A 144,179-nucleotide genomic window follows, 5' to 3' on the forward strand; every position below is an offset into this window, starting at 1 on the left:
AATATGAGAAATCAAGGTCTTATGCAACTTGAAAAACAGATTGACATCATCATGTAGAAATCTAGTTATCGCATTCATTAAACTGAGTGCTTTGAGTAGAGCATTCATAATTAGATGAAGAGCAAGTTGTGTTTTACAGAAGCATGGACAAATTTACTATCTTAATGGTTCTCTAATTTCTATAAAGTTCTTTTTCAACATGCGAAGGTTGCAATTGGTGGAGTTTTTCTACTTCACCACTAACTTTTGTTCTTGGATTCTACATAAGTTTTTAGCACTGTATTTATGTAAATAGCATCTCTATTTACTCAAGTATTTCTGTTAGTGTTGACTGGAGTATCTTTGTCTGCAGATCCTTGGACCAGATAGTGGCTGGCAACCTATTTCCCTGACAGAAATTGTAACAACTAATGCTGTAAAGAAAGCTTACAGGAAGGCCACTCTTCATGTTCATCCTGATAAGTTGCAGCAAAGGGGTGCAAGCATTCAACAGAAGTACATATGTGAGAAGGTTTTTGATCTTCTAAAGGTGCGTGCACAATCCTGTTCTATAGCAAATATTTCAAAGTTCGAGATGCCGCGAAGATTTACTACAAAAAAGTTTTGAATTTGGCAGAACAGATGTTAACTGTATCCTATAGTGACAAAATTAAACCTAAAATCCCACTTGATCCCTGGATCTACCAAATCTTATGTGGATGCTTGTCCATGTCATGAGAGAATATATTTTGTTCATTTTGTTGACAGCATAACGAAATGAGAATTTCCTAGTAGTGTTAATTTGAACCCTAGTAGCCTTGAGTTTCTGCGGTGGTCAAGACTAGAATTTCCAGATCATGTGTTGGGGCTAAGCAATTCTCGCAAGGCCTACCTTATACTAGTTACTGTAATCATATTTTTATTTCAAGATAGATAATGGATGGCATTGTGAATTCTGAGTGCATTGTATTTTTCAGTTATCCAACTGTATGAAACAGTAGAGCATCAGGTTGAAAGAATCTTACATGACCATTCAACCCGGTTGAAGGTGTTTCTGAGCATTACCTTTTAGACTCATTTTAATCTCATCTAAAGCAGTGGTTTTTTCATCCCACAGGCTGCTTGGAACAAGTTCAACTCTGAAGAGAGGTGACAAGGCAACGATTTTCCGGGAAGTAGGTGCTGTTTGGCTTCATGCTGTAACATATTTAGTTCTTCTTGTTTCAGTATTTGGGATAAAAGGGGAAGGGGCTGGCTGACTTACCTGCCAAACTCCCTTTTATTTTCCATGTAGTTAGCTCAAGAAAGTGGGGTAAAAAAGAAAATGCATTATAGCTCAAGAACATCCATGGAATTTAGAATGTTTTCATTTCAAATTTGAATGATGAAGATCCTTTCATCTAGCATGAAAGGACTCCGAATTGTAAATATTTATGAATTTTGAGCTTAATTTATCATTTATTATGTATCATAGTGACTGTTAAACTGATAGTAATTTCTCCATATTTGGATGAATTCTGATGCTTCAAAGCTTCAACATTTTTGTGATGCCTGCCTTTTAAGATTACCCAAATCCATAGGTAAAAGATTCTTAACTTCCTTTCAAATGTTTCTCAAAGCTTTCCTCTTTCCAATAAATAAACCCTAAATTCATTGCAAATCTGATTGCTAGTTACTGATTTGGGAAAAGGAAAGGCGACTCTGACTTTGCTGCACTTGGCTTGAGTGGTGTGGTAGATGTATCTACCACTTCAGATGATGATTTCTTTACCAACCCTGTGGTCAAAGGTACTAGTTACAATGAATTAATCTACTTTGCCTGAGATGCACAGAGAAACTTACTAAAATAAGGGTCAAAAAAATCAAAATGCTCTCTCACATTGCAAATTCGCAAAATGTGCCAGTTACTTTCTCCTCTTCTTTCTCATGGCCGCCGATGCAACCGTTGTCTCGCCGTTGCCTTCGCCTCACTATCGTTGTCTTGCCTTATTGCCATTGCCTCGCCGACCATCGTGTCATCCTCCCTCCATCGAGGATGCAATGGCGGTCGACGAGACGAGGGCAATGAGGCGACAAGGCAAAGACAACGACGACGGTGGCAATTGCATCGGCGGTTATGGAAAGGGAGATGAGAGAGCAACAGGTAGTGGCACATTTTACAAATTTGTAATGTAGGTGAGGGTATTTTGGTTTTTTTGACCCCCTTCAATAAACCCCTCTAGAGATCTCTCCGACAAAGTAGCACTACTCAACTACAACATGCCAAGGTAAGCTAAAGACTCTAGACAAAAATGATATTTTTACAAAATTTTTATATGAAAGGTGTTTGATTGGCGAAATTCATATTTTTGCTCTCGTATTTTGATGTTTTCTTATGTGATTATTCGAATTTTTTGTTATTTTGATTATACCTGTAAAATTGATTTTTGAATCAATTTAATTTTTGTATTTTGACTTCTTTGTTTTTTTTTGTACGGTAACTTAGTTTTTTGTTATTTTAATTATACTCTTAAATCTGTATTTTTTAATCAATTTAACTCCTGTATCTTGAATCTGTATTTTTTCATTATTTCGATTATAAACTGAAAATATAAGAGTTAAATTAATTTAAAAATATAAGTTTAGAGATATAATCAAAATAATAAAAAAATTAAATGATCACATGAAAAAAAATGTAAAAATATATGAATAAAAATATAAATTTTGCCTACTAAAGTTGGATTGACTTGGCTAATTAAATGGTGAACTAGTTATCATATTGATTCAATTCAAGAGAACAATCAAGCAAACATATAAATTGATCAAAATTGGTCAATTTTTCATAAACCAATCAAACCAAATAAATCAATGTGTTTTATTTTATTTATCCAAATCTTTGATTTTTAAAGATTTATTTATTTTTAATATAAGGGTAAGTTAGTCCTTCTGATAAAAAAAAACATAAAAAGAAACATGATTCTTTAAAAGTTAATTTATTGTATCTTACACATGAACGTTTGAATCAATGGTTTAGCCGCTAAACCAATACCTCAATCAACTTGTTTGATTTTAATAACTATGATTTCAATTATGGTATTTGCAAGAGGTACTTTTTAGTTATGAAAATAAATAAATTGAGACTTTACTTTTGGCACTTTTAGTTGGAACAATCTTATTGTTACCATTAAGATCGAGACTTATGCTTCGTGAAAAGATGGACTTAATCAATAAAATACAAAAAGACAAAGAACATGCAATTGCTTAATACTATCATGGAGAGAAAACATAGCTATTTTGTGTGCTTATTTGAATTTTTTATTATTTTGATTATACTTTAAATCTAATTTTAAGTTAATTTAATCTTTGTATTTTAATATTTCTTTTATGTGATAACTCGAACTTTTGTTTCAATTATACTCTTAAATCTATATTTTCAAGTTAATAAAATAATAAAATACATGTTACACTCTGTTCACATCAAAATATAAGAGTTAAATTGATTTAAAAATGGAGATAACAACAACAACAACATATTCAGCCTTTATTCCACTATGTGGGGTCGGCTACATGAATTCTAGACTTCCATGTATTTCTATCTTTTGTCATATTTTCATTAAGATCCATACACTTCATATCAAACTTTAATGTCTCTCTTAAAGTCTTCTTAGATCTGCTCTTACCTCTTTTTTTGATTAATTGTTCCATTTCATCAACTCTCCTCATAGGAGTGTCTCTTGGTCTTCTTCTCACATGACCAAACCATCTTAGTCTAGTCTCTCTCATCTTCTCCTCTATTGGCACTACTTCTATCTTATTACGAATAACTTTATTTCTAATTTTATCTTTTTTTGTATGCCCGCACATCCATCTTAACATCCTCATCTTCGCTACACTCGTCTTTTGCTCATGTTGATATTTGACTGCCAAACATTCTGAGCCGTACAACAAAACTGGTCTTATAACTGTCCTATAGAATTTTCCTTTCAATTTTAATGGGATTTTATCATCACATAACACCCCCGATGTATTTCTCTATTTTAGCCAACCTGCCTTAATTCTATGTGTGACATTCTCGTGAATTTCTCCATCTTTTTGAATCACTGATCCCAAATATCGAAAATGGTCTTTTCTTTGTAAGATTTGGTATTTCAATTTTATTATAACATCCTCCACTCTTGCATTCTTACTAAATTTACATTCCATATATTCTGTTTTCTTTCTGCTTAATTTAAATCCCTTAGATTCTAAATTATTTCTCCATAACTCAAGCTTAGTGTTCACTCCTTCTTTTGTTTCATCCACCAACACTATGTCGTCTGCAAATAGCATACACCATGGCACATCTGTCAGAATATTTTTAGTGACTTCATCCATTACTAAAGCAAATAAGTATGGACTTAGTACAAAACCTTGATGCAATCCTATTGTAATTTTAAACGGTTTAGTATCCCCTCCGCATGTTCTGACCCTTGTCTCTGCACCATGATACATGTCCTTAAGGGCTTGTATATAGGCTATTCGGACTCCTTTCTTCTCTAAAACCCTCCATAATACTTCTCTAGGGACCCTATCATAGGCCTTTTTCTAGATCTATAAACACCATATGTAGGTCTTTCTAATGATCCCGATACCTTTCCATTAGGCGCCTTAGTAGGTATATAGCTTCCATTGTTGACCTACCGAGTATGAAATCAAACTGATTTTCTGAGACCTCTGTTTCTTTTCTGAGCCTCTATTCTATTACTCTCTCCCAGAGTTTCATGATTTAAAAATGGAGATATAGAGATTTAATTGAAACAACGAAAGATTTGAGTTACCGCATGAAAAAAAAAAAAACAAAATCAAAGTTGGATGGCAGAGATGACTTCTTACCTGAAATTCACAGACAATAATCACCTCCTAGAAGTTGGTCTGGTAGGATTCTACGGACAATCAACACCTCCAAACAAGCAATTCAACAATAACTTCAAAGTCAGAATAGATTTCATTACAAATAATCAAATACCTAGGATTGATTTTTTGTGACAGTTCACTCGTAGCCTAACATATGACACTACACGTGAGATTTGAGAAGCTGCTAAAGAGGTTTACTCACATGTAATTTACACGTAGAAGAAGACCTGCTAATCGCTCATTAGTGCAAGAAACTACGGCCCTATTACTAATCTCATATGATTATTCCATCTCTGATAGTTGCATTCTTCAATACTAATGTGATCTCAGATCAAATGTAGAAACCTTCTTTCGGTCTCTCTGCTTCTTCAACACCCTGAGATATCAAAATTCAGGTGATTGGGAGTAAAATTTTAAATGAGTGAAGAAGTTTGGAAAGCAATATTAGTGTTTTGGAGAAGATGATGATATAATCCTTGCATCTTTATTTGCAATGATCACATCTCTTCCTATCTTGGCATTCTTGTCAATTATGCAATTTCTACATCAAAAACCAAGAAGAAATGCCGGCTAGCAAAAGAGTTTTCTAATTCTAAGAACAGATGAAGTAATTACTCTTATTAAATAAGACGATGAATTTTCAACCCCCACAACCTCAGTCAGAATGCTACGAGTATGACATCAACTCATAGTCCATATAAGTAATGTTTTATATATATCTTGGGGTTAAAAGACCCCCCATTATGAGGCTCCCCACCTTGTAAGAGAGTTGGGGAGAGTTGTCTTTCTCTTGCTTGTACAAAGAGTTTGTTTCTAATTCAAACCTATGACCTTCCATTTTGTTCAGATCCAAACTAGGATAGCTTCTTGGTTCATTATCTCACTAGATCTTGGTATTCCGTCCAACACCGATGGGAACCTTTCCCTCAGCTAGCGGAGATGCAATTTCAGATTCAGTTTGATAGTAGCAGTCTGCACCCATCATCATAGTATCCTGAAAGAATAAAACATTTCACAACAACATATGTAATTGGTGCTGGAGAATATCTCAACAAGCAAGCTTTCGAAGCTCAAGCATATATAATACGACTGACTCACCAGAAGCTCCACACCACTCTCCAAGCATGAACGAACACCCACAATTGAGTGTTGGATGCTTGATTTGTTCAAGAAGCATCCGTGTGAGATAATGCCATCATCAACGACGATCTCTGCAAGAACAAGTTTAATTAAATAACATGCCGAATCCGAATCATAAACAAATTAACCACACACGAGCTCAATTTCATCGACATATATACCCTGAATTTTTCCATTTTGGTTGGTGGCAAGAATCTAGGAGATGTGAAGAAAGGCATCTTTGGGTACCTCCATCGCAGAAGAAGCTTTAATATATATAGGAGATGTGAAGAAAGGCATTTTGGTTGTCGCACAGCATCAGCAGTTCGCTGGAACCACCTCTTTCCTGGCTCTCCTGGTGTTGTTCGAGTGGCAGCTGCCAAAACCTGTTAGAAATGGCATCTCTTTGGGCCATCCGCGAGTTTCAAAATTTATCAATCGTATCTTGTAAGCACAAAAAGGTTTCTTAAAAGGCAATTGATCTAACAAAACGAATCCTCCGATGCTACCAAAATCTTGATATGATGCCAAGGTAAGGTCCTAACTCTTTAAAATAATAATTTTTAATAGTTAATGTACTAAATTTTGATGTTTTGTATATTATAAATTAAATGTCACATTTTTTTAATTGTTAAAAGATGCCGTATATATTAAGCCTATTCTTAATGATTAGAGATGGTGATAGATAATATGATGGGATTAGATTACCAAAGAAACAAGGGTTATTGGATAAGTAAATCATTATTATAAAGATTTCACACAAAAAAAAAATCTAGGCCCATTGGAGGCAGCATCCAGTGGGCCCGGCCCAGTGTTTGAGATCCAGTCCCATTAGCTGTTTTCCCCAGCAAACAAATGCCCAGTTCAATCCAGAAACTAGGAAATTGGGCTAGCAAGAATGGGCCTTTGCTTTCCACAGCAGTAATTGGGCTCATCTGCAAGCCCAAAGAGAACTTTGGGGCTCTTTCATGATCTGTCCATGACATTCATGTAATTGCAAGTTCTTTGACCTACTTTTACTTTTGCTGTTTTGGTAACTGAAATGATACATTTTTGTAATAAATATCATTAATTTTTGTATTACTTCTATATATATATATATATATTTTTGTTAACGTACCATCACGAACGTCTCCCGCAATTCGGCTCCACGATTTCAGCAAAAGAGATAAATCAAGGAATCCAGCAAACAAGTTTCGGCTCCTAGCACAATCGTAAATGTGAGAATTGCAAGCATTTTTCATATTTTTAAATATATGTTCCAAGGATGTGAAATAGACGATTTTGACAATTGGAAAAATGTTTTCCGAACCAAACCGCTATGTGTTTCAAACTAACCAAACCACAACTTAGTGTTTCGAATGATTTATTGAAGTTCAAAAATTAATATACATCTAATAATATTAAAGTAATTTTACAAAATACAAAAAATTATAAAACACAAAGTTCTAAATTAGAAGAATATGTCACGCAGCTAACACACTTCATTTCAAAGATCCAAACTAAAACATTATCTAGGCTTTTTTTTTTTTTTTTAAATATAATGTTGGATTAGTAGATGCAAAAGGATTTTTGAGTTTCAATTAAAAGATAGACAGTCAATTTTACATATCATTTGTTGAAATATAAAACTGAAACCGACCTTATACTCAATTTTTTTTAACCTTTGACCACGACCAATTTTGGGTCAATTGAATTCAAATGGTTTGAAAAATTAATTTTTTTTCCTCCCACACCCTTAATAAATTATTTTTCTTTTTATAAACTCTCTTCCACAAAATAAAATATGTACAATTTCTCACCAATAAAGGAGAGTAAAAGTTTAGTTCGATTTTTTAATTGAAAGAACCAACTTAACCAAGTCAATCAAATTTTAAAACAATGATGTTTTGATATTTATAAAATAACATCATTTTTTTTAGTTTTTTGAGTTTTCTATTTGTTATTTTGATTTTCTTCGATTTTTTTGTGTTTCTACAATTTAATTTATTCGGTTTAGATTCAATTTTTTCGATTATCGATTTATTTAATTTTTTAATTTAATTAATTAATTAATTTTCTTCTTTAATTTAATTTAATTAATTAATAAATTTCTAATCAATTCAGTAACTAAACTGTTTACTCATCCCTATTCACCGACGTTTCATTTTCACTTTATTTTTATTTCTTTATTTATTTATTCATTCTTCACTTGTTGGAGTCTCTATCAATTTGACTATTGTGGCAGAGTTAATCAGTGATGATGGGCTCCTTCCATCACCCACAATTAAAATGAAGGGTTGATCTGAATGGATCCATCATCATCACCCACAATTAAAATGTTACAAAACACAACAAATATCTAAACAAACATATATAAATAAATAAATAAATAATAATTTACAGAGGTCGACAGACAGACAGACACAGACAGTTAAGTCAATAAGGTGACGTAATACCCAGAGAACAAATTAATTGAGATATGTGTCATTTAGGGACCAACTAATTAATCTTGGTTAATTAAAGACTCATAATAATAATAATGCTAATATTAAAAGATTCCAACTTTTTCCCACACTTTCTCTCCCCCCTTTTGCCAGTGAGTTGGGACAGTTGTCAATAAAGGCAGTCACTTGATGATTACTACTATTTTGGAAATGTTTATTATTATTTCTATGGATGGCATTTATTTAATCACAAAAAAAAATTAAATTAACTCGACCCAATTAAATTTATGGTTAATTGGGTTGAATTTTGATTCTAAAATTTATATAATCATATTAATTTTTTTTTTGTAAGTAAGTTATATTAAAATTTAATAATATGTCATTTAATATAAATTTAACCCAATATCACTTGAATTTAATATCAATCGAGTCGTCTTAATCACATTAATTCAAATTAATTTTAAAAAATTATGATTTATGTAGATACAATACAAAAAATATAATATACAATATAATAAGAAGTATGCTATATATAACATAAGTAGTATATTACACACACACAAAAATCTCCACCTAATATATAATTGTATAATAATACAGTGATTATATATAATAAGGTATTAATTAATATTTGATTTACAATAATACTCATTGGGATTAGAGCTGGTAATCATGTATTAATGATCCACTGTGTGACAGAAAAGGAAGATCAAAGTGGGAAGCAAAATGATTTCAAGAGCTAGTCATGATTAAGACCAAATTAAATCTCTACCAATGTTGGGTCTGCATAAAGTGATCCTTTATATTAGATGATGGGGTTGGCCATCATTACCTTCTCATTTTGTGGGCCCAGATGAAATTTAATATAATTTATTTTTTTATTACAATAAATACTACACCAAGAGTTAAATTTAACACTTATAATAATAACATTTTACATTGATAATTATTAATAATATTGTGTGTATCACAACACAAAGAATAATTATCAATAAATATCTAACTGTTAATATAAAATATCAGGACTAATGTTGAACTTAGGTATTAATGTTGTATGTTTGAAAAATCAAACATCACCTCTACGTACCTAACATCATCACCAATTGCCTAATCTCAATCACCCCCTTAATTATGGAAGTCAAAATTCTCATGCTATTAAACTATAGGTCATGAGGAAAGGAAAATAATGCTTTCCTTTTTATCTTGAAAAAAATATTATAGACTAATTATCATTTATATTATTATATAATTAAATATTAGATTTTGGTTTTATAAAATTTTATTAAAAAAAATTAAAATTTAAACAATCACTATCAAATCATATATATCTAATAAACTTTTACTCAACAACTCATAAATACGAGAAAGTATTTGTTTTCGGCGTTTAGTTGTTATGAGGCCTATAAAATAAAACAAAAGATAATCAAGGATCACGCGATCCTTCCAATGCTTAAGTTTGTCTTAACCAAAAAATAGAGAAATATTTAAATAACTTGTATAGAAATTTTTGTGTATCTCAATTAAATGAAACACTTCTTATTTATAGAGGTTAAATGTCGATAGATGAGGGAATATTCATATCTTTTAGGATCATTTGCTCTGGATGTCTAAACGAAGATTTTGGGAGTGAGTTGACGTATTATTGACAGTCTAAAACTTGAAGAGTCTTTTGAAAACTATACATTTGAAACTTAGAAGAGGCTCCCATGGAGATCTCTCATGGGTACTCAAGAGAGATTCATAGAAAAATTTCTTGGAACTGTTCTATTCGGGTAGTCAAATATCTTCTTAAAATATTTTTTATGTATCTTGTTTAAATAATAAAATATTCATAACACATAAATAAAAATTAATTTTTTTAAATATTTTACCACTACACTAAGATTTATTTTATTTAAAAAATTAAAAATTAAATTAATACTATAAATCAAACACAACCTTATAAATTTTTATTATTTTTTTTTTAAAATTATCAAACGGGAAGGATTCTGCTTTTAGTAGGAGTGAACAACATTTATGTTAAATCAAAATAACCTAATGAACTAATAGAAATTATCAATTTAATTTAGTTCAAAATGTAGCTCGGTTCAATTCAGTTTTTAAGTTTGATAATTTCATTTGGAGTCGACCTTTGTATTGAAAAAATTAAAATAATTGAAATGTCATAAATGATATTATTTTTTTATCACATTTTTGGTTTTCTGATTTTGTTTTTTGTTTTTTTGGTTGGTTCAGTTTTATTTATATATATTTTTAATTTGAACATATTTGATTCTATTTTTAACAAAAAAATTAATTTAAATAATTCCATCGATTCACTTCACTGACTAAATAGACGAAACCTCACCCCTAGCTTAGTAGCATTCTTAGAAGAAGAAAGAGTAAAAATGGGTGTACGGCGTGTTTGGGAGTAGGGGAAAAGACCGCTAACCCCGTCAAACACTCACCGGCTCCTCCTGTTACGCTTTTTCGTACAGTTAGATCAGGCCATCACGTGACCAGCCGGAAAAAGGAGTGGAGCCGAGGCTGGTGCGCGTGAAACGCACGTGATGAGCCATCGTCCGCCCACGAGATCGGCTCGGCTGGGTTGCTCTTCCCTCTCTCTTTTAATTTTGGCCTTTTCCTTTGAAATGAAAAGACAACAAAGAAAGGTAGAAATCATGGTTTTCCATGCAAACAACAAAACATGTAAGCTTTTTCTTTCCTCCTTTCTTTTCTTGCCCTCTCAAGAAAAAGTAATGTCATGTCTTTCTTAATCTCCCGAATAAGTGGTTGGTTCGTATAAAATAATATCATGAATCACTTTGAGAATTTTTTCACGTTCGAAATGTTTTATTTTAATATTAAATAATTTTAAAAATAATATTATTGGAGATCTCATTAATTACTTGAAAAAGTAATTCACATTCGAAATACCTTATTTTGATATCAAATAAGTTTGAAAATAATATCATTGAGGATCTCATTCGATTATATTGAAAATCTCACCTAATTGTTAGTAATTTAATTTATGTAAAGAGTAAAATTTTAACATGTAGTAACACTTATATTTTCTCACTTACTCAAATATTTTAGTATTCGTCTTAATTATTTCTCGAGTATAATGATTGTTGGAGACTATCCTAGCTAAGGGATGGAAGTCATGCCCTTTCAAGGGTTTCAAGAATAAAATAGTTAAATTAATTAATAAAAAGAATTTTGTAAATGAGATTAGTGTCATTAATTTGTTAGAAGTGTATTTCATTTTTTAATTCCATTTAAAGTTCATAAACATGCATGAACACCCAATTATTATTTACTAGTTTATCATAGCATTAGAGCTCCCCTTAATTTGGGAGATAATATAAGTGATATATTTAAGATCAAAAGATGATTTTTATTTCTATTTTTAGAACTTAATATGTTAAGTGATTTGAGAGTTGCAGATTTTTGAGAGGGTGGGATAGTCTAGCTAAAGATTGTAAGTTGAACGAAAACCCCTCACATACTTCCAACGTTTAAAAAGAAATTTGAATAGGACAAACGCATATTTTAATTAAAAGAGTAAAGTTAAAATTAATTATTAAATAAAGAATAAACTTAGAAGTGAATAAAATTTTAAATATTAAAATAATTGTGTCAAGATAATAAAAATGAGTTTTATCCCATCCTTATTACCAATAATAACTTTTATTTTTATGATTGTCAATAGTATTTTTATAATTATAAATTAACAAAAACAAATGTCTTTTCCTCTTTTCGAGGAAAAAAACAAGAAAAAGAAAGAGGATGGGCCCGCAGCATTTCGGTTGTCCACGTGGCAAGCAGGGGCCGCCCATCAGGCCGCAATCGTACGGACCAAGATGGGGCCAGAGAACCGGGACCAATCGACGGCGCCGTAGCAAAACATACCGTGAACCTGCAGTGGCTTCGCGGGCCAGGCGCGCGTTCCCGGTCGCGGTGCGGTTCGGTTCGGTTCGCCCAGTACGGTAATAACTAGTAGTAACACGTTCAAGGTCTCTCAGCCTCTCCTTCCCCATTATTTATTTATTTATTTATTGTTCTTCACCAAAGCCCTATAAATTCGGGCACTCTCTTCCCGGAGACTTTCAGTTTGGTTTCTTCTTCTTCTTCTTCTTCTTCTTCTTCTTCTTGCCGGTGATTCAGAACCTGGAGAGATTTTAAACTTAATCTTCGATACAGAGACAGAGATACAGATTGTATGTTAATCTCAACGCTTTATATCCGTATATTTACGGACGATCACGGTCTCTCCTTCCATTTTGAATTCGGTATTCTTTCTCATTTCCTCAACCCAAGATTTCAGGAGAAAGATTTCCTTCTGTGATCCCCCCCAGTCTGCCCCGTTTCCATTCTCGGAAAAAAGCATTTTGCTACAATGGAAGGTGAAGGGTTTTGAATGAGGAAGTGGAGCGCGGGTTTGGGTCGTTCTGTTTTCCGGCGTGTTTGAGGTTTTTCGGGTCGGTTTTGTTGGAGGAGGAGAAATTAATGGATTATCACAGTATTCAAGGGGAGAAGGCCAAGGCGATGATGAGGTATCGCCGGCTTCGAAACGTCGCGAAAATGTGGCGTCTGCTCGAAGTTGTGGTCGCGCTTTTGGCGCTGTCCTGGTCGTCCACTCGGCTTCCGGTGGCCGTTAAACTCGCCGGCCAGTGTTTTGTCCAACTCTCCGACTATATCTTCAATCCTCACATCAATTTCGTGATCGGCAACGCCATCATCGTTCTTCTGGTCCTGCTCTACCGCAGAAACAACGATGGGAACAACTCCGGCCCTGGCGGTGGCCATGGTGACGAGATCGTCCAGAACGCCGAGGCCCAACAGAGAATTTGCACCGAGAATCCGGAGCCGGCGGAGGTGCACAATTCCTCCGGCGACGTCAGGGAGGTGGTCGTTGTCTCCCTCAATGCGGTTACCGAAACGCAATGCGACGCTGCCGGCACGGCCATACAGCAGGCGGCGAGGCAGATACGACGGTTCGAGAGGACTCAGTCCGAGAAGCTGAAGCGCGACCTCCGAGCCAAGCCGCATCCGGCACTCCGGCGATCGGAGACGGAGATAAAACCGAGAGCCGTCACCGAGTGCGGGCACGACGTCAGGGCATATTCGTCATTCGACACGGTGGATAGGCTAAGCAGCGAGGAGTTCCGGCGCATGATAGAGGCGTTCATTGCGAAGCACCAGAGGCTTCTTTGGGCACAGAAAATGGCCGAAAACAACCAGTAAAAAGCACCACCAGCCCCCCCAACTCTATATTCTTCACTACGCACGCTTAAGAGTAGTGGTAATTCACATATTATATGATGATGGCATGATGCTGGAGACTAAGTAGCTAGAAGCTTTTAACTCTCTGTTTCTCGAAGATTTTCCATCATTTTCCTTTTTAGTTTTGTTTTCTCGTCGACCGTATCCCTATGATTCGAATCGAATGTACAGGGCTACTTCTCTAGCTGTCACTTTCTCGGGAATTATTACTCTGCCAAGAAAATTAAATCTCATTTCCTGGAATCTCTGCTTCCACACCCCCAGCCCCGGATCATCTCTTTTGATCACCTCCAAATCCCCATCATCTCATCTTGCAATCATATTTGATAGTTGATATCATCATACCATTTACTGGGTTGGGTTTCTTGTACGAGTTTTGATTTATTTTTGTGGGAGATTGAGATTGTCTCTTCTTGTTGTTGTTGGTGGAGGAGTAGAAGCAAAGGAAGAAGAGAAAAGGGTACCCAAATTTGGGAGCTTTGTGCAGGTATTGGGACATATTAATGTTCCATTTATGTTTGGTAACCATTGAATTCTTCAAATTTTACCCTTTGTCCAGTGGCAAATGACCTGATTTAGGATTGGTCCTGCTCATGATGCTCTGTGATGGTGAATCATTATTGGATGTAAATGGCATGGCAGCTTTGAAACACTGCCATTTTGCCCACCTTTGTTCTTAGTCTACATGTTAGGTAGGCTATTACCACTTTTGGCTACGAGATTGAGTTGTGACAGACACTTATTAATGCATGCATTATAAATATATAACATATCAATTCATGAATGAATACCATTAAAATGTATCCAAATGAAAAAAAGGATATTGTGACCATGGTTGGCTTTGGAGGGTGGCTTAAATTTTCAAGAACAAAAGCTATGCAGATTGCTTGCATAGAGTCACACAATTACATATAAATGCATTGAGAGATCACAGAGAAATTGGACCAATTATTTTGGGTCCGATGGCTGAATTTTTGAAATGTGAAAAAGGAAGGGCTATTCCAGAATTTTTATTTGGTTTTGGACCAAGAAAAGTAATTAAATTTTTATAAGTCCTTAGAATGGTTATAAATAACATTAATTATCGAGTTGTAACACTCATTCTAAGTACAATTCCAATTATTCTCGTTAAAATCGAGCGATGTGTTACCAATCAAAATTAATCTATACTAAGTAATATACTTACAAAAATGACAACTTCAATTAGGGTTTTTATTGTTTAACTTTTATTTAGAATAAGTTTTTCATTCCTTCTAGACATGTTTTCCATTCTTTTCTGGATCTGGTTTCCTTTAAACTAATTTTCATCTAATTTGGGATTTAAGGAGTTATTTAATAGAATTTTTATTAAAGTGACATGATAGTGATCATATTCTTTAAATAATATATGTATATATATATATAGATGCAGTATCTACTGCATACGTTACTCTATATTTAATTCATGCTTTATGACCTAGGAATGCCATAAAAGCTGGGGAGCCATGTTATTTTACTTTATTCATTTCCAAACAATTGGACTTTGGGATGGTAAGCATTGAAGATTATCCTATAAATGCCATAATTAGACCTGGCTAGCTAGTTGTTCATTTAATCTATTCATTTTAAACAAAAATTCAGTATAGTAACTTACAATTATAAATCTATATTTGAAGATAATTCTTATTTAGTAGAATAATAAATACCCTTGAATTCAGTTGAAACCCTCAAAAATAACCTTTTTTTCTTTGTATTTTAGTGATTCGATAATGTCTCGATCAATTTTCACTATATAAATTATAAGTCTAATGAGTACAAAATTACAATATTTATAGTAATATGTAATCAAATCGCTCTAAACAATTCATATATGTATCATTTGAACATCAATGATAGAGTTGCAATTAATTTTTAAGTTTTTTTTTTTTTTTTGAATTTTAGTAACGATATTTTAAGATGAGTCATGCTACATGTACATCATTTTTGTACATCTTGGACTACACAAGGTGTATAAATGACAAAAATATCCCTCTGAGGTGCATAGAGACGCGTGAGGCGCATGAAGAGGCGTCTCTATGCGCCTCAGAAGGATATTTTTGTCATTGATACACCTTTGTGTAGTCCAAAGTGTACACAAAGGTATACCAATAGCATTTTCCTTTTAAGATTCGTTAAAGATGAATTTAATGTATTTTATTCTTAATTAACATTAAACACTTTTATTCAATATTTATATATATATAATATATTATTTGTGTTATATATCACATTCATTATTGTTATGATTGGGAAATAATTTGTAGGGTTTGTAGGTTTCATTTTATGATGTACTAGAATTGGCATTGATGGTAAAATGATTGAGAACAGACCCACAGAGAACCTGGCTTTTAGGCATTACTCATGATGATGGCACTAATCCCAACTTGTGGCTGTCCCAAATGATGAGAACTGTAATGTTGTATACTTAAATTTATCATTTTGTAGTGATCTTTTGGGATTCACTGTCGAATATTTATTAATTAATAATTATTTATTACTGTTATTGTTTAAACGCAGCAATAAATTTATTAAATGAAAATATTATTTTCAAGTTGCCTAAATCTATAAGAAAAAGGATTAAAATTCTTATATTGACATTTCATGGTTCACTAAAATTATAATTTTTATAGATAATATTTATTTTAATATATTTTAAAATTTTATTAGGATTAAATTTTTTTACAAATGATATCTATCATTTTTATAAAATTTTTAAAGGAATTTTTGGATGTTATATTTATCTAATTTTCGTGTTATGTGGACCCCTGATTAGGGAAAAATTACACATCTTTTAGGCTAAAAAGTTATTTTGAATTTTTAAATTTTTTAATAAATTTTTGCCTATGATACAATAACTATATTATAAATAATCACTAATAAGTATTTAATTTTTAATATAAAATATCACTGCACCCATTTAGCATTTTTTTCTAATCTTTTAATCAGGAGTCTAACTTTCTACCTCGTCTTTAGCCAAAAGGAGAAGACAAAAGAGTAATTAAGGGTAGCCTTTTCCCATTAGTGTCTTGTTAAAGTCAATCCCAAGGGTTTGTAAAATAGTGGGGCGGTTGGATTAAGAGTTAAAGATTGGATAAAGACTCATCAATTCCCTTGTCAATTCTTAAGGATATACAGATCAGGTTAGGTAAATGAGAATGTCCCCCAAATTACCACACTTTCCATGCTACATATAGTCTTTCATGATTAGTTAATTCATACTAAATTATATGAAGTGTTACTAAAAAAGACTCAAAATTATTTAAGATCAATCTAAGTATAACTAATCTTATTATTTAAAATTAAATTTGATTTACTATAGTGGCTCGAGCTTGACCTATTCCAAATGAATTAGGCTTGTCACTTGGGCTTGTTTCAAAATATATCCCCCCTTGATCCAATTGGCCCCACTGCCATTTAATTAAATTTCTGTTTCATAAGAGACCCCTTTTGCTTCATGGTGTTGCTTGAGGGGCCAGCTTTTATGGTCAAAGAAACAAATGGTTGTTTAATGGTGGTTGCAAACCATAATTAATTCTTTTTGATGGGGCATTAGGGTTTTTGATTTGTTTTTGCCAACTAAAGATGGGGCCTTTAAGCAAAAATATAGCGGCTTGCACTTATCCACTAGAATTGGTGTGGAAAGCTGTGCCCCCAACAATGGTAGAGGGCCCATCTTTGTCCATAAATCATATTTAATTATTAGGGTAATGCTAACCTTATTAAGGGTATTAAATGTACCTTTTTAAAAATAATGTGTGTTTATTATAGTTTATTTTTAATATTTAAATAATTTAATTAATTGATTAAATGTTTTAATGATACCTTTATCATTAACTAACAGATTATTTAAACGATAAAAATAAAGTGCAATAAACTCACATTTTTTGAAAATTATATGCAGTTACCCTTAACCATTCTCTTAAAATAACAGTTAGAATTATCTTAGTTTTAATTATAAATTATTAATTAATCACTTCATACTTTTTAGAGCTTTAATTTGTTTTCTTGGTTTCTTTGCCATTTTCTTTACCGGAAACATTTTCTCATGTTTGGCTCTCAAGAAAATATTTTCACATTTTTTTCTTGGCAACAGGGGGTAAGTTAGATCTCATCAACCATAGATAAGAAACAGAAAAGTATTATATATATATATATAGCTATTTGATCTATCTTTTTTTATTTTTTATTATGCCTCATTACTGACGTCCTCAGCTCAGCTACCTTATCCCTAGAATTACACTGAGGAGGTAAATCGAGATATGTGCACAAATGATTAGGGTGGTAGGTCTTAACACTATTAATATCACTCCTAAGTTTCTTCCCAAAAAGAATCATTCTACTTTTTTCATGAATCGAATCCATATTAAGAATCTCCATATAAGCTTTCGGCCTACCCTTTTGCTATTTCCCTGGCGGCTTTGATCCATCTCTTCTGATCTAGCAAAAGATCTTTGTCTGACCAGTTTGTCATCTATTTTCTCGGCACCATTCTGGATGTATTGAAAGCTTAGTCTTTCCGGGAAAGCCAGAGAAAATGAAGGAAACATTAAGAGGGGCCTGCTTAATAAATAGGACCTATGATTCCTAATTAATTTGCCACCCCTCCAAATACAGTCCAAAACCATGATTAAATTACACTATGTCGAGACAATTCAGTGCTCAAACGGCATTATATAATGCCAATTAGTCAACATCATTAGAGACTAAGCTCCGACACATTAATTAAATTCAACATTCATTAATATTTAACCCTTTTCGCTGCATTTTCAGTTGTGCAACATATAGTATGTAGAAATAATTAGAGAGTTAGAATTCATTTGTAGTACTTAACGATGTACATTTAGTGAGATTGAAGTTTTTGACGATGATGCTGTACGGTATCGATCCACGTTCAACGTTTAACTAATTAAAAGGAGAAATCATGCAACAAATTTTATCGAGACTTGATATATATGGTACGTACCATCTCTTTAATTAGCAGTTTTAAGCACTCTAATTGTTGCCAAATTAAGTTAACATGTTGTCTTATCAACAGCTAGCAATTTCCTCTTGCGGATGCTTTCTTCCTTACTTCAAACACTTGAATTTTCAAAAGCAAACCATCTTTAGGAAGCTCCACACGAATTATTCCTAGAAAAATCAAGTTTTGATCTTCGATAACCACTCTTACAATTCTATTCACTAATAATTTAAAGAGTTTAGAGAGTTATGGTAGAATAAGAGTGATTTTAAAAAAGAATTGAGTTATCACGTAAAAATATTAGTTAAGAGTAACTTATGAATTTATAGGTTCAAGTAATATATATCGTAAAATCACTTTACTAGTAGATTATTAATATGGAAATGGTTGACATGCATTATGGTAAAGATAATGACATGTTTGGAAGCTGACATCCTGAAGGGGCCAGATGCATTCCAAAAAGGGTTTGGTGTAGACACATGCCAAACAAAAAAACAAGGATATGTGAAGCAGTGGGTAGTGAGGACAAGCGAGTGAGAACCTCTTTCTAGATTTGAATTAAGGGTCATAAGATGAGGGGTCCCTATCCAACAATACCCTCTACCCTCTCTATATGTGCCTACCAATAATTGTACATGAAGAAATCAACAAAGGCTTCTCACCCCAGTTCTAGTATTTTGGTACAGTTGGAAGAACACTGCCTTAAACTAACAGAGAGTTGGAAGGGAGGGGGTAGTGGGATTAGTTTTTTGGTAGCAAAAGAGGTTTCCTCACAACTAAGGAGAATTTGGGAAAGGGACAAGGCTGCCAAACTTGAAAGAATGGACAGCCCAATTGTAGGGTACGCCATATATATCTAGGGCTCATAATTGGAATGCTCACTACTCCTTTCAACTAAGGAGAATTTGGGAAAGGGACAAGAGGCTGCCAGACTTGAAAGAATGGACAGCCCAATTGTAGGGTACGTATATATATCTAAGGCTCACAATTGGAATGCTCACTACTCCTTTATTAATTTAGCTTTGAGTGGCTCCAGTAGTTGAGCGATCTAACCTTTTTTCTTTTTTGGCTACCAAATTCAGTATAATTTGATAGACCTTTAGGAGGGGCTTTAACCCTTTACTAAGCTGTAATTATCACCTGTTAATCACTGTTTGATGCTAGAGCAAGTGATCTGTTAGGGTAATTATCTTTAATATCAACTGTCAGAATTGGGAAAACAAGCGAAAATTTAACACAATCTCTACTCTCTATGATCCTCACAACAATAGGAAAAACCAAGTCATCCTGTAGATTTGCACTATCCCAATATTTTACCATCAGCAAAAGATTGGACATAATTTGCTATTTCCCATACAAGAAGGCAAAAGAGAGATACTTTTGGAAGTGTCAACTTTGGTGGGGTTGTCCTTTGCCCAGAGACTAAGGGTGGACACATATCCTGTCTATATTTTGGGGGTTGTAACGTGTTCTGGTGATAGATATATAACATTAGATATATGAATTAAGGACCTTCCCTGCCTTGACAATAATATATATAACTCATTCATGTATAACCAGTAGGTGAAAGCTGCAATTATTGTCTCATGTCCTTACAGTTTATTTCTTCATCAGCAACTAGCTTCCCGTTTGTGCTTATGGGGGTGGGGGGGGGTGCAATTAGTCCTCCTTAATCCGGTTAACGGTTATAGGGCAACCACTTTTTAACCTCGAGAACAGTGCCCACTTCTCGACGCTCAGATCTTGATCGATCACCTGCCACCTGACGAGAGCCAGTGTTAAATATTATACAAGTTCAGTAGTAATTAGCAGTACAATCGAAATCTAATCAATGGTTAAGATTGTATATAAAGCTCACTTGTAAGTGGTGACAAGTCTGTGGAGAAACACTAGCATCATAGCTCTAGCCAAGTTCATCCCAAGGCAAGTTCTTCCCCCTTGTCCAAAAGCTAAGAAGCTGTAGGGTTTTGATTCATCCTATATAATTACAAGTATAATACAAGTAACAAATCCCAATTAATTATCGAAAATAAGAACTGTATATCTTATATCTAGCTTGCTAATCACCTCTTTTTATGGGGATTAGACAATGAAAACAATAAAAATATGACAAAGAGACTCACATCAAATCTGGAAGGAATGAACTTGTTTGGATCATTGTAAACTGTGGGATCAAGGTGTATTGATCTAGCATCAATGTTAATGTTCCATCCTTTCTTGATCTTGTATCCTACAATTAATCACATTGAGAAGCAACGAGAGAAAGTTCAAGCTTGAGGGAAAATCAAGGAATTTTTTTCTTGTGATTCACTGTTGGAAGGCAAACCATGGATCTCAGTGTCTTCCAGTGCTGATCTTGGGAACCATGGGACTATAGATGCCATCCTTAATGATTCTTTGATAACCTGTTTGTAACACTCTTTCTTAATTCACAAATTTTGAACAACCAAAGAAAGAAGTATATGTCTCAGCTCAATTGTTTGGGGGTACCTTAGAAGCATAGGGCATGTCATTGAGATCTTCCAGTGCAAGGAATGTCTTGGATGAAGATCTTTCTGCCAGGGAGAGTTGCTCAGCCTGTTCAAGAACAACCCACATTAAATGTACTTAACCTTTGTACACACACACACACATATATTAAAGAGGCGAGTGTTGGTAGCAACAGTTGAATTTCATGTGTAGTTCAATTTTTGAAAATATCATTTCAAGAAAAAAAGAAATAAGGGGAAGATTGTGTCTCCCTTTTTTTATTAACTTGGGATATTTTGGGTTTCATCCGATTAATTACGGTGTGTCTCACCCCAACCCATACCCCTAGATAAATTATGGTATAATTTTTATATAGTGTCTCTAGGAAATTTTGAACTTGAAACTTCAGACATGTTTATCCCTATTCTTAGCACTCGAACTACCCATGAAATGTACCTTTTCATATATATTAATATTGTACCTTAAGGGTGTGAAGGACTTCTTGGTTGTCGTCCAAGTACTTGACCATCCATGTAATTGCACTGGCAGTTGTGTCCTGGCCTGCACTTACAATAGCCCGCAATCCTACTTATCTCAAATAAACACAAAAATTTGTGTGTGGGCTTACTTTAAAGGGGTCCAAACTTTAGTTGCAGGAGAAGGCTTGAAAGGGCAGAAAGAAATTAAAAGTGCCATGTCTGACCTGCAATGATCATGGTTAAGATATTATCTTTAATCTGTGCATCAGACATTGGAGGGGCTTCACCACCATCACTATAGTCTTTCCCATCCTCCATTAGAAGGTGCTGCAGGAAGTCTTCATAATGAGCTTCCTTTAATCCTCTTCTTTCATTGATCGTCTTCTCCAGTCTCCCCATGATTCTTGCTCTTGCCTGGTTTCACCATTTTCATCATTTCATTATTAGTTACCATTAATTGTGACCAGATCCATATTTTAACACTTATACTTTTATGTTTTTTTTATGTGATTATTTAAATTTTTTATTATTTCAATTACACTTATGTATATGTATTTTTGAGTCAATTTAATTTCTATATTTTGACTCTTTTTTTTTTTCATGTGCTCGCAACTTGAATTTTTTATTATTTTAATTATATTTTTGTCTCTGCATTTTTTAATTAATTTAACCTCATGTACTTTGAAGTGAAAAAAAGGGATTAAAATTAATTCATTTCAATTTATCTTTTTTTTTTACACATCAAAGTACATGAAATTTAAATTGACTCGAAAATGTAAATATAGTGGTATAATTGAAATAAAAAAATGTTTGAATTTTCATATAAAAATAAAAGATCAAAGTATAAGAATTAAATTAATTTAAAAATACAAATTTAAAGGTATAATTGAAACTAAAAATATTGGTTGAGGTATTAATTGTTTATTATAAACATAGCTTCAAAGCTAGGTATCTGACTCAGGGATTTGGGCCCACAGGCCCAATCCATTCCACAGATGAGGCTTAGCCCATTAGAAAGTTGTGGGCCTTAGTCGATTACCTGGAGGCCCTTGCCGAATCTAGTCCAGGGCAGCCTCAATGGGAAGGCAAGCATTGCTTCACAAACAAGCCCCACATCCTCTTCCAACATGTCTTCCTCTTCTCCTTCCAAACTGATCAGCATTTTGCACATGGCCTTGAAGGTTATCTACATCAATTAAATCAACACTCAACAAGCTTTACCCTTATTTTTTTTTAATAATCATGTGAACTTGAACTCTTGAACCTATCAAATTAATTTAATTTATATATTTTGATATTTTTTTATATGGTACCTTAAATTTTTAATTATTTCGATTACACATATAAATTTGTATTTTTAAATTAATTTAATTTATATACTTTTATATATATAAAAAAAAAGATAAAGGAAGATAACAAAATATTGATCACACTTTATCTATGTTAAAGTACATAAATTAAATTAATTTAAAAATACAGATATAAGAATATACGAAACAATAAAAAATTTAAATTATCACATAAAAAAATTAAATTATATAAATTAAATTAATTTAAAAATATAATTAAAATAATATAAAATTTAAGTCATTATAAAAAAATATATAAAAATACATGAATAAAAATATAAGTTTAGGCGGGCAAACGTATACAAATTTGTGTGGATTTGGTTTGAAAGTTTAATTTTTCAAAAAAAAAAAACAAAAAACTCAAACCTGGATGGGACATGAAATGACCCATTAATTTCATGGTATTAATTGATGGAGCACCACTTACCCTGAGTGCCTCCTGAAGGACAATGACAGTGCCTTTGTGCTCCCAGGAATCAAGTGCGCTGACAATCAGCCCATCAAACTGTTTGATGAAATGCCCCAAAGAACTTGTGGAGAACAAGCTGGCGAGACGGCCGCGAATCAGCCTGTGCTGCTGCTGAGAAGCGCACAGCAGGCTTTCCTCTCCCACAATCTCTGCAATCGACCTTATGTATCTCTTCGTGAACCTTCCCGAATCGTTGTTTAAGATTGCCTTCGCTGATTCAGTGCTCGAAACAAACACATGGGTCTCCCCAAATATGCTGGTTTTGAAGCAGTTTCCGTGCCTGTGACAAGGGAGACACCGTCACTTCGCCATTAAAACAGAGGACTATACTATATACTTCACCATTAAAGCAGTTTCCAGAGTTCTTTTATCTCTATGCTACTATCAATTGTAACCAATTCTATCTATTATTTACGAAGATATGAGAAGATTTAAACCACGATTTATTCATACTAATCATGAGAGGTGAGTCGATTATTAATTATAAAAGACGGATACGTAGGACTATAAATCTAAGTTTAAAATATAATCCATCAAAAAGCAACTTGGTAAGGCTATTACCTGAGGCTGCGAACCCTTACAAAGTCATAGAAGCCTTTGCTGCCGTTAAGGGCGGCCATGAACTGCAAGGTTTCTCCGATCAACGGCAGCCCTCGGTTTCCGGGAGGAACGCTGGCCCGGGATTCTGACGGGCCCGGCCATGCGATCTTCGCCACTCTGAAAAGCAACCATGACAAGGCGGCAGAGAGCGCTATGTAACAACAAAAATTAAGGGTAGCAGAAGCATCAGGAGGAGGAAAAAGAACAAGAAGAAGGGATGGCAGGAGCATCGCCATCGTCGCTGTTGATTTCCCTTGCAGCAACAGCTCCGGCTGAAAGGAATTTCAATCGGGAGTGTAATGATGAAGTTTGAATTGGGTTAGAATTTTGTCGGCTGCTTTGGCCGACAACGTTTGTCGTCATGGATGAATTAGTAAGCTCGGTCTGATTTATCCACACACACACCCCATAGTGGCCCTGGTCAAGTCTGTCACTTCTCTAGTGCCAAAACGCCATTCATAACGACCCAAAATTGTTGGACCCCTGCATTAACCTCCCCTGCCCTTCTCTGATATGGTTTGGGTTAGTTATGGTTGTGCCCTTTAAAATATTGGCTCGAGCATGTCTCAGTTCATCTTTTTATATATCTTAATCTAAGTAATGGCTCGCGTGTGATTAAGGGTTAATCATTGACACAGATATTGTAATTAACTATTAATTATAATCTTAATCCCGGAGTGTTTATTGAAACTTATTGAATATATGGGATTCAATATATTACCCCGCTTACAGTGAAAATGAAATATTTAATATATTCCTCTATATTGGTGTCATCAATCCTTTTTAACGAAGGAGAAGACCAAATTCACGTAGTTGGCACTGTTGACCGACAAGTAATCGCCGACGAGTCCGGCGTACCGGCGGAACAAGTCGTCCATATCCATCTCCTTTGAGAAGTGAGATTCCAGCATTGGCTCCACCACTGCTCGAATGGTCTTCGCCACCAGCTGGCCTTTCGACGGCCTTTCCCCTGCGGCACAGTCGTTGTAGCCTCCGCCGCCTCCTCCATCCCACTCGATTTCAAAGGCTTCCAAGCGATCCACCAAAAACGAAGCTTCTGTTTCGGCCAACATTCTCACTTCCTCCGCGCTCGGCGCATAGTGAGGGGCGTTGAATGAGTCTATCTTCTCCTCTTCAACCAGTCCCTACGTACATGATGTATACATGCAATGAGGATTAAATTAAACATCATCGTTCTGCATCCATCAATCTGGTTTTTGAAGTTAAGGTTAATCTTATAATGTCCCACAAACATATATAAAAAAAAAAGATTAGCTTTATAGATATACCTCGGAAGCCATGGCCATGAGAGCTTGAGCCAGGAGCTCCCAGTGTTGGCAACCCTCTTTACTTGATGGATCTGCAGATCTTCTGCCCAAGAAAGACAAAACCATTCGTCCATTAGAAACCATTTCTTCGGATCGAGACTTGAGAAAGTCCATGAAATCCTTCTTGAACTGGGACGCGTATGCTTCCACAACGCTCACTGGGCTGCTCTTCGATATATAAATCTTTCCCTTGTTTAACTGTTCTTCTTTGTTGCTCTCCAGCCCTACTGGAACCTATTTTTGTTGTAATCATTCAATCACTCTTTCCGTTAGAAAAATATGAATTCAGCTCCTCTCATCTTATTAATAATACGTACAATACATCATCTTATGATAAAATCTATATTTTTGCCTTACTTTCACATTTTTTCATCTAGTCATTATAACTTTTTATATGGTTTCGATTATATTTTTATACATGCATTTTTTAGTTAATTTAATTTATATATTTTAATTTTTTTTTCATATACCAACACCAACTTTTCATTATTTCGAATATAATCATGAACTTACATTTTTTAATAAATTTAACTCTTGTACTAAGGCGAACATAATATGTAATTTGTCATCTCATTTTAATTTTTTTTATATATAAAAATATAAAAATTAAATTAATTTAAAAATATAGGTTCAAGGATATAAACAAAATAACGAAAAGTTAGATTTGTCACTTAAAAAAAAACTAAAGTATAAAAATTAAATTAATTTAAAAATTAAGTTTAAAAAAATTAAATAACTGCATAAAAAAGTCAAAATATAAGAATAAAAATACAAATTTTCCTCCTTTTAGTATTATAACTTTGCATTGATTTATCATTAAATATATTCTTTTCCTAGATTTGCTATAAAGAGGGCTTCATCTCTTTCCACAGATTGGAACAGGAGATACCAATAATAATAGAGAAGTAGTGGCAGAACATTCGCATAAACTTAGCTTAGAATATTACATCAAATTAATTCTCTAATTTTCAGAAGGATTTTTGTCCACGGTCCTAACGCATGTTTAATGTACTTTATTTTTATTATCTAAATATTTTTATTAGCTGATAAAATATTTTAAAATATAATACATTTATTAACAATTAATACAAATATCTGAATCTTAAAAATAAATATAATAAATGTATATTAATGAGTGTCCACTCGTTAAGAAAACCCTTTAATTTAAAAAATAACAAAACGTTTGATTTCATAATTTTAGAAAGAATTTTTTTGTCACCTATCCTTAATTTATAATGCATGGAAATGCATTGAGAATGACGTTTTGGCATTTATGAAATGCCAAAAACATTTCTACGATATTTTTATATATAATTTTGAAAACGTTTCGAGTTTGTTATATATTATTAGGAAAATATTGAAAAATCATTTTCGTGCACAAAGAGATTAGAGATAGAATTTTCTTCTGGAATTTATTTTTAAAATTTGTATTTATTTTTAAATTAAATAACTATTTTTATATTAAAAATTATATTTACAAAAATACCTCTATATTTTGTTATTTATGTATTTCTTCGTGTTTCTATTTTTTATTTTTTTAAAAAATATTATTTTTTCATTTCATGCAACCTATCCCATGATAAGATTTAATGATGAATACATATTATTTCTAAATAAAAATGTAGTTATTACAGATTTTATTATTTCTTAAATTGTTTGAAATCAAATATTAGAGATCTATATATTTATTACATTTTATCCTATACTTTCAAAAAATCTTTACATATATATATAAAAAAAAAAATCTTACATGAAGTTGACATTTATAAGTGTCCATTTAAAAAGTGTTTTTCAAATCAAATCATCGATAACGATTTGAATGATTCTATCAAATCCTAATGAGACCCACATATGTTTCAAAAATATAATAATTAAAGATTAAAATTAATAGACACGTAATAATAAAGTAATTTCATGAAATACCAAAAACACGTAAGGTTTTGAATTAAAAAAAATCATATCTCAATGCCTCTAAATCGCCTAAACCATAAAGAATTAGAGATTAATTGCAGGGATTCTCTAAGTTTCAATTAAAGGGTATGGACAGTCAATTTATCGAACTACGAAATTGAAACCGATTGTCAGTTGAGATTTTTTCTTTTTAACAGCTCAAAGGACTTGTAATGACCTAAATAAAAAATAATAAATATTCCAAATCACCATGTATCACATGAAATTGAAAACAAAGTCAAATGTCTTAAAAAGTTTTCTAAAATTTTCGGTTCTGAATTAAGCAAAAACAAATAATTAATTACCTGAGACAGCCAATGGAGGCTGGAGGAGGAGTGGACGAAGTGAAGGCTGTTGCTAGGGAACAGCCTGCCGTAGAACGAACCAGCCGTTCCGGAGATGAAGCATCGTCGTTCAAAGCCCCCGCCTTTCTCTTGCCCCAGCTTCTTGTAGAAATCCGGCAACTGCTGGAATATGTTGTTGAAGTCGTTGCCCGGAAGGTCGTTCAGGCAGACCCTGAGCTCCGGCGGGGAGAGTCCCGTCCGGCAGGCGGCGGAGTGGACAACGTCGATGATCTCGGACACCAGGATGAGGGTGTTGGGGCCAGACGAGCAGCCCAGGTCGGCAATGCCCATGCTCTCCGGGAAGTTTTCGGACAAGATGGCCAATACGGCTTCCTCCACCATTGATTTCGCCACTGAGATTATCTTCCTCTGAGGAAACCAGTGAAATGCTTGATCATTCATTAATGGAAGAAATCAAAGAAATTCATGCAGATTGAAGGCCCAATTACCTGGAGTGTTGAATTCTTTGCGTAGCTTGTCTCTCCTTCCCCGTTGTTCATGTGAAGTACTTGCATGACTTCCATCTCTCTCCTCCCTCTCTCAGTTAAAGATTGTTGTGAGCTGCATATAAGGTGGTAGCCGTCCATATATATAGATAGATATTGTTAAGACAATATATATTTTTTTTGTCACGTGTGAGAATCAAATTTTGTTTCTTTTTATGGGTTCTTCGTAACACAAACCATTTCTCTTAACAATAACATCACCAATCCCATGAAAGAGATAAAGAATAAGTTTGACAAATGATTATTCTAAATTGATGCCATACATATATAAATTAATAATGATTTTATTTAAATTTATAATAATTTTATTTAAAATGAATAATAATTTATCGTATTAAATAGATTTATTGTTAAGTTTAGATAAGATTATTATAAATTTAAGTAAAACTATTATAAATTTATATGTGTTACATTAGCTTTTAAGAATAATTTGGGAAACTTGTTTGTGGGTGTAACATTTTCCATATTATAATGTAATATTAATTATTGTCTTTAATACAGTGGCTAAGTAGCAATAAATGTACTTTGTTTTTAGAGAAAATAGATATTTATAACATTTTATTTTTTAAGAAAAATTAAATAATTCTACTGGTTCATTATAAATAAATTGTGTTTTCAAAAAATAAAATTATTTAAATATTGAAAATAACGTACAATAAATTTATAATATTTAACCAACGCCTTTAGAACAACGAACGTTATCCATATTATAATTAGAATAATGCTAGTCACGACCCTTAAAAAAGGTGCATTTGTTTTTAGTTTTAAGATAATTTTATTAATTATTAGAATATTACAAAACATGATGCATTTTTTTATTAGCTAATAAAATTATTTTAAATATTTAAAAAAAAATAAAACACATTTATTGAACATTATTCATAAAATAATTATCTTATATTTTCAAAGTCAAGCCTCATCCAATTCGAAGGTGTGAGTGGAATAACTATTTCAAAATACCATGCTACATTATAGTGGTGAGGCATCACTTCTTATTCTTATTCATGTGCATCAATTATTTATCATATGTTGGGTTGTAGATTATTAATTATTTATGTACCATATGTTATTTTAATTTTGAGATGCACTCACTTGTGTCCCCTTCCATCGAGGCCTTAATCGTATAGAGAAAAGGTAAATTCAAGCACACTCGAGGAAGCGATCGTTAGACTACTTGAATCTGGACTTCCAGGCTTTTTCACGTGTCGCAGAAATCGCTCTTGCACCTCAAGGGAGAAAGTCATGTGCTATCTTAATCTTAATATATATATATAAAAAAAATAATCATCAACAAAAAAGTCAACAATTTTTCCTTTCAAAAATACCATCCACATGTACACATTAGGCATTTATTACGGTAATTTAATTCTCAAACTTCCATCCCTCGATCAATTATAAATAAATATTATTTCTAAAAAATATAAATAAACAACTTAAACTATTAATTAATTCATAAAAATCATCCATCTATATAAAATCTTATTTATTTTATATATAATAATATATAATCTTATCTTATCTTAATATATATAAAAGAAAGATACTCATCAAGAGAAAAAGTCAACCCTAAACCTTAAACCTTAAATAACTTTTTCCTTCAAAAATGCCATCCACATATACACATTAGACATTTATTACATCAATTTAATTCCCCAACTCCAACTAATGAGAAGTCAGATTTTCAAAAATTTGCCAAACTATTCTGTGCGTATAAAATTTGTATTAAATTTTCAATGTTATTAATTAATCAAAACTAAATATTTTCTGTCATTTTTTTCTGATCAAATAATCCCTCAATCAATCACAAATAAATATTATTTGTGAGAAATATGAATATACAACTTAAATTATTAATTAACTCATAAAAAATCGTCTATTTGTATAAAATTTTATCTTTCATTTATATATAATGATATATAATCTTATCTTATCTTAATATATATAAAAGAAGGATACTCATCAAAAAAAAAGTCAACCCTAAACCCTAAACAACTTTTTCCTCCAAAAATGCTATCCACATATACACATTAGCCATTTATTACATCAATTTAATTCCCCAACTCCAACTAATGAGAAGTCAGATTTCCAAAAATTTGCCAAACTATTCTATGCATATAAAATTTGTATTAAATTTTCAATGTTATTAATTAAACAAAAATAAATATTTTTTGTCATTTTTTCTGATCAAATGATCACTCAATCAATCATAAATAAATATTATTTGTGAGAAAAAAATATACAGTTTAAATTATTAATTAAGTCATAAAAAATCATCCATTTGTATAAAATTTTATCTTTTATTTATAGATAATAATATATAATCTTATCTTATCTTAATATATATAAAAGAAGGATACTCATCAAGGAAAAAATCAACCCTAAACCCTAAACAACTTTTTCCTCCAAAAATGCCATCCACATATGCACATTAGACATTTATTACATCAATTTAATTCCCCAACACTAACTAATGAGAAGTCAAATTTCAAAAAATCTGTCAAACTATTCTGTGCGTATAAAATTTATAATAAATTTTCAATGTTATTAATTAATCAAAAATAAATATTTTCTGTCATTTTTTCTAATCAGATAATCCCTCAATCAATCATAAATAAATATTATTTGTGAGAAATATGAATATACAGCTTAAATTATTAATTAAGTCATAAAAAATCGTCCATCTATATAAAATTTTATCTTTTATTTATATATAATAATATATAATCTTATCTTATCTTAATATATATTAAAGAAAGATACTCATCAAGAAAAAAGTCAACCCTAAATGCTAAACAACTTTTTCCTCCAAAAATGCCATCCACATATACACATTAGACATTTATTACATCAATTTAATTCCCCAACTACAACTACACATATACACATTAGACATTTATTACATCAATTTAATTCCCCAACTACAACTAATGAGAAGTCAGATTTCCAAAAATCTGCCAAACTATTCTGTGCGTATAAAATTTGTATTAAATTTTCAATGTTATTAATTAATCAAAAATAAATATTTTCTGTCATTTTTTCTGATCAAATAATCCCTCAATCAATCACAAATAAATATTATTTGTGAGAAATATGAATATACAACTTAAATTATTAATTAAGTCATAAAAATCGTCCATTTATATAAAATTTTATCTTTCATTTATATATAATAATATATAATCTTATCTTATCTTAATATATATAAAAGAAGGATTCTCATCAAGAAAAAAGTCAACCCTAAACCCTAAACCCTAAATAACTTTTTCCTCCAAAAATGCCATCCACATATACACATTAGACATTTATTACATCAATTTAATTCCCCAACTCCAACTAATGAGAAGTCAGATTTCCAAAAATTTGCCAAACTATTCTCTGCATATAAAATTTGTATTAAATTTTCAATGTTATTAATTAATCAAAAATAAATATTTGTTGTCATTTTTTTTGATCAAATAATCCCACAATCAATCATAAATAAATATTATTTGTGAGAAAAAAAATATACAGCTTAAATTATTAATTAAGTCATAAAAAATCATCCATTTGTATAAAATTTTATCTTTTATTTATACATAATAATATATAATCTTATCTTATCTTAATATATTGTAATACCCCAAGAGCCCAGAAAAGTTAGTATATATCGAGGATAGTGTAAGGAATGAAACAACACCAGCTGGATACCTTTTGGGCTGAATGTTAGCAAAGAACTCCCAAGTTAAGCGTGCTTGACCTGTGGTAATCCAGAGATGGGTGACCCCCCTGGGAAGTTCGTGTAGGCCCATCAGGGTAAATTGTTCTGGTCCTTCCTATCGCTCGAACGGGATGTTACAAATGGTATCAGAGCTGACCCCCGAGCCTTTGAGCGGTGGTGGGGCAAATCTCAGCGAGGAGGTTGAGTCCTGAGGAGGGTGTGAGGCCCCTATGGGGGGTGCGTGTAGGCACCTTAGGCGAATCCCACATCGGTCATGCACGATGGGAGATCTGGAACCGGTTGTAAGGTCGCATGACGAGGACGTTATGTGCTCAAGGGAGAAGAATGTAATACCCCGAGAGCCCAGAGAAGTTAGTATATATCGAGAATAGTGTAAGGAAGGAAACAACACCAGCTGGATACCTTTTGGGCTGAATGTTGGCAAAGAACTCTCAAGTTAAGCGTGCTTGACCTGGAGTAATCCAGGGATGGGTGACCCCCTAGGAAGTTCGTGTAGGCCCATCAGGGTAAGTTGTTCTGATCCTTCCTATCGCTCGAACGAGATGTTACATATATATAAAAAAATCAACCCTAAACCCTAAACAACTTTTTCTTCCAAAAATGCCATCCACATATACACATTAGACATTTATTACATCAATTTAATTCCCCAACTCCAACTAATGAGAAGTCAAATTTCAAAAAATCTGTCAAACTATTCTGTGCGTATAAAATTTGTAATAAATTTTCAATGTTATTAATTAATCAAAAATAAATATTTTCTGTCATTTTTTCTAATCAGATAATCCCTCAATCAATCATAAATAAATATTATTTGTGAGAAATATGAATATACAGCTTAAATTATTAATTAAGTCATAAAAAATTGTCCATCTATATAAAATTTTATCTTTTATTTATATATAATAATATATAATCTTATCTTATCTTAATATATATTAAAGAAGGATACTCATCAAGAAAAAAGTCAACCCTAAATCCTAAACAACTTTTTCCTCCAAAAATACCATCCACATATACACATTAGACATTTATTACATCAATTTAATTCCCTAACTCTAACTAATGAGAAGTCAGATTTCCAAAAATCTGTCAACCTATTCTGTGCGTATAAAATTTGTATTAAATTTTCAATGTTATTAATTAATTAAAAATAAATATTTTCTGTCATTTTTTCCGATCAAATAATCCCTCAATCAATCATAAATAAATATTATTTGTGAGAAATATGAATATATAGCTTAAATTATTAATTAAGTAATAAAAAATCGTCCATTTGTATAAAATTTTATCTTTTATTTATATATAATAATATATAATCTTATATTATCTTAATATATATAAAAGAAAGATACTCATCAAGAAAAAAGTCAACCCTAAACCCTAAACAACTTTTTCCTCCAAAAATGTCACCCACATATACACATTAGACATTTATTACATCAATTTAATTCCCCAACTCCAATTAATGAGAAGTTAGATTTCCAAAAATCTGCCAAACTATTCTGTGCGTATAAAATTTGTATTAAATTTTCAATGTTATTAATTAATCAAAAATAAATATTTTCTGTCATATCTTCTAATCAAGTAATCCGTCAATCAATCATAAATAAATATTATTTCTGATAAATATAAATAAACAACTTAAATTATTAGTTAAATAAAAAAAAATCGTTCGTATAAAATATTATCTTTTATTTATATATAATAATATATAATCTTATCTTAATATATATATATATATAAAGAGGATGGTCATAAAAAAAAAGTCAATTTTTCTCTCCGAAAACGCCATCCACATATACCCATTAGCCATTTATTACAGTAATCTAATTTCCCAACTCCAACGAATGAGAAGTTAGATTTCCAAAAATCTACCAAACTATTTTGCGCTTATAAAATTTTTATTAAATTTTCAATATTATTAATTAATTAAAAATAAATATTTTATGTCATATTTTCTTATCAAGTAATCCCTCAATCAAGCATAAATAAATATTATTTTTGACAAATATAAATAAACAACTTAAACTATTAATTAAGTTATAAAAAATCATCTATTTGTATAAAATCTTATATTTTCTTCATACATATTAATACATAATCTTAATATATATAAAAGAATGATGGTCATTAAGGAAAAGATCAACAACTTTTCTTTTCAAAAATGCTATCCACATATACACATTAGTCATTTATTACAATAATTTAATTCTCCAACTCGAGCTAATGAAAAATTAAATTTTCAAAAATTTGCTAAACTGTTCTTTGCCTTAAAATTTGTATTAAATTTTTAATGTTACTAATTAATCAAAAATAAATATTTTTTATGATATCTTCTGATCAAATAATTCCTTAATCAATCATAAATAAATATTATTTCAAATAAATAGGAATAAAAATCTTAAATTATTAATTAAGTCATAAAAAATTATTTATTTCTATAAAATCTCATCTTTTCTTTATATATAATAATATATTTATCTTAATCTATATCTATATATATATATTAAACTAGGCTAGTTTGACCAAGTCAATAGTTTTTCTCACCTTTACAAATTTGACTCATCATGAATGTGATAATTGATTGTAGAAAAAATATGTAAAGTCGTGCATAAATAATTAAATTTTGAAAATTTAATTATTATCATTTATATAATTAATTGATTATTTAAATTATCTTTATTTTATATATAATTTAATTAATTTAAATTTATTTTTTATAATTTTAAATATTATAATTTTATATATAACTTAATTGATTATTATCATTTATTTAATTAATTTAACTGTTTTTTTAATTTTAAACCAATTACTTTTAATCTTGTTTCTAGTTTGTCAATATAAATGGATTTTGTGTAAGAGCTTAATTCTTTAAAAGTGTTGAACTAATTTACACATATTAATTAAGTTTTGTTGATTAACAAAATTTTTTTTATAATATAAATATATTCTTTTTCTCATATAAAAAACAAATTTATTTTAAATTAAAAAAGATTATTTTTAAACATATTTTCTCTTACTGCAAAAGAATATATATATATATTTTAAATTAAAAAAAATATTTTAAAACATATTTTTTCTTATTTTAATCATTTATATATCAAAAGTTTAAATTTAAATTTTGAATTAAAAAAAAATTATTTTAACAGATATTTTCTCTTATTCATAAAAAAAATAAATTTATTTTGAATTAAAAAAGAATTATTTTTAGACATATTTTCTTATTTTAATCATTTATATTTCAAAAATTTATATTTGAATTTTTAAATTTTGATTTCTTATATAAAAAGTAAATTTATTTTGAATTAAATGTAAGACATATTTTCTTGTTGTTTTGAGAAAATCTAAATATTTTTTAAATTTCAAATTTCATACTAACCATTTTTTTAATGGATTATGTGTTTGGAAGATATATATATATATAAGCTAAGTATAAAAGCTCAAAATGTAGAACAAACTTCATAGAACATTCAAATAATAGTGAGAATATTCAAAGTACTAAAAATATACTGACTGGTAGAATTCTCAACTGTTGGTGACTTGTTTATAATTGGTTTGACTACAAGAATTTGAGAATTTTACCCACACGTAAATGTAGGTAAAAACTACTTTATGTGTCAACTATAAGAAGTTTGTGACAGAACTTGGAGTGGTTCCCTCAATAGAGTCTGTCGTGCCTTTATTTTGCGACAACAATGGGGCCACAGCGCAAGCCAAAAAACCAAGGTCTCACCAAAAGTCCAAACACTTTGAGAGACGCTTTCATCTCATTCGAGAGATTGTTGGCAGAGGAGATGTCAATGTGCAGAGAGTAGATACATCAGAGAATGCAGCAGATCCATTGACCAAGGCCATGAACCAGAAGCAACTAGATTCTCATCTAGATAGATGGGGTATGAGATACCATTCAGAATGGTCTTAGGGCTAGTGGGAGATTGTTAGATATAAGCCCTTAAGACCAGTTCTAATGACACAATAAGGCTTGATCTTGTAATTCTTTAAACTTTATTTAATGGCAAATTTTATGTTTAATTGAAATTGCAATATAATTTAAATTGAACATACAAATATCCTTTAATATAATAAGGAGTGGATACCATTCTTAATTGTTAAGAATAATCGAGACGGTTAATCCACAATACGTTATACTATAAATATGTTCCTGGCCATAGAGTTCCTAACTTAGATAATTAGTAACTCGCAAAGACTGGCACATCGTCTTCCTCCTTGTTCGGTATAAGATACCGAAAGACAAGATTGGTAAGTCTCATACCACTCTGTATAAGATACAGAAGGAAGACGAGTGGGTGCTCGTTATAGGAACGAGTTCACTAAACGGGACAATTAATATTGAATCACATGGGTTTTATCTCACGGGTCAATAATTTAATATTAACTACGGATTTGCATTAGTCCTTAGACCTGAGATGACATGGATATCTGTGTGTTAGTGGATTAGGATATCAGCGATATTATATGGTTGTCCTAATCAGGGATAGCCGTACGTATCTATGTGCCTAGTTCAGTGACACACGAGGTATGTGTGCATCAGACATGGAATCTATCATCTCGAGATATACGAGGAAGATATCATATGCGATCCAGTAGTCACTTGACGATAAATCCTTGGCCGAGGTAATATAACGACGAAATTTGGATTCCGTAGAGGATGTGTCATATTAATCAAGTGTGATTATTGGATTTGGTCATACGACGAGATCGAGAGATTTGACCTACTGACCGTGATCTCATATCTCGTCGGGATATAGTATAATAGAGGGACCGTATTGCAGGACACCGTAATGCAAGGTTCACATTCTCGCTTCACATTAAATTGGGTAATCATGACATATTGCTAGATGTCACTCGTGATTTACGAGAATTAATAATTGATTAATTCTCGTTGCCAATTTAATTGTGAACCCAGAAAGTCTCACCCAATAGAAATCGTTTTTTAAAAGAAAAAGGAGACAAATTTAGTAATTATGGAATTACTAAATTATAAATGCAATTATTTAAGAAATAAGAATAATTAAATAAGTAATATGATTATTTATTTAATTATTAATTTGGTTTGAGCTTTTTGCTAACACCTAAAGCCCGGCTCAATAGCATTTAGGGTTTTAGGGTTTCTTGTTTATAAATATAACATTAAACCCAAAATCCAATTAATCAATGAATTGAATCAAAAACAGAAATTTTTGAGAAAATTTTCGAGCCCTTTTTTCTCTCAAGTCTATTGAAGTCTTGACGATTTCAGGTGAACCGACTCGGCATCTCACGCGTGGGAAATATCAGGCGGGTTATCGGCAACGAAATCAGATTTCGTTTCGAGATAACTTTTCGTTTTATGTCTTCGATTTAACCATAAGATTTGAAAAACGTGATACCAATAAAATCAAATTTTATTTTTCCACTGCGTATGATCAGATCAATGTTTTCTAACAATTTGTTCCGGTAAAAAAATACAACATATTCTTAATCAACTATTTTTAAATTAAAAATAGTCTCAATTATGCCAATGTAAAACAATTGCATTATCAAAATCAGCCATGATTTTCCACAATCAATATTCCAATAATCACCGAAAGAAAGGTAGATGATGTCATTCTACTATGTCTAATTGTGGGAAGAAAAGAGAAAGAAGAAATGGTGACAATTTGTAACTAAAAATAAGAGTTTACAACTTGACTCATGTGATACATTACGGGAATACCTAAGATTAGAGCACGATACCATTTGGGAAAAATAGAGGAAAATTTATTGTCACAATGTAACTATAATAGAATATCAATTTTATTTTTAAGGCGGTAAAATTTGCACAATAGAAAATCATAAAAAGCAATAAGATCCAACTATAGGTGACAACTTGAATCATTTTTAAGGAATTTGAATAATCATTAACAAGCATAATAATATTGAGAACATCCAATTTTATTTCCAGAACTCAATTTCTTTTCTTGAATCTACTACTGCTGCTTAATTATTGGAGAGTAGCTACAAAAGTAAAAGGGTTAAGAATAAATATGTAAAATGTTTTAGTGAAAACCAAAATAAAAGTGAAGAAGCAATCAATATTGAAGGCATGGAGAGATTGGTGTTAGTGAAATGGTTCAGGCATTATGCAACATGTACAGCAGTAAGACTCAAAAGAAAAATCTAATAGATGGGTATAAGTCCAGCCATCCTTATGAAACAAGAGTGTTCAACATTAAAAACAACAATTTAGCAAAAGTGTCACGAGGATAAAACTAGAGAAATTGGTTGAGATGGTTAGGATATAAAAAAGAAGACCAACACGTACCTTGATTAGGGAAAGTGAAAGAATATACAACAAAGATAATCCAAGAGGGCAAGGTAGGCCACAATAAATAAATAGTAGTATGCTATTGTTCAATTGAATCATGGCCCTTGATGAGAGTATAATGGAGAAGGAAGATCTATGTAGTTGACCCCAAATAGTAGGGAAAAGGCTGGGGGAGTTGCTATTGCTTTATGCAAACATAGTGATTCTAAGTTTTAGTCATAAAATATTGCTACAAAATTAATTTCTTTGATTGCATCACCAAGTCTCTTTATGATAAATAGGCTTCGAACTCTTCAATTTGCAAATAACAAAGCTTGCAAATCTTTTCTGGAAATGTGAAACCGTCATCTCTACTACTCAAAATCAAACATAAAGAAGTATAAACATGCAAATTAAATCATTTGGTCATTCATGTAGCAGATATAAGCATCCCGCCTTGGAAAGTTTAACCACAAAAAAGCCAATTTGGAGTTATTGAGATCCAAATGGAAGAAACAATTATTGCGCATTGCAAAAGGGATGAGCGATCTTAGGAAGTTGGACTTGTTTATTTATAATTAGGGATGAAGATGTAGATGTATGATTTAAGTTTGAATTTAGGCCCCACTGCACTTAAAAAGGAATTCTATAATTTTAATGTCCTAGCATGTGTCCACTTCAACTTAAAGTACTTGACTAGTTCAGAAGCTCACTGTAAATCCATTCCTGAGGAAAAAATCACATCATGTAAATAGAAATGAAAATCGAGCAACTAAAAAGATAATATCAAAAGTTGAATGAATACTATAAGTAAATGATTAGCAAGAAGAAGGAAAAAAAAGAAGAAAACAAAAAAGAACCTGAAGCGTCCTTAAAAGGAAATTTGGAGCCAGTTCCATCAACAGATTCGTGGAGCAATTTAAGCTGAGTCAAGAACTTTTCAGAATTGATGGTGGACACAAGATGATCATACAACTACAAGAGGGAAACAAACATGTATTAAAAATTTGGACCTGTATCAACTAAAATCCATAACACATCAAACCATCAATTGTAAGAAGATAAAAATCTGGACCGAATCAACTGCATACCACGTGTCCTAACTCGACTTAATGATTGCAACGTTCCTGTACATAAATGGTCTAAATCATCAAAACTAAATCTGGACGCATCCATACAATGACACGAAATTCAAGACTATAAACGTTAAAATCCAAGCCATATAAACGTCAAATTCTTCTGAACTCCTAAACAAGCTATAAATTGTGAAAAATGTTTGTATTAGTGATAATTTCACAAATCAAATTTAAAATCATATCACCGGAGGCTTAAATCCATAGATACCGATAAGAACACGCGAATTAAACCAAATTAGCAAAATGAAAAACCTAAAACCAGCCTCGGAAAACTAATTAAGATTTCATAAAATGAAAAAAAATAACCAAAAATGAGTAATTAACACCTGCCATTGCTGCCCTCTGAATTAATCCTGCGAAGAAGAGCGGTAGTCTTTCCGGCAAACATCGGCCTGACAATGACGTGAATCTCGCCGGAAGGGCGCCGAGAGAGAGCCGTGCGGTCAGCGCCGCTGCCATCGACTGAAGAGGCCGGCGAGGGCGAGGCTTTGAATGAAGCCATGGATGGAGGTGGAGAAGGAGCTCGAATTGGAAGGAAAAGGCTAAGGCTTGCTAGAGACGGAGGGCGGCGTAGCGGCAGCGAGGAGAGCAATAGGTGAGAGGGATTTGGGGACTTGGGGGGGGGGAATTTGGGATTTGGGTTGGCGGAGGGGAGATTTGGCCAGCGAAAGAGGCGGGGAGATTCCCGCCTCTTTAATTCTATTTTTTTAAATATTTAATAATTAAATAAAAAATTATATAATTTATAAAAATGATATTAATAATTATTTAATTAATAAAAATAATATAATTTAAGATTATGATAAATGAAAAAATAATTTAAATTATGATAATTATTAAATATTTTAAATAATAATTTATTCTAATCATCTAAAATGTGATAATAAAATAATTTAAATTATTATATTTTAAATTAATATTTATTTAAAAATTTAATTATATTATAAATAAAATAAATTAATTTGATATATTGAATTATTTATTATTAGTTTGTTATCTCAAATAATTATTTTTTTTTATAAATAATGATTACATTAAACAAAATTTGCAAAATACACTAAAAAGATAATGAATTTTCATAATTAACGATATACGATTGTTATACAAAGAGGTCAAATAATAATCAACAAAACAACAAAAAGCTCGATGCACGAAGACGAGTATTATGATAGTTTAGAAATAAAGAGACATTTCGTAAATTTATTTTTAAAATAATTTATTACTACTAAAAATTTTATGTTCAAGTTAAGTTTTAAGAACTATTATTATATGTTGGATTTACACTATTATTGTCAATATATAATAATGAATTTTTTTTATGCGAGATAATGTTTCGATCAACATACAACATAATGTCTATTCGTGTCTCCGAGAGACTTGTAAAAAGAAAAATAAGTTTAGGGTGTAAGTGAAATCACCTACAAATCTTTTGAACCATAAGTCAATCTTGTGTTTGAAGTAAAATTATAATTTCATTAAAATTGCCCGAATATCTTATCATAATAGAAAGTTCTCCAATTTTAAACTTCTTTCTATATAATATAATCTCTTAATATTATTTTATTTTTGTGATTTTTAAAAATTAAAATAATTAAATTTTAACAATATTATGATTTTATTTTATGCACATGAAATATATTAATTGATATATTTAGAATTTAAATAAATATATTTATTTTATATATTTATAAATAAAATTTTAAATATTTATAAATTAACATTTTCAATTCATCTTAACTTAATAATTTTTTATATTCATTTCATTTTTAAATGTATATTTAATTTTTAAAATATATTTATACATTAACATATTTAATTTTTTATAAAATTTAAATATTTAAATATTCATCTCAAGTTTAAATATTTATAAATTAATTAAATAAAATAAATAATCAAAATATATTTATAAAAAAAACAATTAAAAATAGTGAGGGATTGACATTCCGTCGCTATATCAGCGACAGCGACGGATCACAATCCGTGCTAACATTAATTTTTTATTTAAATAAATATTAAAATTATGTTTTTATTTTTAATTTTAGCAACAAATTATTATTTCTGTCGCTAACTTTTAATAACTAAAAATTAATTTTTTATTTAAAAATATTTTTATAATAATTAAAATATATTTTAAAAATAAATAAATTTAAAATTAGCGAGGGATTTGTCATTCCGCGGTTAAATCAATGACGGATCTGAGTAATTCGTCACTAAAATTAATTTTTTATTTTAATAAATATTAAAATTGTTTTTAATTTTTAATTTTAGCAACGAAAATAAAAATTCATCACTAAAATTAGCGACGAACAAATTATTTTGTCGTTAAATTTTAATAATTAAAATAAATTTGTATTTAGCGACAGACAGATTTCATATTCCGTCACTGATTTTAGCGATGGAATATGAATTACGTTGCTAAAATCAACAACGGAATATGAATTATTATACGTAGCTATTTACCTACACATATTACCATTATATGTGGGTAAATAGTCACGTATAATATGTGTGGGTAATTTATATGTGGATAAGTTTATAAATAATTATCCACACATACGTAACATTTATTAATATGTGTGGGCAATATAATCCAAAAAATTGTCATATCAGCTCATACGTTGATACCCACACATATATATCATTTGTAATTATGTGTGGGTAAATTTATAAACAATTACCCACACATGTGTAATATTTATTAATATGTGTGCGTAATATAATTCAAAATAAATGCCACATCAGCTTAAATTTTATTGAAAAATATCCCACCAATCTCTAAAAATTAAGGAAATTTTTTTCGCCAAAATAAGTGTGGATATTTCAATTTATCCACACATAAAAAATATAGATAATATAACGAGTTTGTCTAATTTAATCACCCACACATATTACTATTATGTGTGGGTAAAACCCCAAATTCTTGTAGCACTATAACTGTAAATTTGTTATTTTTACTCACTTGTTGTATGAGGGGATTATATTTACTAGTAGTATGCTAGTGGTTCTTGCTTAGGCAAGAGATTGTATGTTGGTTTTAGCTCTAATTAAAAGCTAATATTGATTCTCTCTAGTGGAACCTTAAGTTATGTTTTGAGATAGAGGATTAAGCTCTTTAGAAGCGAACCTCTATAAATTTCTCTTGTTCCTTGTGGTTGTGTGATTTTATTGTTATCAATCTTATTGCAATCACCACATATTAAAATTACATATTTAAGAGTTTTTCAAAAGAGCTAAAATTATTAATTTTTGAAAAACCTAATTCACCTCCCTCTTAGATATTTTTCTGAGTAATAATTGGTATCAGATCAAGTCCTAAAATATTTGTGTTTCAAATCTCAAATCTTAGGAAAAGATAATAAAATTGCCTGTATCTACCTTATGGTATAGTTGAGGGAACTTCTCCCTCCCCTCTCCCATTCTTTGATGGAACCAATTATGGCTATTGGAAAATGAGGATGAAATCCTACATCTTTTCAATTAGGTATATGTTGTGGAAACTTGTAAGGGATGATTTTACCTTATCTAAGGAAAAAGAAAAAGATTGGAGTGAAGAAAATATAAATAATCATGAAATTGACCATAGGGTCAAATATATCTTGTTTTATTTTATATTGCCTAGTGAGTATGAACAAATCTCTTCATACTCCATATCTCATGAAATATGAAAAAAATTAGAAGTTATGTATGAAGGGTGTAACACCCCACTTTCTTGAGCGTATTATAACTTAGGACAATTCTGGGATAATAATTTTTTTTTAAAAAACTATTGCTAAACCATATCATACCTCATATTCATCCCAAAATTTTCATACATTTATCTCAAAAGAGAATCATCATAAACATCAATTGCGGAAGCTATAATTGAACTTAACATCTTAACATTAATCACAAATAAGGTTACATGAGATCTTAAAGGAAAAGATTCTAGAACTTAAAGAAGAAAATGAAGTCTTAGAAGGAAAGTTTAAAATGAAAAATGAAGCAAAAATAGATGATAAAATGGTTGAAAAATTCCCCATATTGGAGAAAGAAGTATTGGTTTTAAAATTTCAAAACTCCAATCTCACGTTAGAAAAGAATGCAATAAAGAAAAGTTTGACTATTTTAATTTCAAAGAAAAATTCAAAATCCAAACCAAGGTACAATTCACCTAAGAGAGAATGAAAACAATCTAGATGGAGACCCCAACCTAAGAGAAATAACATAGTACAAATGTGGATACCCAAATGAGTGATATAAACAATGAATGAGTTAGATTACAAAATTTTAAATGTTGCTCCTCATCCACATACATCAAGAATAATTAAATTATTTGATCCCAATGAAGAAAGATTCAAGGGACCCATTTATAGATGGGTGCCCAAATCTAAAACGTGATCTTATCAAATATGTAGATGTGCGTGAGAATCACAATGAGCATCAAATTGTATATGGATAGTAGATGCTCACCCCGCATATGAGTAGTAGGAGAGATCTCACTCCCAAAGAAGGAATGTCTGTCACCCTTTAGAAATAATGTCTAATAGTAAAGAATGAGAATATTCTTTTTGTGGCATAAAAGATATATTAGGTCATGCAAATCCAAACCTAATCAATAAAATTTTGATCTAGTTGTCGGGTTTTCTAAAATAAAAATTAATAAAGAAATTTTATGTGATGTTTGTTGTCAAAGTAAGCAAACTAGAGCTTAAATCTAATAATGAAATATCAAACAGTAAGTGACTACATCTTTTACACTAAGATTTATTTGGACCCCACAAACTAAAAGTTTGGGTGAAAATTTTATACATATGTTGTAGTATATGTCTTTTATCTATGATCCCATTCTTAAACTCGAAGAAAAATAAAGATTTCAGAAGACAAAGTACTTGGTACTTTAGACACAGGCATCATTTTGCTTTCAAGAGATCTAAGGGTCGTGTATTTCAAGACATTTTCATTTTGTGAAACCTCTTTTTCATCCAAAATACTAAAAGTTCATAATACGAAATTCTAAAATGAGCAAATAATGCTATGTTATAAGATCAGCTGCCCCATATAATTTCTCATAGCAATAAATAAATTCCTTGCAGGAAAATAAAGGAAATAGAAAATGCTATCTTTGATTGATGAAAACAACAACTTGGAAAAGACCTTCATTTCTCTCAACTCATTTCTCATTATTACAACTTAATAAATCATACAAATAGTATAAAAAAAAAATCTAATTCACCCAAGCTAATAGCTCTAGATTTCGCCAATGCTCAATGTTGATAATGTCTGCCGAACATGACTAATATCCAAGTTCATCGACATTTTCTTCCGGGATATAAACAAAATCACTAGTGAAACTCGGATCCAGTACTGGAATAGGGTTGGTTTTTGGGTGAAATCGATTTTGAACATTTTAAGGGTTTGCACAAGAGTCTGCAAACTCCTTCAAAAAAGCTAGATAAACTTGCAGATTGTTAACCTAAAAATCACACATAATTAGCAAATTAAGTTCATAAACTAAAAAAAATTAAAGATTTAGGGTTCATCATACCTGTTGTCGGAGGGCAGAAATTTCAGATACACTGCCTTAAATCAGATCTTGAAGCCTAGCTTGAGCTTCATACAAAATTGTTGCGACAACCTCATAACGATCATTTACCGAAAGATGAGTCAGGAGATTGGAGGCATTTCTGACACCAAAAACCTTGTAGATAGCTTCAAAATCAATAGGTTCTTCATGGCAAAAATAAGGTGCAAAGATGCACCATTTGATACATTTTCGTCTCAAAAACCTGCAAGCACCACATCAAGAATCATATGCTAGAGTTATGGTCGGAGCTGCAACCAGGGTAGCAAAAGAGGTTGAGGGAGTAGCATTGGCAGCAATAGCGTCGGTGGCCATGTCAGCTTGTTTTGCTCTCGGGTGAATAATGAAAAACGAACAATTATGCTCTCTGGTGAATAGTGAAGCGAGCATAGAAAATGACAGTGTTTAGATATATATACCCGAACCTGACTCGACACGGTGGCAGATAGGTTGTGAAAACCGGCTGCGAAAGCTAGAAAGTAGTCGAGAGAGAAATCCAGAAAGCTGCTGGAAATAAACATGAGTTGAACGTGTTGAGAGAAATTCGGAAGGTTGTTTCAGATAAAAGGAAAATAAAATTAATATTTATTTTAAAAAATAAATAATAATAATAATATTGTAATTATATTATAAATCCAATAATTATAATAAATTAGTTTAATATATTATATATATATTTTTTAATTCAAAAGAAAAGTTAAAGAAACAATGAAGATGAATGAGATAGCAATAAGTCTATCTAAGGAGATTTAGGTAAGCTTCCCAAGAATATAAGTCTGTAATCATTATATGGATCAAAATATTAGAGAACAAGTTAAGGTGTGAGGATCAAGACATCATTGCATCAATATTGTAACAATGTGACATTCATATCTAATAATTGAGCCAATTTGCACGTATCAAGCCTTAGAAGATGAATTTTGGATCAATGCAATGCAAGAAAAATGAAGTTTGGAAAAATTTAGCATGCTTGTTGAGTAATTGACAACTGATTTTGAAAAATATAGTCATTACTCAAATACTAAAAATATAACAGTTTTGACCATTAATGCTTTATTTGATTATTTCAAAGATGTTTAAATGTGTTCTCATATATATGAAAGATAAATATGTGCTAAATGCGAAAATATTTTACGAAATCTACTCTTTTCAAATAATTTTATATTGTATCATATTTTTGAAGTTATTTCACCTTTCATTTTATGCAATAATATTTTCAAAAATGGGTATGACGTACTGTTTTTAGTACTTAACGTTACATCTAGATTTTTAGTACTCTTTGTTCATCATTCATCATATTGTTTATGTAAATTATGCTTGGTAAATTTTTCTCATGGTCTATATTGTTTATTTTTTTATTCTCTGCACTAACATATCTTTTTTATTATGACAAAAAGATGAAGAAGAATGAGATTTTATATATGAGAGGGAGTTGTAATTTTAAGTTGCAAATTTTTTTATATGGAGGAAAAAGAATGTATGATTTTTTTTTTTAAAGATCTTGTATGTGAGAAAATTATATATTTGAGAGATAAGAAATCAGTCTAGCCACTCAAAGAAAGAATGTGCAATCCAGGCAATCAGGTTTGGTCCTTAAAACTCTTAAAAATTATTTTATCTATTAAGTTATATCGAAAACACTTTTATGTTATTAGTATTTTTGAAAGGGAGAGCTTATAGTATAAAATTAAGGGGGAGTTCAAAAATATTTTATCAAATTAATAATCTCATAATTTTTTTTTGTCATCATAAAAAATGGGGAAAATGTTGAGTAACTTGCTCATATTAATTAAGTTTTGATGATTAACAAAAATATTTTTATGATATAAATGTTTTCTCTTACTCATGCAAAAAGTAGATTTATTTTAAATTAATAGAGAATTATTTTTAGACACGTTTTCTCTTGCTCATGCAAAAAGTAAATTTATTTTGAATTAAAAGATAATTATTTTTAGACATGTTTTCTGTTAGTCATGCAAAAAGAAATTTTATTTTGAATTAAACGAGATTGCTTTTAGACATGTTTTTTTTATTTTAATTATTTATGTCTTAAAAACTTATATTCGAATTTTCAAATCTTGATTTGTTATGCAAAAAGTAAATTTATTTTGAATTAAATGTGAGACATGTTTTCTTATTATTTGAGAATCCTAAACATTTTTTTAAATTTCAAACTTCATAATAACCATTTCTTTAATGGCAAGTATGTTTAGAAGATGTATATATATAAGTTAAGTATGGAGGCCTAAAGTATAGAACAAACTTGATAGAGCATTCAAACAATACTTAGAAGGTTCGAAGTGCTGGAAATATGTTGACTGGTGGAATTCTCAACCATTGTGACTTATTTGTAATTGTCTCTAGTTGTAAGTTTGTTATTTTTACTTACTTGTTGTGTGATAGGATTATATTTGCTAGTAGTATGCTAGTAGTTCTTACTTAGGCAAGGGATTGTATGTTGGTTCTAACTCAAATTAAAAGTTAGTGTTGATTCTCTCTAGTAGAACCTCAAACTAAGTTTTAAGAGTCTCAAGTTAAGTCTTGAGAGAGAGGATTAGACTCTTTAGAGCCGAACCTCTATAAATTTCTCTTGTTCCTTATGGTTGTGTGATTTTATTGTTATCAATCCTATTGCAATCACCACATATTAAGATCACATATTTAAGAGTTTTTCAAAAGAGCTAAAATTATTAATTTTTAAAAAACCCAATTCACCCATCTCTTGGGTATTTTTTTGGGCAACATGAAATCATCCCAGCATTAAGTTTTTTAGTTAATTTTTATTTTTTAACTTTATTTCTTTTGTTGCTTTCAAAAAAATTTAACCTGTCTTGAATGTGGTAATTGATTACCAAGAGAAATATGTAAAATCATGTATGGATAATCAATTTTGAAAATTTGATTATTATCATTTATATAATTAATTGATTATTTAAATTATCTTTATTTTATATATAGTTTAATTAATTTAAATTTATTTTTTTATAATTTTAAATGTTATAATTTTATATATAACTTAAATGTTATAATTTTATTTTTTTAACTTTATTTTTTTGTTGCTTTATTTAGAATTTGATATGTCTTAAATGTGGTGATTGATTGCGATTAGGAATATGTGAAGTCATGTATGGAAAATCAATTTTGAAATTTTAATTATTATCATTTATATAATTAATTAATTATTTAAATTATCTTTATTTTATATATTGTTTAAGTAATTTAAATTTATTTTTTCATAATTTTAAATGTCATAATTTTATATATAACTTAATTGATTATTATTATTTATTTATTTCCTATTTTTCCCACGCTTTGCCACAGAATCCGAATCTTACTCACCTATAACATAATTCTCAAAACACAAATTTAATTTGCATTTAATTTCCCCTAGTCCAACATATAGCACATCTTAGGAGTAAACGAATGGGTTGATTATCTATATATGACTTCATAGGTCAAATTTTTTCGAAAGCAATAAGAAAAAAGGTTAAAAAATAACTATTAACTGGAATAATTTTCAAAGAATTAAACTGTTACATAAAACTCGTTCACATTGACAAATCAAAAACAAGGTTAAAACTAATTGGTTGAAAATAAAAAATATGGTTAAATTAATTAAATAAATTATAATAATCAATTAAGTTTTATATAAAATTATAAAAAAATAAATTTAAATTAATTAAACTATATGTAAAATAAAGAAGAATTTCAAATAAGAGAAATTAATAAAATATTGACATGAGGATAAGATGGGAATTATTAGTAAAGAAGAAGGGTAAAAAGGGAAAGTGGCCATGATATAAAAGAAAGCAAATCCCTCTCTCTTGAATATGGTAATTGATTGTTAGGAGGAATATGTGAAGTCATATATGGATAATCAACCTATTGGTCTACTCCTAAGATGTGCTATATGTTGGACTTGGAGAAATTAAATGCAAATTAAATTTGTGTTTTGGAAATTTTGTTAGGTGAGTAAGATTCGAATTGTGTGGCAAAGCGTGGGAAAAAGGTAAACTTAATGGTGGCATGTGATTTGATAAATTGAGAGAAATAAGAGAATTTGAAGTTAGAGAAATTAATAAAAAAAAAAACAAATCTCTCTTTCTTTTCTTCCTCTCCATTTTCGTTCAACCCTTGCATTTCCTCTCTTATTCTTTTTCAATTCTTCTTCTCAAATTTTCCCTTCTTATTTTCTTCTATTAAGTCATGTTTTAACTATATTTTTTTTACCCAATTTGGTCTTCAGGTATAACATGGCACTACTATTCAGTCAAGTGAGTGATGTGAATGCAACTAAGAAAATTTGGGCCTTAAGAGTTCATGTGATACACACGTATGAGACAACTGCACATGAAAATTTGAAAGAAACATCTACACTTGAATACATATTTCAGGATAAAGAAGTTGGTTATCGTTTCTCCTTTTTTTTTTTTTTCTTATTATCGTGTAATTTTTGTATTCTTTTACACATTACCTATTGTATTACATGTTTAATTTAGGTTTATTTTTACATAGTTTTATAATCGATTTATATGTTTTTAACTGTTTGTTTTTTCTTTTAAAAAATTGTTTTGTGTACATTAGTGTTGTTTGCTTTCTTTCATTATTTTAAGCTTTATTTTATTATTTTAATTTTCTGTTATCGTCCAATTTTTATATTTTTTGTGTTTTTGTTATTTGAATACATGTTATTTTAGTTTTTTTTCCTTTTAAATAATTTTTGTGTTCTGTATGTGTGCTTTTAATTGTTTTTGTATTTTGCTTTTATTTATTTTGCGTGGATTAGTGTTGTTTTTTGTATTACAGAATATTTTCTTTAATTTTTATATTTTTTGTGTTTTTGTTATTTGAATACATGTTATTTTAGTTTTTTTCCTTTTAAATATTTTTTGTGTTCCGTATGTGTGCTCTTAATTGTTTCTGTAATTTTATTTATTTATTTTGTGTGGATTAGTGTTGTTTTTTGTATTACAGAATAATTTTTGTAATTTTTTCAAAAAAATTTATACATTAGTGTTATTTACTTTGATGCATATGTATTACAGAATATTTTCTTTAATTTTTATGAATTCTGATGTTTATTCTTTATTTCATATAGATTATTGTTATTTATTTACTATTTTCTTACGTTCCTTTGGGTATGGATTATGTGGTTTTAATTGTTCGGTGGTATTTTTTTCTACTTTATTTAATTTTTAGAGATTACTGTTGTTTCTTTTGATACATGTGTGCTACTATTGTTTTATTTAATTTTACGGATTCTATAAATTAGTTTTAAGCCCCCTTTTCGGACACCCTTTTGAGTTCGAGATGTGTGCTTCAAATTGTTTGCTATTTTTTTTCTTTTTTTATTTAATATTCAGTGCAATTTTTTTTCCTATTTTCGTTGAGATTTTCTTTTAAATTTTTTAAATGGTTTAGTTAGATTTTAAGTTATTGTTTACCTTTTCATTTGTTTAATATTTCTATTATCCACAAAATTCCTTAATCTATGATTTTTTTTGCAGGGTGTGAGAATTCATGCCACTGTTAGGCTGGCGTTGATTCGAACTTTTAAGCCATTGCTCAAGGAAGGAAATCTATATGTTGTGCGTAGCTTCGTTGTTGCTTCGAACAACATGTTGTTCAAGACGACAACTCACAAATACATAATTTTTTTTTCAAAACAATACACAAGTTGCTGAATTTTTGGATGACAAATTTCCTAACCAGGTATACATGTTCAAGCCTTTTAAGGAAATCCTTGCATTGATTGAAAAAAATAATATCGAGTTATTTGATAGGCTTCAACGGTTATTTTACTATAGGGAATCATCTTAATCTATTTTATGTGTGATCATTCGTTTAATTATTAATGATAAGTTTTTTTCTTTTGTTATCGTTGGTAATTGGTGAAGTCGTTGCCCGAGAGAACCTTAAGATTAAGGAAATATCTTGACAAAAGACTAATTTAATTGACATTACGGTTCAGGATGCCGAGTTAGATCTCTGTCTGATTGTTTTGTTATGATCGATTTAATTATTTTTTTCTGATATTTTTTGTTCCTTGATCTAAGTTATTTTTATCTTATAGGAGGAATCAGCTACGATGTACCTTATGGGGTGACTACGCATGTGAGATGAGTTCTCATTTGAATATTGCCAACGGCGAGCCAGTTGTGCTTATTATGTAGTTATGTCATGTGAAAAAATATAATGGTCTTTATACTTTCATCTCTACAAGTTATTTTTGTTGATTTGATTTTTTTATGATTTTCAAGTACAATAAAAAATCACATTTTTTATTGCAGAGATTATGAAGGTTTACAATACCTTTCACATAACTAAGGTGGTGGTGAATGTATTGATTGACGAGATCAAAGAGTTTCGTAAAAAGTATATTCTATTTCTATTATAAAAGACTTCTCTAATGACAAATTTTTTTTTTTAAATATGAAAAGAAAAGAAATGATGATGGCTAAGTGGATAATTCATGTTTTGTTTTTTTGAATAAACATAAGGCTGATTGTTGATAAGGATGGTGGCTCCCAAAGAATTAGTCTTCTATCTTCATCGTTAGTCTACACTATTACTGATGAGCTTGTTAGTGGGAATGGAGTTATGAAAACAATTAATCTATAATACCCCATATTTTCGTGAGGTTGCCAGATAATTTAGACAAGTTTAGAATACTGAAAAATTGGTTTGATAGTAAAATAAATTATCGAATTAACGACAGAGAATGCCTCGGAACTTAGATGTCTAAGGAAAAGAGTATGACATCGATGAGCGTCTTGAGGCGAGATTTATGGCCTTGAAAGAAATCAAATCAGAAACAGTTTTTGGTATAGCTAAATTATAACCTGAAAAATCGAATGATGGTAAAGGGCTTTCGAAAAATCCACGAAATCCTATAAAGGCTCAAATTTTGTGAATAAAACAACCCTTAAATAATTTCGGGATGAAACAAAAGGATTTATAGTCGAAACATGCATTTGGGGCCTAAGTGTAATTTTTAATTCTAGTTGAAAAGGGGGTGAAAATGATATGTTTCCAAATTTGTTGGGCCAATTGAGAAGTATGGGACTTAGGGGTTCATGTGGTAAAATATCAAAATCTAAGGACTTGAGAAAGAAGGCCAAAATGCAATTTTTGAAACTTGTTGCCAAGGGTATGGACGATCTGGCCGCCGCACATGGCCAAAATCTGGTAATGAGATGGTAATATCTTGTCAAGGCATGGCCACCATCATCCTAGGAAGCGTATGGGCTACGTAATGGCTGGTGACCGAATTTTGCCTATAAATAGGCGATGGTTTTGACTAATTTTAAAGCATCATGTTGCTCGAGTTTTGGATGGAATGGATAAGGGGCTTTTGTTCCCCAAGAGAAGAAGGTTGATTATGGAAAGTTTTAGGCGTTATGGAATGGTCTCGAGGGTGTTTCGCGCTTAGCTGAAAAATGAGTAAGTTATCGGAGCCGAGGCTTTAAACAACCAAAGAGAGTTTTTTAGTGATGGTTTCAGGTCGAGAAGAGCACCAATGGGATTGGCTTGAGGTGTAGATCAACATGGGAGTTATATCAAGCAAATGCCAGTGGCAAGCGTCGGAGAAGATGACAAACGTATATGGTGTATGCGTTAGTCATCATGTGCAATACACATGCTTAGTGCATGAGGGCGCGTGGTCTATGGGTAATTTTTTAATTTTTAAATATTTTTCTAAAATTATTTTTTGAATTATGGTGGAGAAAAATTTGGGAAAAACCTTGAGTATGTATTTATTTTGGAATTATTGAGAGAAAAATAGGAAAAAAATTATGAAAAAATAGATTTTGATATTATTTTGAATAAATATGATAGCCAGGGATCGTTGAGTCTTGAGATTGAGAAATAGTACGATTATTGAGGCATGACATGAAAATCGAGGTAGAACACGCATACCGAGGAAGCCTAAGAGGCTAAGTCAAAGTGAGTGGTTATATCCTAAAATGGTTTTGTTGCATGTGGTTTTCCCCACAAACTTATGTATGATATATTTTGCCTATGTTGAGTATGATATTCACAAAGGTTGCCAAGTTATATGTAATTTATGTGCATATTGACATAGCCATACATGTATTGTCGCATCGATGGTTGTGGTATTTCATTCAGCATGATATTGTTGACATATCGATATATGTGAATGGGATGAGATGACGCCCTGATAGTGTTGTCGTAATTCCCCGAGTGTGTTGCCAGAACAACATATAGAAGTATCTCGTTGCCTTGTGTGCATGCCAGGATGACTGCATAGGGTTCTGTGCTGGGTTGGTTTTCCAAGGAAGTTACACCAAGGTGTACGTTTGTTTATGTCTTTGTATCATGCATTCATGTAACTGTTTTTAGACCCTCACTAGAAGGTTCATCTTCTAATTGGACTTTGTCCCTGGAACATTCAGACGTTCCAATTGGAACTTGCAGCAAATGCAAGAAAATGGTTGAAATGTAATGACACGAGGTGACGTGTCTGATGGATTTGGCAAGTTGTTATTGTATTTTGCTTCTTCATGAAGATTCGAATATGTTTTAGTCATGTTGAGAAACTTATGTTTCATTAATGACAGTCTTGTTAAATATAAGAGTGTTACGTATTATGAATGATGTTCGAAAATTGATCATGTGATACTGTTAAGGTTCAATGTTGTTTTGCGATATCTTTTGATTATTTTCAAGGTACTCAGTTGTTACTTCTGAGAAATGGTTCTCCATGTATTTTGTTTGAAGATATGATTTTATACTATGAAACAGTTTTCATGTTATGAATAAATGAGTTAGGTTAAGTGTCATATCAGGTTTCGATTTTTGCTTCTACATTTATGATAATGTTGCATGTCTTAACTTATTCCTATTTAAGCTTGATATGCCGAGAAAGTAAACACGATATGTTGGGGATTTTCTTTGGGATACGGTACTTAAGGTGTTCAGAGAGGTATCATGAAAAGAGAATATATTTTTATATGTTGAATCCCAGCATAGTGACACGCCTTGAAAAAATTGAGTGTTACATAATCAACTGACTGAGACTGGGGAGGTAGTTTATGTTGGATTTATATTGTCTTGTCTTTGATAGCTTAATTTGTGTACTCACTTCTTTCATTTCTCAAAATTTTTAAATGTATTTTTTTTTTATTTCCTAACTTGGGAGTTTCTGGGTATTTGCCACCGTTGTTGCGGTTGAGATCGATGGAGAATGGTGCTACTTATCTTGCAAAAAATGTCCTAAAAAATTTAACCCTGTTAGGAAAAAGTTCTATTGTGAACGTTGTGACCGTTATGATAAAATGGGTTATGAAAGGTCATCTACATTCAATTGTTATGTTTCAAGTTTTTTATCATGATGAAAGAGTACTAACAATTGTGACTTGCGTTTAATTGAATTTTATGCTAGATTCAAGCTCCAACTAAGGGTTGTTGACCGTAGTAGCAATGCAACCTTTTTGGTGTGGGACCGTGAGTGTGTGGAATTGTTTGGGAAAACTGTGACCGAGGTAAAGGATGAGTTGTGTAAAGTATTAGTAAATGTGTACAATTTTTTCCCTCCAAACATATGCTTGATTTTTTTGCATTAAAACAACGTTCTTTTGTTGTTTTAATAAGGGAATGAAAAAGGTATCTCGGTTGAGTTTTAGTTTTTGGAAGAGAAATAAATTTTGTTTAGGATGCAGGTTTGATCTAAGAATATTTGCAAACGTAGTGAAGTTTTTAGTGTGATGAAGTTGACAGTTAACCCTAATTTGATCTTTAAGATTTTAAGGTTTGCAATGTGTTAAGAATTACTATGTCCTAAGACATGTTCTAATGTGTGATGTCCACATTTCTCAATAACAAGACTCTGATCTTTATTCAAAGATTGAAAAGAACAAAATTAAGGAGGAAAATATGTTTCATCAATTTTCAGAATTTAATATCTATATTTGTAAAATAAATTTGAGAGTTCCTAATATGTATAACGTAAGTACTCATCAATGACATTATATTCTAGGCTTTTTCATCTAATGATGAGGTTACTACGCCACTGAAGTCGTGTCAAGGCCCACTCCCATAGAATTTTTCTCATTCAAATTCCAACATTTCTTCTTCAGGTGACCCTTCTTGTCACAGTAATAGCACTTTAAGTTCTTCTTACTTCTTGACTTTGACCTATCATGATTTTGGCTTTCACTTGAGTCACGTTTCGTTAATCTCTCTTCACCACCGTTAGTGTCTCCATTTGTTGCAAATTGGTGAATTTGTCTTCTTCGTTTCTTGCGTCGATTTTCTTTTTTCAGAATAGTAGCTGCAATATTATCAAAGACTAGGATTTTTGTACTGGAAGTATTTGTTAGATTGATGATGAGTTAATCATACGAATTTGGTAGACTTTGAAGTAAAAGTTCAGCATGCTCATTTGTCTATATTTTATAATCCAAATATGTAAGTTGAGAAAATAGAGTCTTCAAAGTATTAATGTTCTATCATCAAATTAGATTCTAACATTCATAGAGTATATAATTTCTTCTTAATGAAAATTTTGTTGTGAAGTGTTTTGGTCTCGTACAATTTTATAAAATGATCCCAATAAATAAATATCTTCATTTGCATGAAGTGTTTTACTCTAAAACATTGATGTAGTGACAATCGAGATCTAAAAGGTTAGACCCCAAACCAAGTTCACATGACAAGACCCGATATATAGGATTTAGGGTAAAATAAAAGTTTAATTTATTTAACGAGACTAAATTAAGTCTACAAATACAACGATATTAAAATGAGGTGTTAATTGGTTTCTTTCTTTTAACTTCTACTCTCCTCAATTCTTTTTCTTCTTCTTTTGCATTTCATTTTAGATATTTTGTAATAACTTGAGTCTTAGAGAGCGATCCTAAGAATGTTCTTAGATAGTTTTAACCTCCATTTTGTAGATCCGATCACAATAATATTCTCCATCGATTATGATATTGGTAATGCATTTTCCGATACTATCTAAAATAGACATATAAATAGTTAAAGATAAAATTATAAATAAAAAACCTAGGCTTATTAAAACAATTTTTTCTAAATTTTATCCTAAAAATAAAAATCATTTCTCCAAGTGTTCGAGTTTACTGGTGGATTAACTAATGATCGTAGTTACATTTTTCTACTTTTTTTTCTCTATTTTTGTACTCAAATCATCAGTTTGGCTGTGACTTTTTTTTCACTTAAGTGTAAGTTTGATATTTTTATTTTAATTAATTTATAATAATAGAATTATGAGTAACTATTTAAGATTAATTAAGGTAATGTGGTTGTCTTCTTTTTTTTAATATGTAAATTTAATTTTTTAAATAAACATAATATTTAAAAAAATAATTAAAAAATGAAAGACAAAGTTTAATAATGAATTAATCTGTTTGTCAAAGTGGTGGGGGCAGAGAGAAAGAGAGAGAGAGAGAGAGGTCATGCTTCAGTTTTCCATTGTTGTTTGACCTTTGCAATCCAGCTTGTGGACTGGAATCACTTCTTTTTCTTCTTCTTCACCCAAAATCACCATACCCCCACATCGATCAACGCTTTTTGACAAAGGAGACGGCCAAATTCACGTATTTGCTTCTGTTCACCGACAGGTAATCGCCGACCAGTCCTGCGTACCGGCGGAACAAGTCGTCCATATCCATCTCCTTGCCGAAGTGAGATTCCAGCATTGGCTCCACCACTGCTCGAACGGTCTTCGCCACCAGGTGGCCTTTCGACGGCATTTCGCCGCCGGCACAGTTGTAGCCTCCGCCGCCGCCGCCTCCTCCATCCCACTCGATTTCAAAGGCCTCCAAGCGATCCACCAAAAAAGAAGCTTCTGTTTCGGCCAACATTCTCACTTCTTCCGGGCTCGGCGCATAGTAAGGGGCGTTGAATGAGTCTATCTTCTCCTCTTCAACCAGTCCCTACATGATGTATACATGCAATGAGATTAAATTAAACATCATCGTTCTGCATCCATCATTCTGGGTTTTGAAGTTAAGGTTAATCTTATATGTCCCAAAAACATAAAAAAAAAAAAAAAGATTAGCTTTATAGATATACCTCGGAAGCCATGGCCATGAGAGCTTGAGCCAGGAGCTCCCATTGTTGGCAACCCTCTTTACTTGATGGATCTGCAGATCTTCTGCCCATGAAAGACAAAACCATTCGTCCATTAGAAACCATTTCTTCGGATCGAGACTTGAGAAAGTCCATGAAATCCTTCTTGAACTGGGACGCGTATGCTTCTACAACGCTCACTGGGCTGCTCTTCGATATATAAATCTTTCCCTTGTTTAGGTGTTCTTCTTTGTTGTTCTCCAGCGCTGCTGGAACCTAAAAAGTATTGCCAAAAATCGAAAAAATTAACAAAAGCCAAGTTATTTTTCTGGTCATTATCAATGATGAATTAAAAAAAAAATAATATTTATCTAGATCTTCGATCTATCTTCAGTTTAGATGGTATTTTTTTATTAGACAATAAAAAGAAAAATAAATTAAAAATAAATCTCCAATCTAAATAAATAATATTATCCGAGGAGTTTAGGTGTCGTTTTTTCATTGAACAATAAGATGAATAATATTATTTATTTAGATTGGAGATCTATTTTCACTTTATTCATCTTTTCATTGACGAATAAAAAGATGTCACCTAAATTCCTCGCATAAATAGTATTATTCTTAAAAAAAAATAGTTCTATTTATCAGATTCAAACACTTTTTGCCAAGTTTGGTTCGATAACTTCGATTATAATGACTGGCCGGCCACAGTAGGTACGTGGTCCTCTCAATGGGTCCTCAAACTTAAACCATAATATGGCACTGCTTTTTCACAGGTTCTCTCAGCTACTTTTCTTGCCCTCGTTATCTTATTCAGCATATTTTCATGGCCGCCAGCTTCCCGTGAAAGAGCAGAATGCATGTCATCTCTTTCAGCCCACGGGTTGCAAAATAATTACTAAGACATAATATACATATATATGTGTAAAATTTTAATTTTTTAAAGTAAAGTTATTTAATTTATATTAAATAATATTAATATGAAAATTCAAATATAATGACGTGAGGCTATATTTGAGTTATTATATTAGTGTTGCTTAATACGTCATTTAAAAGATCAAAATTCTGTATCTATGTGTGCATAATAATTAGGAAAACATTTATTTGTTTTATTATTGGTATTTTGGAAAGTTTTCTAAAATTAATTAATTAATTACCTGAGAAAGCCAATGGAGGCTGGAGGAGGAGTGGACGAAGTGAAGGCTGTTGTTAGGGAACAGCCGGCCGTAGAACGATCCAGCCGTCCCGGAGATGAAGCATCGCCGTTCAAATCCGCCGCCTTTCTCCTGCCTCAGCTTCTTGTAGAAATCCGGCAACTGCTGGAATATGTCGTTGAAGTCGTTGCCCGGAAGGTCGTTCAGGGAGACCCTGAGCTCCGGCGGGGAGAGGCCCTTCCGGCAGGCGGCGGAGTGGACAATGTCGATGATCTTGGAGGCGACGATGAGGGTGTTGGGGCCCGACGAGCAGCCCAGGTCGGCAATGCCCATGCTCTCCGGGAAGTTTTCCGACAAGATGGCCAATACGGCTTCCTCCACCATTGATTTCGCCACTGCGATTATCTTCCTCTGAGGAAACCAGTAAAATGCTTAATCATTCATTAATGGAAGAAATCAAAGAAATTCACGCAGATGGAAGGCCCAATTACCTGAACTGTTGAATTCTTTGCGTAGCTTGTCTCTCCTTCCCCGTTGTTCATGTGAAGTATTTGCATGGCTTCCATCTCTCTCTCTCTCGAGTTAAAGATTGTTGTGAGCTGCATATATGGAGGTAGCTTGTGGAGCTGCATATATATAGAGAGAGAGAGAGAGCAGAAACCTAAGACTTAAAGACGAGTGCGGGTGTCCCAGAAACCAAACCTGTTCACATTGTGCCGACTGGCGACTGACGACTGGTGCAAGTGAAGGTTTTTTCGAAAATAGCATGTCCCTTTCCTATCCACCTAACTAAATGTTGACATATTACTCATTTTTAAATAATATTTTCTTAAAAAAATTATAAAATTAAATCAAAAAATTATAAATGACATATACGACGGTATTTGATTAGGTAGACAAGAAAAGGACATGTTTTTGGGACAATAGATCTGGACTCCTTAAACGGACCATTCACTTTTTAATTATTTTTTGGTATTTTGTTTTACTCAAGTTTTTTTTTTTATGTTGTTTTAATTATATTTTAATATTTATATTTTTTAATTAATTTAATTTTAATTTTTAAATTATTTTAATGTGACAATTTAAACTGTTTATTATTTTGATTATATCCCTGTAATTAATTAAATTAATTTTTTATATTAAAATATAAAAATTAAACTAATTTAAAAATATAGATATAATTAAAATAATAAAAAATAAATAATTATAAAAAAAATTAAAATATAAGGATGGATACAAGAATGTACTCAACAAAACTTTTAAGTGATAGGAACCTTTAGAATATGACACGACACGACTATATGGATAGGTCATGACTCGGTAGGTACCTTTATAATTTGTCATGTGTGAGAAGATTTTGGGTTTTTTTTTTTATTTTTTTCAAATTAGTAAACGTCTTTAGCAACATAATCTGCTACATAGTTAATTAATTCCTGCAACAACACACAATTAAATTATTAACTTCCGGTAATTAACAGGACAGCCATAGAATTTGTTATTAATTAGTGAATAATAAAACATATCTATGGTCTGGCTGGAGTTTATATATGTAACTATCGTAACTGATAACCATAGTCTAAGAACTTGTTTAGCATACTTGGGGAGAGTAAAAATTTAATTTATCCAAATTAATTGAATTAAACATATCAAATTTATCGATTTGATTCGATTTTTTTCTTGTATATGTTTGGTTCGGTTAATTTTTTTTAAAAGTTTGACTTTTAATTTTTGTTTTTCAATTAGTTCAATTCAATATAATCATTAGTGAGTTTCAATCAATTCAATAATCAAATCAACCGTTAAATATCCCTAAGAATAATGATTTAGTTAATTAATTATTTATGCATTAGATCACTTTTGATGTGTGATGTTGATGGAAAATTGGGGTTGGATGCAGCACTTGCTAATTTTTCATGAGTCTGGGTTTTGATTCTTTAAGATAAACTCTGACGATCAAATAAATACTCATTACATTAATGGGAGAACAATCGAGGAGAGCATAGAGTAAAAAAAAATTAGTAATGGACAGTTTTTTTCGTATTTCATTTTTAGTTTTTAATGTTAAATTTATTTTTATTTTTGTATTTTGAGTATCTGTTTTAAGATTATTAAAAACGTGCTTTTTTTGTCTGTAACATTTTTCTCGTTTTAAAAATTTTGAGAGTATTTAAAATAAAAACAGTCAAAATAATTTTTTGTTATTTTAAATTTTTTTTAAAAAAAGATTACTTTTGAAAATATGTTTTTAAAAATATAAAAATAAACATATTTTTATTATTTTTATCTTTACTTGTCAAAGGAAAGCTGGGCTCAACTCAATTTTTTTATAAATTATTCAACACTTAAATCAATCATTTTACTTATAGTGATTCAATCAAATTAGGTCCAACCTTTCATATCCCATCTTGTTGAGCTCTCAAATTAAATTTGGGCTGCCATAGGGCTTAGGTTTTGCCTTATAAGGTATTCTTGTATTTATCTCTCAAGCTAAATACTCTATTACTATGTAGTATTATGTATTAATACAAGATATTACCAAAAATATTAAATTTAAATAATATTTTCTAATATAGAATTATCTAATTTTTCAAGCTAAAACTTTGGCAAGTCCAAGTTATGTGGAAGAATTGTTGCCACCTACCATCTTATTCTTGTCCATGAATTATTTAGCACATGTTCCTTTTGTTTTCTTTGATAAAGAGCACGTGTTCTCTATGTGGTGGGAAGTGATCAATTATTTAGCACGTGCACTTTTAAGAAAGATTGGAGATATAATTAGAAAACATAATTTGTTTTTTTATAAAAGAAATATCTAAAAATTACCTACAAAATATTATTCGTTTGAAACGGGTATGGACTTAAAATTTTATTTAATAAGATTAAAATATTTAAATTAAAAATAGAAAAACTCATACAATATGAGTCAAAAGGATATAAAAATAGTATATCTGGCTTGTTCTCGACACACACATATGAATATATATATATATAGTAATATATATGTGTGAAATTATTTATATATATTCGTACACAATTTTCAAAATGTTAAGCGACGGGTCCTCAACCACCGTTGCTTTCCTTTATTTTATAAAACGTTTATAAAACGTAAGTCATAAAATGTATTGACATTGTAAGTCAGAGGGAATGGACTTAATCGCATGGTTTGTTCTGAAGCTGATGAAGCCCACCAAACCTCTGTTGCCTTTGATTTTGAAATTCATTTTGAGCCACTTAACAGGACCAATTTCTCAAAGTCTGCAGAGACATAGTCGCCTGAAATGGCACATCCACATGCTGCACTGCAGTGGTTGGTCCAGCCGTCCAGCCGCTCTGTCCAAAACTTAGGGGCCCACTTACTTTAATAGAATGATTATTTTACTTGGCATGGGATGGGAGTCTCAAGCGGTCCCCTCAACACATTTTTTTTTTTCTAAAATTCACTGTCATGTCATTGATTTGAGCTGACAGATAAATAAATCGTTAGTAAAAATTTAAAATTTAATCTCTTAAATAGACACAAAAATAACAGTAATTCTTTGGACGGGACTATTTAACGTTAATTATTGTTTTAAGGTTAGTGGTTAAATATAACTACAATTATTTTATTTTTACTTAATATATATTTATTATTTTTTTATTTTTAACGCACCCGAAGACCATCAATCTCATCCCCGTTTGGCCCATTTTTTTTTTGTCATCCCTAATCACTATAAAATGAATTTTTTGAAATAATGCAAACGATTTATCACACGTTATCGAGAGTTTAAAATACAACAAGATCGTGGATTCAAATTTATCATCATGCAAGATTACACAATTGCTTGTATCTATTTGATGGACTAAGTGCCCAACTTTTGACTCGTAACGAATTTATCTATTCACTTAGGGTTGTGAAGTAAATAGACTATAATTTAAAAAATAAAAAATAAATTCAGGTTATTTGCGACCAAAGGGTCACTTGAATTTCTCACATTATAGAAAAAAAAACACTATAAAATGGGGCTATAGACCTCTCTTTGTTCTGCTTTTGTCATTATTGTGTAATTCATATGTTGGAAATAATTTTTAATTATTTACAAATATTAAATTTGAGTAATTTTACAGAGCTGAGAGCCCTGCATTCAGCTATGTCCCATACGTCTGTATTCCAGCAAGGTTTGGGCCGGCCCACAAAGTTCAAGGTTGGCCCATTTTGTGAATGTTTGGACTCAAATGTGGGTTGAATTAGGGGTGGTAATATGGATCGGTGAGTCATAATCATATCGTGTTGAGATACATGTATAACACGTGCTAAGCTAACTCAAACATAACTTATTTAATAATCATGTCAAATTCCTTAAACTCAAACACGACACGTTTATTAAAAGTGTAACACGACACGATCTGTTTAACTAAACGTGTCGTGTCACCTGTTAACTTGTTTAACCGGTTTAATTTAAACGTGTCGTGCTATGTCATTTGTTAAACGTGTTATTTCGTATATAATTGTGTTAACGTATTCAGATCAAACTATTAACCCTTTTAATTAAACGTGTCATTTTGTATATAATCGTGTTAATGTGTTTGAGTCAACCCGTTAACAAGTTTAATTAAACGTGTCATCACGTGTCTAAACGAGTTAGACTAGTTGATCCGCCGAAGACATGAAAATAATCGTGTCATAAACGGGTTGACCCGTTTATGATCCGAACTCAATTAACTCCAATCCTAACCCGCTTAACTCCGTGTCGTGTCGTGTTATGTAATCGGGTCTTGTCTAAAATTGCCAGTCCTAGGTTGAAGTCTACTAAAAATATTTTTCTATTTTTTTAAAAAAAATTTAGAAATAAAAATCAATTATTCTTTATTATTAATAGTTAAACTCATAAAAAGTTGGCTCACTTTAGCTTGAGACATCAGCCATAGCGAAGATAGAGAAAGCGGGATCTCCTAACTTACTATATTTAGGCAATTGCTAAAAATTAAATATCGTTGTGGATAGGCCTAGACCTATAGCCAATTTCAAGAGTTCATTGTCTTAGGGCCCATGATTTTTCCATATTTAGGGGCCCATAAATTTGAAATAAAATTACTATTTTGCCCATTTGTCAAAATAACAATTTTGCCCTCATATAAATCTCTCCTCAATCCTCCCCCCAAAAAATCTGTTGAACGCAAATAGGAAAATATTTGGCGAACAATTTGATTATCTAAATTTGATTAATATTTTTGCTTCCAAAACTACAAGGAGAATAATTTTTAATTGATCAGTTATAAATTTTTTAATTTTATTTTAATATGGTATAAATATTTTTTTTATATTTTATTATAAAAAATAAAATTTGAATGTATACTATGATTTGGGGCTCATTTTTTACATTTTGACTCAAGATCCCGAAATTTTAGGTATAGTACTGGTTGTGGAGCCACGAAGCTCAAGATTAGCTCATTTTGTCAATGCATGGCCCTCAAATGCAGGTTGAAGTGTATTAAAAATGTTTTCAAATTGGCTAATGTTAGATTGCAGCACGAATCTTAACAAATATACAAAAAAAAATGAGATCCACTAACTTATCACTTTTAGACAATTACTACGAATCAAATATTGTTACTTGCTTTTTTTATTTTCAAAATTTTGAAGGGAAAAATCAAGACAAAAATCTATCATATGAGAAAAAAAAAGAAGACATTTTTAGCTAAAAGATTAATGCATGGATGAAGAGATAATTGTGATATATCAATTAAGAATTTAACTATAAAAATTGTAAAACGTATCCAAACAAAGTCTAATTTCTTTCTTTTTTTTTTTTTTTGAAATCCTACTATTTAGTTTGAAACCCCAAACCCTACAAGAGTTAAATGCAAGAATCGAGTCAAAATTTAACATATTTTTATTTTAAAAATTGAGTTTTAATTTATAGTTTATGGTTTGAGGTTTAACTTCGATAAAGGACATTTTGGTCATTCTACATTGCACAGCCCCGTGTCAGGCAGAGCAAAGTGATTTCACTTTTCTGCGTACCTTTCTCGGAAAAATTAACATATGTTGCTAGTTCTCGTCAGTACCAAAGAATCCTCCCACCGCTATCCACAAATACTAGGGATGAATCAGATTTGAATCGGCTAAAACCGCTCTTAATCCTGAATCTGCACCTTCTTCGTCTTCGATTGCTGCAAAATTGAGGGACCGTTCATGTATCCTTTTTCCACTGTTCATGTGCAATTTTCGATTTCTATCGTATCTGTGGGCACGCGCGCATTGACATTTGTGTGTTCGCTCTTTGCTGTATATCTAAAATGCATTTTTTCTGTTGTGCCGTTAGATTCGAGGTGGATGGAGGTGATTTTAGGGGAAAAAGATGCCGGCGATTGGATCTACAGAGGAGAAGGAGCTGCCAATCTTGTTCTTGCATACGGTGGATCCTCGTCTGAATTTGTATGTTCATTCGAAAAATTGTCCGTTCTTCATTGGCCTTTCATTATCTTATGAACTGGAATTCATTGGGGCTGTGAAGAGATTTTGAGTTTTATTTAGTGTTATACTCTGCCTTTTTGAGAAAGGGGGAGAATTTGCAGAGACAGAAGGTTATAATTTTGGATTGCATTAATCCGCCGTATGTACGTGAAGGCTTGATAAACTCTAGAAACACCCAAACTTATTTTGAAATGCTTTGAACTAAAATTAAAATCTGCTAATCACTTTTGAATCTTCTTATTGGTGTTTGGTAGTTAGCTAAGCCTAACTAGCACTCATTTTCTATGTAGATTCCATTTTCTTTCGTTTGGAACTGTAATGGGCTAATTACGAATCTCCGCCATTCTCATTCTTTTGATTTACTGTCAATCCAAATGGTGTTTGCAGTAGACTTCCATATTTCAGTGTTATGTTTGGTAATCAAATGTCTTGTGAGTTAGAATTAGAATTTTTTTTTTTATTATGGGCCTTATTTTTGTTAGTTTATTGAGTATCCAACTACTAACTTGGATTTATGCAAGAGGATCTCTAAAGTGGGTAAATGTGTATGAAATTCTTATGATGACTCATTACTGTTCTTTCTTTATTTAAATTTTATTTTTGTCTCTGCGCACACGTGTGTATGAAGGGGGGGAGAGGAGGGTACTTGTAGTTGTTGGGTTACCTTTCTTGATCAGACTTGTCCCACCTTGTAAAAAGTTGATCTTGACATAAATTTTGTATCTGTTTAAAAACTAGGTGATCTTCATAATCAATTGTTTTCTTTGAAGGCATAAAAAATATTCTTCTCTACCTCACTTTTTTTGGGGGGGAGGTGGGGGGGGGGGGGGGGGGAAAGAAACCTTTTCTTTTAAAATCTAGCAAGATAAAATTTTCTATGATTTTCATTAGGAATCAGAAGAATTAGGTGGAAGTGATTCAATAAGTTGATTTGTGAAACAACATCCATTTGAAAGAATTGGATTGTGCTAATACACATTTCCCAATTGCCACTACTTATGGCTTTTTTCTTCCATGTTGCATAGATCGGGAAAGTACTACGAATACAAAAAGCTCCTTCAAATGGATCTCCAAGATATGGCTTTGATATTGAGGATGGAGATTTAGCTCTAACTGAGGATGAGTGTCTTCTATGGAGAGAAATTGAAGGCCTTGCATCAGCAGCAACAAGGGAAATTGCAGAACACCTGTATGTACGACATGTGATGAGTCCCCTGTTAGGTCGTGGGCATGTTGATGCTGGGGTATGTTGCCATAATGTCACAGGGTTGGATAGAATTTCAATGCACATCACCTTTTTACCTCTTTGGTAGCAAATTCACTGTTGATTAGAAGATAATTGAATTTGGTAGTTTGACTTGTAGTTTGTTAAGGAAAGTTCTATTTTTGCATTATGGCTGCTACTTTATACTTCATTCATATGTATGCTAATCACTTCCTTTCTATATTGTAGTTTCTATTCAATTCTTGAACCATCATCTTTAACCGTATATTTTTGTTTATATAACTAGAAATGGCTTAAATTCTTTGGTTTGTGCCCTAAAATTTGAGATAGATTCATACTTGGAGAAAAGATATACTCACGGTTGTCTATACCAAATTGTTATAGGAAATCTATAGAAACATTTTGCTTTTGACTGTTATTTAGGAAACAAAAATGATCATTCAAGATACCTTTAACATTGTTATTTCCTCCATAATTGGCAGATTTTTGTAATTGTATCCAAGGAATTTCTGGAGGTGGTTGAAAAGAATGTCCTTTGTCAACGTCCTTCTTGGCGAGTTGATGCTGCCAACGTCAATGCCCTATGTAATTCTGCTCTTCTCATGTCTGATCATTCAGTTTTCCCAAAAGGTAATTTCTATCTCTCAATTGTTATTAAATAAAATCTTTTACTTGCACCATCCATGGCAAGGTCATATGGTTTAATTTCTACAATTGCTCCCTCCAACTTGTGATCAGGTCAATCTACCAAAGAAAGACAGTTACATGTTGTCTATCAATTGGTTAATGTAATAGATTAGGGCTCTGGCTTGACACTTGGTAATTCAAATTCAACATGTGGTGGGGCTTTGTACTGCATTTGAGTCCCGGTCTTAAGTTTTTCCCACCTTTAGTTACTTTTGATAAAATCTCTATTTTATTTGATCTTTAACCAAATGACAAGACATCTTGCAATAAAGATGCAATTACATTTAAACAAAGGTGGAAATGTAAAGCCAATGTGGAGATAGTCTCAAAATTATTAAGTGACTTGCGGGTTGGCATGCCTGAAGATATATAGGCTTACGAGTGTTGGAGATGTGGAGCTTGATTTGATTTATGACACCTATGCAGAGCCAGTATAAGGGTTGCGGGCGGGCTCAAGGGGTGGAGCCCCAGAAACCTAAATAGGCCCAAGTTAGGAGTTCTATTTTTGCCTTAGTCTTCATGTATAAATACGTGGTTATAATTCTTGTAATTGTAACATTCTCAAATAGTGAAAAAACACCTAGTGCAGCCGTAAATGTAGACATAATTTGCTGAACCACATAAATCCGGTCGTGTGTGTAATTTTGTTCTAAGTTTTCTTTATTGCTTGATTCGTTCCCTAACAACAACCCCTGTTGGGTGTTATACAGGGGTTTTCCATAGGATTTTGACTTTCTAGTTGTTGGTCATATAAATCAAAGAGTTTGTCAAGTCATTTCTAGTGGTAGGGCCATTGATGGAACATACAATAAATAAAATGGAGATTCCAGTGTTAAAATCTTTCATTTATGGTTAACTTGTAGTAGGCAATCAGAGTTTACTGAAGTATTGAAGGATAAAGCCTAACTAAACAGTTTAAAGTTGAGATCCTTAAGCCCAAATATTTGGCACAATTCAATGGAAATGTGTCTTTTTCTTTCTATCTTTTAGCATCATAATTAATCAAATTTTGTACGTTCTTATCCTGAAAATCAGTACTGTTGGCAAACATTCATTAAAGATAAAAAATAATTCCCTAACATTCATTAAGCTATATTTTGGTCTCTAAAAGCAAGAAATAGACTTTTCCAACTTCATGTTCAAGGGTTTTTTATTTTATTTTATTGCTTGACCATCATCTTGGCAAACAGTTTCATTTGTTAAAAGCAAGAAATAAACTTTCAAGTTCACGTTGATGGGTAGTTTTTTTTTTTTTATTGTTATTCTTTTCTCTTAATAAATTTACCCCTTTACTAGTGTCATGGCATTCTTCTTTTCTCAGGTAATCTAAAAGGGAACTTCTGCATATCTGTTGAGATAAAGGTGCTTTTCCTCCATCAACATCTTGCTTTCATCTCTCCTCTTCTCAGTGGTGTTAAACACTATTTTAAGTTGCTTCTATAACCATATAATATCTCTTCTCCTTATGTTCTTCTCCTCTCTAAAACACAGCCAAAGTGTGGATTTCTTCCTATTTCAAGATTTATATCTGAAGGAAATGCTGTAAAAAAGAGTACAACTCGGTTTAAAATGCACCAAGCACTGAAATTGCATCAAGGAGAGGTAATTTTTTTTTTTACAATTATCTTATTCATGATAAGTAAATTAGTAATAAGAATCTCTTTATTCAAGTGTATTAAATTGAAAATCATTTATGATTTTGGTCCAATTAGATTTCATTTTGTTCCATATATATCACCCCTGATTTTATCTGGACTTTGACATGTATTGTTTACCTTGCTAGTTTTTAGCTCTTTCTGTTTTTTTCTTTTTTCTTTTTCTTGCCTGCTAGTTTTTAGCTCATCCAGAGTCTTGTTTTTCTCAGACATCAGAACTAAGTGAATACAATCCACTTGATATGTTCTCTGGATCCAAGGATAGATTACATGAAGCAATCATGGCACTCTTTGCAACTCCTCATAACAATTTCCGTGCTTTCTTGAATGGTTCCCTCATATTTGGTGGCTTGGGTGGTAGAGCAGATGGTACTAGTTGTATGATTGGTGAAGCATTTGAAGATGTACTTAAGTGTGTAATTCAGGCAGACGAAGGCCTCCGTACAAGATATTTTCTATGCCTTGTTACTGAAGCGCTTTATGGATCAGGGTTATTAAATCAGCTCCTCAAAATACAGAAGCTTGATGTCTTTGACATTGAAGGCGCTATTCATGCGTATTATGACATTGTTTCTCAGCCTTGTAAGGTGTGTGAAAATCTAGGTGATAATAAACTATCAAACATCTATACTTATCTTCATTCATTGCCTTTGGATGAAAGCTTGAAGATTGTGAGGGACTATTTGATAGCTGCAACTGCAAAGGACTTGAGTATTATGATTTGCTTTAGACCCAGGAAAGATGAGGATGTGGAATCTCCATATAGTTCTGTATTCCTCGAATCAACCAACCAAAGGTTTGATTATAAGGTATGTAGAATATCCAGGTCCATATTTCAAATTTTAGTGCATGTGGTTTGTGTCAAATGGAGTCAGAGTTGTGTGAGTGCAAGATTCATCTATAGAATGGAATGATTAATTAAGAGGGTTTGTTATTCTTTAGAAGAAAAATGAGGAGAGTCATTGTTTGTTGAAACTTAGGAAATTCCTTAATTGTCAGAAATAATTTAGATTTATACTCCAGATATTTCAAATTCCTTATTGGGAAATTCCTTACAAGGCCAGGTATTTCAAATTTTTCTCGACATTAAATGATCTCGTTTTTTGCACAAGTAATTTATGTATCAGATTGACACTTGATATTGTTACATGTTCATACACAATTTGGTATTTTATCACCTAATGGTCTCATCAACTACCGCTTTGGCAAATACACACACTGGTACTAGGTTTTCAAACAATTAAATTCCCAAATGTAGAAGTATAAAATGCCCAATTTCTTTCCTGCCATATTTATAGCTAACAGAAGTTCAAATTTACCAGGCATCTTTTATTGACCTGGATATGAAGCCACTGAAGAAGATGGAACGCTATTATAAATTAGACCAGAAGATAGTCAACTGCTACACTCGCATGGTGAACAGAGAGCAGGTACAAAAAGTTGTGAGCATTGACATGTATGAAGCTACATATTCAGATGAATCCATCAAAACAGAGAATGGCTCTAATGCTGAAGATCCTGATGGTAACATATAGTTTGCTAAAGAAATCTCTCTCTCTCTCTTTCTCTCTCTGGTTGTACAAAACAGGTACACTAGAAATCTTAATGCATTGCTTGCTGATCGAATTTATCTGTGACCTTCATATCATCAATTCTGCTCAACATCCAGTGACGAGTATTCAGAATTCAGGACTTCTAAATATTAACATTTTGTAAGCCTTCAGAAGCCCAGATTTCTAAAGCCTAGAAGTATTTGCAAACCCTGAATATATACAGGCAATCATGTTGTGCCTTTCTAGGATGATTGAGTTGGGTAATGGTAACATTTTAATATGGGCATTCAACATCCATTGTTTTACCATATATACACAAAGTTCTTAATTTCCTTCCCTTTCCTTCTTTATTTGAACCAGGGTTGAGCAAATTAGTACATTACACTTAGAAGTCCAGCTGAGGTTGTGCTGAGGCATGAATAAGAAAATGCCAATAGGTTCCTAGCTTTTCTAACTTTTTGGTCCAGCTGAGTATATGTCAACTTATATTTTATGGTATTACCTCTATTGTAGTCAGACCCTGCCAAATAGATTCAGCATTAGGTATGACAACAAGGTACCCACCAAACCTGCCTCAAATGGGGTGGGGTTTGGACATATAAATTTCTTTGACAGGGAAGGTGAACAAAAAAAAAAAAAAACCAATTCATGGATGGGTATGGTGGTCCCTGACCTGCACATAAATTTAAATAATTTTTATTTTATTCTGTTTACCTACAATCTTACCTGCAAACCAAGGCCAAAACCAAAAGAAATGAACATAAATGATTTGCCATTTCTGGGTTAAAAGGTTTAACTAACCTTTATGCTGCCACTATGGAGGCTTCATAGGAGACACAAGGCAACACACATTGGATTCCTCATCATCAATAGGAAAGTGATATTCAACTACTTCAATGGGTTTAATTCTGAACCCAAATATTTATTGATAGAGCTGGGTTTTCAATAAATCTTGTTGATGTGGCTGGTCATATGGAAAACCTATTGATTTGTCTTTTACTGGTAAAGTCAAGTTTTAAAGCATTATACATTGTAAAAGTATTGTTTTTGAATTTTGCTGTTAACTCTAAAAAATTCAATGGCTAATGACTGTATTCTTAGATATGTGTCCCCAATGAAAGAGTTGCAAGTAATCAAATGTATGGGAAGAACATAACACATAGCTTGAGTATATTGTCTTGAAGCTAGCATACCACACATGAAGTACAAATTTCTTTGCTATAAGATGTGAATGGGTAGAAACCATGAAAATGACTTTACGTCTCAAGGAGATGCCAGTATATAAATATATATATTATATAAATACAAACTTGATATATATAATATTATGGTAATATGGTTTTGGAATATATTTATGTATTATGTATTGTATAATATAATATTGATATTATATGAATTCTTTGGGCTTAATTTGGCATGGCATCCTTTGTAATCCTTTTCTATAATTTCGTGATCAAGAAAAATAACAATATATCAAGCCTTAATCATATTATGTGTTGTCATCTACATAAATTTTAACTGATCAATTATTTCTATCTATGATCTTATCTTCTATAAGACCTTTATAACTTATATTATACCTTATATATATAATATTATCGTTTTGAAATATATTTGTCTATTATATATTATATATCGTAATATGGATGTCACGTGAATTCTTTGAGCTTAATTTGGCATGGCATCCTTTGTAACCCCTTTCTATAATTTTGTGGTCAAGAAAATAACATATCAAACTTTATAATCACACTATGTGAGGTTAATTACATAATTTCTAACTAGTCAGTCATTTCTATTTATGGTCTTATATTTTGTTAGACCTTTATAACCCATATTATACCTAAGAGTGTCTTACCAAAATTTTCTTGGTCTTTCTCTACTTCTTTTGTGAAATACTTATTCCATCCCATCCATTATTCTCGCAAGAAGCTCTATTGGTCTTCTTCTCACATAAGTAAATCATCTTAATCGATTCTTATCCATCTTATCTTCGACAGAAACTAGTCCGACCTTGTTATAAATAATTTCATTTCTAATTTTATCTTTTCTTTTATGGGAACTCATCTATCTTAACATCCTTATTTCCATTACACATATTTTGCACATGGTGTTTTACTGCCTAACATTCTATGCTATGCAACAAAGTTAGATGACTCCTAAAAAAAGAAAAAAGAATGAGTATTATGATTATATATTTAGACATTAATGAAAAACTTAATTTGTAAATAAAATTTATACAACTTAAATTTTTTAAATTTATTTTCATATATATTATATCATCAACTATATTCTGTTTCTTTTTTGTGATCAAGTATATAATTTGCCTCTCTAAATAATCTATAAGTTGATTTAAAAGTATTGTTATATTGTGATGTTAAATTTATTTGTATGTGACATTTTTTTTGACAATAGTGGTGATTTTATATTTTTTATAATGTTGTTTTGTATATGAAATATATATATATATATATATAGAGAGAGAGAGAGAGAGAGAGAGAGAGAGAGAGAGAGAGAGAAGGTTAGATATAGAATTTATATAGTTGACCCCACTTTGTGGGGATTAAGGCTTCTTCTTGTTGTGTATATATTTGTAATATATGTCATTAATTTATTATAATGATATATCCAAATCGCACTTTATTAGTATCATTCGACGTTGGTATTGTACTGTACAAATAACGAATCCAATACTTTATCTGTTATGGTACTAACAGTTATAGTATTATAAACTAAATCATTGCCTTCTTGCAATGGTAGGGTTTAGTTCCCAAGAGCCCCTTAAATGGAGAGTCAGACAACCTATAATGGCTTGCAAGCAGGGTGGTGGCCAACAAATTAATTTCCTACCTGTAGCCTGTAATCATGTATGAACTGCTATAGGTTTGTATGTAAAATGTTGCAAGTTCTGTTACATTAACAATGATGCTTATTTTTCTCTTGGGTCGAAAAGTTGATTTCTATTTACCCACTGAAGGGTATGATTCAAAAATGTTTGTGCATAAACTGGTAGATGTTATTCTCTTTTAGTACTAAAAATATTATTGTCAACTGTTAGCAGTAGGATTGGGCAAACTCTTTACTTGTTTGTGCGTTTTAATGGAATAGGTTAGTTAAGCTACCAACATTGGCAGAGCAATTAACATGGAAGGGCTCTTGCACTTTGGCTAAGTGATCATAAGCATGGTAATTAACATGGAACCGTCCAACTTTGGAACCTGTCCTGCAGCAGCTTAATTCAAAAGGTCCCAAGCTATTCAAGGTCTCTCTCTCTCTCTCTCTCTATTTATATGTGTGTGTGTGTGTGTCTATGCTGCATGCACACTTGCAGATCCAGTTATATATATATATTTATGTTGCATGCACACCTGCAGATCCAGTTAGAGAGAGAGAGAGAGAATCCCAATGGGCAATTGGTTATGATTTGACACTTCGTTAATGGGTTTAATGAGCAATTATGATGGTAGTGATGTTGTCTTGTCCCTGGGATAGTGGGAGTGATGAGGTTGACAATTGAACTCTCTCTTATGTGGATTGAGGCCATGCTCCTCAAGAGAGGAATGGGATCTCAACAGAACCCATAGCTGTAGCCTCATACGCTATGGGTTGACAATTGGACTCTCTCTTATCCAGAAACCCTTGCAAGTCTGGGTGGATACCTAGGTCTTGCCTCAGCCTAGGTTGTCAAGGTACAAGATTAACTTCTAAAGAACATTAGCATGCCATATTGGAGATAGCACATGCTGAAACCTCACCTCCTGATGGTGAGACACTCAAGAGAAGAGTTTCTTTAACAGAGCCAAGAATGTATGTCGACAGAGAGAATTATAGAGATGCAACTTCCCACTCTTTAACTAAGCTGACGCTTGGAGAAGGCTTGATCCTTAGAGGGAGAGACCAGAGATTCATACGCTTAATCTTTGGAGGGAGTTATTGGAGATTCATATATTGGATCCCCAAAGAGATAGTTGGAGATTCACATGCCATCTTGACAGTATATAGGGAGACAAATCCCTAGGAGGAGAGATTACGAGAACAGATAGGCAACCCACATTTTCTATAAATGTAGATGTGGGTGTGATGCCTCTGCTATTTAAATCCATGGTTACGGGAGCGACTGGCACGGTATTTGGGTAAGAAACAAAACTGATATCAACGTATTTCTATTGTCGCAAACTAATAAAGCAAGGGACAAATACTGGAATTTGTAAATAGTGTCTCAATTACATTTGCTGCAGCCTTCGCCATCCCATGTTCAAGTTTATGTCATACTTGAGACTGTATGACTCAGACAGATCCAACAACTTGTAATTGGCATCTCAATCTCATTGACATTTGCTGCAGCAGCCTTTGCCATCCATCTACTTTCTTGAAACGATTATGTGTTCACTGGCCATTCATGCCCATGCACATATTTACTCTTCTGAATTTTCTTCTTTTGTTGACTGACCTTATCTTTGGCAAACTGGAGAAGTTTACAGAGGAATGTGACTTCTGTTTTATTGCAGAAAACAGTAGTGTCTGTGGACCTACGCTCTTACTGCAGACTGAATGTCATGAAACTAATTTCAACCATACTAGGCCGTCCTAAAGTGCAGCGACCATTGCAAGTGAAGCTTATCTGGTATGTCTTTATGCTAAGGTGAGAAATTCAGAAAACATTGAAAACAACAAATCAAAAGATGAGTCCAGCTGCTTTTGAGGGAAAAGAAAAGGAACCACAAGAAGCAGCGAAAGCTTTTCGTTTCCTTCCAAGGACATGTCGGTGTGTGACTAAACGACATGATCCTTGCCAATGGTTTCAGATGTTGATTATAAGATGATTCAAGATGTGGGCAATATACATTGGTAATATGAAGCAACTGGTTGATGTTTTAAGTTCCAATTGTTGCCATTCTTCGTGGTTTGAGCTAAAAACAGTGGCTCAGAGTACTTAGCATGTGAACATAAGAACACTGTCACTGTTTGATGTTTTAAGTTCCAATTGTTGCCATAATTTGTAGTTTGAGCTGAAAACAGTGGCTCAAGGCTCAGAGTTCTTAGCATGTGAACATAACATCTTTGTCTTGTCCTGTGTCTGAAATGCTTTCTGATTTTAGTACTCCTCAAGGAACTATGCAGACAGGATGAAGTCATGAAAGGTATCACTAAACTCCAGTGGATTTTATCTGTGAATATGATGTGAATGTATCTCTTCTTGTTTTTTGCTAGGTGCTTCCAATTTTTAGTACATTAAGATGTATGTCCAAACAGTTATTTTTAAGAGTAACAGTCCATTGTGTTTAGGAGTTTGAGATATTGCGAAATCATAAGTTTAATTCTGCGTTTATGGAACTACGCAATTGATTGTGTAGGCTCTTGGGTTTTGAGTTGCAATAATTTGTTCTTTCACTTAAAGTTATGGAATAGAAGGAGCATGAATTTTATAAAGGGTGAAATAGGTTCAAATTGAAGATTCACTTTAATAGAGGGATCTCTCAAATTTCTCACATTTAAAAAAAAATAATTGGAATGGATAAGCTTTTTATAATTCTCTTACATTTTGAAAATTTATTTTTCCCAAATTCTAAATATACTGGGCTTTGGATATATTAAAAGAAACTTAACCTCGGCTTGGTCGGCCCATTCTGCAGAATCATGAGCCCATTGGTGATGGACTTGGGTTTTGAGTTGTAATAATTTGTTCGTTCACTTAAAGTTATGGAATAGAAGGAGCGGGAATTTTATAAAGGGTGAAATAGGTCCAAATTGAAGATTCACTTTAATAGAGGGATCTCTCAAATTTCTCACATTTAAAAAAAAAATAATTGGAATGGATAAGCTTTTTATAATTCTCTTACATTTTGAAATTTTATTTTTCCCAAATTCTAAATATACTGGGCTTTGGATATATTAAAAGAAACTTAACCTGGGCTTGGTCGGCCCATTCTGCAGAATCATAGGCCCATTGGCGATGGACCGATGGGAGTAGGCCCAACCTAACTTTCGTGCTCCAAGACAAGCAGCAGAGTCGGCTTATAACATAAAGGGCCTAGACTAAGTTGAGCGGCCCATTGTAAGATATCATGGGCCATTGGGCCCAAAATACTTTACATATGGGGCAAAGAGATTGGGCTTCGGAAGCCCGTTTTTGGAGATCATGGGCTTCTTGCTTGTGGCCCATTTAGTTGGGCCTAGCTGACAGATGATGTGAAAGTCTTTGGACCTTTCTGACTATTGGACTGGTTATAAAAATCCTATTTCCATCTTTAATTTGCTCATTCAGTAAAGTTGGGAAAAAATATTTAATATAACAATTATATTACTTTATTATGCTGTTGCAATATCACAATTTAATATTAAATATTTAAATTCAACACCTTTATCGACCCTCTCCATTAATATTTAACATATTTATTTATAATATAAGGCATTAACATAAAATATTACTATAAATATTAAAATTAACTCTGCAATTCCAAAACGTCGATTCCTCCGAAGAAGCAATCAAGATCATGTTTTCGTCTGATACTATGCCTTCCACCGCCACGGTTCTGTCGGCGACGGCCTCGCTCGCTGCAACAGCCGTCCTACTCCGGAGTATCGCCGCCGACCTCATCCCCGGCGAAGTCCACGACTACTTCTCGTCGTCTCTCAGAAAAATCTCCCGCCGCCTGTCCTCCCAACTCACCGTCGTCATCGAGGAGTCCGACGGCCTTTCCTCCAACCAGATGTTCGAAGCAGCCAACGTTTACTTGGGCACCAAGTTGTCCCCTTCCACGTACAGAATCAAAGTCAACAAGCTCGACAAGGACGACGAGCTCGCCGTCACAGTCGACAGAGACCAGCAGATCGTCGACTGCTTCAACAGCGTAAAGCTCACTTGGATTTCAGAGTCTACTTTCGTCAAACAATTGGCGGACAAAGCTGATCGCCGCCGAACGAACGCCAAGACGGAGCTGAAATACTTCGAGTTGAGCTTCCACAAGAGGCACAAAGACATGGTGTTGAAATCCTATTTGCCGCATGTAATACAGAGAGCAAAGGCGATCAAGGAAGAGAGAAAGGCGGTGAGGCTACACACCGTGGATTACAACGGCACCGACTACTGGAGCTCGGTGGCTCTGAATCATCCGGCGACGTTTGATACCATGGCGATGGCGGAATCAGAAAAGGAGGAGCTCATAGAGGATTTGAATCGGTTCGTCGGCCAGCGAGAATATTATCGGAGGGTTGGGAAGGCTTGGAAGCGGGGGTACTTATTCTATGGTCCGCCTGGGACGGGGAAGTCGAGCTTGGTTGCGTCCATGGCCAACTACCTCAAGTTCGACGTGTATGATCTGGATTTGAGGGAAGTACAGTGCAATTCGGATTTGAGACGGCTGTTAATTGGTTCGGCCAACCGATCCATCCTTGTGATTGAGGACATTGATTGTAACGTTGGGTTGCAGAGGCGAGATTCGGATACCTGCCTAGTTGAAGACGACAAGGTAAAGCTTGATAATATAATTCATAGGTTTGATAGAATAAACGGCTGATTATGTCCTATCTAGTGGTCAAGCTGTGGAGACGAACGGGTAGTAGTGTTCACGACCAACCACAAGGACCGCCTGGACCCGGCGCTGCTGCGGCCGGGCCGCATGGACCTCCACATCCACATGTCTTACTGCACCTTCGACGGGTTCAAGACACTCGCATTCAATTATCTCAAGGTAAAAGAGCACCCACTGTTTGGAGACATAGAGGAGTTGCTAATGAAGGTTCAAGCCACACCCGCAGAGATTGCAGGGCAGCTGATGAGGAATGACAGTGCCGAGATGGCACTCCAAATGGTCATCAAGTTCCTCCAGGACAAGGAAACCAGCAGAGTAGGGGAAGCTTGAGGTAATACCAGATAGATTTGGGTAGGAACCTTATTTATCATTGTGAACGAAGGATAAATTTTCAAGTTGAGATATCTATAATTATCATTGTGAATTGAGAGACCTTATAGGGCCTACCCATGCAGAGCCCTCGGACATCCCCTTTTTTGCCCCCTCAGAACGGAACCTAATAGGTAGAGAGTTAAAGGCACTCGAAAAGCACCTTGCATCTGCAAACAATGCGCAAGCATGGCCTCTGCAATCTAAGTTGTCTCATAGAACTAGGTCAAAGGTAGAATCCGGACTAGGGAGGCAAGCATAATAGTAAACTCATGCAATATCTCGAATTGTCAACATGCCTACATAATCAACTGGTAGATGCGCGTGTGCACGGGCGCTCATGCAGGCAAAAGGAACAGTCAGTCACCAGGATAGAATCATAAATGAACAAGTTTTTTGTAATTCCACACTATACCAGCAGTATAGTTTGTCAATCTATACAGATTATGCACAAGCCTGCTACATACACATAAAGAGGCAGAGAAATGATTAATTACGTTGGAATCCCACCTCCTCAACATTGACCAATGGTTCATATGTACAAATTCCATGATTTTTGGAATATCTGGAATGCAGGAAGCGAACTCATTTGGTAGTCAACACTGTTTTAACTTGCATTGAAGAACCAATTGGCCATCCTCATACCTGTTAGGCCCAATTCCTCTTGGACCTAAGTTGAGTGAGTTTGTCCCTCCACTGGGCTGTAATAAACCAGAAAAACAAAAACAAATCAGAGAAAAGGAACTCTTTAACTGATGAAGAAAACGCAATCAGTCTGCACAAGGAAAATGGGGCAGTTGGACTTAAGCCGAACAATACCAGATCACCCTGCTGGTCACCATGACAACATTTATGTAGCATGCTAACAGTAATTTTCTTGACACACTTTAGCTTCAAATGCTTTACTTTCAATTCCTTAGCAAAATTAACTAAATTATGGCCATTTTTTTGCCATTTTAACTCAAAAAGAGCTTTCCCACTACCCTTCTTTTCCCGAAAATAAATAGAAGGCCGGATGGGGGTTGAAACTATGAAAGCTTTCATTGTCTACAAATACTAGGTAACCACTAAGGCATGCATGTGTGTCAAAACAGAGTACCTGCATCTCTGTACCGTTCCTCAACGGCAGCAATCAGCATGTTCCGCACAAGATTAAACTCCTTTGTTTCAATGCATGGCTGACCAGTAGGCCTGCATCATAACATATTGTATTAATTTAAAAATCAAACTTGCATTTGCTCCAAGAAATTGATAGCCATGACTCATAACAAAAGAAAGTTTCCAGAATTCCATCACAAGACAATTCTGTCATTACCCAAGCGGCCAAGCCTATTGAAATAGATATTATAATGTCTCAATGAACTCTTTCCTATCACTTTCACACTCTCTGGAACTGGTTGCATAAATGTGTGAAATCCATTCCAAGGCGTCCTATGTAACCTTGCGAGTACTGGTTCTTTTGAAGTCTAAAGCCCATTATAGTTACTTGTTCCAGGCACATCACAAAGTTCAAGCATCCAATGCATAAAATTTCCCCAAACAAGCAGAACAAAGTGCAATCACAAAGGAGCTGAAAATTACCGGTCCAGTTCTGTAAATAGTAGGCCATCTGAAGAAGAGGCCTGGATTGAGACCTTAGCCGATTCAATGACCCTCATTCCATCACTATATGCCAAGTATTTGTTGACTTGTATAGGTACCTGACAAAATTTTAAGTTAGAGATTTAAAGAATACACAACTTCAATTGTTTTCACAGAATTACCAGTTATCTAATATTTCAATAGTTTTCATGCATCCATCCAAATAATGGGCAGATCATATCATAAGAAGTCATCTAAAAATGTTACAACAGCTCAAGCAATTTAGCAAGGCACCTCTGCTTGAAAACAAAACTATCAACTAGACATTGTGTTGACAAGCTTCTGATGATATTTGCATGCTACTTATAGCACATCTGTCTTTCACACATATAAGAAAGTCAGCATATTCAACAAGTACAACAAAGGAAGCACATCCTTTTCTCACTCAACAGTTAACAGCTAGACTTTAGGACAAGTACATGTTCCTAATTGGTAAACAACAAATGAATATTTCAGTTGCATGATTAACCTAAAAAGCATTTTGGTCACACTTTCACCAGTAATTTTAAGCAACAAAGAGAGAAAAGTACATAACAGGAAATTGCTTTAACAATCACAAGGAATTTGGACAACGTTCAGCCTCATAATGAAATAAAACTTTCAAACAGTAGCAATTAATTGTCAATTGAATTCCAGAGAGTGTGGCCATGTCATAAAATAAAAACCGCCGTTTGGTCAGAAATGCAGTCATGCAACCTTTGCATATGAGTACTGATTTTATCAACATGTACCCTTGCTCCAACAAAAATTTTCAACTTTGAGATAATATACATATATGAATATATATATATCATCAACACTCTTTCTTTCCCCAACTCAAACTTCGAGTAATGACCATGTGCGACGCCACTTGAATAAGCATCATACACATCAAACCAAGATTAAAAAAAAGAAGCAAAAAAACAAAAAAAACCTGTACATGTGTGCCCCATAAAATTCTTCGTATCATGTAAAACCACAAACAGCCTAGTGACATGCATAGCACCTAAGTGATAAATGGTATTATGTTTGTCCAACTATTTTATCTCATGGTTCCTTGTGAAAGAAAGTTAAATTAAAACTCTATAAAATTCCACTTGTATGGGGAAACAACCACATTGAAACCAGTACCGTAGTTATAATGCAAAAAGAGACTCCAAAGAGTACCTTGCATCTCACTGCGATGTTAATGGCATCTGAAGGTCGAAGGTCAAAACTAACACTCTCGGTTTCATTACCCAACTGAGAACAAATTTTTGTGTGAGTTAAAATATTACCATTCAAGCAAGTAATAACAGTGAAATGCTTAATGCAAATACTTAGGTACTAAGGACAATCACAAAAACACTAGGGGTTTCATAGGATTATGCCTTTGTCAGATGCAACTGAGCAAAATATGCTTCATGGACTCTCTTGGTGACCCGAACAACCTTCACCTGAATAACCAGTAAGAGACAACACAACCAGAATTTAACAAAGAGGCATCGGCGTACACGGTGAATAGTAGCATTTCTAATCACAATAACTGATAGAAAAAAAACTTAAACATACTGCATAGCCCATCTTGTCAATCATCTCCTTCACAACTTGATACATGGTAGGCCTGGCCTGAAAAGCAATCAACATTTGACATCTTTTAGGCACAACACTCGATATTGGGGGGGGGGGGGGGGGGGGAGAATGTTTCTTCCAGCAAATATGATAAAAGTTTCTAAAGAAGATAGAGATTACAATTTGGACATTACGTATAGCTGCCATAAGCAACACACTAGGCATCTCCACTGCCATTACAAGCAAAAAGTAGAAAGAGGTTATATAGGAGCAGAAAAAGTAAAAAATACACAATCCTTAAGAGGAACTTTCTTCATCATTGAAAATAAGAGATGCCAAGTGTACATACAAACAATTATAGGAAGGAGAAGACCAGTCCCATCTTCCATCTTCAACACAATAGCAGGATGTGGAGCATAATCCGGCAGATGCCCACCTTGTGGGTTGTTATGAACACATCTTAAATGCCTACCATCTCTCATCTTAATCATGAAACCATCTGGGCCACTCTTCACCTCAACTATGTGAAAACAGAACATTCACAACATCAGTGACTGCACAATGGATTAACTGTAGAAAATAACTTTAGCATGTACTATAGTAGCCAAGACCTCCCCCCCCCCCCCAAAAAAAAAAAAAAAAAAAAAAAGTGAATTAAATTTTCAACCATCTTCTTTGAACAAAGCCATTATCACAAAGGCATTTTCCAACAGAAGACCAAAACATGCAACGAGAATTCAGTTCCGCAAGATTTAAGAAATTTAACTATTGGCCCAACTGAAGGTAGTATACCTGCTTCAACAACACTGGAGTTGACATAATCTTCATCATTCTCATTGAAGTTCTCTGCCATGCTACCGTTGCCATTGGACGAGGAACTGAAACTACATAACACCTTCTTGTACTGCTGCACACGCAGTTGATGACTCACGTTAATCCCAGTGCACTTGATTCCTCTGAATCCCCAGAATCCACTTCTAAGAACCCTATCTTTCATCAAGGGCCCATTAACAGGGTGAACATAAAATCCAGTTTGCTTGGCTCGTACAGCAGGGCAAATAACCGGTCCTTGCAAAGAACCCATTTCACCTCCTTTACGATCTATCAGTAAACAAATACAATAGGATCAAACAATATGTAACAAGAAACTAGAATCTCAATATCACAAAGATTTTTCATGCATATACAATATTACAAATTAATTAACAAAGGAAAAAAGTTTCCTTTGTCTACATTACTTGGGTACCAACCTTTATCTTACCTACAATTACTCGGGAACAGATGTTTATCTACATCTAAAACAACAACGCCGATAGTACTTTGGGTTCTAAACTTGAAGCTAAGCGCAACAAATAGAAAAATAAAGACTACGTAATCCTCGTGAAGAAATCAATTTATATTTTGGAAGAAAAAGAAGGTATTTAATGTTCATCATCAAAGACTGACAAGTTCTTTCCTTTGATCAGCTTAAATTTAAACAGAAGGCCAGCAAAATGATGCTAGCCCAGTAGCCTCTTAACAGCAGAGAATTTTTCCTCTCTCTTTGTTTTGCTCAAATCAGCTACGAATTTTTTCCTTCGGATGTTGATCGTCTTCTACTTACAAAATTCTGAACCAAAATAAATTGATTCTGGAAAACAAAATCCTAGTGGCCCGACAAAAATATAAAAAGAAAGAATTATCCTCTATAGATATTTAAGTAGGAATCACAGTCTTCAGCTCCTTTTCTGCGTAAAATGGGAAAATCAACAGTGTCCGATTTAGCAACAGGTAAAAGCAATTCCAAGTATCAAAAACACCATCAGCTAGAACGCTAATTCTTATTTTCGCCACATATTGAACGAGAAAAAACATCATCCATTCCAAAGAGGACAAGTTGGATACGGGTAGTAACATCACCACACCTGAAACCCTCCGGAAAGCTCTGAAACGAACAGAAACAAGAGCGTCCAGCCGCCGATCGGTGCCGAAACTCAATCCGACCAGTTAAAACCTTTCAGATCCCTCGTCGACACACTTCAACAAGAAAGAATCGCAAAATTGAATAACTCAAAAGACATGGAATTAGACCGTATTATTATCAGTTATCAGATAGGATGATTACTGATCTGTGCAAACCCTAGAACCGGACCAATCGGAGAGATAGAGGCTTCGCTAAGTCGATGACTGCCGACAGTGAGTAATGGATAAAGGAAGCTGCAGAGAGATTTGTGTGAGATGATGAAGAACGAAGAAGATAAGAGATTTTTGTTCCTCAAAGAGAGAGAGAGAGAGAGAGAGTGAAATGGTGAAAATATTATATATATGGATCAGGCTTTTATTCAATGATGAAGATGTTCTACCAATTATCATTCCGCCGAAATTACATGCTTGCCCTCGCAATACTTTTTCCTTTTCTCTTGAAATAAATAATTTATAGTATATTTTGTGAGTTATATTGGTAAGTTTGGATATCATTTCGACCATCACCAATAATTAATGTAATTGGTAATTAAGGGTCTAGAAGTCTACTTTCTCAAGTGGAAACAATCACTCGTTTCTTAGTAGACAAGATGTGAAGTTCATATTTTATTAAAGTATATATATATTTTTACTTAATCTTCATATTCATCATTTTCAAACAAGAACTTATGATTTTATCATTAATTGTCTTAGCCATCTTAATGGGGTCTCCATGCCTGCATATTCTTTTTGTTACAAGAGACTTGAGATTCTTAGATTAAGAGTTTAGTTCTCAAAGAGAGTTTGTCGCATTAATATTGATTTGTTTGTGTTAAGTTTAGTTAGCTTGCTTCATAGGTCAAAGACTCCAAACTTACCAAGTCTTTTTATATAATTTTTAAATTTATTATTTCAAAAATATAATAATTAAATATCTCATATATTTATAAAAAGTTAATTATACATGTTACTGTATTAATTAGGTCATCGAATGACAAGGACCTGCGCCTATCCAAGCCCAACACAACCCAAAATGGTGGCGACCATGTCAATCATTATCTAATTAACAATTATACGATAATACAAGCAATGAATTGTTATGTTTAGTCATATTTATAAAATAAATGAATATAAGTTGTATTCATCTATTTATTAGATATGTTCTATTAAAATTATTGGTACAATCGAGTTTATTACTCTTATTTAGGTATTCCCTATCAACCTTTCTTCATTTGAAGTTGACCATTAATTTTATGGCTATGTAAGATGCTGATAAATGGAAGGATCTTATTAATGTCTATTAATGATAAATTATATAGAATTAATTGTCAAATCTGAAAAATTAAATGCTATCATATAATTTTGTATCGGCTAAGTTCACGAGTTAGAGATAAGTGGGCTTGAACCACTAACATCTGCTACAGGATAAACCATCGCCTCTCAAATCCTCCTATTAATTCTACCATAAAGGCAAAATGATGGACAATAACTTTACTCCAAATACAACTTACAACTTTTATCATACCGTATTTTTTAAAGAACAATCTTTCTCAAAATCTCACTAGGAATGCTAAGTTGAACTTTCATTCGAACTAAAGACTCTTATGGTTCCAGAAGATCTACTTACAAGAGAATCAAGAGCGGAGAGTTCCCCACTTCTTTTTTATCCTACTAAGAATCATAAGAACACTAATTTTAAAAATGAATGCTTTTCTCAAATCCTTATTATCAGACCCAAGAGTAGGATAGCTAATGTCTTCTACTTATTGAGTAGGGTTATCAAATTTGACATTAAGATATAGTAAATGTAAACATAACAAATTTTATTTTCTTAAAGATAAAAATATCCAGATATAAAAAATAAAATTATATAAATACATAATTAAATAAAGTTATTTTTAGAATTATATGGGCATGTCTAGGGACTCTGGACCTTTCCCAGAGCAACAAATTATAAGAAATCATTTAGACATTTTTAAAAAATTTCTAAAAATAATTTAAGAGTGATGGTAATTTTAGAAATTTTCTAAAAATAGTATATGGTTATATGAAAATGGAAGATCGTGAAGGGTAGTTTGGACTTTTCGTAGAAAGAGGTGGAAGCGTTGCTTCGGATTGACGTCAGCACCTTGCTACAAGACAACTGAATTTGCCGGCGTCCGATAATCTCTAACAGTGCCCCCAGATGACGCCACGTGTGCTGCGATTAGAAGAATGATCTGGATAAGGAGCATATCTGCCCAAGCTAACCCTACCATGTGCTCGACCTCACGGCTCCTCCCATGTTCTCCAATCCCATTCATTCACGTCGACAGTAACATAAATATTTCACTATGTACTTAATCTCAATACAAAAATATAAGTGAATTCTATGCCATTTAGACAATTAATGTATTATATGTAAATTTATAATAATTTTATTTAAAATTAATAATAAATATGTTTATTATTACAAATTTGTGTGTATTACATCTGTTTATTATGATAATTACTTATTAAATTGATTTATAAATATAACATTCAAATTTTGACAATAAGTATTATATAATTCGTAATAGATGTATTTTATTTTTAAATAATTTTATTTTAAGAGTGAACATTAGGTTAGTTTGGATTAAATTTTTTCAAAAATTGAATCCAGTCAATTGAATAGTTGTTCAAATAAAAATAATGTGCAAGTATATAAAAATAATTTAAAAAATAAGTATTATTCAAATAAAAATAAATATTATTTAAGTAAAAATAATTTTTACTCAATTAATCTTTATGAACAAATTCTAATACAAAAATATTATTCGATTAAAAAGATTTGTTATTCAAATAAAAATGATATTATTCAATTACAAAAATTTATTATTCAAGTAAAAAATGACATTATTCGATTAAAAATATTTTAATTTTTTTTTTTGGTAAGGAACCAAACTAAATCAAAATAATCAAAAAATTTAAATTTAAAAATTAAACCGAACCAATTAATAAATTAGACTAATTCAGTTTGATTATTTTGATTTAAATAAAATTTTGTTTTCTATATTTTATTTTTAGCATCCAAACAATCTAATTAAGTAATGATAAATATATTATATTTTAAAATAATTAATTAAATTATTTAAATATTAAAAAGTAAAACAAAATTCTTTTGATTTGACCGAATTACCCTTTTATTAATTACACTTGTCTTGTCAGGCTACCCCTCTTAATGACTAACATTTTGTTTTTAATGTCATTGTTTAATAATTTTGTATAGTTTATTTGCATATGATATGACTTATAAGTTATTTAATTAGGTGGCGGACAACCCGCAAAGTGGAAATTAAAAAATGTTGAAAATAGTTGGCATGGCAGGACATTGGAATGGGAACCCCCCCCTTTGAACATCTTGATGGGCACAAAGGCACTCAAGATAAATTAATTAAAGAAGCTTTAAAAGGTATATTTATTGAATATATTTGAGATTTAAAATTTGGAATCTGATTCGAAATTTAAAATTTAGGATTTGCCAAATTCTTATTTTTCTTCTTAAACTTTACATACAAAACCTATCAATCTGCCTAAATTTTAAATATAACATATTAAATACTTAATATTTATAATTTATACTTATTAATTATCTAATTTATTAGTCAATATTAAGGACTCGTTTGGTCTGTGCTTCTTCAGCCTTCAGAATTTATTATTAATTTCAGATTGGAAGGGCCGTCATATTCGAAACTTAAGAATCAGTCATGATGCTTTGTTTATGCTCAAAACAGTGGGCGTGTTGTTGGGGCGACTGGCGAGCGCATGACCAATTAATAATTGATTGATTGATTAATCAGCTGGATTAATGCGAGACCCTAACAAAATTATAAAATAATTGCATCTGCTAATTGTTAATTATAGTTTTACGACGTCAGCCAAAGCCAACTTCAGGCTACATACACTTGTCCCGCAGCCATTCTTCCAAGGTAATGATAAATTTTCAGCTAATTAATTTATTAACCAAGCAATAAGATGATTAATTTGTGTTTATTACCTCTTATATTATTTAAATAAATTAAAATATGATACATTTTTCATCAATTAATAAAAATTGTTGAATGTTAAAGCAAGATCAATAAATACACATTATATAACCCAATAGTATAAACGATCTGTCGCATACGTTACTAAACTGGGGATATCATGAGATTGTGAATTCAATTTTAGCTCTTCATGAAACTGTACAATTACATGTGTCTATCCTAATAATTTAATATCTGATTTCAACTTGTGACGAATTTGTTCATATATTTAGACTGAGTCAAAATGAATCGTGAGTTTTAGAGATCATGAAATAATTTAGATCAAAACTATCTATGATAAGGGATTCCTCAAGTTTTTTACATTAAAAAAAATATTATCAAAAGAGGTTTTGTTAATAAGTGTCTTATGATATTGTTAAATAAGTTTGTTATGTTATTCGACCTAAATTGTAGGTGGTAAGTATGGATTTTATTCCCACGAGACTAACACTCTCCTCTTAATTTATTGGCCTCGAACAAATGTTATAACATTTTCATAATATTAAAATGCATTAAAACAAGCACATTAAATGCACTTTAACAAGGGTATTCATTGGCACAACTGTATCAAATGTGTATTTACTGTTGTTTGGCTATTGCTTTTAGGATAATGTTATATTTACTATTGAAAATTTATTTTTGTGACTTATTTATTTATCAGAATATGAATTTATATAAATATTTTTCTGTAAACAATTATAAATGAGTGATAAATTTATAAATAGGTATGTAATATTCTGAAATTATTATAATAATATTATCATAGTGATATTTTATTCTTCTTACTAGTAATTTTTTTCAATTTAAATTTTTTACGTAAAATTTTTTATTTCATTTCTATATTTGATGATTTGATCATAATTTATTTATTTTTATCCAAAATTCGTACGGAAGACATGGCATTTTGATGTTTTAAACAATGTTAATAAGGTGAAGTCCCGAAATACCTTTTATTTTTTATTTTAAAAAATAAAAATAAAACTTAATTAATCATCAAAATTTAATCTCATGATATCTTGCAACTACAAATATTTAATTTTACTACTTTACTAACTTTAACATTAATTTAAATTTTACTTTAACAAATATAAAAACGGCTCCATAATTATCAATTGTCACGTAATAAATTTTTATTTAAAACACTTCTAGTTATTAATATTAATTAGTCATACACTTTATTTTATATAAATTTTTATTTATGTAAAATTGCCGTCTCTTCGAAACTCGAGTTGGGCCGATTAAGCTTGTTAATTTTAAGGGCCCAATATGCATGCATTGAGATAGTTAATGGCCGAGAGTCAAAGATGTTAGGGCAACAAAATGAGAGTTCAAATTCAACGTGACGTACGCTTATCAAAAGAACTAGTATTATAGAGCCATTCTGTAAATAAAAAATATATGTATGGTCTAACTCTTACTTTCACTAGTCTTATCATCTATTATAGACAAATCAATTCAAATAACATGATTTAATGTCCACGAGTATATTATTTTAAGATAGGGTTGGCTCAAGGGCCTCTAAAAAGGGGACCCAAAAAAAGTGAAAACACCAAAAGAAAAGGCAAATGATGAAGACGTTGGAGACAAAAAGAGATGCCATAGAAGATGAGGCGTCAGAGAAAGAGAGAAGATGTCGAACTGGAGACATTGGAGAGAGAGAGAAAGAGAGACGCTACAGAGCAGGAGAAGAGACCAACCACTACCGAGAGACACCAATAGGAGCCGGGAGGGGACTAAGAGCAATGACATTGTCAAAAAACTAGGAGCGATAACATCATTAGAGACCAAGAGCGATGGCATCTGTAAAAACAATAACTGATCACAACAAGCAACATACACAGTCCTATAGCTAGTTAGATGATCAGGCGAGGTGATGGGAGAGAGAAAGGGGAAAATTTTCTTATCATCTAATACCCCACCAACTCTTAAGTCAATCCTACTTTAATGGTTGATCATCACACTATCTTTGAGAGGCTGATTTTATGTAAGTAGTGATACAGGGCTTTTGGGCTAAAGGGTAGGGTTGAAAGAAAGAGGTATATGAATGGAAGACGGATAATATTACATGTTAAAATGTTATCCGATTCAATTGGTGAAAAGGTCTCCACTAAGACAAACTATCCTCATGAATATATTTTTATAAGCAAAAAACATTATTCCCAAACTTTAAGTTGTCTATAAATAATTACTCATTAATATTTTTATTATCTTATCAGTAAGATTAAAATTTCTTAAAGGTTTGACAATGTTCTTTTTTCTGAGTAAAGAGTGAGTTAGTTTTGATGGTCGGCCAAATTCATATTTCTTTTTTCTATATCTTTACTTAAATCTTTTATTATTTCGATTACACTTTTGTACTTGCATTATCAAGTAAATTTAATCTTTGATTTTTTTTCGTATATTAATTCGAATTTTTCGTTGTTTCGATTACACCTTTTAACTATATTTTTGAGTCAATTTAATTCTTGTATTAACTTAAATTGACTCGAAAATGCAGATTTAGTGGTGTGATCGAAATAATGAAGAGTTTGTGTGAATACAAAAAAAAAAACCTAAAAGTACACGGGATAAAAATATAGGTTTGGGCTTTGATAGTTAATTAATTAATTAATATTTCAGTTTCATATAAAAAATTAATAAAACTCAACTAATGCAGAGAAATAGAAATTGTCTAGAGAATTAATTAACTGTGAGCAGAGGGCAATGATGTAAACAATGCCAAAGATGGTCCCCGCGAACACGTTAATTATCAGTGGATCAAACTTGGTCCATCCTGGGATCTTCTTGTTCATACAGGATGACCAAATTTGCTCCACCAAATTAAGCAAAAGGATAGAGATATGAATGCCCAATTAAGGTTTCTAGCCATGAAGACTGATAAGAGATGATCACCACTGTCTTTTGTTGTGGCTTGTTTTCCCATAGAATCTGTGTATTTGACCATGGATTCAAGTGGCCGAGCTGAAGCTAGGGGGCGGCCAAACTCCCCCCCCTCCGTCGGTAACATATGACAAGCATGACAATGGCACCAGGCATAGGCCCCGGCTTCTGAGGTCGCGCTTTGGCTCCTCGTGCCCACCCTCTCCAGAGCCCTAATATCGCCATCGATCATCGGGTCAAATAAAATCTCGTACTTTCAGTTTTCTTTCTTTTCTTAACGAACAAACTTAATAAGGATCAAGGTGTTCTTAATTAGGAAGAAGTTTGCTTACCCCTCGGATTGGTTTACTGGCTTTGCTGCGCAAGGACTTCATGTAAGGAACGCTCAGGGTCTGCCATGAACAGATTCAAAAATTGATCAAAGTTTCATACGTTAAGAGACAATTAAGTAGGGTATGAGGAGTGGTTAATTAATCATTAAAACTGCTGGTTATATTATAGCTTATTTAGCTCTAAATTTGCTTACCCGAGAAGCAAAACTGGATTAAATGTTCATGAATAAAGGAAATAGATTTAGGAGTTAATTAAGATTTTGTCACAATAGATGCAAATTAACTATTCTGGGGGCAAGCAATAGTTACTTATTTATTTCTTTTGGCTAAACAATCATAGTTAATTTAATTAGTTAGTAAATTATTCATTAAAGTAATATATCACTTATAGCTAGCTTGTCGTTTTAAATAAAAAAATTAGGGTAAAGTAGAGTTCTTTTTGGGTAAACATTCTCTAAATTTTTTAAAGAAAAACTTTATGAGAACAGAATAATTAAGACCATATTAAAGTTTTTGAATTAAAAAATTGATGCTTGATCTTTTGAAATAAAATAGTCACAAAAAACCACAGTTATTTTATATAAAATTTTAAGGGCAATCACCAAAGGAACATTCAAAACATACAATCACAAAAAGGAACCCTAGAAACTAGGAAACCCTAGACCTAGGGAAGCGTACTGATTCACCCACAAACTGACATCCAACTTAAGCACGTTTACATAGGAAAATGGCATTGCTATGTGCATAATAAATATATATATATATACACAAACACAAAGACACTAGTAGAAGATGAAAGAGTTGTTTATGGGTAAGTCTTCAAGGTACGTGAGAGAGAGAGAGAGAGAGAGAGGGAAACTAGTTAAGAAGAATGTTTCTGGGGAAAATGGAAGTACCTCGACCTGGTTTTGAAGGAATTTGATGTACCCAATAGCTTCCATCAGCACCGATGCAGTGTCTGTCTGCAATATTCTCCACCCCCACATGCAAAATTAATTTATTTTTCATCTTTATCACGTCAAGAAAATTAATTTTGAAAAGTACTTTCAACTGGGAAATTGGTTCCATTAATTTCTACTTTTCTGAAAAATTCAGTTGAAGGCATCATTTTCATTGAGCTTCATCAGCTGGGGCCATTGATGTTGCCGGATAATATAACAAGAGGGACACAAACTTAATAATTATGAGCCGTTAGAGAGCTTATTCAGTGTACAATGAAAAGGCATGAATATGAGTTCTCTTTAAAAATAAAAAAAATAAAAAAATTCAAGACAGTAGACAGTGATTAGTCGAGTTTCCCATGTTCATTGTTAGACCCATCGGTTTTTCAAAAATCTCTTGGCTATGCTTATTCTACAGGTATGGTGACTGAAATGCTGAGAAGATATGAAGTGGAAAGGGGGTACCTTGCCAAAAGGAGCAACTAGCTGCTGAAGAGCTGCAATTCTATCTCCCAGTTTCTCTTTTCTAACCTGGTTTAATGCAACACTTTTTCATGAATAAAAATGTTTATATATAAATACAAATATATATATATATATATATATAAATGGGATTGAAGAACATATATATATTTGTGAGATCACTGACCTTGAAGGGAGGGCAGGAAGAGCGTGGCTTCTTTTGAGCTGATTGAGGCAACTTTGGCTGATCTAAAGAGCTGCTGGGTCTCTTTGCTTCTGTAGCTCCACTAGCACTGAAGGGTGAAGTCTTGGAAATTCAAAGAGTAAAGATGATCAGCCAAATGATAGTGGAAGTCTTATCTGAGAAAAGAGGCTGAATTTCTGAAAAAAAAATGGTCATAATATGTATAAAGCTGAAAGTAATCCTTGTATTACCAAAAAAGAGAAGGCTTTTTCTCTTTTTGGGGGATTCTTTTGTGAAAATAAAAATAAAAGGGTTGTAGCTTTTCCTTGTTTCTACAAATACAGAAAATTCAAATGCAAACGCATGCACATTAATTTCATTCCTTGTTTTCTCCATCTCCTTCTTGGTAAATTGATTAAGCTCACTGCATTTGCATTAATGTTTAATTAATATCTGTTCATGATTCTGCTAGCTGCTTATGCTCAAAGATCTTGAATTGCATTCGTTTAGAACTAAAGATCCTTATTATGAACTTAGGTATTTTATGCCAAGTGCCCAGATAGAAGAATGGGGTTGTGTTAGGTACGTAGGTAGTCGACAACCAGGATCAATTAGTGAAACTCGTTGAATCAAATAAATATGAATTCTAGACAGCTAATTAAACCATAGAACCTTGCCAATTAAGCCAAGAAATTGACGAAGAGAAGGAAGAGAATCAAGAAGAAGAAGAAGAAGAAGAAGAAGAAGAAGAAGAAGATACCCACTTTGCTAAGGCTATTGGAGGGCCTGTGACTTGTTTGATGCGTGTGATCAAGACCATAAGAAAGGCAGTCCTTGTAGAGGCCAAGATTATCATTGGAAGCCTGCTGGCTTAGACACCCAGAAAATCTCCCGGAAGAAAAGAGATCCAAAGCCTGCATGTTCATCTCCAGTGAACTTGAAATTCCGGAACACGATTGATTCAAGTTCGAGATATTTATGGTGGGAAGTATCTGGCTGAAGTTCCCTAAACTAGAAGTACTGTTCTGGCCGCCGCCGGAGAAGAGCCCCGCGGCTGCTGCCGGGGCAACTTGAAGCCCATTGATTTGGCAGCCGGAGGAGAAGCTTCTGAGCAAGAGCTTCTCCCTTAGATCATTCAAATCTCTCTGCTGCTCGTTCTTTATGTAACTTGTGGGTTGCAACTGGAAATCTTCTATGCTTGGTGGCGAGCTTTGGATCATCTCAGTGAATCTATGATAGGAATCTGCCCCCTTAACATGGGCATTATTACCACTAACCCACTGAAAACCCAAGTCTTGAATCATGGAAGCAGTGTTGAGTGAAGGGACTAGAATGTCATTTTGCTGTCTTGAATCCCTTGAGTTTATCATTACTCCATTACTATGGGGACTGAAGTTACTAGTATTCCTGCAAAAAATCAATGGAAAAGGCTGATAAATATTTATAATCATAGGAATGATGACTACTTCTTGCTAGCTAGAGATATGGGTAGATCAGAAACAGAATAAAACCCTAGGCTAAAACATTCCAATTTTTTTCTTCTCGGTTTGTTTTGGGTATTCAAATCTATCCACAGTACTAGGTGAATCAGCGATGGAACGAAACATCAAACAGCATATTCTATAGTTCGAGGTGGGGGTTGTGATTGATGTAAATCAAATCTAAAGGAAGAGAAATAGGAAAGAGCTTCCAAGTTCTAAAGATCAATTATAATGGTGTTGCAAGTAGCCAAAACATCATTGATTGTTATTGACAAATCAAAAGCTAAAGGAAGCCCAGATGTTGATGGAGAAAAGCACAGTAGTTTTTCACACAGAGAAAGAGAGAGAGAGAGAGAACTCACTGCAGAATGGCGTTCGGAGAAGTCCAAGAGTGAATGCTTCCAACTCCATAGCAAGAAGAGGTAACTAAAGGAGAAGACCCAACAAGCTCATGATCTTGGAGCTGATGATGTAGGTGATGGAGATTTGCAGATTCCATAATGAGGGGATATATGATTATATTTTTATTAAAAGGGGGCTTGAAAATCCCAAGATGAGTAATTAGAATTAACTAGCAGCAAAGCTCGAAGGAGGAATCTCTCTCCCTCTCTCTCTCTCTCTCTCTTCAAAGAAACAGTTCAGGTGACACCCACATACCTTCTTTGCTTTTAGCCACTTTTCATAGTTTGCTCTTTACTCTTCTTTCAAAGCCTCTTCTCAAAGCAGCCTTGAAATGAAAGAAAGAGTGCTTTAACAATCCTTCTTCTTCAGTCTTCCCCCCTCTCTCAATCCATCCCTTTCTCCCTCTAACTTTATCACTATTATTTTTAATCCTTTCCAGTCAAACTTTTTGCACCTTCATAGTATAAGATTCAATTTATCACTTCAGCTCCGCCCTCTCCCCCCCATCTCTCTCTCTCTCTCTCTCAATTGTTTTTCAATACTTTTATTATTTTCTGCCACTCTCTCTCTCTCTCTGAGCTATGCTTTTCACACTCTCTGCAATTACAGGGAGATGATTATAGTTCCCCTACGCCATGATTGATATCCCTGCCTTCGATCCCAAGGCTTTTAACAAAGCTCTGAGAACAGAAATGATAACATCTCTCTCTCTCTCTGATCTCTCTCTCTCTCTCTCTCATACCCACATGTTTGTGACTTGTGAGGCTTTATATCTTATTCGGATGGTATCTTGTAGAAACAGTACAGAGAGGCGTCAAGGGATGGCTATCTTGGTCTGCCTATTCTCGTCCTCCCCCTAAGTTCTTGTGGTCCACCAGTCAATGTTTCATCATGTCTCTCAGTTTTTACCAAAATTTTGTGATCACTACATTTATGATGAAAAAATATTACACCCTAGCTATGTTGTCACCTTAATGTATAAAACCACCATTAATATATTTGATCCCACCTAGAATATATAATCGTCCAGAGCGATTCAAGTTGAAAGTCACTTTTGGTCACACAGGACAATTGTCGAGAGAGTACCTTAACAGACTTTTTAATGTTTTAAGTTAGAAAAAAAAGGGTATGTTTTCGAATAATAACGAGTAAGGGGGGATGAAGGATTTAGTTCATTTTTTGGTATGTTTTGGGTTATCTCTTTTAATGTCCCGATGCCTATATTATTTGCCCTATCTTACGTTAATAATGATATCTTGAATCAATATTAAAGATCTTATTTATATGTACAATATTAGGATGATTCTCTATTTACTAACCGTTTTAACTTTATTCTTGATATATGGGTTATGCGTCATTTTCATTACGTGTGTGAATAGGGTTTTCCATTTTAGTGATGTAATATATAGAGGGGAAAACAATAACCTTTAGAAATATTTCTATTTTTGACAATTAGCATATAAAAAAAGATATATTCCTACTTATGAAACTTAATTTGTCAATTAATTAGTTTATTATTTTGTACTGTCTTCATCAGTATGATTTTAGGTACATTTATTGAACCTTTTCCCGTACAATGAATATTGTAGATCTTATATGTATCTAGACAGAGGAGAAGGAAGAAGAGGTGATTTGATTTTCAGTCCTCTTTTGATTCAAAATGTGGGCTTATTTTTCATGCACATATGCATACTAAATTTAATTTTGATATATACAAATAATATATAGCTTTTATGGCATGACGATATTAAAAGAAGAAGAAAAATCACTCGATTCTCAACCAAATAGTTCAAAGTGTCTGAAGATTATATGAACTATAAGGTTTTAGGGTATTTCTTTTGAAGGGTCGATGCTCTTGATTAGCTTGTTTGTTTTGGGTTGGTGTCGGGTTTTTGATGGTCTTTGTTGTATTTATATGGGTGTTTGTGGGGAGGAAATATGTTCTAAGTATTGATATGAGGTCCTTAATTAGTGTGACTACTCATAGTGAGCTCCTTTAGTCTAAAAAAAGCAGAGAACTATGAGAAATAAACAAGAAATATACAATATTACTAAACTAAGACTAATATAAACTAACAATTAAAATGAAAAGCACAAATAGGCTAACACTATCAATTGAGTCATTGAAAACAACGAAATCTAAGGTTGCGTTCTCTTTACTTTTTAATTTTCAGTTTTGAGTTTTGAATTTATTTTTAGTTTTCTGTTTTGGTAGTCTGTTTTTAAAAATTGAAAATCCGTTCTGTTTGTCATTTTGAAAAATTATTTCTCAAAAAAAAAAAATTAGAAAATGCATCCTTTTGAAATTTTGAAAATATTTTTTTAATAATATTTTATTCAATAAATTTGATTATTTAGTAAATTAAAAATATTTAATGTTAATATTTTATTAAAAAAATATATACATTTTAAAGTTAATAAATTTTGTAATATTTTTTCCCATTACAATAATAAAATATGAATAAATAAATAAATAAAGATGTTTTGAGTTTAGAGTTTATTTTGGATGAAAACATTCAAAATATTTTTTTGTTATTTTGAGTTTTCTTTACATTTTTTTTTTTGTTTTCAAAATTATATTTTTAAAAACAGCAAAGAGAACGCGTTTTCATTATTTTAAAAAATTAAAAATGACTTAAAAATAATAAAGAGAACGCAATCTAAGACTTTAGGTCAATAAATACAAACACAAACAAGCCCAATCTAGAGCCTATATATGGTGGCAAATAGAGCAAAGAGCCAACTATAAACAACGATGACTTTTCTTCTAAAATCATCTTATTATATGGATCGTCTCCAAACCACAAAAACTTTATCCAATTCAAAGCAAAATTGAACTAGAGTTGAAAAGTCCCCTATACTTACTAATGCAAAGTAAAATAGCTATGTTCCCAAAACTTGTGGCTCTGACTAGCTAAGGTAGGTAATGTAAGGCCAAAACACAATGATAGCAACAATAAATCTACAAACTTATATCATGCTAAACCTCAAGATTTATAAACTTATTTTAACATAAATTCTAAAAGGAAAACACTTAGACAAAGAAAACAAATCTAATCAAATAGAAGTTAATAAAGAAATAAAATTTTAAAAAAAGTTAAAATTTTATATTAGTGGAGTTGGGTCAGATATATATAAACTTAATAATCTTACTAAATCAAACTTGATATTAAATGGGTCTAAAAGATTATAATTGAAAATAGATCAAATTAAAAGAAAAACTCCAATCAAATGAATACAATCACATTAAATCAATTTAAGTCTCCAATCAATTGAGAACCAATCCAAGGAACATTGTGAGGATGAGAAGAATGGAGAGGAAGTCATGAAAAACACAAAGAGAAGAGATAAAAAATAATGATTAGTACAGGGGGAGCTGGGGACCAATGGGGAAAGCCAATGACACACATTTGTTTGTAAAATGTACCTTTGTGGGTAGAAAGCCAGAGGACAACCCACTACAGCCCATTCCATATAATGACACCCCCTCTTGGGTTGGGACTTTGTAATTATGACGTTAATAACTTTTTTTATGACATCATTATTACGTAGGTGGCCTACTATTCAAAGTATCTTCACCAGCCCAGCAAAATACAATAATATATTATATTTGGAAGCTTAGAACATCCAAATCTCCAGCCCAACTAATTCACATCACTACATTAAATTTGTTTTTTATAGGTAGATAATTAGAGTTTAATATAATTATTATTAGAGGTAAAAAATTGATGAATGGCTCTAAATATAATATTATTTATTTTTAAATCATTCAACATATGTCTCTAATAATAATAAATTAATATCATTAAAGGTAGAATTAGTGACACAAAGGAATAATTAAGGCAGAAGTATTTGTCATCTTTGCTACATATGTGCATCGTTTGTTTATATATATGTTTCTAATTGTACCTTTCGTAAGCATTATTATTTCTAGAGATATATATTAAATAATTTAAAGACACATAATAAAATATTTTGATCAAAGACTCTTAAAATAGAGACAGACATTATTATTAGAGATGCACATTATCACCTTTTTAATTTTATTTTTTGGTATGATATGATTAAAATTTGATCAAAAACTCTTGAATAGGCGAATTAATTTATCTCTTGATTTATCTTTGTTTAGAATCTTAAATTCAATTCTTAATTAAATTATTTTAGATGTATATATTGTTATATCTCTTACACGGATCGATTACTTGTACAATTCTCTTTATAAATAACTATTTATGACCATCATATATTTATATTTAAAAAATATAAAAACATTTATTTTTAGTCTTCTATTTTTTCTGATGAAATTTCTCTCAAACAAGAGCGATTCTCCCTTCCTCTCATGTCTCGTCCCCTCCATCGCCTTCACCCAAACATAGCATAAAAGCATATATTTTTTATTTATTTATTTAGTTAAACATGAAAGAGATTATAAATTAACTTCTAAACTCTTCCAGTAATTTTTTTTTTTAAATTACCACTCCTAAATTTATATTTAACATTTATAAATTATCTAAAAGAATGTCCATTTAATTAATTTAAAAACTAAAATACCCACATCAAATAAAAGTATTCGGACACTGAAAATTAAGTTCATTAAATATATTGTAGGGCACTCCTTAGTAAAATCCCATAAAATTGTTTAAAAATTGAAAATCATGCACAATAAATGTACCATATTTAAAAATAAATTACACTTATTAGAGTTTGGTTAACATTACCATTGTTAATAATATATGGGTAATGCTGACTATTATCTTTGGGACAATGGTTAAGAAGTATTAGGGGGGTGTTTGTTTATTAAGATAAGAGAGAAAAAATGTTAGATATGAAAAATATTTTGTATGTTTGATTTTTTCAACGTATTTGTTAAATTTATCTGACCATATCTAAAAAAATTCTCACGTGACTTCTTATCTCCTTATTTCAAGATAAATTTATCTGATTTCCCCCCATCAGATAAATTTATCTGACATTTTGCAGATAAGTCTCAATTACCTATATGCCCCTTATAAGATAGTTAATGCCATTTAATACATTTTAAAAAATTAAATTTATTAAAAGAACTTATTCATTTAAGTCTATAATTAATATTATTTAATAATTTTTAAATTGTCATATGTTTTGACAATTTTTAAAATTTAAATGATATTATTCCTTTCACCGATTTTTAAATTTAAATTTCTCTCTCTCTATATATATTTTATTAACTAATACAATTCCTTTCACCAATTTTTAAATTATTCTATTCAATTTTATATTTTATTATCTATTATGAAAATATGTTTTGGCTATTTTTAATTATCTAGGTGGAATTATTGTAATTCCAACAAATATTATTTCTACTTTTCAACTCTTTTTAAATCTATTTTTGAACATGGATTTAGAAAATAAAACATTATTTTTATTTTTTATTTTTACTTTTTTGACAATTCATATTAATATATATTTTAATCATAAATTTATTGTTGATGTTAACAAATAATTTTGAATAAATTTGATAATAGGGATTTTTGGTAAAAAAAACTCTTATCTTTGTGTTTTTTCACATGTATTAATAAACATATAGAAAGAAAAAAAATACAATTATCAGTAGATTTTAAAAAATTTAACAAACAGTCTGATAGAAATCTTGGAATACTTACCAGCCTTATTTTAACCATTCCATATATTGGTCCAAAAAATATTTCTTAATAATCTTGATACTCTTTATCTTGGTCATTTTAACAAATGCCCTCTAAATAGATAAATATTTATTACACCTCATTCTTAGGTCTAATTTTTTTTTAGTTTATGTTAAATGAAATGCATTTATTATATCAAAACCAACAAATAGAAAATATTTAAGCCTAACAACGATATACAATATAAATATCTCTGGCTAATAAAATTGTTTGAATGTTAAACAAGATGCAATAAATATATTTTATCAAAAAATAATATGTATTTATTGATGTTTAACCATTGACCTACGAATTAATCCTAAACAATAGATGCATTTGATACATATAAAGGGTAATGCCAATGGTTAAGTAGTAATGAATATACTTTATTTTCAAACAAAGTATGTTTATTTTGTTTTATTCTAATTTCTAAACAATTTTATCGATTAATTAATTTGTTCAAAACACAATATTTTAAATGATTCAAAACATAACATATTTATCATGAACTAATAAAATTATTTTTAAATAAAATATTTAATATATTATTCCATTAGTTTTAACAATTGCAATGTAAGAATAGGGTAAATTATATTGTTAGTCTCTAATTTTTATATTTTTTAATAAATTAGTCGTTTTTTAATTTTTATCGTCACACCCATTAAATTTTATTTTTTTTATTATAAATCAGTTTCTCTTTTAATTTTTCATCAAACTCTATTAAATAAAATAATATAGTATACATTAATAGAAATCTCAAAATCACTTGATTCTGGGGTTTATATTAATTTTAACAGTAAGTGATTTTTTGCTTTATATTATTATATATCACAACAGTTTTTCATAACAAAATTTGATAAAAATAAAAAATAATTTAATTATAAAAAAAATTAAAGTTTAGTGTTTATAATGACAAAAACTAAAATACAATAATTAATTTATTGTAAAATGAAAAATGAAAAATGATGAGGTTTAGAGGGTCTGCAATATATTCGTGCTCTCTTCAATTTATTTGCGATCTCGAAACTATCCTAGCAATCTTCAAGCACTAAGAGGGTGATTGGTTTATTAGTTTTTTTCATAGCTTTAAAGCTATTTAGTTTTTAAGTTAAAAGTTAAAATTGTGTTTAAACTGATAATGTGTTTGAATAAATATGCTTTTAAGTTATCAATGAATAGTTATGTGTTTGGAGTGTTTAAATTGATAATGTGTTTGGATAAATATGCTTTTAAACTATTAATTAATAGTTATGTGTTTGGTTTGAAAGAGTTGATAAACTATTAAAATTTGACAAAAAGATCAAAATAGACATAGTATTAAATGATGTAAAATTTTATATTAAATGTTGATAAATTATACATTTATATTAAAAAATATTAATACAATACTGTTATATGTATTATATATGTTAATTATTATGTGTTATATATATATATACATATATATACGCTTCAGGGAAGAGAAGCTTAGAAGAGATGAGGGTAGGGACAGGCAGCGGCCTATGGAGTGACAGACAACCGGCGACAAAAAAGAAGTTGAAGCAAATGGGGGCAACGGTCAATGGGCGTGACCCACCAACCTGACGGTAGCTTTGCTAGACGACGGCGATGGCAAATCTGGATAAAAGGCGACAACGACAAAGATAATGATGATAATGACAAAAGCTCGAGGGAAGATGGGATAAGAGAGGGACAAAATGTGTAAATATTAAAAATATTTGAGGGCAAAATAGTAGTAGCATCTATCAACGCAATAGCTTCTTTTGTCAAAGCTAAGAGTACCAGTTTTTCTCAAATGTTATTATAGTAGTGTTTAAACTACCCAACTTTTAAAGTAATATGTGTTGTCAAACACTACTTAGCTTACAAGCTTATAAGTGATCAAATCGCTTAGTCAAGCACCCTCTAATGTGTTTGATAGAGATGAAAAATGAGAGTGAAATTCCAATTCTTACCCTAATCCCTAAAAATTTTAATTCCTTGATTTCAAGGAAAATATTCATTTTTTGAACTAAGATGGAATTCAAATCCCGTGAAATTGAAAAATTGTTTGATAGAATTTCTTGAAATTTAGATGAAAAATGAATTCCACCCTCACTTTTTATGCCTATCAAACGCACCCTAAGTGACTTGAACTATCATTTCTTATAAAAAAAAAAAAAAAGAGAGAGAGAGAAAATGAAGTCTAGTTTCGATGACTTTTTTAATATTAAAATCAGTCATTATACTTAAAAATAATATAATAATAATATAATAAATACTTAATAATAAATATCGTGGTTGAATCCTTAACATCTTACTTTTTTTATAAGCAGTCTATGTAGTAAGTACGGACAGAATGAGGCCACTTAAAAGGTTAGGTATGAACCTTAGAATGAGTCGAGCGGATTGATTAGCATTTGAGTTGTTTGCTATTGGCCCTTGAGGCAGGCATATTTAATCTTTTGGTTAAGATAAGGTATCGAAGGAATTAAGTGTTAATTATTGATTTGATTTCGGATGATTAACAAAGCTGTCATTGCATGGGAAGCTATGATAAAATTAATAATAATTGGGGACACACAGAGAGAGAGAGAAAAAGGGAGAGCCGACGAAAGTTCAAATCAGACGAAAAGTGAGAGATCGGGGAATAATGTGAGTAGGAAGGAGCAGAGAAGGGCATGGGCAAGCTTTGAGCTCCGCCTTTACTTTTCAGCCCTTTTGCCCTTTTACCATTACCATACCAATCCAATCCATTCATCCATGCCACGCGTGCCTTCCACTCACCCTCTCTCCTATTTCTACCAAATTCATATATATTTTTATCTCGATATTTTTACATTTTTTTATGTAATTATTTAAATTTTTTAATATTTTAATTTCATTCATATATTTATATTTTATAATCAATTTAATCATTATATTTTAATATTTTTTTAGTATAACAATTTAAATTTTTTGTTATTTTGATTATATTTATATACTTGTATATTCAAGTCAATTTAAATTCTGTATTTTGATATGTAAAAAGAAATAATTAAATAGACTTATCTTACTTTATTTTTTTCACATAAAAATATAAAAATTAAATTAACTAAAAATATAGGTATAATGATGTAATTAAAATAACAAAAATTTTGAATTGTCATATGAAAAAATATCAAAGTACAAAAGTTAAATTGACTAAAAAATATAAATTTAAGAGTATAATTGAAATAATAAAAAATTCAAACATTTATAAATATATATATATATAAGTATAAGAGCAAAAATATAGGTTTAGCCCTCCCTCCTTCATGCTATTATATCTGTATGCGTGTGTTTAAGTATTAATAAATATATTTTATTTTTAACACAAAATATTTATTATCAACTAATAAAATTATTTAGATATTTAAAACAAGACATAATAAATGTACTTTATTTAAAAAAGCTCAAACATTACCTTATATATATATATAGAGAGAGAGAGAGAGAGAGAGATGCTAACTATTGTTTAAGGGCAGTAGTCAAGCAACAATAAATGTATCTTATTTTTGTATAATGCATATTTATACATCTAAATAATTCTTAATGATAAATGTATCATATTTGGAATCATTTAATCAATCAATGCACGTTACATCAAAATAAGATACATTTATTATTGAATTAATATATTTTTTAAACTTTAAATTATAAATCTTTATTATTCACAAAAGGAAATATTTTACATATTGGATTGAAAAATTTAGGATACGTAGTCCACCCTCAATGGGCGGGTGAGGTTTTCTTTCATGATTATTAAGCGAGATCTTCGATGATGATTAGGTTAAAATTCTTAAATTAGGTAGAGGAGTATCCAAAATGTGAGTAGCTTCTTTAATATAGTAAGAAAAAACGTGACACATGACACCTAGTGATTGATAACACACGTGTCATGCCATGATTAACTCCACACGAAAAATAAAATATGATACAATCTTCATAAATATAAAACCTCTCATCGCATATAGTTCAAGCATGCTAATTTGCCTAATTATCAAATTTTCCTAAAAGGAATATTTATTTATTTATTTTTATTTTTTCATTTTTGTAATATTAATTAAAAGCTTGGGGTAAATAATAGTACCAAGAAATACTTCTTAAGGAATCTTAATCCCACAAGCTTATTAATTAAGGATAAGCATTTTTGCAAAGATTTTGCTTTTTTAATATATTATTATATAATTGTTATATTTCTAAGTTTCTTCAAAAATTATCTTAATTTTATCACCAAAAAAAAAAATAAAATGGAACCTTTTTGTTTACTATCAAAACTCGCTCTTAAAACTATTTATTCAAAGTTACGAAAGGAAACAAACACATTAAACATTAGCTCGAGAAAAAAAATAAAAATGAACCTTTAAACTCGATCTAAAACAAAAGAATGTATTAGAATACTTAGTGATGATGCAAAAATAGATCACCAATATATTTAATAAAAAGGAAACGTATTAGATAACAAAAAACTCAATCTGTCTTTCAAATATTTAAGATACTGAAAGACAGTAAAAAAAATAAAAAAGAATAGTATTGTCTCTATATTGACAAGGAAAGTTTCTTCAATATTTAAATTAGGTATGGAAAAATAAAGATTGAGGTATGAGATTGCGAATGAATTGAGTGCTTATTCTAGAAGAAAGATCATCCATATGTGGAGATAATTCTTAGGTTAGGATTAGATCTCTTAATCCAACAACATCTAGGAGTCTTTATCCTATATCAATCCAGATGATCAAGATTAATATTCTTGCAAACCACACTTCTAAAATTTAAGCAGAAGATGCTTATTCCAAATTTATTAAGATTTTGAGGATTACTTGGTTGCAAGAGTTAAATCCTGAGCAATATACAAGGTCAAGCAACACATGTAGGCTAAGACAAGGTCTTTTCTCACATATTGAGGTGGAGTGAAACCTGATCGATAAGCAAAGCAAATTTTAGAATATTATCACTTAGTGACTCAAATAATTATAATATAAATTAAAAAAATCGTGACATAAAGATGAGATTATGGATATCAAACCTACCTCAGTTTAAGTTTTTTTTTTTTTTCCCTTTTTTGTAATTAATTCATCTAAGATGATAAGCTAGAAAAGGGGCCAACAAAACCAAAATAGTTGGGACAAAAGTACTATGACCAGCAAAGAGAAAAGACATATGAGGCTACATCTTCATTCCTTTGAGGGTCAAAAGTAAACCCTATAAAATTGAAAGGTGAGAAGACATCGTTGGGCACATCTATATATATATATATGTATATATAGATAGATAATTAGATATGGATTGGTCCCCTAACAGGGCTAATTATTGGGGAATTTTATTTCCAAATCGGATTATCTTTTCCCTCTAAAAGGAGTCAATTGAATATAAAATTCCTATGGTGATTGATTAAAAAGGGTGTATGACTTTGGTCAGCTGGAACTTTGTATATGTACCCTTTTAATTATTTTGAAGCCCCATCTAAGCTACACATATAGAGCTGACAATGAGAGAGAGAGAGAGAGAGAGAGAGAGGCCCCAATGGCAGTGTTTTCACTAATTAATAGAGCTCTTAAGAAAAAGAGACATTCAAAAGCAAAGTATCATTGATGACTTTAGGGGTCCATTACTATCATTTTTAGTAGAAGCAAACCTTTTTTAACCAAGTCATAGTCAGTCAACCTCAGGGTCAAACACCCACCACACCTTTGGCCTTGTCCCGTTTAATATATATATATATATATAAATTAATTAATATGATGTTATTAGCTACTAGAATTTAGAACACCAAATATCAATCTTTTAAAAGTGGAGTTTTTGATCTTTGATGTGGATTACGACGATCAAGATAGTACTCGATATTGAGAGAACAAACACACGAGCAATAAATGAGTAAAAATATATCTGTCATTTTCAATTTTGAGATTTATACCATTTATCTATAGTTGGGCCCTTTAATGTAAGTGAGAATCTAAACAAAGTTATCTTTCATGAATCTTGGACGAAACCTTCGATAGTGACTAGTTCTAGATTTTCAAATCGAGTTGAGGAGTATTTGGTGATGTAGGCAACTTTTTTGATAAAATAAGAAATTGCGTGACATATGAGACTATCGATTAAAAAGACACATGTCAAGCCATGATTCGCTTTCCGTATAAGATGATGATGCAATACTGCCTTCATAAAATGGGACTCCTAATTGTCAAGCTACTATATTATTTATTTCATTAATCTTCAAAGAAGTAATTGTATGTAATTAATTTGAAATATTAATCCTTCACTGCCTTGATGAAAAATGCAGCATCATATCTTGTGAAGAGTGATTAGAAGCCTCTTAATCCACACCCTTATATATATATATTAACAAATTAATCTCTTGGTCAACATTATTTCATCAAAGTTGAGCTGCTTTTGTGAAAAGAAAAAGGTTATGTAAATCTTTTGAGCTATAACTTATAGCTCTGAGGATCTTTTTTGTTGGAACTCTAGGTTTGTAATGATCAGTGACACTTTAACCCATCAAACATGTTTGCATTTTGATCCTTTTTTTTTTAATTTTTTGTTGCCTTTATATATATATATATATATATATATATTCTTACTCTTGAGTGTGTAGTGTACTATATTAATTTAATCTCTCCTTGTTGGGAATCCCACTAGATATCTGCATTATTTAATTTGAAGTACTTAATTTGCTTATTATTATTATTATTATGGGACAAATATCTTTTTGAAGAGCCTCAAAGGATGATATAATTAATTATGAAGCTTAAAAGTTATATAAATTTGGCAAGGCCCTTAAAAGGGGGTCTAAAGTTGCAAGATTTAAAGATGTCTTAGAAGAGGACAAAGCATTGGAGTCTGAAGAATATATGCTTTCATAAACTAGGGCAAGAAATCCAACACTAGGGGCCATGCTACCCTTGCTTTCCATCCCCACTCAACCCATAAAAAAAAAAAAAAACAAATTTAATCAGCTTATATACTCAATGTGATATTTGATTCCTTCAAATTATATATTATAACTAGTTATATAATCTGCAAGGATTATGTCATTATAGATAGTTAAGACAACTCGATTGAGATTAGGGTTGATGAATTTCAATGTAACTACTTGTTTATTAGATTAAATACCTCAATATTGATCATTAAAGGTATTTGTGATAAACACTGATAATTTAAAAGTAAAAATGTCACCAAATCTAATAAGACATGTCTATGTTTATATTAGTGTAAGATGAATTCTTATTAGATTTTTTGGGGACGTTTTTCCTTTAAAATCAGTTATATTTATCGCAAATGTTAGATAAGGAAACAATTGATCTTATACTGTGAATTCAATCTTTTATTTTTGAAATTCATTTATGTGTGTGTGTGTGTGTGTTAGCTCAAACTTTTTTCCAATAGGGTAATCATTCTCATGGAGGATAGAAAAAGTAGAAAAGTTTAGGGGAAAGCACTGACTCAATCTACAAGACCAAAGTGTCCCATAAAACTTGGACAGCCCATTCACTAAGCCATCTTAAAAGCCTGATACGTCCAGAAATTGTGCTTCCATTGTTGCCACTTGAATATTTTTCTTTTCGTTTTTCCTCACTGATCAATGTTTTTAACATATATATATATTAGATAATGTTTGTAATTATTCTTTAAAATATTGAATTGACTATCTTGGATCGCGATTCATTTGTCAAAAAAATTAGACCCAAAAATAAATAAACTCAATCCCTTTGTATAGGTCTCCCGAAGACCCCCTCATATAAGTCTTTTGAAGATCCCCAAATATGGTCTCAGTTGAATTATGCCAACTAACTTTCAAAATTAATGCTTTAAAACTTGGAATAAACGATCTCAAAAGATGTGAATACTTTCTTATTTATCAATTTTAATATCTATAAATAGAGGTGGCCCCGTCCCCACTCTCTACGTATGCAAGAACTCCTACACAACATATTTGAATACCTTTTTTTTTTTTTTTTTCCGATTGAAACTGACTTAGATATCATAGGGTTCACGCAATAGACACTCTATGGCCCTAACTATTTTTTGTGTAGTCTCTCAAATACCTAAATCTATTATTATATCTCAACAACAACAACAATATTATTTTTAAACAATATACATTTATTGGATCTTATTCTTACATTCAAACAAATTTTATTAGCTAGCTAGTGATAAATGCATCATATTTTAAACCATTTAATCAACAAATAGATTTATTTAAATATTAAAAATAAAATATAATAAATGCATCTTATCTAATAACCTTATATATATATATATATAGTGAAATGAACATTATATATGCATAAAAAGATTGTGTTTGTCCCCCAAAACAACTCAAAACTTAATTCATGTTGTCATCCCAGCAGTAGCACCATGAGATGTCATTCTTCTATTACATTAATCATCAAAACCCTAACTCAGACTCAGTCCTCACTACTCTTCCACATAGAAACCAAAGATACAAATATATATATATATATATATATGCGCGCGTGTGTGTGTGTTTGGATTGGAAAATCATATGAAAACACTAGTTCTGTCTTTGGTCTTAAAAATAGTGATTTCTAATTTTTAGTCTAGTCTTAACTCAGACCAAAAATCAACTATATATATTTATAAATTTTTATTAAATAAAAAATAAGATTAATTTATTAGATTAAACCAGACCACGTTCACCCACCAACTAGTCTAGTCTAGTCTAATTCTAAGTTGCATAAAATAAAAATAGGAAACGGATATGAGATGAAATGAAAATAGAGAAACATCATTTTTAAAACAAGTAAGAAACAGAAACACGGGAAAATGTGTAAATAAAAAAAAATATAAGACTTTTTTGTAAATATAATTTTTAATATAAAAAATAATTATTTAATTTAAAAATAAACATAAATTATATAATGCATTCAAACAAATTTTAAAAATAAATTCTATAAAAAAATTAAGTTAGAGACAACAAAAATTCATTTTTATTCGTGAATAGAAATGCATTTCAATATTTTTTTAATATTACAAAATGGTCACAAAAAATTTTTGAGATTACAAAATTAGTCCAAAAACGTTTATTGACGTTTTAGAAATAAAAACCTTTCGAAAATACCGAAACAATGCCCCCAAGAAATTTTCATATATCATAGATCTGATCTCCCATCTTCAAATTAGAAGTTTTCTAGTCTAGATCAATGGCCCACACCTAAACTAAAAGAATCATATTCAACAGTACACACACACATATATATAATCCAATCACATCTAATTCTTGCATTATCAACGTAGAATCCATACCATACACTCTCAAATCCAACCAACGTGTCAAATTTTATAGGATTGGGCCAAGACGTCTAGCATTTTTGAGCCTGCAACTTGACCTAACTAACTCTTCTATGGGCTTGACTTGGCTAAGGCCCGTGGGCTTGTAGGCTTAGCCTGTTAGGCTCAATCGAACTTTAATTTTATATATAAGTTAATTTTAAATTTAAATATTTAATACCTAATTTAATAACTCTAATTCTTTAAAAATTATATAGACAATCACACAAATTCACAATAACAATCAATAAATATCAAGAAGTAATAATTATCTTAAAAAATATTTGAATATATATCTCATACACAATCATTAAAATTCAAATTCTAAATGTGAAGTAAATTTTATAACTTTTAAATGTTTATAAAATTTAATACTACTTTTAAAAATAAAATTAAAAATTTCTTAAAAGTTTCAATTCTAAAACTTTGATCTTAAAACATTTCAAATATTTTTACAAGTGAAATTTGCATTCTTAAAATATTTTTATATCTTATATATTAATTAAATAAATTTATTTTAAAATAGAAGGCAAACTTTTGTGTCGTCCAGCTTGTTAAGGCTTGCAAGCCCAGGCCCAACTCAGCTTAGGAGCCTGACGAATCGACCCAGTCCCTTGGTTTTGGTAAACAAGTCAAGCCCAAGCTTGACCCGTTCTACTAACAGATCGAGCCGAGTTTAGCTTATTAAACAAGGCTGAATGATGGGCACGAGGCAAGTAGTTTGACGCGCCTAGCGTGAATTGAGGGTTTTAATGTAATACAAGAGAATTGTTTAGTAGAAGCACAAGTACAAAAATAGAGAGTTTTATATTTCAATCATTTTTTAGGTAGCAAAAGTATATTCACATCTAACAGATACAGTTAGATGCCCTATCTATGGGCAGGAATACCTACTATGAGTACAGCAATCTAGTGAGCTACTCTCTCCTAAAAGAATGATCAACTTACTGTGTCCTTAGACAGCTCTGAAATAGACTCATTTTTTATAATCTTGAGTGAGGTTTTCATTATTTTAGATATATCCTTCTTGTTAAATATATTAAGTCTGTTTTTAACATCACCAACCTTTATCAAGTGATTGTCCACACCAGTGGATTAACAGATCATGTTCCCTATTGTATGATTCTTATTCAATCGATTCCACATTCACCACATAATAGAATTGCTTTCTCATGAATAGAAATGTTGAGTTGCAATCATATATTGATGTCGAAACGAAAACTAATACACCAACACCATTTTAGTCAATAAAGTGGTGGGTCGAAGTGTCCCACTTTTATGGGACTCATCAAACACATTTTTCTTCTTCAATTTATATTACAACCGTAGCAGAAGTATTCATATCTAACAGAGACAGTTACATCCCCTATCGAGTGTACACTCTGAGGACAACCAATCTAGTGATCTACTCTCCCAATGTTTCCTAAAAGAATGATCAACTTTGAATAAATTGTGAAAAAATTAAGACATGTATATGTAGGTTGCCCTAACAAAAGTCAATAGCACAATTCATCCTAAGCTATGCTATCCTTAGCACAGACATCCGAGATTACAGGCAAAGGTTGCATCCAATCCGACAGTGGAAAGACAGTACAAAATGCTTGAGCTCAAACCCAGGATCTTCAAAACCTCATTTTCTTGTTCTTGGAGGCAGCTTGCCATTGCAGCTCGATTCCATCTTCCAGCTCTCTCTCTATCTCATCATCCGACGCTTCTGCTAACTTCTTATTTACAGTTCTATTCCCTTTCCTCTTCTTTAACAAGTCTCCAATCCTATTTACATCTAGCTTGATACAACCACCTCGAACAGAAACAATTTTGAAACCTGGGTTCTGATCCGATCCCTGGGATTTCGGCTGGCCATCACCATCCTCAACAGCACTATTTGCACTCCCAGAAGTGCTCGGTTGACAGAATAAGCTTTCTTTTCTGCGACAATTGAAGTGGCTGTAAGCTCCACTCTCACTGAACTTGGCCATTGCATGATTAACACCCACTACAGCTCCTTGGGCAGTACACCGACAGGCATTTGAGCTAGTTACGAAGCATGACAGTGGGGTACTAGGAGTTGCAGATTTAATAAGTCGATCAGAATTGGCCGTGGCTATGGGAACAGTCCCCTCAGCAACACTTGAGACACTTGTAATGCCCGACTCTTGGTTAATGGATGTGGCAGAGTTAACAAATCCTCCAATTGTAGATCCACGGCTCATGGAACCTGAGTCACTTCCAACGGCTGGCTGAGGGATATTCGGCATTGCGGTCTTAGATTCCACCCCCCTCCCACGGACAGGTGGTGAAGCTGGTTTCCATTTCTTCTCCAACAAACAAAGCATATCGTGGACAACCGCTGCATGAAATTTAGGAGAGACGTAGCACCAAATGAGACACTTAATTGGACACGGAGAATAAGAAGAAACATAATATTGCACAATTTTTGACAGAATTTGTGCCTAATCTGGTGTACGTTGATGCAAGTCACGTAGCTAAAACTCCACAAGACCCGTTAAGCATCCATAGAGGTCCAATGACAAGGGCACGAACCAAGAAAATTACGGGAGCATTAAATGGGCTAATTGAACACATCTCAAATTCAAGCATCGTTCAAGATTCTAATATGCCCGAATTAAGTATTCAAGATAGTCAATGCTTTGTCAATGTTATCTAAGTCTCTGAAAGTAATCTGGGTTGATTGATTGATTGAGAAGAATTGGGCTTGATTGATTGAGAATATTGCAAGATTTGGGAATGATTGATAGATTGAGAAGATTGCAAGATTTGGGGTTGATTGATTGATTGGTTGATTGACTGACAAGATTTGGGGTTAATTAATTGATTGGTTGACTGATTGACAAGATTTGCAAGATTTGGGGATGATTGATTGATTGACAAGATGTGGGGATGATTGATTGATAAGATCCAAGCTTCCCTTATTTCCTCCTTTGTTTTAAATCTTTTCTATTTTAGATAATTCTTGTTTCTTTATCAGATTATGCTATTTCCTTCTTGTAATCAATTCCTACTATGCCTAAGATTTGATTTATTTCCTTCTAAATTAGAATTTGAGTTCGGCTATATAAGCCAATGTAACCCGAGAGGAATGTAGTTTTTGAACAATATTATTACTGAGAGTTTTCTCTTTGGTTCTTCAACGAACTACTTTTGAACTTATCAAGTTTTCATCTTGTGGCGTTCATCCTTGACTTATCACTCACAACTCTTCTCATCTATCTTGAGTGTGGCGTCAACCCTACCTTCTTATACCTTTGGTTCTTATCTCTTTATAGATAACGGGTCAAGGTCCTTTGTTTTCTTTATTACGAATCTGTTTTAGAACGATCCTTGGCAAAGGAATCATTTTTGATCGTTGGGTCTCACCTTCCTTCGTGGGGTTCACATCATACGTTCCTCAAAGCATCATTTATTTATAAATTGAACTGGAAAATACTAAAAAATAAGGAAGAAAAGAAGACACAGAAGGTTTTTTGTAACTCGGACACAATACCATGTGTAATCCACATTGATTAAAATACAAAGACAAACAGGAAGAATTACGCACCATGACAGTTCCAGATTGGTGGAGTCCAAATTTCAGTCAATAATCATCCTTAAGACGGTATAATCCATGGACTTTTGGTCATTACGTGCAATATGATTTCAATTTTCAAACATGTCACTTAATCAAAGAAAACATACGCTGAAGTGGACAAACAGGACAATTGAAACTAGGTTGTAATTCTTTCTAAGCCCCACACATCAGTTAGAATATCAAACACGAACAGAGGCAACACACAGCATGATGGCTCCGGATTGCTCAGCCTAAATTTCAACTAGTCACATTGACTGACATTATAATCCATAGACTTTATGTGGCAATGTACAAGATAATTCTCTTAGTATCAGTCAAATAAATATATAGATTGGAGTGGGTTCACATAAACACATTAGTTCTGGTATATTGCTGCAAACCTTGATGCAATTTTTATTTTTACTTGTAAAAAGAACACATTACTCCATGAAATACTAATTCATTAATTAGAAATCTATAGGGGGGAGCAGATAAATACTAATTCACAACTTGTGATGCATTGATACAGCAAGTAGTCACCTATTAAAAAACATAGATGTACGTTAACGAACCTTCCAATTGCTTAGGTGAAACCTCAAATTGAAACCACCAAACGTTCCCCCTCTCTGTAGGCAACTTCACGTTCAGAAATTTGGCAGCAAGGAACAGAGAACCAGCTGCAACACAATGGGGTTTGTATTGCAAGCAGAGCGTAGTATATAACCTACAGGTCCCATAGGATAATTGAACATTTGAGCAAGGAAATGACAAGTATATACAATGAAGGCAACACCAAATGCAGATCGTTTTATAATCTAAACAGATAATGAAGGAACGAAGAATCTACCAGTCATTTACCAAACTCCATGCAACTCTTGCAAGCTCCTTATTTGAGATATCCAATCTCTTCAGAACAGCAACAAGTGGCTGGTAAGGAAGTTGGACATTGAGATCAAAAGCAATTGTTGACAGAAAAACCCTCTCCCCAGTTAAGATTAATTCCTCCTGCTTAGCCAAAACATCCTACACAAAGAAAAGGGCAGTTAGAAGCCTACATAGATAGGAGACAGAAGACACAAAGAAGCAATTGTAATGCATGCCCTTACACTCTGTCTGATTCTTCTTGGAGCTGAGGGATCCCATCTATAAATTAACTTATAAGCCACAACAACAACGTCCCTCAGCTTGCGTGGTGTATCCTCAGATTTGCAAGCAAGGAAGATGCTCACAGTTGCAATGATCTGCAAAAGGTGCACCAACAATTGTAGTAGATACAAATAACTCCCTGCTGCCAGATACCGAAAAAGAAACTCAATTGATTGACATGGTTAAAAGATACTAGTGTAATACTAACAAGGCTACTAATAATGAAATGCAAAGTCAGGGGGAAAGACATATTAGAACGTGGATTGATAAAAACTTTATTAGCAGTTCCATTCAAGACAAATAAGGATTCATTTGAAAGATCCAATGTATTACAGGAAAATAAGTAAAAATATGTATCTCCAATACAAAGAAGATACATTTCCTTTGAAGCTGTTTGAGATGGCCTATTTTCCCATGACCCTGCTAAGCATATAAAACCACTGCCATACAGCGATGTTCAGTTTTCCAGATTGGCAACCGGCGATTGGAAACTATTCCTAATGAATATAACCAAAGCACAGAAGTGTCAGAACTATTGGATACGTGCAATACATTCTCAGCTCATATTGCGTAAGTAGAGGCTCAAGATATGGCCATTGATATGGATAGATGGAGATTTAGAATTCCTGTAGCCAGCCTCACCTGGTGGGATTAAGGCTTGTGATTGTTGGTGTAGCGGTCCACATTCAAATCATTTTTACACAGTGTCAGCTTTAATACAATCCTAAGCCTATTAATAATTTTACCATAATGGTGCGAATTCCATCACTCTAGGAAGATAAGGGGCTATGTTTGTTGATAAATAATAATAGGGCAATGCCAAGGAAAATTCCTTGACGTACCTGCCAATCATTCTTTGCATGAGATTGTCGCATGTAAAACCGATGGCACAACATAATTGCAATTCCTACTACGACCTGTGACCTGAAAAACATCATTACCAGTTAATCATGGCATGAGCTGCTACAAGGGGAGAGAACACAACTAATAATGGGCAGGAAATCTGCCAGCAAAGTATTAACACACATTGATAAGGAGAAATTGCACGAGCAAGCTGAGAACATGTGCCAGATGCATGGGCAGCAATTACAGCAATTACAAACCCTCAATTGCAACACTAGATCACACATGCTCTCATCAATAATTCAATTCATAGCTATGGCTTACACTTTAAGCTTCCTCCCAAGCTCTTGGCAAAATGAGCAGTAGAGCTTCCGGATCTCTGACTCTGTCTCATTTTCTATGCCATCCTTCCTTGATGGAGAATGATGCACTATTTCTTCTCTACTTAAGTACCATTTATGCGTAAAGCACTGAAGATCATTCGGCAAGATTACTTCTGCAGTTACATCCTGAGAAGGATTCCTTGGCAGCTTCCCTGCCATTGTTTCCCTCCCTTCTCAATGGGCAATTGGAGGAAAAAGATGTCAAATCAGCAAATAGAGTCTACAAAACAATCACAAGAAGTTTCATTAAGAACGATACACTCACAATGAATATAACAACTCTTTCTACAGACACTTGTCAGATCTCGGATCTGACAAAGAGGTTCTTCCATAATTGAGGAAGAATTAAGACTGGGTGGGAAGAGAGAATTCGAGAAAGAGAGGGAAGAAGATAGAAAGAGAAGGAGAGAGAGAGAATTTGGAGGGAAAGGAACTGTGGAACCTCACATGATCCACATCCTTGTTTGTATTCTCTTATTTATAGGAGAGTTAGTTAGTAACAGTTTCTAGAGAAATCAGATCAGCTCAAGTGGCCATGTGCACTTGGTTCTAATCCCCTACAACTCAGCCTCTAGTTACAATCATATAACCCCCCTTCCAATCATATCTACCCGATTACAAGAATACCCTCAGGCTGTGACAACCCCCCTCCCCTTAAAGTATTTCTTGTCCCTAAGAAATCAGAGAAGGCTGGCCACTCTGGGGTATTGTTGGAGAAGGTCTGGGAGGTACTCCCAAGTGATGTTGTTGAGGTGCAGATGGGTCCACTGCACCAAGACTTCTATGAGAGGAAGGGAGTCTTGGTAAACCACCCTCCGAACTAGCACTGCCTTGGGCTCCACTTCTACTATGTGATCTTCAATCAACTTCAGTACCTCCTGACTTACCCCTTCAGTAGTGCTCACTGCCTTCTTCAAAAAGGAGACATGGAACACCGGATGCAGCCTCACACCATCTGGAGGTAGCAACTTATAAGCCACCGGACCTATCTTCTCAATGATCCCAAAAGGGCCGTAATACTTGGGGCTGATTTTTTATGTAAGGCCCTTAGTGAAAAGATGTTGGAACCTTTTCACTTTTAGATAAACCTATTCACCCACCTCAAAAGTCCTGTTTGTGCGGTGTCTATCCGCCATCTGCTTCATCCTTTGCTGGGTTGTGGCAAGCTCTCTCTTGATCACTTGCAGGGCCTCTTGCCTAGCCTGCAAATACTGATCCGTTGTGGTCTCAAGTGGTGTGAAATGCATGACAACAAGAATGATAGGGGGTGGATATCCAAATAGGGCTTCAAAGGGAGTCATCTTGTGGGCTGTGTGATAGTTGTTGTTGTACCACCACTGTGCTAAAGCCATCCACCGATTCCAACTCCTCTGCCTTGTAAAGCATACACCTTAGATATGTCTCTAAGCATTGATTCACTCGCTCAGTTCGCCCATTAGTTTTCGGGTGGTAGGTTGATGACAAATGCAACCCAATTCCCAATCCTTGGAATAAAGATTTTCAGAATCGATTGGTAAAAATATCTTATCCCTATCTGAGATCATAGCTCGTGGCAACCCATTTAGCTTAAACACAGTATCCATCAACTTTCTTGCCACCTCTGTAGCAGTAAATGGATGTGCTAGGGCCATGAAATGGCTAAACTTGGTCACCCTGTCAACCACCACCAAGATAGTGTCAAAACCCTACTTAGGCAGCCCCTCGATGAAGTCCATAGTGACTTGATCCCATGCCTAGGACAGTATCTCCAAGGGTTGGAGAAGACCCGAGCAAGGCACCTGCTTGTGCTTACATCTTTGGCAAGTGCTACACTGTAGAACATACCTGGTCACGTCCTTCTTTAGTCCTAGCCAATAGAAAAGTTGCCTAACTCGGTGATAGGTCACATTCAACTTTGAATGTCCTCTAATGGGAAAATCATGTAGAGACTGTAATAATCACTTCTTCAATTACTCATCCTCTCCAATCACCACCCTACTGTTGTGTCTGAGTAATTCCCCTTTTAGAGCATATCCAGAGTCATCTTGGGGTTGTACAGATAGTCAGGCCAGAATCTCCTTGATCCAGCTAGTTTGCTCATAGCTACTAGCTATGCCTTGCACCCTATCAGGCACTAGGGCAGAGATTGTGTGGCAACTACCCTCAGTCTCCCTTCTTGACAAAGCATCTGCCACTAAATTCTCCTTCCCCTTCCTATACTGGATCATGTAGTCACACCACATTAGCTTGGTGATTCCCTTCCTTTGTAATTGGTTGTGAGCCCTCTGTTGTGACAAAAATTTCAAGCTCTTATGTGTCACGACCTTGGGTATTATAAGGGCAAAGCTGTAATTGAGTTACAATTACAGTTGAGGTATTTTTGTAATTCGGTTACAACACATGGGTGTTGTTATTCTGTTATTTTCCCTTTTTTGTCTTGTAGCTTAGTTGGTTAGAGAGCTTTGTTTGGTAGCTAAATGAGGCTATATATATTGCCTCAGCTATAAGAAAGGGATATGCAAAAAATAAATTGAATACTCTATTTTCTCTCTAATATTTCCCCCCTCTCTCTCTCTCGGTGATCTCCTCCCTTATCTTCTTACTGATTTCTCCCTCTCAACTGATCTCTTCCCCAAATTCTTCTCTTATCATTCTCGATCTTCCTTTCATACCCTAGCTCATCTCCTAGGATCATGAGAAATTGGTATCAGAGCAGTCCATCATTGGCTGTGGTTTTGATTCGAGTTCCGACGATGATTATTGGTGAGTTCCTACAGTGATTATCAGCTGTTGATAGGTGATTGTTTCCAATTCAATTCGAAGGATATTAAGATCAGTAATGAACGAGAGAGAGCAAAGCAGTTCTCGCCAACTGCATCAATTAATCCTACGCAGTTCGAAATTGAAAGATTACGGAACTGATTGAGTGAAGTAGGTTTGGGAAGAAGCAGTGATTGAATTCAGAATTAAACTCGGATTCGAAAGGTGAAGCGGAGCAAAGCAAGCTTCAGCTCAGAATTGACGACAACGCAAGCCAGGGGAGTTCCGATAATGACTCCGCGCAGCTCGCAGCAGAGTCAGTGGTTCTGTGGCCCTTAGACGGCGAGTAGGTGAAGCACGAGGGCACTAATGCTGACGGAAAAGGAGGTCACGATTGAATTAGAGCCTTGAGCGATTCAAGAATTCAGGAGAAATTCCAATCAGAGGTCGGTGATTAGGAAAAACCGAAGGAAGTAGATGAGAGGCTAAGCAAATTTGCCGACTGATTGGGTGCGAAGCTTTCCATTAAAGAGCACGAGTTTGACCGAACCTAAGGAACAATCGCTGAACATCAACAAGTGTGATTCAGTCTAGAAAAATTTCCAACTGAGTTAATCGAGTAGTTTATTGGTTGTCAACTCCTTCTGCCTGATTTAATCGAGTCCAATCTTGAAGACGAAGTTGGCAATTGACCCTCGGTTGTGAAATTCAGCAAGCGTTGGTCAGAAATTGCAAACGAACAGGACCAAGCAACTTCAACGATACACGAATTCATGGGGCTATCTGCTAGTGGTCCTCGGCCCATAAGGTCGTGACTGGAGTGGGTGACCAAAGGTGAAGTGGACGGCCCAAAGGGTTACGACTGTCCAAGGCAAGCGTGAGTCCATTGGAGGTGAAGTGGACGGCCCAACGAGTTGCAGCCAAACCAGAAGACCATTTCGACCCAGACTGATAAGCTTCCTATAGGTGCGGCTGTGGTGTTGCGATTTTGATCGGGAATTCTGTGGGTTCAATTTGTTTAGGCGAGGATTGGAGGCAAAAGTGGAGTTGATCTAAGTTGTCACTGTAATCCAGTGACCCACGCTTCCTAGTTGTGAACTCAACAACTCCCAACTGCTAATTCCAGCGAAGTCTAGAGTTCCAACAATTTCCAGGGCCTCGATGTTGATTGGCGAGCGTGACTAGCGACTCCAACCTGATTTGGGAGGGTGATAGTGGTGAATTGGAGGAGTGGATACAAAGGCGGCTTGTAGAAACTGGGGAAACAGGGCCAATGATTCTTGCCTTTGATTTCCGACAAGCTGGACGAACTCTCTTATCAAATCCGTTGAAGATCCGTTGAAGCCACGCCAATTGATTTATGACGGTGACAAAGGTGGCTCATCTTGCTGAGAAATTGAAGACCGTTGAGGGTGAGAGGCAATCGTTTATCCTAGGTGCTTGCTGTGAAGCAGATATCAATGGAGATGAGGTCCCAATTGCAACCGAATGATGCTGCATTTTTAGTGGCTAATTTTCAAGCAAGAAAGCAGCCTCAATTACAGCGGACCAATGCTGCATTTTCAGTGGGGTATCCTACTCGTGAAGCTAGGGGCGACAATACACACATGAAGCATAATGCTTCATTTTCAGTTGGAATGGAGCCTCTATGGCAACCAGAGAAGGCTACATTTTCAGTTGACCAGAAGCATCAAACATGGGGAAAGGATTTTGAGAAGGAGATCAACAACGGGGACAAGGAAAAAAAGAAGTGGGATTGATGAAGAGTGCGAGGAATTTGGCAGTATGTTCCACGAGAAACTGCAGGAGTTTGCGATGATACTAATCAAGAAGTATTATTACCAACTTTCCCGTTGAATACTTTGATGATTATCGCAAGAGTTTTAACAAAGACAAATTCCTTAAAATAGAGCTGCTGAAGGAGAAATTGATGAGGCGAGAAGCAGATTCATTGCTCACCTCCAATGTTGAGCATAAGAAGTATACCGGTTTAGGCGAAATTGACAAGGAAGATGCCAACTCATTACCCTCGTTGGCTGGCTAATGCATGGGCTAATGGATTTGAGGGTGTTTCGGATCAGAAGTTTGTGGGAAATGGAATAGCATTGGATCAAGAAAATCTTACTAAAGGACCCTCAATCTACATAGATATTGGGGATGAAATCATTCTTCCTATTTTGGACCTACCAAAAGCTAAGGATTCTTTGGCTTGGGGTAAAATGGGCAGCGAGAAGGTGGAGAGGGTTGAGTACATGGAAGAAGAGGGTGAGGAAGAGGAATTGGAGAATGGCAGTCTCTCAAGCACTCTTACTAATGCTGAGACACTTGATTCTATTGATTTCTGGAAGCAGCAGAAGGAGCCAGAAAAGCCTCTTCACCAAGTACTTGAGGAGAAGGAACAAGGGATTGCACCGGGCACCTTGCTTGAAACATCTCACATGTATGTCATTAGCACGGGCACACAAGACAAAGCAAAAGTAACATTGCAGCAAAAAGAATTGGAGGTAATGTACAGGTGTTTACCTGCAAAGAGAATTGAAATTCTGTCCATAATTGAAAAGGATGGGGTTGTAGGGCTAACGGCACATTTGGAACCATTTTTAACGGCACTAAGGAAGAGGCGGATGGCTGAAATTGGTGTGGCAGCAAGACATAGTGCCGTTGCTACTGAGGAGAAAGAAAAGAGAAGGCAAAACAAAAGGGAAAAACAAGATAAGAAGAAGGAAAAGCGAAGAAGAAACCACTGAGTGAAAATGGGCATTGGATAAAGAAGTAATGGCTAGGTGGTAATAAGTTTCTTAGGGACAAGAAACATTTCAAGGGGGGGAAATTGTTACGACCTTGGGTATTATAGGGGCAGAGTTATAATTGAGTTACAATTACAGTTAGGAGGTATTTTTGTAATTTGGTTACAGCACATGGGTGTTATTATTCTGTTATTTTCCCTTTTTTGTCTTGTAGCTTAGTTGGTTAGAGAGCTTTGTTTGGTACCTAAGTGAGGCTATATATATTACCTCAGCTATAGGAAGGGGATATGCGGAAAATGAATTGAATACTCTATTTTCTCTCTAATATTCCCCCCCCCCCCTTCTCTCGGTGATCTCCTCCCTTATCTTCTTGCTGATTTCTCCCTCTCAACTGATCTCTTCCCCGAATTCTTCTCTTATCATTCTCGATCTTCCTTTCATACCTTAGCTCATGTCCTAGAATCATGACATTATGGTCTGTCCAGATTGTGAATGGCCTCCCTTCCAAGTAATATCTCCACCTTTCCACAACCATTAGGACAACCAACAGCTCTTTGTCATAGATACTTAGGCTAAGATGCCTTGGAGCAAGGGCTTGACTTAGATAAGCTATAGGCCTGGCTTCTTGAATTAGGACTGCCCCTACCCCAGTGTCACATTCATCCATTTCCAAAATAAACTCCTTAGAAAAATCCGACAATGCTAGGATGGGAACTTGGGTCATGGCCTCCTTGAGAGACTCAAAAGCATCCTCAGCCTCCTCACCCCATTGGAAGCTACTCTTTGTTAACAAATCGGTGAGGGGTTTACTGATCACTCCATACCCCTTGATAAACCTTAGATAGTAGCCAGTGAATCCGAGGAACCCTCTTAACTCCTTCAGGGTCTTAGGTTTGGGCCACTGTTTCATAGTTGCAATCTTTTGGGGGTCAGTACTTACCCCCTGGCCAGATATAATATGGTCAAGATACTCCACTCTAGTTTCTACAAAAGTACATTTGGACCTCTTCACATAAAGTTGATGGTGTTTGAGGATGTTAACTGCCTTCCTTAGATGGATTAGGTGCTAGTCTAGGTTTAGGTTGTAGACTAGGATGTCATCAAAGAATACTAGCACGAATTTTTGAAGATAAGGAGCAAAGATGTGGTTCATGAGGGTTTGAAAGGTTGCAGATGTGTTTGTGAGGCCAAAGGGCATGTCCAAGAACTCATAGTGTCCTTGGTGGGTGTGGAAGGTTGTTTTAGGGTAGTCCTCAAGGTTCATTCTAATTTGGTGGTACCTTGAAGTGAGGTCCAGCTTGGAAAAAAACAGAGGCCTCGGTTAGCTCATCTAGGAAGTCCTCGATAATGGGGATTGGGAATTTATTTTTTATGGTTATAGAGTTGAGCTGCCTGTAGTCAACGCAGAACCTCCATGAACCATCCTTATTTTTTACTAAGAGAATCGGGGAGGCAAATGGACTTTGACTTGGTTGAATAAGGGATTTGGCTAACATGTCCTTGATCAAGTTCTCAATTTCAACCTTTTGGATAGAAGAATATCGATCAGCTCGGAGATTAATGGGTTCACTATTTGGTTTAAGGTGAATGGAGTGATCAAGGAACCAGTGTGGGAGGGGCGGCAAATAAGTCCTCAAATTCCATTAACAATGCGTGAATCAATAGTGTACCTAAGTGGTTGTTGGTGTTAAGGCCTTGGCCGTATTCTGCCCTCTACTCCTATGTTAGTCTACAACATAATCCTCCCCTCGCTCCATCTCCATCTCTCGTGCATATATGGAATGAAACTGCCCTATTGATGTGCCCCTTTGCCCCAAGAGTCTCTACAACCTCTTTCCTAATATAGCCTTGCATTCCCCTTGTTTCTTGGCACTCTACTAGAGTCACTTTTTGGACCTCCCTATCAAAAGTGACTTCTAAGGTGTTGAAGTCAAATACTAGGGGGCTTACAGTACGCATCCAATCGACCCCCAACACAATGTGGCATCCCCCCAACCTTAGGTTCCGTAGATCCATAGAGAATTCATGCCCACTCATCAGCCACTTGAACCCAACACACTTGAATTGGCTCACCATCCAGCTCTCATTAGCTATCAAGACTGATAGTAGGGGTGTCTCTTGCAAGTTGCATTGAAGGACAGTGGTTGTTTCCTCATCAAAGAAACTATGAGTGTTGTCATTGTCAATGAGCACCACCAATTTTCTCTTCCCCACTACCCCTTTCACCCTAAGTACCCTACCTGAGGCCTGGCCTTGCAAGGTGTGCATTCAAATCTCTCCCCATTCTTCACCCTTAATTGGTTCCCCTTGTTCTTCCTCATCCTCTGCTTCCCTTTCTTCTTCTCCTTGGCCTTCCATTGTCAGCAACAACCTCTTACACTGATGCCCTTGACCATACTTTTCTCCACATTGGAAGCAAAGCCCCAGTTCCCTCTCCTAATCTATAGTCAAAGCCTTGGATGGGGTAGGGGCCAATTGATTCCTTCCCATTGATCCATTCCTCAACCATGGCTAGCTACTTCCTCTATTCATCCCACTGTAAGAAATCTCCTCTCTACTGCCTTTAGAGGATAGCCTATGGCTCTTGGTGAAGGTTTCCAAGGACAACTCATAAAGGTGGGCTTGCTCTGTTGCTTGTCCAACTGATGTTGGATAGAGCATATTCACAGTGGGTCGGATCAGATCATCCAACGCATTGATGAAGCTGGACACGAAATAGTCTTCATCCAATGAGAGGGATAACAAAGATCTAAGCTTTTCAAACCTTACTTGATACTCCTCCATCGTTCCCTTTTGTTTCAACTTATTAAATTCCTCATTAATGTATGTCCTGGTCTTCTCTCCAAACTTGTTGTAGAGTCCATTAATGAACTCCAGCCAACTCCACTCTGTCGTTCCTCTACTCCAATTCTAGAACCAGGCATCCACAACATTATCCAAGTAAGCGGCCATCGTGTTCACCTTTTCCCTTTCCACCACCCGGTACTGGTAGAACACTCTTTCACATCGCCAAATCCACCACTAGGGTCTGTCCCTTTCAAACGGAGGAATGTCCATCCGCGTCCCTGGAATGGTGAAGTGGCTACCAGCAATCCCACGATTCAAATTGTCTTCCTCTATCTCCATTATTTCCCCTGTCTCCCCTTGATCATAGGGCCTTTGCCTCACTCTCAGCATCATCAGAATTGGCGCAAATGAAGCCCTAGGGGAAAATTCGGTCAGAAGGTTGGCATGAGGTTGTCGAGCAAAGATGCTCAAGGCAACACTCAATTGTTGGTTGAATTGCTAGCTTAATCCAGCAATTTCCTCCTAGAGCTCGCTAACAGCTCGATCCAAATTGGCCGCATACTATGATCAGCTCCGGTTGATCTCCTCTTACGTGTTCCGATGCCCAATTCCAAGAGATCCAGGCAGTCCTCTACTTGCTCTTGGTACTGACGCATCCCAACTTCCATGGCATCCAATTGAGATTTCGTCTGCTTTGCTCATGTACCTTCATCCATAATCGCAACTCCACAGGTCGCTGGCTCTGATATCAAATGTCAGATCTCGAATCTAACAGAGAGGTTCTTCCGTAATTGAGGAAGAACTGAGACTGGGAGAGAAGAGAGAATTCGAGAAAGAGAGGGAAGAAGAGAGAGAGAGAGAGAATTTGGAGGGAAAGGAACTGTGGAATAATCCTCACATGATCCCCATCCTTGCTTGTATTCTCTTATTTATAGGAGAGTTAGTTAGTTGCAGTTTCTAAAGAAATCAGATCAGCTCAAGTGGCCATGTGAACTTGTCTCTAATCCCCTACAACTCAACCTTTAGTTACAATCATATAACCCCCCTTCCAATCATATCTACCCGATTACGAGAATACCCTCGGGCTATGACAACATTGAACACCATAAATTAAGAAATAATCAACATAATACAAGATGCTAGTAAACAATGTAGCTTTCTAGAACCCCCCCCCCCCCCCCCCCCCCCTCTCTTCCCCATGGATTCTCAAAAGGAATACTGTTCGATCCTCGTGAAGTAAAGATGCAAATATAGGTTATTAATTTATCACACAACCACGAATTAGTGTTTGAAAAGACAAATCTCTAACCACTTTTCCCCTTTTTTTGGGTACATTGAAAGTAGGTGGTTTAATTATTGACATAACAATAGAAGAATTGGGAGACCCATACTACAATAAAAGGAAATGAACAGATCACTTTGTAGGGAAATTCCCACTAATATAATAAAAAATAATTCACAAAAGGAGAGTTACACGACGAAGTCCTACAAACTTCTCCTGTCACCAATTCAGCAAACGGGACCGGACAAAAACAAGGTTGAAAGGAACAAAGAAGAGCGAAAAACCCTAACATAAACCACAACTCCCATTTTGTTTTGTCAAAATTTTAATTCATTACCAACAATCGCACCCACGCGGTCAACCCTATTCCATAGCGAAAACAATCCCCGTAATTTGGCAAATTGAAACAGCATTTCAAGCACATCCGCTCATAAATCAGCGCTCAGAATTAGATGATGAAACAAATAAATCAACCATTAGCAATATACAAAAGAAAATCGCACCCAAATTTTACGACGATTTCTACGGAGTCTTCAACCTTGCACCGCACGAAAGAAGACAAAACAACCATACCTAGACAGACAAACGGACGGCGCCCAAGACCGAAGCCGATCGGATCGAATTCGTGAATGAGTAGGTGATTAGTCTTCGCAGTAGACACGGCAAATCGACGAGCAATTGCACAAACCCAGTTTCAGTAGCGTACCGTTGAGTCTGAGGATGCCTCTGCATATTTAAAGCTTTGCACTGATCTCAATCCCTTCTCTACTGGGACTTGGATTTTTGAAAGCGACAGCTCTTCTTAGCGCGTTTACTATAGGTCAATTTCGGATAAACTTCACTACCACGCCTAATGTTTGCTAAAATTACCACTGGATGCCCCTAATTTTTTTAAAAATGACATTGTCCCCTTGACTTTCATATTTTACACATCAATTTTCCCTGCCCTATAAAAATTGTTATTAATATTTTATAAATAACCAAAATATTCTTATTTATATCTCATTTCTTCCGACATCAATGAAAAATATGAGCTCTATCTATTTTTTTTTTTATCTTTCAATTCAAATCTAATTTTGAGATGTTCAAACTTAAAAAGATTCTTTTATTATAAAAATAAATTAATGAAATAAAGACGAAAATAGATCGATGAAAAAATATATATTTGAACAAATTTAGACATCTAAATTTTGGATGATTAAACTCAAAACAAATCCATATTCAAGTTCATTATTCATATATAATCAAGATGAATTTTATTAAATAGTGAAAAAAATACATAATTTTAACCCTACCAACATGTATAATGATAGACTTCACACTTAATACCATAATTAAAATTCACTTATTTCGTATTTAAGAAAATTCAATATCTAAATAGAAAAAGCCTTCTACCAACCAAGTTTTAAAATCTCACTTTTCAATTTGTTCCCATGTTTGGAATCTCCAGCACCCCATCAATCACAAAGATCAACCTTAGCCCACCATTTTAATTTTTGAAAAGAAATTGGTACATCTTTTTTTTTTTATATAAATTTATAATTTATTCAATCTTTTTAATTTTAATAATTAAATTTAAATTGACTCAATTAAATATAATTTTATCTAATATATAAATTCGATTTAAAGGAAGTATGTTCATATTAACTTAGCATACTAAGTGCTATATAATAATAATATTTATGAGATCTAAAAAAAATATTAAATATAAAAAAAAAAAAACAATTATATGTAACAAGTTACACTTTTTTCTACTTATGTGTATATGATGGTCTTACAAATATTATTATTATTATATAATATATGACATAATAAGTTAGTATGAACACATTCTTTTTAAATCGACTTTATATATTGGATAAAATTACATATAATTGAACCAATTTAGATCTCATTACCAACATTAAAAGATTTGATAAAATTATAAATTCACACAAAAGAATTAAATTATTTTTATAATTAACCCATTTATAACAAAAAGATAACACTAAGAGTGTGTTTGATTGCACACATTTTTCATGAAAAATATGTAATTATTACACATTTTCTATGAAAAACAATCGAGCACTGTTAATTTTTCCATGAAAAATATATGTATGGTACAACCATTTAAAGCTTATTTCCATTGAATTCATTTTTCAAGGAGGTGAGATGGTTTTTGTTTTCTAGACAATATTACTTAGAATTAAATTCTAAATAATGCAATCAAACACACCTTAACTATTTCTTTAAAAATGGTAAGCACCAACAAATGTAACTTATCATTAGTTTTCATGTATTTATTATATTTTATTTTTAATAATTTCATTATCTAATAATAAATGTATGATATTTTGAATGACTCAGCAACCAATTGAAACATTTTGAATATGTGGGGTTGAATTGGAGTGCGATTTTGTTCACGCCTTTGACGGGGTTAACCATCACTCTCGATGTTTTGAAGATTAAAAATAACGAAACGACTGTATAAGGGGTAATATTTAATTTTTGTTTCATTATTTTTTACTTTTAAAGCATTGAGGGTGATGATCATCCCGTTAAAAGAGACCCATTAAAGAGGGTGAACAAAATCGCACCGGTTGAATTGACGACGGGAACGAGTGTAAAATACATTATATTTCTAAGATAGGGGCAGTGGGAGTATCTATTCATGTGGGTCTATGAAGTAGAGCCTAAACTGCCTAGTGGGGGCCTAAATGGGAATTCCCATGATGATGGTGATGATAATATAACAAATAATAATAATAAGAGTCCCAATTTTATACGGCTCATCAAACACATTTCTTTTAATTTATATTATTTTATTCTTATAAAAAGAGTGACAAATTTGTAGTGGGCCAGCACAAGCACTTGAACACACATACTTTGCTTCATTGTGAGATCAAATGATTGGAAGATAAATGTTATTTAGATACTTAAATTTAATATTTTTTATTAAAAATTTATATTATATGTGACATCAATATTGATAATTAAAATATTAATAAAAATATCAAATTTAAATATTACCACCCTCCTCGTGTCCACTTCTATGTACCAGAGGTGCAATTATATATTTTACTAATTAATTGCAGACTAACCTCAACCTGTCACTCCAATAGAATGAGCCAGCAAGTAGTTGTTAATTTATTCATTATATTAAGGAGGGTAATGTTAATTATTGTTAAATAATAATAAATATAAAATATATTTATTGCATTTTAATTTTAATTTTAATTTATACGTAATTCTATTAGTTGATTAAATAATTCATGATACATTTATCATCAATTAATAATTTATGATACTTTTATCTCTAATATGGTCACTGAATAAAAATATAAAATACGTTTTTAATATCTTTTTAATATTATGAAATAATTTTAAAATTATATAAAAAATAATCCAATTTTTTATAATATTTTTTGACATTTCGAAATAAAAAATATTTTAGAACCACTAGAATAATATTGTTTTGATATTTTCGTGTATCAAAAATTAACATTACCCTATTATATATATCGGTAATACTATTTATACATTAATTTTTGGCACTCACAAAATATAATAAATATATTATTAATTTTTTAAAAATACTTGTAACTTTTAAGTATCAAAAGTTAATAATATACAAGTAACATTAGGGATTACGGATTCCCCTCCATGAATAAAGTACTTTCACATATAATTAAAATTATATAAAAGATTAAAACTAATTGTTGCTTCCCACTCACACTTGCTCTATAGCCCGTCTATATCATACAAAAGCGAGTTTTTGCTTTTGACTAAACAGTTTAAAATGTGTACAAAAACAGTTATATTTACTTTAAAAAGGTTAGCCCACAACACGACACACAAACGATTAAAAAAAATTCAATTTGCAATTCAAAGATAATAATAAGAAATGGCAATGAGAAAGGCTAAGATGAATTAAGGATCCCTTTGTGACTAGACAAGGGTTAACTCATTTTGATTCGGTTTAAGATATTAGATTTTAATATTAATTATTATAATTGATTTTTAATTTAATTTGATTCGGTCCAGATTTAAGACTAAACCAAGTCGAACAAAAAAAATCTAAAAATTCATATTTAAAAATTAAATTAAACTGAATTACAAATTGAACAGTCAAATTCAATTGATTCAATTTAATTATTTGACTTTAATTAAAATTTTGTTCATCCCTAACGAGTAAAGAACAAACAACAAACACATCATCCCACCAAAGTCCTATCTTGCTCTCTCTTAATACTCACAAGCCACCTTGCATGTTCAATATTAATTTATATTATCCACCACCATTAAAGCTTTAAGGGTTTGCTATAAAATTCTAATATATAATTTGAAGAAAAAGATTAGCTACCAAAGTGGGTTAACTTGGGAGGTAACATTTACATGAATTCTAAGTATTTTCATATAATTTGTTTAACCTTTGCCCATTAAATATAATTTTCACCCTAATTATTAATTAATTAGTTTGGGGGGAACAATTAATAAAGGAGATTGAAAATAAAATCTCATGACAAGATAAACGATATCACACGCGTGTACACACACACCACACACACATATATATATGGGGGGAGGAGGCTTTGTAGGAATTAATATTTGTCTTGGCAGAGTCCATCTGCATCTACGACGTCGTCTTCCTCATCACTACGCCACGAACCCATCATGAAATACTCGAATTTATCAGCCGCGCACTCCGGCAAGGAGACGAGCACTCTGACGGCATCAGAGTCGCCGGCGACCGGCAAGAATAGGCAGTAAATGTCGCTGGTCAAAGGGCCCATATGCAGAGGCTTGCCCTCTCCAAAATCCAACTCTTCCAGCCCCAGCTTGGACCACTGCGATATCACCAAGCTCGACGGAGGCACCTCCGTTTTTACCGTTTTGTCCTCCAGCAGATCGATCACCGACCTGACGTAGCCGTCGGTGACGGAGGCCTTGGCCTGCTGGACCATGCTGACTCCGTGGCGGAGGTTAGACGCCGCCAGGTCCCTGACGCCGGCCTCGGCGCAGGCCAGCACGAAGGCGTTGCCGTAGAAGCCGGGGGGCAGATGCGGGTCGACCCGGGTGCGGAAGTTGAGGGAGAAGAGGAGCTTGACGTGGAGGGTGGGGGCCAGGTCCAGGGAGCGGGCCCAGGAGCGCCACGTGTGAGCCGCCAGGGCCTCGAAGGCGGTGCACTTTAGAGAGGGGAAGCACTGGCGCTTGAGGTGGAGGATATGGGAGGGGGAGAAGGTTAAGGAGGCGGGGGCGAGGGGGTATTGGGATTGGTGGGGAGGGGCATTTTGGGAAAATTGGGGGTGGGTAAAGGTTGGGTGCGGCGGGGTGCGGGGTTTCAACACGTGGCGGTCGTGAAAGGGGGAGACGGGCAAGTGGGCGGCAGTGGCCTTGGTGGTGAGGTGGGCCCAGGCGTGGAGGAATTGGGATGTGCCGATGCCGTCGCACAGACAATGATTGATGCCAGTGCACAGAATCATTCCTCCACAACGGAGATACGTGATCTGCCAATATCGGAAAAAAGAAGCGGAGGAGAAATCAGAACTACACCAAATACCACGATCAGGGCCATTTTCGTCATTCCACCACGAAACAAGCAACATCATTTGCAAATATAAAAATGTATATAAATTTTATTTTTAATTAATATTATCCCTGACAATATTTTCTTTGGAGTCATCGACAATGGTCAAGATAGTAATTTTCTTGAAAGGAAAATTGTATTTAAATCCCATATAATTGAATTCTGTCCGTACATTCCTTAAGTCATAAAAAAAAGTAGATTATAAAGATGCCTAAAGATATTCTTAAATATCATCATACGAAGATTCAAATCATAAAAAGTTTAAATACAATTTATCATTTCTAAAATTTCTCTAACATTAGTACTGGCAACTTGTTCATGATCACAATATAAAATATGCAATGAGATAATGTGTTAAAATTATTTCACAAATAACAAAATTTTGTTTGATAAATTAGTTATTCTTTTTTATAACACAAAAAATTTAAGAAGTCCCTAATCATAAATAATCTTTGGACTGAACCGTTTCACTTTTTCTAAAATTTATAATTCATTTTAACCCGACATAAGTGTAAGGACAAATTCATAGACACAAATAATTACACAATTTTACTTAAAAGTAAAATCGAACTCACGATCTTGCGATATCTTAAATTCTCAAATAAGTACGACTAATACTATCCTTAAAAGTTGACAAAATAATTATTTAAGCTTGTTAAAACTGAGTTATTAAGAACTTGTAGTTTTCTCAAGACAAAAAGTACATCAAGCTAGAGTTGTTGACACACAAATTATTTGAGGATTTTGTAAATTTGTGTATAGGCTACAAGTTCAATGAATTATCCAATTATCATGAGATTGAGAGGTGAACACAGACAAAAAACCAAAGTCATTATCATTAATGACACCATGTATCTCGATAATGTTTTATATTGATGTATTTTATTTTGGGTTATATTAATATAATATTTTTAATGATTTATTACATTAATTAGCTTGAATAATTTAGGGGTGAAATTGTTTAGTCATAATTAATAAGCATACTGGCGGCACCAAGCGGTCATGGGAATCTGCTTCAGCTTATCAATGTCATAATGAACACTCAGTGACTCAGCACGAAAGTATGCGCAGCCCTTTGGATATGTATCTAATCTAATTATTAAGATTTAAAACCAAGAAGAAAAATGAACTCCACGTCTTAATCACAGTGATCAATTCAGAATAAGTTACTTTAATTTGCTTTCTGGGCGATAGAAAAGCGATCGAGAACGAGCGAGCCAGCGAGCAAGCTAGAAAACGATAACTTTCAGAACAAGATCATCGTATGTCATATGATCATAAAAGAAATCGAACACAGAAACCCATGTCGGAAAACTGACCTGAACGACGAGGGGAGGAACATCGAGGAAGCTGCGAGCGTCAACCCTATAGAGTAGCTTCCTCCAGGACCTGTTTGGGAGGAGGGAAAGTGCGAGAAACTCGTCAGCGGTGATGTCCATGAAGGCCTCGGCGAAGAGGGCGCCCTGGCCATTACAGTCGACCTCGAGCTTCTGGTCATCTTCTGGGTTCGGCCGTAACCTCCCGGCGAGCGGGTAGTAATGGACGAGTAGTGTGGAGAGGGAGTACTTCAAGGTGTCTGCGCTTACAGATTTCTTGAAAAGGTAAAGATATTTGATGGAGAATCTTAGGAACTTTTGATCGTCTAAGTTGGAGAGGTAGAGTGAATGATTGGGGGTCAAGCTGTTCGGGGAGACCAAGGTGGGCTGGTTTGGGTAGAGACAAATAGCTGGGAGCTCTGGTGATCTCAACATGTTTAATCTAATCCTAGCCTCTTCTCTTTCCGAGAGAAGATCGATTATAAAGAAGAAGAAGCAGCAGCAGCAGCAGCTTCTGCTGAAGAGAAGAGGGAGATATGGATATATATATATATATATATACAGAGAGAGAGAGAGAGAGAGAGAGATGGCGTACTGGGAAGGGAAGAGGAGAGAGACAGGGGAAATTTAGAATGGGCCAATTGAAGATCTACGGTTGGATATGGTGGTGTACGATCAGATTCCTCACTGAGAATAAGGTTATTGAGAGCACAGCCTCACTTCCATTTCGTATGACCCTTCCTAACCTTTGTGATTACTAGCATGGCTGCCTGGTTCTAAAAGTTGTTCTTCCTTTAAGAAAGAAGATTATCTTGTTCAAAAAGTTAGTTTGAATTATATACTTAATTTTAAAATACTTTAATTTTAGAAATATATAAGGTGTCAAGTATAGTTATTTTGAATGTATTGGACAAAGGTCAATTATATAAAGGCGAAAGAAGTTAATTTCATCTAATTTCATCGCTTCAAGGCATAATTAGATTAAGTGACTAGATGAATAATATATATGCTAATCAATTTAGTGAGTTGTGAGTTCGATTATCGTTCTGCGTAAGGGTCAAAGACCCAACCTGTAATTTACTTTTTATGGTGTAATTAAAAACACGAGTACTGAGAATCGTGTAAGAGTGATCATTCCAAAAAATTAATTTCATCAATTTAATCAATAGATTTTAAATTATAAGGAAACAATCTTATTATTGTGTCAAGACTCAATTTTTATTATTATACGTGCGAGAATTCAAGTAATTTTTTTTAGACTTTTTTCATACTTAAATGTTTTTATTTTTTTATTTAAAGTATATAAGTCTAAATTTAAATAGCGAAGATTGTAACAAATTTGTCTTTTTCTTTTTAAAAGTGCTTTACGGTAAATTAAAAACTAAGATTCAAATTTTCAATCCTTCAAAGGATTTAGAATTTAGAGATTTTTGAGTTAATTTAGTATCTAAAACTATAATCTTTCACCTAGATTTAGAATAGTTGAAAGCAAATAAGGCTAAATTCATAGTTGATTGTAACAAATTTTTATTTTTCTTTTTAAAAATGTTCTAAGATGAATCAAAATGCTAAGACTCAAGTTTTCAATCCTTTTCAAAATCAGAATTTAGAGTAGTTTCTTAGTTGATTTAGTATCTGAAAGTGTCTTACTTCAACTAGATTTGAATTCAAGTAGTTTCCTCTAGACATTCTTCCTAACTAAATATTTATGTGTTTATATCTATTTTCAATTTTTTCATTTCATCTGGTAAATCTAGCTACGAAAATCTAGAATCAGTTCTAAGCCTTAAACGAGGGTATGCATTGCATGCAGGCCACTGGTTTGTAGCAATTGAGAATCGAATCTATATAGATAGAGAGGATCAGATGTCACCAACATTAATTGTTATAAAACAAATATAAATGGAGAGAAAATCATAACCAAACAAGCCATCAGCTCATTTTTCTTTTGCATTTCGTCCGAACGAACTAAAGCAACAAAAAGGTGACGGAAAGATCATGCATGAGAATGTATATGTTTGAAGTACCATACTTTAGTCATTGCCTATATGTTCTTAGGAGACTTTTTTGAGCTCTTTAATAAAGGCAAATGCCCTTGTTTTCAAATTAATCACTCAAGTAATCCTACAACTATCTATCTATCTATCTATATATATATATATATCAACTCAGTTAGATATATGGAAAACTTATTGATGAAACCTAGCTAGGGCTTTAGTCAATTTTAAGGTTGTCCTTATGCACTCATATTCAAAATCTATAGGAGCTAAGTAAATAGAATTAATTATGGCCTGTCTCTGTGTGTGTGTGTGTGTGTGCGTGGCATGCTCATATAATTATAAATCTTTGATTGGCTTTGCCCAGCTTGATTTGTGAAGAATCCTGTCCTTGGATTGGATGAAAGGCATCATTGTAAAAAGGATGATATGATTGTCAAAGAACATGTACTCTCTGAAAACAACATCTTCAAATTTTTCTTACCTTTCGTCACATGGAAACAAGAAAGACATAATCTATATACTTGAAATCAGTAGATATGGATATGGATAGCTCATGGAGGCGGCCAAATTAACCTAACCATGAAGGCAAACTTCTCCGAGACAAAAGATAAAAAGGGAAAATAGCTAAAAAGTTTGAAATGGGGAGGGACTATGAGGGCAACATCGATCTAGGGAATTTGACTGTTGATTTGAGGTGATGGTCTGTATATATATTTTTAGGAAAATCAATGAGAAACAAAAGGAAAATACTATGATTAAGATGAAACCATGAATAAGGTTGTGAAAAGTCCTTGAGAAACCTAACCACCAAGGACTAGGCAGCTAAAGGGTGTTGATGCATGCATAACGAAGCAGTACCCTAGTCAAGGATTTATCCAGCAAACCGACGGGTCGGCGAATTGAATATATATGGGCATTGCGAACAAACCCAAAGATACAATATGGTATTTCAAACAAACCCAAAGAGACAATATGTTTAAATACAAAAAAAATTCAAATAAAAAATGAAGATTTAGAAAGCTTGATTTTTCCAAAACTAAACTGAACTTGAGAAACTTCTAAAAAACAAAATATAGTAATTAAAAAATTTGGAAAATGCAATTCTTAATAAAATTTTCCCAATTGATCATCTTTTCTGACACAAGTTACGTAAAAGAAAACATATTTATCTCTTTTTTAAACATATGTTCTAATTTTTTAGATTTAAAAAATTATTTTCTATACTTTGTACACAATTTTCACAAGTAGCTCCTGTTTAGGTCTAGAGAGAGGAGAATTGAAAATAAGGTTGTAAAACGAAAGTCACCACCAGCAGAGTGATAGGAAGGGTGCTTACCTGATTTTTGCCTGATATCTCTGTGAAGCTTGAGACCTGAAGTCAAGAATATTGTCCTTCAACAGTACAAAAGCATAGGAGATAACGGACGACGGCTAATACAAATCACATATCTTTGACTTAAAAAGGCGCAAGCCATATGCGTTAGACACATCGCCCTAAATTAAAGGCCCGATGTTATGCATTGACATGAAAAGGTGCCGAAATGAAAGAAAGATTAATCAGCATTAACGAACGTACAAACACTGCCACCAAATTAAGCGCCGGTGGTGGTGGGTTACCACTTAAGAGATTCATTAATTAAGTAATCAAGATGGATCAGATGACCAGTTGTTGTTATTTTCATGATGCGGTGATAAAATCATCACTATCTGTACCAGAATACAACTGGTTTGGAAATGTTACTTGCTCGGAGGTTGGGAGACTAAATTATAAAGTGCCAGATTTGTGCAATGATGATGACATCTGTTCGTCTGATGGAATGGACCCTGTTACTGTATCCCCGATTGCAACGGTATCTTACCTGCGTCGCCATTACATCTCATTGTTATTGTTTAACTATAACAATAAACTTATAATGTAAAAAAAATAAAATGCGAGTAACTCTTTAAAGTGTAAATAATTTTTTGAGATACAAATTATTCTTTTTATAATGAGTAACTCTCTGAATGACTCATTCGTCGTCTTGAAAATCACTCATTATTCTAAGAATTAGTCATTCATACTTCAAGCAGTCACTCGCAACTTAAAAGATCACTCGTATCTCACTCTCCTACACTATATATAAATTTATTATTATAATTAGATAACAATAACTATTTTTATGAATAAATAGATAAATTAATTACAAAATATCTAAATTTTAAGTAAATTCTATTCATAAGACTAATAAAAAAAATTAATTTTCTTTTTATCATATAAGTTAAGAGAGTCACCTCTTACACTCAAAATTGATATTTCAAGTACACTATAGCATTTTTTCATCATGTTTATCTAAATTTTTTATTTAAGTATTATACTTGATAACACCTTAATGGACATTCTTCTAATCTTCACCAAACCAAAATCAATTTATCTTTTTGACTCGAATCTGCATCAAAACAAATTTTTGATATACACCAATTCAATACTAGTGGGTTGGTTTTGATAATATCACGAAACTTTGAAAACATTTGTTGAAAGTGAGGCTTAAATTCCTAAGACTAGATAATATATCTAAATTTAAAAGTATCATTGTGAATTAGATTATCACCCCGGCAGTACGATGAACGTTATCCTGAGCTCGCCCATGAGGAAGCGCACACAAACCAATGACTGTCCTTGAACAGAAACCATGAATGATTTCAAGGCACCTTTATATATACGCTGACGATCGAGATGCCTCCATGCAGGAAATTATGTTTTATCCTTGAAACTGTGGTCACATACAGTTCACATGCCCTCACGACAAAGGGGAAAAAAATAACATATTGTCTTCAGGGTATGCTCAAACTTCAATGAAGGAAACCAAATGAAGAGAGACCCAACAAGATCATATATAGTGCCGAAGTGAAACTTCCATATCTAAGTAGGTGAAGTGAAGTCTCGCCTAGGAATATGAAAAATACATAAATATATACGAAGATTGTTTCATAATTTGTATGGTATGTTTAACGTGTGACGAAGTTCGTAGTTAATTATAAGCACCTACCTAATGAATCAAGTATCACAGATAGGAGTGAGATGAGTTATATATATATATATATATATATTTGACCCTCTCCTTATAATTCTTAAGATTTCCATCGTATTTTCTGTAGTATACTAGAGTTTATCAAGTAATCACACACAAAGAGATTGGAGCCAGTCAATCATATACTTACGCCAATACAAACTAGAATTTTATTGGCATAGAAGAATATATATGTTTGCTGCAACTATTTCCTCAGAATGCCACAATCACTACTTTTTTTCTTGTCAAGCTCATCACCTGTTTCTCCTCTTTACTAGTTAAAAGAGAAAATCCATACTACTTTCTGTGATTATCCTAATAACAAGCAAATATTCAGTGATTATCCATACTACTTTCTGTGATATTATTCCTATCAGCTTAATCAAAATTGATTCGAAAGCTGAGCTAAACTTCAACTTCTAATTAAGTGATTAGAGGGGCCATAACAATGGGATCCATAAATTATTTTTATTGAAGATGCTCCAACCACAGTACTATATGCTTGCTTAACAGTATATCTGGATTCTATTCAACTTCATCTGCTTTAAGTTGAATGGCTGTTTCTATTAACTTTATTTGACATGCTTTATGCAACTTAGTGGAATTCAATACCTACAAATAAACAAACATGATTCCTATTGTCGGCACCGATTAGTCTAGGTGGTGTTAATCCTTATTTGTCATAAAGGGAAAAAGTTTTTGACCTAAGAAATAAAAGAAGTGGAATCAAATTCCTAAAGCAACATTAATCGAAGATTTCTCATGAAGAGGATCAGTATCAAGGGCCAGAAGAATAAAGCCAAACTTTTCATGGAGCCTTTTAATGTCTGAAATAGTGGATTTGTCATAATGGCGTTCAGTTTATTTTCAATGACACGGCCTTTAGGAATCTTTCTTAAGAGCAGTCTGTTTAATTAGTTTCTCCTTTTACAAAGACATGCACTAAAAATGGATTAGACCAACACTGAGCAAAAGAAAGAAATGGATTAGACCATCTTTCCACTATTCAACGTTTTTGAATTTGAGATAAAGTAGAATCTAGTTCCATCAAACCCATATTGTATCACAAGCAAGCATTAATTTCGTAATCCTCTGGACATAAAATAGCATTACATTTGGATGTGAATTATGTTGCTTAGCCAGTATGAAAAAGGAAGAGAGAGAGAGAGAGAGAGAGAGAGAGAGAGAGAGGAGTTGGGCAAGATCAGCACTGACCACATAAACAGTGAGATTTAACACAGGCATGTAATACTTGTCAGCACAAATACATAATAAGTAAAATCCAAACAGATGTTTTTATATATACGGTTCACATATTTGCGGACACCAAATAACACTCCATTGGCCATCAATTAAAAATCTATTTTTAACCTGTTATCTAGTAATAAAAAAATTCCATTCATGCATCAAACTTGCACCATACCATTCTAGATATATAGCAGAAAAATTATGCAAACTGAATTAATGACATACATATAGAAAGTATATTCCAACCAGATGGTAAGCACATATAGAAAGTATCTTACAACCAGATGAAAAGCTCTGTTTCGATACATTGTCAGTTTTTTTTTTAAGTTTTGAGTTTAAATTTTATTTTTGTTAAAAAAATAAAATCAAATATGCCGGTTAATAATTCTATGTATTTTTTAATATTTAAAAAATAAAAACTAAAAATAATGACTAGAAGAAATAGAATCGAGTTTTTCTCACCATATTTTTATTCTTTACTCTGATATTTCGCATCTCTATCAAACTTTACTCATGTTCAAATATGATATTAATCTTAAACCGATCTTTGCATCAATAGAAATGACAATTCCGAAACTTGCCATCGATAATACTAAACAAAACAATTTGTTCTTGGATTACAGAAAAGTAATCGACAATAATAAACAAAATATTATTCTCAAATTATAGCAATAATAAACAACAACAAAAATCATTACTTGGTTCTTTCTACCCGCAGTATCTTGTGATGCGAGCTGAGAGCAAACTTGTTCTCTGCTCTGCTTTGTTGTAGGTGGGTTTTGATTATATTTGTTTTGAGTTTGGGAAATGGGCGTAAAATGCAAATTGGGCTATGAGTAATTGGGTGTGTATATATTAATTTAAATAATATAATAGACAGACGGACTAATCAGTCATGTTAAATTGCCATGTCCTTAATAAATAAAAACTGAACACGCTTTATTTCACATTTACATTTGGTGAGTAAGTATACGTAACGATTTTTTAATATTAATAAATAAACTTTTAACCTAAAAACTTTGAACAGTTTTGCCTTTCTTCTTTTTTTTTTTGGGGTCAACGAGCCCACTAACTGATGGTCAAAACACATATTTGTATTTGGCCAGCAATCCTAAACTCGCTAGTTGATCTTTTTCTTCATCTTTCGTTTCTGCTATTTAGGTACACATGTACCCAAAAAGAAAGTATACCAATTCTTAAATCGATGATCCCAGACTAAATCTACGTTCAGAATGGAACCATATCTGTACTTACCTCCTAGACTTCTTGTGGTTGAAGAGAAAAGGACAAGAAAAGGGGGAGTGGGGAGAAAGAAAAGAAGAGGAGATATGATGTTGTTAAAACCTTCTTTGGCTCTATGGCCAGGGAGATGGATAGAGAGGAGAAGAAAAATAAGTAATGGAGAAGAAAGGTGACAGGAGGATTTATCAGAGGGGGGAACCCGAAGAATTAAATGGGAAGGACGGTCGGAGAAAATGTTGGGGGAAGAATTAAATCGAGTTCATTTTCTACATTCTGCACAGAGAAATAAAAAGCTGAAAAATAATGAGTCCATTAAATGGCCCCTCAATAAGAAAAAGAATGAAAGCACCTAAAGAGGTCACACATAATGGTGACTCTAGCAACAGTCAACTTGTCTTCCCTGTTTCAGAGGAAGCATCCGGACAGCTAAGCACTAGTTCTGGATGATCTTCACTCTGCAATGGCTATAAGTTTTGCAACACAAGAGTGTTTCTTTCAGCTGTAATTGGTCTCAGATTAATTGGGGGAAAAGAAGAGAACTGAAACGCGAGATTACAGATTTACTGTTGCCTATTCATTTCTTGGTGGGTAACCATATAACATAAGTTTTTCAAGAAATGCCTACTCATTTCCTTCGCAGGTATCTATCCATACCAAACGAAGGAGGAGGCTAATCTTTTGAATTCTTCTCCTTTCTGTTTCTTCTTTTTCTTTGGACCAAGCATGGGTGTTAATGTTTCAAAGGCGGAAAAAAAAAAAAAAAAAACACTACAGTAAGAACGCTTGTACAATTAAACCTATGTATATGATATTGATATTTCAATCTCAGGATTTCTGAAGATTTGCCTATACAAAAAAATGAAAGAGACAACTATTGAGTGGTCCCTTTTTCAGACAGAAATCACTGTCTATTCCCATAATTGGTAGCCCTCCCTACCACCCCCCTGCCCCTTTAAGCAGACACATTCCTATCTCTGAAAGGAGGTTGGTGCAGAGCTAACTCTGGGAGATTGAGACAAACAGATACACCATAGATTCAGCTTTCACATGATACAATCTAATATCAGCAATATACAGAATAGACATCGGGTGTATTACTTGGTTCTATAAACCCAATAGTCACCTCCAATTAGCATTTTTGGTGAGAACCTGTGATGCATTGGGAAGGTCTTGAATATATTTGTTACAAGTCTTAAAATGATGCGTCATTATTTTAGGCTAATATATACTTTAGGAACTTTGAAATATTCCAGAACATACAATGTATCCTAGGAAGTAGGACCTAGAAGGAAGAAGGGACCAGCCAAATTTGAGCAAAAACGGGTGTGACAAAGTACAAGATATATGATTTAGTAACGTTAGTTTAATTGTGAATATCATTCCATTAATATTAAAATCCCTGATCAATCAATAGAATCTCTACATAACTTCAAGCCAAGAGAAAAGAAACTCAAAAATAATAATTAAATGATAATTTTCAGTAAGATTCACCTAGCCATGTTTGTTAAATTTAATCAAAATAAGGTTTGAAAGTATTTCAAGATTTCGTTTATCAATTTTTTTGGAATTCATTTAGAACTGTATTTTTTTCTTTTCATATATTTGTTAAATGCATGTGATAAGCACCAAAATAAGAGTTTTTTTTTTTACTAAAATATCCCTATTACCAAATTTATTCAAAACTATTTGCTAACATCTTTAACAAATTTATGATTAAAATAATATTTTATGATTAACTTGAATTGTCAACAAATAAAAATAAAAATTAAAAATAGTATTTTATTTTCTAAATCCATGTTCAAAAATAAATTCTAAAAAGACTAAAAAAATAGAAATAATTATTGGTGGAATTACAATAATTTCAGTTAGATAATTAAAATTTGTCAAAACATATTTTTATAATAGATAATAAAATATAAAATTGAAAAAGAATAATTTAAAAAATTGATGAAAGGAACTTGTATTAGATAATAAAATAGATACATAGAGAGATAAATTTAAAATTTAAAAATAAGTGAAAGAAATAATGTCATTTAAATTTTAAAAATTGTCAAAACATATGATAATTTAAAAATGTATTAGATGACATTAATTATAAGACTTAAATAAATAAGTTATTTTAAAACAAAACTTATTGTAAAAATAAAACTTAATAAATTTATATTTTAAAAATTATTAAATGCAATTAATTATCTTAAAGGGGCATATAGGTAATTTACATTTATCTGTAAAATATTAGATAAATTTATCTGGAGGGAAGCTAGATAAATTTATCTTGAAAAAGTCAGATAAAATGTCACGTGAAACTTTTTCTGAATAATATTAGATAAGTTTAACAAACACATTGAAAAATATAAACATCTGAAATTATTTTCATATCTGATATTTTTTTTCTTATATCTTGATTAACAAACACTACCTAAACTTACACTTTAACACGTTACACCAGCAGCTACAACAGAAATGACATACGTATATTTATGAAAAAGAAAAGATTAACTCATTGAAAGCAATCCGACAGTTATATATCTCTTGAATTCATGGAGGCATATGATATGAGAAAGCGATAATTTTGTATGGTTAAATAAAAATAAGAAAATGAGAAGTCAGTCTTTTGTTTTGGAATATCCATTAGAAGTGTACGCATGCAAATTGTTTTGACCATAACACTAATTTGTTTTCTTTCCATGCGATCTGGCCAATGAGAAACATCTGTAGGTGGATCCAATATATCGCATTATAGGCGTCTCCATATTTATTGCAGAAGTGTACTACCGGCAACTAAATCAACAGCGCATAGAATCAAGATTGATTAACCGAGCGGTGGGAGCCCCGCAAGGGTGGGCATCCCAAGATTGATTAACCTATGTTTCTTAAATATATCGGCAAAACTGGTTTGGAACTGCATATTAATTCAACTTTTTACGATGTTCCTCACCTCCGATTGTAGCACTAAATTAACTTGCGTACGCCGCATTCATCTCTGATCTCCTTCCTGCAATACCAACCGATTTGATCAACTGTTAGTTTCAAACGCAAAACAAAGACGATTCGAGCTCGGTTCAGAACTGATTATGAAAAACAGTTATATAATTAAAAACCTATTGATCCCAATCAAAACGCCATAGATACATAAATTTTTAGGCATAATTTGAACGCAGGCAATTGATTCGCATAATAGAGGAAATGGAATCGCCATGGATCAAGTTTGGATCTGAGTATAAGATCTGGGATTAAATTCAAAATAGTTGTAAGCTCGGAGAGTGGTTTACCTCGCAGTAGTAGGTTTCCGATCGGCTTTGATCGCGTGGGAGATAAGAAAGCGCGGAAACCAACAATAGATGAGATGACCTACAACTTTTTCCCTCCAATCCCATTTTGTTTTGGCGACTACGAAATTTGTAAATTCATTTTGTTAACTGATTTTAAAAAAAAACACTAATTGGTTTCTATATATTATTCTTTCTTTATTATTATTATTATATAATAAATTTATACTTGAAAAAGAATATTTATTTTGAACATCTAACCTCCAAATGACGTGTAAAATAGAAGATAATTATGACCGTCAATGTATTGTCTTCACGTCGAGCTCTCCAAGTTTAAGTCAATTTTAACAAAAAAAAAAAAAAATATTTATATAACTTGTGTAAGAGTTTTTACATAATGATGATTCCCTATTTATAGATATTAAGATTGATAAGTATCTACGTATTTTCTAATTGTTTGTTCCTGATTTTTAAGAAAAAATATCAAGTGTGTTGACGAATTTTTGATGAACTATAATTTGAGAAAGCTAGAAAGCACAAAAATATTTTGGCGGCATTGTTTTTACGTTTTTGAAACGTTTTCATTTCTAAAATGTCAAAAAAGATCCAAAAAAACTTTTTCAAGTCGTTCTTGTAATTTCAAAAATGTTTTAAGATTGTTTCATAATATTAAAAATACATTTTCGTCCATGAGATTAGAGACGGAAAATATTTCGTTTTAACAGAAAAAGTTTCAATTTGTTTGAATCTATTATGAAATTTATAATTATTTTTTATATTAAAAATTATATTTAAAAAAATCCTAATATTTATTTATTTATATATATATTTTTCTTATTTTTTTATTTTCATTTTATTTTGTATCAATTGCTCGTTTTCATTTACTTACAACCTATTCGAAAAGTCTCTTGAATACTGTATCTTTGGAATCCAAAAAATGTCTCAAATAGGGTCTCTAAGGTCTCCCTTTTTGAGTTTATTTCTTGTGTTGACCTTGATTCTAGACCCTTAGCCTAGCGCGGTGGCACGGCCCAAGCCCAAGCCCAGTCCCCTTCAAGATATGTGTAACAAAACATTAAAAATAATAAAAATACACAAAAAGAAATGCTCGTAGGCTTGGCGCGCTTGGTGGTATTACTTGGTTTGATTAGTCCAGTTGACCCCTGACATGGGCTAACTTAGCCCCGACTCAATCATATCTTGACCCGACTCTTTAAATTTAAACAAGGAAGCCTAGTCCTAGATAGGTAAATAGTAATTAAGTCTTTTAAATAATTTTATTATTAGGTTAAAAATTATTTTATTTAAAATTTTGCTTAAAAAAATAAAAATTTAAACTATAACTGTGTAACAATCAATTAATGGCCAAACTCATATTTTTATCTCAGTATTCTCATTTTTTTTTGTGTTTATTCAATTTTTTTATTATTTTAATTAGATATTTGGATATATATTTTTTAGTTAATTTAACTTCTTGTACATTAATTTTTTTTCATATGGCAATCTTGAATTTTCGTTATTTCGATTAGACCATTATACCTATATTTTTGAGTCAATTTAATTATTTTACTTTGATGTGTTAAAAAAATAAAAGTAAAATGAGTTAATTTAATCTTTTTATATGTCAAAAGATAGAAGTTAAATTGATTTAAAATTGTAGGTATATAGGTGGAATCAAAATAATAAAAAGTTTGAATTATTACATTAGAAAAATGTCAAAGTATATGGTTAAATTGATTTGAAAATGCAAGTACAAGAATGTGATTGAAATAACGAAAAATTTGAATTATTATAAAAAAAAGTTAAAATATATTATTAAATTAATTAAAAAATAAAAATATAAAAATGTAATCAAAATAATAAAAAATTTGAATAACAATACACAAAAAAAAAATGAATTGGCTCTAAAAAGGTAAGTCAATTTAATTATTTTTTTTACAAATTAAAATATAAAAAATAAATTAACTAAAAAATATAAGTATATAAGTGTAATTGAAATTAAAAAAAATTAAATTTGTTATACAAGAAAAAAGTCAAAGTATAAGATTAAATTAATTTAAAAATATAAATATAAGCGTGTAATAAAAACAACCAAAGTTTCAATTACCACGTGAAAAAAAGTCAAAGTATAAAATTAAATTAACTCAAAAATATAAATATAAGTGTGTAATAGAAACAATAAAAGGTTTCAATTATCACATGAAAAAAAATGTCAAAGTACAAGATTAAATTAACTTAAAGATATAAATATAAAAGTATAATTGAAATAATAAAAAATTAAATAATTATAAGAAAAAAAGAAAAAGAAAGGATGAAAGTACATTTACAACAAAATAAAATAATTTGACTTCTAAGTTGATTTAATAACGATGATAATAATGGTTATCTATTGCTCTGTTTTGTCTTCTCCTCCGTCACACTGATCCATTCCACTGTCATGACTCTCCGTTTGCAACGAGATATAGAATCTACAGATCTCTTCCCCTTGGCGCTTTCTATATATATCTTCTGCGTCGACCTACCAATCGCTTCGACCTAGACAAGGCCAAATCCAATCGAACGAGGGACGCCTCCTCAGCATCAGCAGAGATCTTCTCGATCCGGTCCGACAGAAGTTAGGGTTTTGGTTTCGAACGAAGTCGGGGTAAATACGAGTTTGTCTCTCGCTCTCGAACGTACCAAGGGTCAA

General features: G+C 32.7%; 11 protein-coding genes and 2 long non-coding RNA genes across 38 annotated transcripts in view; 4 read left to right on the forward strand and 9 right to left on the reverse strand.

The window, feature by feature from the left end:
* The window catches only part of LOC127807997 (auxilin-like protein 1), a 7,285-nt gene extending 5,835 nt beyond the window's left edge, over positions 1-1,450 (forward strand). For both annotated transcript variants that reach the window (XM_052346289.1, XM_052346290.1), the window contains exons 6-7: positions 353-529; positions 1,097-1,450. In XM_052346289.1, coding sequence (XP_052202249.1) covers positions 353-529; positions 1,097-1,132 — 213 coding nt within the window. In that variant the 3' untranslated portion in view covers positions 1,133-1,450. The remainder of the gene's footprint in view (positions 1-352; positions 530-1,096) is intronic.
* Positions 1,451-5,491: 4,041 nt separating this feature from the next.
* LOC127807342 (uncharacterized) lies at positions 5,492-6,308 on the reverse strand. Its single transcript, XR_008024641.1, has 3 exons — positions 6,153-6,308; positions 5,950-6,062; positions 5,492-5,845 (listed from the first exon to the last, which is right to left on the reverse strand). It is a non-coding gene; the product is annotated as an uncharacterized LOC127807342 (long non-coding RNA).
* Positions 6,309-19,909: 13,601 nt separating this feature from the next.
* Positions 19,910-24,398, reverse strand: LOC127807592 (abscisic acid 8'-hydroxylase 4). 2 transcript variants are annotated; one of them, XM_052345586.1, is made up of 10 exons: positions 23,967-24,398; positions 23,364-23,685; positions 22,627-22,773; positions 21,812-22,001; positions 21,590-21,669; positions 21,130-21,216; positions 20,966-21,044; positions 20,763-20,869; positions 20,498-20,616; positions 19,910-20,401 (listed from the first exon to the last, which is right to left on the reverse strand). In XM_052345586.1, exons 1-10 carry the CDS (start codon positions 24,239-24,241, stop codon positions 20,299-20,301), a joined length of 1,509 nt encoding a protein of 502 aa, XP_052201546.1. In that variant the 5' UTR covers positions 24,242-24,398; the 3' UTR covers positions 19,910-20,298. The 2 variants fall into 2 exon arrangements, with proteins under 2 accessions (XP_052201546.1, XP_052201545.1); XM_052345585.1 differs by having other exon boundaries at positions 21,590-21,693.
* A 136-nt stretch (positions 24,399-24,534) lies between these two features.
* On the reverse strand, positions 24,535-58,667 carry LOC127807593 (probable jasmonic acid carboxyl methyltransferase 2). 4 transcript variants are annotated; one of them, XM_052345587.1, is made up of 5 exons: positions 58,536-58,667; positions 58,048-58,455; positions 56,894-57,166; positions 56,601-56,754; positions 24,535-25,005 (listed from the first exon to the last, which is right to left on the reverse strand). In XM_052345587.1, exons 1-5 carry the CDS (start codon positions 58,647-58,649, stop codon positions 24,779-24,781), a joined length of 1,176 nt encoding a protein of 391 aa, XP_052201547.1. In that variant the 5' UTR covers positions 58,650-58,667; the 3' UTR covers positions 24,535-24,778. The 4 variants fall into 4 exon arrangements, 3 of the variants coding, with proteins under 3 accessions (XP_052201547.1, XP_052201549.1, XP_052201548.1); XR_008024754.1 differs by lacking the exon at positions 24,535-25,005 and adding an exon at positions 54,819-55,130 and having other exon boundaries at positions 56,303-56,754; XM_052345589.1 differs by lacking the exons at positions 56,601-56,754; positions 56,894-57,166; positions 58,048-58,455; positions 58,536-58,667 and adding exons at positions 25,295-25,567; positions 27,589-27,996; positions 28,077-28,207 and having other exon boundaries at positions 24,588-25,150.
* LOC127807594 (uncharacterized) lies at positions 35,380-39,920 on the reverse strand. The gene is made up of 3 exons (XR_008024755.1): positions 39,603-39,920; positions 39,232-39,267; positions 35,380-39,115 (listed from the first exon to the last, which is right to left on the reverse strand). It is a non-coding gene; the product is annotated as an uncharacterized LOC127807594 (long non-coding RNA).
* Positions 58,668-64,014: 5,347 nt separating the features above from the next.
* On the forward strand, positions 64,015-74,842 carry LOC127807590 (inositol-pentakisphosphate 2-kinase). 15 transcript variants are annotated; one of them, XR_008024746.1, is made up of 11 exons: positions 64,015-64,459; positions 65,524-65,742; positions 66,206-66,353; positions 67,732-67,772; positions 67,902-68,012; positions 68,275-68,874; positions 69,388-69,589; positions 72,376-72,482; positions 72,724-72,877; positions 72,990-73,748; positions 74,124-74,269. XR_008024746.1 is itself a non-coding variant. In XM_052345580.1 (10 exons), the coding sequence occupies exons 2-10, from the start codon at positions 64,358-64,360 to the stop codon at positions 74,259-74,261; spliced, it is 1,668 nt and encodes a 555-aa protein (XP_052201540.1). In that variant the 5' UTR covers positions 64,015-64,218; positions 64,347-64,357; the 3' UTR covers positions 74,262-74,840. The 15 variants fall into 15 exon arrangements, 5 of the variants coding, with proteins under 5 accessions (XP_052201540.1, XP_052201539.1, XP_052201541.1 ...); XR_008024747.1 differs by lacking the exon at positions 74,124-74,269 and adding an exon at positions 73,854-74,117 and having other exon boundaries at positions 72,376-72,498; XR_008024745.1 differs by lacking the exon at positions 74,124-74,269 and adding an exon at positions 73,854-74,117.
* A 1,226-nt stretch (positions 74,843-76,068) lies between these two features.
* LOC127808185 (AAA-ATPase At3g50940-like) lies at positions 76,069-77,762 on the forward strand. The gene has a single exon (XM_052346597.1). It carries the CDS (start codon positions 76,110-76,112, stop codon positions 77,130-77,132), a length of 1,023 nt encoding a protein of 340 aa, XP_052202557.1. The 5' UTR covers positions 76,069-76,109; the 3' UTR covers positions 77,133-77,762.
* Positions 77,763-77,888: 126 nt separating this feature from the next.
* LOC127808183 (bifunctional nuclease 1-like) lies at positions 77,889-82,973 on the reverse strand. Of its 3 annotated transcripts, XM_052346595.1 has the most exons (11): positions 82,792-82,972; positions 82,592-82,703; positions 81,480-81,788; positions 81,037-81,207; positions 80,868-80,917; positions 80,688-80,744; positions 80,507-80,572; positions 80,304-80,378; positions 79,098-79,216; positions 78,616-78,707; positions 77,889-78,217 (listed from the first exon to the last, which is right to left on the reverse strand). In XM_052346595.1, exons 3-11 carry the CDS (start codon positions 81,769-81,771, stop codon positions 78,165-78,167), a joined length of 975 nt encoding a protein of 324 aa, XP_052202555.1. In that variant the 5' UTR covers positions 81,772-81,788; positions 82,592-82,703; positions 82,792-82,972; the 3' UTR covers positions 77,889-78,164. The 3 variants fall into 3 exon arrangements, with proteins under 3 accessions (XP_052202555.1, XP_052202554.1, XP_052202556.1); XM_052346594.1 differs by having other exon boundaries at positions 82,592-82,972; XM_052346596.1 differs by lacking the exon at positions 80,304-80,378 and having other exon boundaries at positions 82,592-82,973.
* A 6,357-nt stretch (positions 82,974-89,330) lies between these two features.
* On the reverse strand, positions 89,331-94,085 carry LOC127807207 (transcription factor bHLH110). The gene is made up of 7 exons (XM_052344882.1): positions 93,314-94,085; positions 92,235-92,877; positions 91,474-91,593; positions 91,290-91,355; positions 90,780-90,845; positions 89,884-89,943; positions 89,331-89,763 (listed from the first exon to the last, which is right to left on the reverse strand). Exons 1-7 carry the CDS (start codon positions 93,448-93,450, stop codon positions 89,620-89,622), a joined length of 1,236 nt encoding a protein of 411 aa, XP_052200842.1. The 5' UTR covers positions 93,451-94,085; the 3' UTR covers positions 89,331-89,619.
* Positions 94,086-109,545: 15,460 nt separating this feature from the next.
* LOC127808140 (cyclin-T1-3-like) lies at positions 109,546-124,570 on the reverse strand. 4 transcript variants are annotated; one of them, XM_052346537.1, is made up of 7 exons: positions 124,376-124,570; positions 114,189-114,417; positions 113,864-113,945; positions 112,982-113,116; positions 112,723-112,898; positions 112,448-112,599; positions 109,546-110,657 (listed from the first exon to the last, which is right to left on the reverse strand). In XM_052346537.1, exons 2-7 carry the CDS (start codon positions 114,404-114,406, stop codon positions 109,930-109,932), a joined length of 1,491 nt encoding a protein of 496 aa, XP_052202497.1. In that variant the 5' UTR covers positions 114,407-114,417; positions 124,376-124,570; the 3' UTR covers positions 109,546-109,929. The 4 variants fall into 4 exon arrangements, with proteins under 4 accessions (XP_052202497.1, XP_052202494.1, XP_052202495.1 ...); XM_052346534.1 differs by having other exon boundaries at positions 114,189-114,467; XM_052346535.1 differs by lacking the exon at positions 124,376-124,570 and adding an exon at positions 124,306-124,324 and having other exon boundaries at positions 114,189-114,467.
* LOC127807684 (uncharacterized) lies at positions 114,928-115,599 on the reverse strand. The gene is made up of 2 exons (XM_052345722.1): positions 115,348-115,599; positions 114,928-115,236 (listed from the first exon to the last, which is right to left on the reverse strand). Exons 1-2 carry the CDS (start codon positions 115,597-115,599, stop codon positions 114,928-114,930), a joined length of 561 nt encoding a protein of 186 aa, XP_052201682.1.
* Positions 124,571-128,280: 3,710 nt separating the features above from the next.
* On the reverse strand, positions 128,281-131,890 carry LOC127808774 (alcohol acyltransferase 9). The gene is made up of 2 exons (XM_052347383.1): positions 130,688-131,890; positions 128,281-129,288 (listed from the first exon to the last, which is right to left on the reverse strand). Exons 1-2 carry the CDS (start codon positions 131,117-131,119, stop codon positions 128,383-128,385), a joined length of 1,338 nt encoding a protein of 445 aa, XP_052203343.1. The 5' UTR covers positions 131,120-131,890; the 3' UTR covers positions 128,281-128,382.
* An 11,989-nt stretch (positions 131,891-143,879) lies between these two features.
* LOC127808721 (mitogen-activated protein kinase homolog NTF3) overlaps positions 143,880-144,179 on the forward strand; it is a 4,884-nt gene continuing 4,584 nt past the window's right edge. Inside the window, exon 1 of one of the 2 annotated variants that reach the window (XM_052347303.1) lies at positions 143,880-144,179. This exon is cut by the window's right edge and continues 176 nt beyond it. The gene's annotated coding sequence lies outside the window, so the exon portion shown is untranslated. The other variant, XM_052347302.1, reaches the window with a different exon arrangement.

Source organism: Diospyros lotus, chromosome 8 (genome assembly GCF_014633365.1).
Source record: "Diospyros lotus cultivar Yz01 chromosome 8, ASM1463336v1, whole genome shotgun sequence".
NCBI classification, from domain to species: Eukaryota; Viridiplantae; Streptophyta; class Magnoliopsida; order Ericales; family Ebenaceae; genus Diospyros; species Diospyros lotus.

Excerpts from the sequence above, each read along its gene's own strand:
- LOC127808183 (XM_052346595.1), bottom strand. The coding sequence starts at position 81,771 with ATGGGTTCTTTGCAAGGACCGGTTATTTGCCCTGCTGTACGAGCCAAG. Across the intron at positions 80,918-81,036 it reads TCTCCTTCCTATAATTGTTT|TGGAGATGCCTAGTGTGTTG; the intron begins GTATGTACACTT and ends TTGTAATGGCAG. Across the intron at positions 80,379-80,506 it reads CTCAGTTGCATCTGACAAAG|TTGGGTAATGAAACCGAGAG; the intron begins GCATAATCCTAT and ends ATTTGTTCTCAG.
- LOC127807590 (XM_052345579.1), top strand. The coding sequence starts at position 64,217 with ATGTATCCTTTTTCCACTGTTCATGTGCAATTTTCGATTTCTATCGTA. Across the intron at positions 65,743-66,205 it reads GTGGGCATGTTGATGCTGGG|ATTTTTGTAATTGTATCCAA; the intron begins GTATGTTGCCAT and ends CATAATTGGCAG. Across the intron at positions 67,773-67,901 it reads GCATATCTGTTGAGATAAAG|CCAAAGTGTGGATTTCTTCC; the intron begins GTGCTTTTCCTC and ends TCTAAAACACAG.
- LOC127808140 (XM_052346537.1), bottom strand. The coding sequence starts at position 114,406 with ATGGCAGGGAAGCTGCCAAGGAATCCTTCTCAGGATGTAACTGCAGAA. Across the intron at positions 113,946-114,188 it reads CTTGGGAGGAAGCTTAAAGT|GTCACAGGTCGTAGTAGGAA; the intron begins GTAAGCCATAGC and ends GATGTTTTTCAG. Across the intron at positions 110,658-112,447 it reads TTCACCTAAGCAATTGGAAG|CGGTTGTCCACGATATGCTT; the intron begins GTTCGTTAACGT and ends AATTTCATGCAG.
- LOC127808185 (XM_052346597.1), top strand. The coding sequence starts at position 76,110 with ATGTTTTCGTCTGATACTATGCCTTCCACCGCCACGGTTCTGTCGGCG.
- LOC127808774 (XM_052347383.1), bottom strand. The coding sequence starts at position 131,119 with ATGTTGAGATCACCAGAGCTCCCAGCTATTTGTCTCTACCCAAACCAG. Across the intron at positions 129,289-130,687 it reads TTCCTCCCCTCGTCGTTCAG|ATCACGTATCTCCGTTGTGG; the intron begins GTCAGTTTTCCG and ends CGATATTGGCAG.
- LOC127807207 (XM_052344882.1), bottom strand. The coding sequence starts at position 93,450 with ATGGAATCTGCAAATCTCCATCACCTACATCATCAGCTCCAAGATCAT. Across the intron at positions 91,356-91,473 it reads CTTCCTGCCCTCCCTTCAAG|GTTAGAAAAGAGAAACTGGG; the intron begins GTCAGTGATCTC and ends GCATTAAACCAG. Across the intron at positions 89,944-90,779 it reads TCCTTCAAAACCAGGTCGAG|ACCCTGAGCGTTCCTTACAT; the intron begins GTACTTCCATTT and ends TGTTCATGGCAG.
- LOC127807684 (XM_052345722.1), bottom strand. The coding sequence starts at position 115,599 with ATGGCTTTAGCACAGTGGTGGTACAACAACAACTATCACACAGCCCAC. Across the intron at positions 115,237-115,347 it reads GCACAAACAGGACTTTTGAG|ATAGGTCCGGTGGCTTATAA; the intron begins GTGGGTGAATAG and ends ATCATTGAGAAG.
- LOC127807592 (XM_052345585.1), bottom strand. The coding sequence starts at position 24,241 with ATGGCGATGCTCCTGCCATCCCTTCTTCTTGTTCTTTTTCCTCCTCCT. Across the intron at positions 22,774-23,363 it reads TCCTTCAGGAGGCACTCAGG|ATAACCTTCAAGGCCATGTG; the intron begins GTAAGTGGTGCT and ends TAATTGATGTAG. Across the intron at positions 21,045-21,129 it reads ACATGCCCTATGCTTCTAAG|GTTATCAAAGAATCATTAAG; the intron begins GTACCCCCAAAC and ends TGTTACAAACAG.
- LOC127807593 (XM_052345587.1), bottom strand. The coding sequence starts at position 58,649 with ATGCAGCTCACAACAATCTTTAACTCGAGAGAGAGAGAGATGGAAGCC. Across the intron at positions 57,167-58,047 it reads GCCTCCATTGGCTTTCTCAG|GTTCCAGCAGCGCTGGAGAA; the intron begins GTAATTAATTAA and ends AATACTTTTTAG. Across the intron at positions 56,755-56,893 it reads TCATGGCCATGGCTTCCGAG|GGACTGGTTGAAGAGGAGAA; the intron begins GTATATCTATAA and ends TACATCATGTAG.